The sequence below is a fragment of the Chroicocephalus ridibundus genome, chromosome 1, assembly GCF_963924245.1.
Source record: "Chroicocephalus ridibundus chromosome 1, bChrRid1.1, whole genome shotgun sequence".
In the NCBI taxonomy this organism is placed as follows: domain Eukaryota; kingdom Metazoa; phylum Chordata; class Aves; order Charadriiformes; family Laridae; genus Chroicocephalus; species Chroicocephalus ridibundus.
Window position 1 is genome coordinate 78,357,310 of NC_086284.1, and position 143,269 is coordinate 78,500,578.

General features: G+C 41.2%; 5 protein-coding genes across 17 annotated transcripts; 2 read left to right on the forward strand and 3 right to left on the reverse strand.

The window, feature by feature from the left end:
• The first annotated feature begins 3,959 nt into the window (after positions 1–3,959).
• Positions 3,960–26,289, forward strand: XG (Xg glycoprotein (Xg blood group)). The gene is made up of 9 exons (XM_063350774.1): positions 3,960–4,129; positions 15,236–15,277; positions 15,619–15,675; positions 19,463–19,498; positions 22,094–22,159; positions 23,752–23,808; positions 24,460–24,498; positions 24,796–24,915; positions 26,064–26,289. The coding sequence occupies exons 1-9, from the start codon at positions 4,069–4,071 to the stop codon at positions 26,078–26,080; spliced, it is 495 nt and encodes a 164-aa protein (XP_063206844.1). The 5' UTR covers positions 3,960–4,068; the 3' UTR covers positions 26,081–26,289.
• A 3,744-nt stretch (positions 26,290–30,033) lies between these two features.
• On the forward strand, positions 30,034–49,730 carry GYG2 (glycogenin 2). 8 transcript variants are annotated; one of them, XM_063340998.1, is made up of 10 exons: positions 30,034–30,120; positions 30,334–30,512; positions 36,342–36,483; positions 38,220–38,394; positions 39,481–39,643; positions 40,205–40,331; positions 41,249–41,471; positions 42,609–42,749; positions 44,463–44,587; positions 46,505–49,729. In XM_063340998.1, the coding sequence occupies exons 2-10, from the start codon at positions 30,506–30,508 to the stop codon at positions 46,836–46,838; spliced, it is 1,437 nt and encodes a 478-aa protein (XP_063197068.1). In that variant the 5' UTR covers positions 30,034–30,120; positions 30,334–30,505; the 3' UTR covers positions 46,839–49,729. The 8 variants fall into 8 exon arrangements, 7 of the variants coding, with proteins under 7 accessions (XP_063197068.1, XP_063197082.1, XP_063197075.1 ...); XM_063341012.1 differs by having other exon boundaries at positions 30,037–30,056; XM_063341005.1 differs by lacking the exon at positions 30,034–30,120 and adding an exon at positions 30,134–30,234.
• Positions 49,731–51,264: 1,534 nt separating this feature from the next.
• Positions 51,265–80,717, reverse strand: LOC134518305 (arylsulfatase D-like). Of its 5 annotated transcripts, none has more exons than XM_063340961.1 (11): positions 77,951–78,337; positions 74,841–74,910; positions 73,786–73,926; positions 72,843–72,964; positions 71,803–71,925; positions 69,876–70,065; positions 68,677–68,813; positions 66,805–66,939; positions 64,280–64,442; positions 63,225–63,346; positions 51,266–56,661 (listed from the first exon to the last, which is right to left on the reverse strand). In XM_063340961.1, exons 2-11 carry the CDS (start codon positions 74,891–74,893, stop codon positions 56,294–56,296), a joined length of 1,554 nt encoding a protein of 517 aa, XP_063197031.1. In that variant the 5' UTR covers positions 74,894–74,910; positions 77,951–78,337; the 3' UTR covers positions 51,266–56,293. The 5 variants fall into 5 exon arrangements, with proteins under 5 accessions (XP_063197039.1, XP_063197031.1, XP_063197011.1 ...); XM_063340941.1 differs by lacking the exon at positions 77,951–78,337 and adding an exon at positions 80,687–80,717 and having other exon boundaries at positions 51,268–56,661; positions 69,876–70,299; XM_063340951.1 differs by having other exon boundaries at positions 51,268–56,661; positions 69,876–70,299; positions 77,925–78,338.
• Positions 80,718–80,880: 163 nt separating this feature from the next.
• Positions 80,881–97,217, reverse strand: LOC134518319 (arylsulfatase D-like). Its single transcript, XM_063340986.1, has 10 exons — positions 96,924–97,217; positions 90,330–90,479; positions 88,978–89,099; positions 87,922–88,044; positions 85,994–86,417; positions 84,948–85,084; positions 84,600–84,734; positions 82,622–82,784; positions 81,815–81,936; positions 80,881–81,396 (listed from the first exon to the last, which is right to left on the reverse strand). The coding sequence occupies exons 1-10, from the start codon at positions 96,926–96,928 to the stop codon at positions 81,029–81,031; spliced, it is 1,749 nt and encodes a 582-aa protein (XP_063197056.1). The 5' UTR covers positions 96,929–97,217; the 3' UTR covers positions 80,881–81,028.
• Positions 97,218–103,329: 6,112 nt separating this feature from the next.
• On the reverse strand, positions 103,330–119,725 carry LOC134518368 (arylsulfatase D-like). 2 transcript variants are annotated; one of them, XM_063341091.1, is made up of 11 exons: positions 119,134–119,379; positions 116,685–116,786; positions 115,987–116,136; positions 114,868–114,989; positions 113,304–113,426; positions 109,751–110,174; positions 108,883–109,019; positions 107,495–107,629; positions 106,723–106,885; positions 106,300–106,421; positions 103,330–105,693 (listed from the first exon to the last, which is right to left on the reverse strand). In XM_063341091.1, the coding sequence occupies exons 1-11, from the start codon at positions 119,205–119,207 to the stop codon at positions 105,323–105,325; spliced, it is 1,923 nt and encodes a 640-aa protein (XP_063197161.1). In that variant the 5' UTR covers positions 119,208–119,379; the 3' UTR covers positions 103,330–105,322. The 2 variants fall into 2 exon arrangements, with proteins under 2 accessions (XP_063197161.1, XP_063197169.1); XM_063341099.1 differs by lacking the exon at positions 119,134–119,379 and adding an exon at positions 119,604–119,725 and having other exon boundaries at positions 103,332–105,693.
• Positions 119,726–143,269: the final 23,544 nt, after the last annotated feature.

Below are 143,269 nucleotides of genomic sequence, written 5' to 3' on the forward strand. Positions count from 1 at the left end.
AGAAAGACTGGCTGCTGCCACCTAGGAAGAAAACGTTAAGAGAAGGCTTGGAATTTCAGGCTGTTCTTGTATAGTGAGCGAGAAACTGCCAATTTATGGGTTTCTGTTACTTAGCCATCGATAAGACACAGCAATTCACTTATTTTTCAGTTATCAGGGTATTAATTGCTATGTTGCTATTTGCCTCACTGCCCATTGAGACTTGATCTTGTGCCTTCCTAGCTCAACTGCTCTTGTGTTGCTTAATTAAATACCCAAATTCATTATTGCTCACGTTCATTGGGTCAAGAAACATTATCAGTTAACAGTTATTCATTGCCCTACTGAAGTATTTTTATGGTTATCTCCCATGGACCAGCTGCTCATCGTGGCCTTAGGGGCTGTCAGTGACTTTGAGATCCCAACTTGGGAATTAACGTTCTAGTTTCCATACAGGTTTTGATCAGACTGTGCAGCGGGAGGAAAAATTACTGTCTTTTCCAGGCGGAAACTGCACGTTCAGACCTGGTGAGGTACCTTCGCCATTAAGCTGAGATTAAACGGATGGCGACAAAGAACTCTGTCCCCGTCCTGTGGCACACCCTCTTCAGTCCTGGTTTTTCTCCAGTCTGCCTCCTTTGAGGAGGAAGAGGAGGAGTTCCCTTCAGTAATAGGAGGAAAAAGAGCAAAGCAGGATCTTCTTGTAGAGAGTATCACGTCACTTTAGCTTCTACAAGAGAGCCAAGGTGGCAGTTTAATTCGTGCTAGCTATCAGCGAAAGGGTCTGCTTGAAAAATGTTTTGAAGGTTTTCAAATGTGATGTCCATTTCAAATACTTACCTAAACTTATCCAAACAAACGAAGCGGGCTGTGGAAATGAAAGCAGGCGATTCTTAAGCGTAAAATTTGGCAGCTTTTTGCTGTAGCTCCTATTCATGCTCATTTCAATATCTGTGCCAGATTTTGAATGCTAAGGAAAACTCTTTAGTGCACTCAGCTTTCAGTGTACTTTGGGCTGAATTACCCTCCCAATTGCGCATTTCACTATTTTTCTTGCTAATTATTTTAGGCCGCTATCTAAACTGTACTATTCTGTGTGTTTTTCACTTGACAAGATTATGAAACAAACCGTAACCTTTTCATAAAGTGAAAAGATTATTTTCTTTTCCCTCTTTTCTATTATATAGATATAAAAGACACATTTGAAAGAAAGTGAAGAGATGATTAGGAATAGGAAAAGTACTTGAATGGCGCAAAAATACACTTTTTTCCAAACCCTTACATTTGGAGTACTTTAAGAACCACAAGGATAAAATACTGAAATGCTTCTTCCTCCATCTGCTTGTGAGAAACCATTGAAATTATAACTAACTTGTAGTGATTGTATTCTTCCATTGCTGAGAAATTGTATCACTGATTCACTTGCATATTTGGCTTATATTTAAATTAATGGCTAATATTACCAGATATTTTAGTATTTTAATTCAAATTCTTCAATTTTTATGACAAAAGATGCATACTGTAGGATATGAGTGGCGTTCCCCAGTAGTTCTGGTGTATAATTTGGTTCTTTCATCCCCGATAGACTCATACAGCAGGTCACCCGTGCCAAAGAGAGCAACGTCTAAATTCTGCCTGCGGGAAGGATGGCACTGCAACTGTGGTGAGTTGTGACTGTCCTCTTCTCTTTTAGCATGTCTCATCTGAAAGAGGCCTGATGGGCTAAAAGTATGTGGTGTGGAGAACAGACAGACACACTGGCTCTGATTCTCCACCCGTTTGCTATTTCTTAAATATATGGGGGTTTTCTTGAAAGAACAAGTGAAAAAATTAGGCAAGTCATCTGCCTTGTCAGGTGAATATTAGACAGAACTTTATTTTCCCTTTAAGTGGAAAAAGATGAGTCAGTTATTTCTCAAAGCGATAAAACTGCAGTTTATGGTCAGGTGTAAGGCCTTACATTTGTTTTTTAATATATAATATTGTTTACTTGATATCTTGGGCAATCACTTGCATGTCTTCAATGGAGGGAGCCGAGATTAAGAAGTTCCTGCAGTGCCCCAAGAACAGAAGCGGGGTAAGTATTTGAGACATCCCGACTCCAATTCTAGGTCCGCTCCTTCAGTTTGCCCATCCAGTGCTGCCTTCATATTGTTTTTATTTAGCTAGATGGAGCAGTAGCTGGCTTTAGAGGAACTAGGCAAGGGGTGCATCATCTTCAAACTTAAGAAGATTCAGTATCCCAAAGGAGTACCAGCAGACAGGCGCGGTAACGCATTTTGGGAAGTCTTCACGTACAAGATGAACTGTTTTGAAGTGAAGCTACTGAACGTTCGTGAGCTGCTTGGACTTGCCTGGGACTAGTATGTAACCGTGCTAACTTTCTTGTTCCCCTCAGGCAAGTTCATCACTGATATGAAGATTAGCACATGTGTGCCTGCTTTTGTTATTCTGGAAAAAAAATAAACAGTGGACTTATGAGATTACTCATGACATGGTATAATTCTTGTTTTCCCTGGCTGACAAAGTCACCTCTTAAACCTAAATGTCCTTAACTCTTCTGAGATTGCGCAACTGGCCCTGACAAGGAGAATGATGATACATGAATTGAGCTTTAGAACTTCTATTACTATCTTAAAAATAGTTAAGCCGTGTGATACAATAAGCCAGGCCCTTATAAACCATTCTGCTGGTTCAGGTTTGGGCGGGGGGGCAGGGAAGCTGCCCTACCTGAACATCAATCTTCTCGAAGGTCCAATACCACCGGGTTTTTATCAGTCCAGTTTATGTTGTTGCGTCAGTTTTCTTGTAGTTGGCATAAAAGCATGAATTCAGCGTATACGCTGTGTCACGTGTTCTAGGTAGCTCAGCAGAGATGCGCTTGGGGCCAGCCCATGCCCCGCATCGGACTGGATCACCCCCGCATCGGACTGGATCACCCAGCAGCACCAAAAGGGCACAGGTCATCCATTTGTGGCAGCAAGAGCGTTTGCTGCACTAGTCAACACGGTGTTGACAAAAACGCCTGCAGCTTAACCCCCGGCAAAAGGCAGGACGCACACCAGTCTCTTTGCTGGCGCCGGGCGCCAGTGTGACGGTGGCAGTCCAGGTCAACAGGCAAGTGTGCTGGCAATACGTGTCTGCTGGAGAGAGGGAGAGGCTATGAAAAAGCTGGATTTAAATCACATCAGTGATTTTTAATAATGTTCCTGGATGGGTGCATGCACAATTTTTGTTTGTTTTCCGAAGCTTTGTGTTCTCACGCTTGGCACTGTCTGAGGTCTCTCACCATGTAGGATATGTACGGATATTTATATTTAAAAATATATCTAGATCAATGGAAAAAGTCAGACAAGGTTTACCTTGTGAAAATAAACATCCGCCAGGGAGCTTCAGCTCAGTAGTCTGACATCGTATTTTAAGTTTATGAAATTAGAGGGGGGCGTCATCCTGCTGTAGATTTTTCCCAAAGCAGATTCTTGGTCTCCCCTTTAGTGAGGGGTTAGGACTGTGACAGGATTGCCTTTACCAGCAACTGTTGCCCAGCCAAAAACCGAGCGGGGAAGCAGGGCTTTGAGGACAGACTATACCTGAGAGATTGTTTTCAAGTACGCTGCAGAGAAGGCCGGTCTCCTCTCAGAAGCTGCCTGAGCTCCCCCGCCACCACGCCCCGCTTTGAAGGCGAAGGATGTCAAACAGGTTGGCTTTCCCTCCGGGAAGGAGGTGGATCCAGGGCGCTTTGGCTCCCTCCTCATTGGATGCTGCAGCTGGTTCCCCGGCTCTCTGCGCTCCTGCCTGGGTGATAAATAGATTTCTTCAAGGGTGGGTGGTGGGTGGCACCTACGGCGCTGCTCACGGCTTGGCCAGAGCAGAGTCGTCTGCTTTCGTTACTTGTCTTGTACTAGAAGAGGTTTTTAGGGACTTCGCTCTCTTCCTCAGTGCTTAAACGTGATGGTGAGGGAATTCTTTGGACAGAGCTGTTGATTCCAAGCGTCTCCCTCAAACTTTGGCACTGAAGTTGCAACATCTACCGTCATCGCTTGGAAAAAAACAACCAACCTGTGCAATCAAGGCACTGCATAGAAGACTATGGGGAAATTCAGAATTATCCTTCTTTTGTGCCTTGGCTTTCTTCTAGTCCATGTAAGAGGTAAGTGACCTTTGCCTTGGCTTATTTCTAGGGTGGGACTATTAAAAATGAAAAAAACCAACAACACCCCAACCTAAAAACCTGACCCCCAACCCCTAAAAAAGTATGCTTGATTATTTAGAAATGCTTGCCGGCATTGTTTTTGTTGATGCCGTTTCATGAAAAGCATTTGAGAGTGTTTAGATAAGTGCTTCTGCAATTTCTAGAGAGACATATATGTTCTGGATGATCACTTGTAATAGCCATGCTAGTTGGAGGTTGCAATTTCTTTTTTCTCTGTAATGTTGCTCCCCTAAAATTACTCACAAGCTTGGAGTTGAGTATAAACTTTTTAAATGGAAGCTATAAAATGAGAGCTTCCAGGGGAATTTAATGTTTCCGAAGAGACCCTTAGTGAAACAATGATTTCATGTTTTTAGAGCTTTTCTTGGTTATTGTTGTTTTGAAACATATTAGTTCTATTGTAAAAACAAATTCTGATTCAGTTTAAAGATGCTCATGCTTTCATACTGGTGCTCATGCTTTAATAATTATAAATTAATAATTTATTAACCTTAGATAACATATTCCTGAATATATAAAACCCCCACACAAGCATACATTTATTTTTTTTTCATACTGGATTAATGAAGAATTGACTACATTTTGTAAATATTTTTTGACAAATGAATAGCAGTTGGGAAAATGTAGTCCTTTCATATTGAGTTATTTTTCTACATTCTAATAGAAATTTCTTTTAGCAAAACATTGTGTAAAACTTTTCTTGATATAAAACCAAATAGAATCATCCTCCTGTGCATCTGCCGTGTAGTGTACTTGTAACCTTTTCTTTTATTAGCTTCAAGCTTCAAACACTTGCAGCGCTGTGTTTGACTGCAGGAAGAAATCAGTCATTAACCACTAGTTCCAAAATTGCCGCTGCTGCTGCTCATCCTCCTTTATCCTCCTTAAATCCCCCTGATTTAAATGGAGCCCTTCGGAGATCTTGCAGTGATGGGCAGGGAAAGAACCTTGGTTAAATTAGTGCCATAGTCCCATTTTAACAAATGAGGGATTATTTGGAGGTCTTCAGCAAGCAACGTGGCATAGAAAGAGCAGAGCGGTAGGACTGCCCTGTAGTATGTTGTGAACAGCAGTGATTCACACAGTCTCTCATCACTGGCATGCAGACTTTCTGGTTCTGGAGGACTCTCTTATGTCGAATATTTCTGTTCAAACAGCCTGAGCATGGGCAAGCCAATTTCCATATGCTCTATCACTTTAATTACAAGGATAGCCAGCCTAACCGTTCTTGCTTTACACGTGCTAATTTAGAGCCAGTTCAGGCCCTGCTTTGGGAAAGAAGTCATTGCTGAAAGCTGCCGTGGGATTTGGGCACAGCCTTATGACTGTGGAAACTATTCAATCCACTTTGAAAAGCAAAATGAATTATTTTAAGTCTATGGCAACAGCCACTGAATTTTATCATCAAAGTATTTGCCATGTTTCAGGGGACATTTACAGGAACGACTTCTCAGTCCTAATCAAGATATGGTATGAGAAAGGCTTGGCTATGCTGGTGAAAAGTTGGTCTAAGTCTTTATGACAGGAATGTCTACAGCATGATTCACCTTTTTATATTCAACCTTACTTCTTGTCTAAGCTGTAACCACCTGTGATTGCTCCTAGAAACTACTGTGCCACCATGGCCAGGCCAGATCACATCACTCCCCTTACCATCTGGCATTTCCTTTATGTCCGGCTATCTTCAGTTAGTTGGCTAGACTACCTTGATGGACACATCTCAACAGAAGTGTGGCATAACCAAGGACCACATTGCACATGGAAAGTGAGACCTGATATAGTTCAGAATCTTACACGCTCACTGCAGTCTTCCATACTTTTGTCTACGCTCTTTGGCTTTTGTTATTTCCAAGCTTACACAGGTTCCACGAGGTCTCCCATATAAGTTGAATTGCAACAACTAATTGTCTGAGTAACTTTTAGCCCAAACAAAATGAAAGAAACTTCCTAGAAACTTCTTCCACTGAAGTTTATGTTAATGTCCCACATCAGTGACTGCAGCTCAGCTGACCCGTGGTAATTCAGCTTTGGCTGTGTCTTCACTGCCCGCTTAGGGTGTGGTAGGACACAGCTTAGGTCCTAGTCCCCAAGTAACTGAGGTCATGCACCAGTTTGAAACATACTGGAGGCCCCATTTAGGCCATACACCTCAGTTTTGAAACATACTGGAGGTCCCAGGTGGGCCATACACCTGTGTGCGTATCTATGATTCTATAGATTACAATGGGAAAGCAGTGCTACCTGAGGGCTCCCTCCTGTATGGAGCTGGAAAGCAGCTGGGAGGCTCACTCAGACCTGACTGCTCAGAAATGCTCCTCGGGATCCCTATGGTTACAGTCTCCGTGGTCTTTAAGAGCAACTGACAGATCGCACGTTTAGACAGCACAAAGGCTGATGATGTTTAGGACACATTAACTTTACTGCATCAAGTATTGCACGCTATGCAGGTAAAAGGAACAGCATTTATTGCTAGTTAGTGAACTATGTACCACTGTTCAGCTAAGGCTTACAAAGATGTTGACTCAAAACTAATTGTATTCTCGGTTAATTAGCTAGGCACTTTATGGGGAGAAAATTACAGACCTGTTTGGATTTGAGACACTACGTGACTTAGTTTTGTGAATAATGTAGTTTTCACTGGAGTTAAAAGGCAGAATGGGAGAGCTGGAAAACACCGTCCTGATTTTCTTATACTGCTCCATGAAGCTCCAGTCCTCGCTGTTGCTCCGTGTGAGGTCCCTGTGTACGTGCTGAAGCACTCCCTGTATCGGCAGGGATATCTCAGACAATGAATTCTCTTGTTGCTGGGAGCCAAAAGTATTTCCCTCCCAATACCAGAGCTGCTATCATCTGTAGGCATGTCCGCGCTACCATCCAAGGGTGCGATGGTGCTGGATAAATAGACGTACCTAAACGGGTTGAAGGGCTGACAGCAGCAGAGCTGTTGCGACACGGGGGCTTGGGAAAAGCTAACAACCAGTGGCAATTCCTCAGCTTCTTGCGTTCACTTTTGAGACGTGGCTGACACGTTGCAAGCCTGGTAGCAGTGCCCAAACTGCCGGTTTTCAGTATGTATCTTTCCCTTGTTTGCACCAGTGATTGTCAATCCTTCTCCATCCCGTTGAGGGTAATAAATAAGCAAATAAAAGTCATAATTCTTTCAAGTTTAAAAAACAATAAAAATAGGCCTTTCTGGGGCATTTTGCCTCATGGTTAGGAGGAGAGAGATTCAGATTGGTTTGATCAGAGCCTTCCTTCTTTTCCACGGGGGGGCTGACATCTATGAATGTTATGGGAAAATACTATCTAAAATCTGGTCTGTCGTGCAATATCTCATGAAGGCAAACAGGCCATCCCAATTGAAAGGAAAGGCTTGAATGGGTTATGAAGATATATCAGTCCCACTTCCACTGTATAAGCTTTCCCTGTCCTCAGTGCATTTTTTCTTAATTCCTAAGGAATTCATTTAAAAAGCTAGATCACAGCAATGTATTTTCAAAGGGCAACAACGCTCCAGATTAAATGGAAACAAAGGCCAGAGTAGGCGCTAAGATTAGCAGATAAATTAAAGCAAAGTCCTTCCTTATGTCCCAGGTCTCCTAACATCAGTGGTGGAGGAACCAGGGGCATACACTCCACACAGGGAACAGTCCTGAGTTAACAGCAACAAAGCCTCCCCCAACACAACCTATATCTCATCAAAACTGCAACTCTACCTTGCAGATTACCATCTGCACTGAGCAGAAACTGAGATATGAGCCAGATATTTCTATTCACAAAGACTGTACGGACCATTTTGTTTCCTGAGCAGAGCAGTAACAGAAGGCTGTCTCTCTGCTCAGAAATCCAACCCGGGTTTGCAGAGCGTTCTGCATGCCAAGACCCTTGATTTCTGCCGCCAGATCCTCTTCTGAGTCTCCTGCTTTGGAAGTTCAGATATCAACTGATGCTCCGTCACCCTTTGTCCAGGGTCATCCAGAGAGGACCCTCTGTGCGCTCTGGCAGCCTGTGCAGAGGCTGCTTCAGCTCTGCAAAGGGAGCCTGGTTGCTTTTCTCATTCAGTCCAAATGAGATGAGAGGTGGCTCTTGAGACTCTGCAGAGACTTTGTTGCTGAACAGACCTGCTTGCTGACGTCCAGCGACTCTTTACAGTATTATTCTTCTCTAGAAAACACAATGGCATGAACCAGAAAAAACACAGGCCCTGCTTCTTTGCTCTCTTCTGTCTTAAACACACAAGCAAAGAACGTGTACGAAACATCATCCACTTTAACTTGGTAGTATTACTACCCCCCCTTGGAAGCAATATAAATAATTATGCTGATGGGCTACTGTGACTTCAGGGGGCACAGGATTAGTTATACACCAATTTCCAAAACAAATTCAACTCGATGTTAAGTTGCAAAATAGCACTATTGGGATCAGCGCTACACATATTGAAGAGCTAAAGGTTATTTTGCGTGTATTTTACCAGCATACTTGGAATGAAGATGGGATGAGGAACATTAAAAGACGCCCTGTGAGCAACAGAAATAGCAAAGCCTGGCATCTCCCTGACCTCCAGCATTATCTTCAGCTCCCTGTGTTGTCTCTAAAATACCAGCAGGGGAAAGTGTGGATTAGCCAGCTGGTACTGAGGCACTGAGGGGTCACTCAGAGCACCCAATTCAGCTTTTGCTTGTGCCACGCTACAGGGTTTCAGTAGGAACACTCACACAGGTTTGTTGTTTGACCCTATCTGTGTGTACAGTTCTCATGTAATGTGACCGTCATTAGGAGTGACACTCTCAGACCAAGTGGCTGAAGAGGCCTGACAGCTTCACGAACCACACAGGGGCGGCGAGAAGCTCTGGCTGAGCAGCCCATGCTGTGGCCTAAGCTCTGCTTCCTCGTGACGCAAAGCTGAAAATCTGAGTTTCAGTAAGATGCGCAGACGTAGGGTGCTGCTTCAGCAGAGATCCCAACTCCTTTTCTCTGCCTGTAATTTTACAGCACACACCAGCTCCTTCCGCACTCACTCTGAAGCAAAATATAGAAAATTGTATGTATGTTATTTTATGTATGCAGGACATATCACATCATAAAGAAGAGCAGCTACCTTTGAAGAGCTGTTGTTTGTCCACAGCAAAGCAAACACCATCGAACTAGAATGTTTTCTTTCATGTTTGATGAGACCATGCTGCACAGACCTAAAGCAGTACTGCCACTCTTGCTTTATTAGTGCATCTTATTTGCTGGTAATTATTTAAATGTGTTCTTGTATGAATAAGTGAGAGAGACCTTTTCATTTCCCTTGAATTCAAACTATAAACAGAAGTGGCCTAGGAAAAAAAATATGAAGCCAGTAATCAGGTCCACATGCTGTGGTCTGGGGACTGGAACTTAGATCTTAATTACAGATTTCGAAGCATACTCATTTTCCACCCCAGCATCAAGGGGTTGTAATGGCAATCATTGTTTATGGAACGAAAGGGCCGTGGTGGAAAAAAAAAAAAAAAGCTACAGTAACCTCACCAGGAAATATGGATCATGAGAGTATTACATCAAAGAAATAGTACTGGCTCATTGAGATTTTGTCCAAAGTGTCCACTTTGGGGTGTAAACGTTTATGTTCTGCCACAGCTTTTCTTACATGAGTAATTTCCTTTAAACAAACATAATTGCTTCCTGAATATAGTTGGACCAGTAAACGGGTATGTTCTGAATCAGACACCTGGGAGAAAACATCCTATTTTCTCATTACAGGGGAAATATGTCTCATGATTGTTTTAAGAATCAGAAATGATCTATACAAAGAATAACACCATTTCAGCTAAAAAGAAGATAAAATGTATCCCATGAGCAATTTCAGTAACATATTGTTCCTTTTTAGAAAATTTTTGTTCTCGTTTTTGAGTCACACACTTCTTCCTCACTCCCTGCCAGCTTCATGATGTTTTAAGCTCATTGTATTCACAAAACAATTCTTATTTAATTACACTGAAGAAATAATTTTTGTTATTGTTTTTAAATAATGTGAAATCAACTTATTTTCCCCTTCTATCTAGCTCTTATTTATGAGTTAGTTGCTTCTAATTTATTTGTAACACGGGTAATCTCATCCCAATCATATGACTGCTAGCAATGCACTCAAAGCCCATTAATTTAATCATATTAATGACAGAAGGATTTATCTAACACACATGTGCATGTATGCATGTAAGATGTATGTCCACACACATGTATATACACATAAAGACACATTTTCTCATGGATCTTATCTTCATTTTTAATACTAGACTACGCATATTAAATAAATGCCTGAGAAGTTCATTTCGTTTGCCGCATGACCTGACTCTCATTTAGCAATATTCATACTGTCTTATTTAAATGTGCGTCATTTTGATGGCCAGAAGCTGTGTTCATATGGATCCAGCGCAGGACTGAGCCTACCTTACGGAGATTAAAAATTGCAGAGTGATGCCATAGTAGCTTTTTGTCAGGAAAACTTCTGGCTGCAGTCGTAATGACGAAGAGGTAACATCCACCTGCAGAACCCAGCCCTGTTCCTCGTAAATCCTCCTGAAAAACTGTGGGACCTCAGACCCCTGTGATCCACCAGCTCATAGTTAAAGGGTGACGGGTCCATTTAACATTTAGGTCACAAATTCCATCATAGGCGAAAGACGCTGCTGTCTGCCTTTTAGTGACTGATTTTCAGAAAACTGGTATGGGCAGAAGTTTGTGAACAGTAAATGTGCAGGTGCCTGCGGACAGGACTTTGCCGGGGACACCCTTTGCCGGGTGGGGTAAGATGACTTCACCTCCGTGATGCTTCTGAAGGATGTGTCTTATATTCAAGGGAACTTACTAAAAGCTGGCTCAGTACGTCTGTGGCAAACAGCAACCATAACAGTCTCCATAGTAGAGCAAGGTGGCTGACAAGGATTTTATATCACCAGCCTTCCACACATTATATTTAAAAGGCTCATGGAAAGTATGGGCATTAGTGAAAGCAAGTGTCCTATCCGAAAGAATCATGCCTGTAAAAATAAATGTAGTAACTTTGAAATTTAAGCTACTATATTTTGATGCCTGGCTTTGTGGAGTCTATTCTCCATAAAGCACCCCTGTCTGGCTGCTACAGAGAAGTCTACTGTTCGCTATTTAGGCCAGGTCTACACTTCAGATTTTTATAGGCACAGCTACATATGTTGGGTAGAGATGAGGGAATTACATCCCAAACAAGGCTGGCAGTGCCAGCAAAAGTCCTGCTGTTAGTATAGTTCATTGTGTTTGAGCAGCTAGTATAAACATAATTAAAACAGGTCCTTTTGCAATACAAACTGTATATCCATCTGGAAGACTTGCTTTCTTAAGCTTAAGACTTTCTCGTTTGCAAATCGGGCCGGTTCTGTAGTGTCAGGCAGGAGCTTACATGCATGTTCTCAAGTTCTCTGCTGTGAATCATTGTGGACCACCCAACAAAACCCACTATTATAATAATTTCATTTCTATGTAAAAACAGGGATACTCCCAGAAGAAAGGCTAGAAGTGATGCCAAGAAATAGCATACAAGCCCAAAGCAGTAATAACAGAGGTAACTCTGAGATAATAACTTCTGCATAGCTAAATCTCTTCGTAACTTTATACAGGTTTTAAAAAAAGAAGTCAACAAAAACCACACACAAAACCCCCCTGCCAAATAAAAACCCCCAAAGGAACAAAGCTGTTTTCTCCCCACTAAAATGTCTTCCATTCTCATTTTCATCAGTATATTTCCAGCTGTTTCTATTATCAAAGCTGGTCCAAAAAAAAGAGACATTTTTGTATGTGGAAAATGAATTTCTTTCAGTCTGTTTGTTCTGTGAAGAAGCTTGACTAATTTATTTCCGATGTCATTTATTTTCTGAGTTCCCTGAAGTGACTGCAGTTCCGATTGAGCTAAATATTCTCTGAGTCTCTGATGTGTTTTTGGTTTTAGACCCACCATTTTGTGGATGAAATCTGCTCTGTTCAGCTATTTAACCATCTGTTATCCTCCCAAATTAGATTCTTAAAATGTCTAGGTGCAGTCTCAGAAATGGTAATGAGCGTTTAAAATTCTGCTCCACAAAATCTTACTCCTTGCGGTCATTTGATGTTATTATCGGAGGAAGTCGGGATGGAAGTCCAAGCAATCTTTTGGTTTATTGGAATATCATTTACCGTGCTGCACAGATGTCCACATACAATCTGCCCATCTGTCAAGGTTTATCTTTACGCAGCCAAAGAGATTTCAGTGTAGATTCCTGTCTTACTCCCAATCAGTCATTCTGTGTTGGTGTCTGTTTCTTTCATTACTTGGTTTATCATGAGAAATATTAAAAAAAAAAAAATCATCAATCTGAATAATTTCTACAGGGGATTTTCAGGCTTCTTTTTTCTCTTCTGTAGTTGTCTTCCATTTCTCCCTTGCTCTCTCAAAGGAACACCTCTTATCTTTTCCCACTTTTTTGATAACAGAGCAGACATACAACAGGAGAGGGAAACGTCGGTGTTGTCCAGAAGGGCAGATGTTAGTAACGGTTTCAGTATGCTGTTTTGCCTTGGTTCTCATGCAATTGGAAGCATCTGCATCATCTTGTTTGAATTCCATAAACTCTTTTGATTAGATTCCTCCTTCTATTTTTTTCTTTTCCCTAACTTCAAAGAAATAATGTACCTGGAAGTTTTCCAGAGTCTTCCTTCACAAGACGATTTTGTCGCATTCTCTTTACAGCATTAGGACCTTGGTAGCCGCTTTGCATATCGTTAGTTCCTGTTTGTCAGGACCTGTAACGAAGGAGCTGGTTTGTCCAGCAGCTCTTCGGTGTTATGAAATTATTTCTGATGACTCACTCCGATGAGAAATGTTTCGAATCCCGCCGGCAGTATCCTGCAGCAGCAGGGGTCAGGTCAGCCAGCCTCCTTCAGCACTCAGGATGCCAATCGAGAATGAAGATTTACCCGGAGGACAAAATAAAAGGACAGTCAAACTTAAGATGCTCGTATTGTTGGCACTGAAGAAATGCCTCATAAAAACAGAATTTGACCATATAAGTTTGAGGCAATGCCAGGATGTCGGCCTGCGGGTAGGGGTCTGCATGGGGATCAAATGGTCCCATGGCTGGGCAGCAGCACGGCTGTGACAGCCCATGGGCAGGGGCTCAGGGCCAGTAAGGGCTGGGGATGTCCTCAGGGCTCCGGCAGGGAATATCTTCTGAGGAAGCCACTTGTCAATTTTATGTATTTATGTATTTTAATGGATTCATATAAAAACACCCCCAACCTGTCAGGGTCTTGGAATTTTATCCATCTAACGATAGATTCCAAAGCTTACTGGTTGGCTGAGCAGCCAGGGCAGGGGAAGGAGAAGTGGTTGGATGAGGTGACACTCCAAGATCAGTTCAAATAAGAGACAAAATGCTACTCTAATAACATTAACAGGAAAGCTTAATGCTGTAATCTGCTTTTCCTTTCCAAACACAGGTTTTTCATAATATTTTATAGGGATGGTTTTGCTTTAGAAGCCGTTCACTATTTTGCATTCCAGCCTTGTTTTATCTTTTCCGTCAGACACCAGCTATAATTAAGTTCACAGACTTACGTGAAAATCCTCATGGGAATCCAAACATTTCTACTTTATGCTCCTGTGCTGATTTTTATCTGAGGATCACACAGTGTTTTAGCACTGATCATTAATCTTTCCAGGAGCAATTTGACACAGGTGACAGCTATTATTCAGGAACAGTAATTACTGTGAAGAACGCCATGAAGGTGGACGGCACCTGTTGATAAGAGAGGGCTGAGCTGAACCCAGAGTGCTGTCATGCTGGAGAACCTCTGATGGCCTCTCTCTGTTCCTCAGTTTCCCCCCTTGAACAATGATGCCTTTCTTGCTGTGAAGTGTAGCTGTCAGTGAAGACTTACAAAGAAAAACACTTAATTGAAGAGTTAGGTATTAAGCCTTTTACACAGGATAAATAGATGCAGATCAAGAGGCTTACTCGACACGGTAAAACATTTACTGTAAAAAAAATCTACATTAAAAACTTTTACATTTACTCAGCACAGTAAAACATTTCTGCTTAGGGAAGCCGTGGCACGTCATGACTTTTTGCAGGTTTGCGCAGGCTGGTCTTGTATTTGGTGTGCAAACGCAAGGATGGTGAAGTTTCTGTCTGGATGAAAACTAGTGGATACATACTCTGCAAAGAGGTGTTTCATGAAGGCTGTGTATTAAAAGGAAAGCGACAGACTGTAGAGTGTGGAAGTAAAACTCAGATGAATAACTGTGTTTGTTCAGTTCAAAGTCATATGCATCAAGTTTATACATTTTAAATGTTTTCCAGTTTTATTTACCTGCGAACTTCAAAGGTCAGGACGCTAATTGCCCTGCTGTGACTTTTAATGACATCATTGCACCTAACACAGAACAGGAAGGGTTCCTTTCTCCCCTTTCAGATTTTTTAAGGTACAGCGGAAACTAAAATAGGCAAACTCATCTTTATATCTTTTACTGCTGGCACGTGTTACAGGAAGAATTAAAAAATAAAAAACTTGATTCATGTTACAAGCGATCACAGGCAGGCTTGCCAGTAAAGCTGCTCTCTGAAGCCGGGCTAGTAAAACAATAATGAACATATTAAAAGTTCTCACCTAATGATTCTGGTTTGGAAGTACCGTGCTGAAGGCTACTTTCAGCCGTCTCCTGGCAATAGCCCTTGTGCCCTGTAACAGGCAACCTGTGCTCTTCAAAGGCATGTTTGTGCAGCGGCTGAATATGGCTAACACGAGAGAGCAGCTTCTCTTCACTTCTTCGAACAGCTTCTTTGAATGAAAAGGGCCCGTCTTGCATGGTCATTCAGGACTGCAGGGCGCGGGGACAACAGCCAACAGCTTGCTCTGCGCCTGCTCCTCTTTGGAGGGATTCTCCTTTTGCCTCTTACAGGTGTTCTGGCTTTGTCCAGAGCCCTCAGACCCGGAGGTCATGGGAACCTGCCCACTGACTTAGTCTCTTTCCTTCTGTCACCTTCCTTCTAGGTCAACGTGATTTTGATTTAGCTGACGCCCTGGATCACCCAGGTAGGTAAACCTCCTATCCTTATTTTACCATGGCATTTAGACCCAATAATAAATCTTAAGTCCTTTTCCTTGAGGACTGGAATATGAAGTGCCTAGTACTTAAGTTAAAGATATACAGAATTGAGAATTGCTAGATTTCAATGTTTTTATTATAAAATTTAAATTTTCCTTAAAACAACAAAAAATAATGGCTTTGAAAGCATACCCCTTCATTTTTAGCTTCTGTCATGATACAGAAAAATTTATTGAACCCGGCTCTCTAAATATGCAGATACCTTCTTTTGATAAGTTGAAAAAGTTTAAGCTGTTATTGTTTATTGTCATGTCTTTGTGTCCCACAGAGGACATAATTACCAGGAAGCCTACAGTGATCAGAAGACCGACAAGGCCTGTGCTGAGTGAGTAATGAGAACAACGGGTCATAGCTGATTTTAGATAAGTAGAAACTGTCTCCCATGAGATTCTTGATCACATTTGCTAATGTACTGTAGCTGAGACCATTTGTGTGAATATTAGCTGCCTTCCCTGTGTAAAGTAAGTGGTTTTTTGACAATTACCAATTACATGTCTTTAATGCTTCCAGTAAGGCTTTAGAGCATGACTGGCCACTGATGGCATTTTATTTCCTGAAGATCTTCTTCATGCTTTTCCAGACTATATTGAACTCCCTGGGGAGTATAATAATGAGTAATTGTTGCTAAAAATGAGTAACTGTTCTACATTTTTTTTCCATTATCTTTTCTTTTAGCATAAATATTCATGATACTTGATAACAGACTTGGAAAAGAATCAGAAGGAATTTGGGTATTCTTTCTTCTCCCCATGCATTTACTTAATATTATCTAGTATTCGTTGCTACAAAGTCCTGTGTCAGAAAGCAAAAAAAGGCTCTGAACAACGGAGAGGACGAAAAAGTTTCAGCTGTAGTCCTGAGGATGACAAATGACAATTTCCAATGAACACTCATTATTGTTGAAAAACCCCAAACCCCAAACAGCAACAAAACCGCATATGCTTTTATGATGAAACACTTCATGATGACATAGAGATTTTTCAACTAAACTACACTGAAAGAAATTTCTGGCTATCAAACAAAATGCTTGAATCAGGAAATGCTGGGTAACATGAGCCCACACAACTTTCAGTCTTTTTCTGGGTAAACATTGCAATAAGTCTTTAGGTACATGAAAGCAGTTACATTTTCCACACGATTCTCTGGCTTGCTCTTTGAACAAACAAGGCAGCATGTTGCAAACGTGGTAGCTACTAAATCCTGTAATGGTTGCATCCTCCCTTCCCACTTCATTTTGCAAAGAAAATCCGTGTTTCGTCTAGATCAGCAGTGTCTGTTGTAAAGTACTGCTAAGCCACTGCCCCCTGCTTAGCTCACTGTCCTGACTTCCTTGGAAGTCTGTGAAGAGAAATCAGGGTGTCTAGGGATGGTTCATATCACTCTAAATGTGGATTTGTTCTCATCCTAATATAGACATTTAAAGTAGGTTACTTGAATCGTGCCCTACAAGACTCTGTCCTCAGTCATGTTTAACAGTGACCTAGGGATGCCAATACTGAGAGTGAAGCTGCCTCACTCGGGTGAAAGGAATTTGATTTTTAGGGACTCCTAAATTTGTTAGAGACAAGACCATCAGATGGTTATCTGCCCTACCTGAATCAACTTCACTAATTCGTAGGAATGAAGAACTCCCGTGTTTTCCAGATTATTTTGCAATCTCTTTCAGCACTGAAGAGGATTGCAGGGATTTTAAAAGCAATTACAAGCAATTTTAAAAAACAGCGTTAAAGTATGTCCTAGCATCTGCCTGATGCTTCATCTTAACCTCAGGTTTTCCGCTATGTCTCATTCAGCCACTAGCATTGAGAAATGACCCTGGCTGAGATGATGACTTTCATTGAGATGGTGCCAATTACTGTACAGGCCATGTCCTGTGGGCATCACTTACCCCATGGAAACCTCTGCCTGAGTTGAAGCTCTCCTGTAGGTACCTCCCATCTAGTGTAACAAAGTTCAACACAAAACTTAATGGAAGGAGATGGTGATGTTTATTTACAAAATCTCTAAATAGCTTGATATCACACACACACATTCATCCTGCCATTGATTTCATTCAGCCACACACTCAAACCCACAGACTCATGAACACCAAGACGTGTGTGCTCAGGTGGTCTGGTGAGCATCATGTGCAACGCGGTACAAGGTACGCCAGCTTATCCTGTCTCTGTGGTTCTTCTCGATCAGAAATGACAAGGTAGTTTATGTATAGATCTTTTATACCCTTTAGGAGTCATCAGCTATTATGGAGAAGTCCTTTGCCTCATAATCTTGCTTAGTTCAGTGTCTCCAAACCCCAGGCCAAGTTGCTGGCCACTGTCGGGTTTTGCTTGTTTGGGGTACACGGACTATATCTACAGTCTATTTTCTGGGTGGGCGAACAGGAAAAGTAGTGGAATAGGTGATATGCTGCAACCTTTGGCTTTTGAGTGCCCTTCTGCTTTTCTTCTGGTGACAAGTCAGCTGTGCTGTTGTCTTGTCAGAGTGCAGAGCTGCTGGTTTTGACAGAAACAACACATTCCTCAATTTTACTGCTGGGAAAGGTGACCTTTATCATCTGTTCTTTTAACCCTTTGCTCTGCTCTACTATTTCTTCTGACCCCTACTGACACGCACATTTCCATTTGTATTTCATTCATACCAACCTTAACATTTCTATAACAAATCTCTGCATGATCCCTCCAGTGTGGAATTCTGCATTTTACCTGAACTCTTAATCTCCATAATAAATTGAATCCAGTTTGCAATTTATTGCTTCTTACAGTGTTAGCATTTGACGTGTAAAGGTATATTTGAAATGCAGTTGTCTGCTGGCCAGACACAGACAGGATCAACATCTGGCTTGACAAGAACAGACCAAGTCATGTAGTATGAATTTGATTATTTTCCTGCCAGATTTCCTGGTGACATCAAAGCATTTCTGAGTTGTTACACAAATGAGACCAGATACTGTGCAAAAGCAGCTTCCCACTCCCTTCAGATATAAAGAACACACGAAGGCAGATTTCTGCTTGGTGATGCATTTGGATGGATTTTCCTGGGTTTCTGGAATTATAATGAAACACAATTATGATGAAAAAAAATCAGTATCTATCTAATTTTCTATGGCAATAAGCATCAGTATCAAAAGTTAGGTAGATTTTGCTGTCCCTTCTGATTCATTCCAGCACTCTGCATTTATAAGGAGCAAGAAGGGGATCCTTGAAGTTATGACATCCATCTAATGTATTTCTGCCTGTTACTCGGTGATCTTTCAGAGCTCACCGTCATTCCATGCAGACCCTAAAATATCACCCACATACTCATATTCACACCTGCACTTTGGAAATGGAGTTCCTCTTGTTTATCCATCTGCAGCTCATTGAAAAATTGTTTATTGGAAGGAAAATTCCATCCCAGGTACAGCAAGACACATGTACAGTGTTGGGGGAATGGCAATAGCCTGTTGATTCGCTCCATAACATGCAGATGCAGATATTTAAGTATATTTTAAAATCTTTATAGCTCAGCCAAAGAAAACCAGACTGTCGCCCAACCTCAGACAGGCATGTGTGATCATTCGAAGCAAAATTTTTTATGTCACCATGACCCTTACATAAATTAGTTCATTCAAATCTCTCTCCCTAAGTAGGTTTATTACTTTCCAGTATTTGTTCTTGAAATGGGTATTCAGTTTTTGCAGTTCAGCAAATTACACTTGAGCCAAACATGCATATACCAGTTTTAACCACAAACATAAATGTTAATAAATAAGTATATTTAAAAATTAGACACGTTTATATCTTAACATAGCTAATTTTATTTATATAGCTGCAAATATATTACAGAGGTACTGATCTTGATTCCACTATGAGATTTATTCTGAGTTTATTTAAAGCAGGAATAAATCTTTTGTATTTTGAGTAGAAAATACTGTATCATTTGCCAATTATTGTGTGGGCAAATATTAAATGCTGTAAGAGTTTTCAAGAAAAGTGTAATACCTTATTTGAATTTGTGGGACTGACATGAAAAAGTTGCTTGTCAAACATTAAGTTGTATATTTTCTATTAAAAGTAACATTTCACTTCCCTTAAGAATTGTGTATAACTCACTTCTGTACTTTTCATTTTTAGACAATGATCTGCATTTAGGAGATGCTCTTGGTGGGGGTGAGTACTCTCTTCTCTTTTCAAATATAATGGTTGGTGTTTCTTTCGTAGTGTTTTTCTGAAGTCTGCCTAATTTGTGAGAAGAGATTTCAAGGCTGTAGGAGGAACTGTAGTGATGGGAGTCATTACAAGTCGTGTACCTGCAGCCCTTCTGCCAGAGGCCATCACGCAGAGCGGGGACAGCAGGATGGGCTGTGTCTGGTTGCCAGCTGTGGGAGCTTGCAGGATGGCTTATCTGCGGGGACTCTGCTCAGTGACGGTTTACATTACCGTGCCGGGCTGCCATGGTCAAGGCTGGGGAGAGGATGTATGGCCCGTTCAGCCGCGATGATTCAGGGTGGTGGCCTATGGCAGAAGGTTGAAGACGACAGGTGAGGGCAGTAGTTTCTTCGGCTACCAAAAATGAGTCTGCCTAAGATTAGGAATCAGAGGTAACAGTGGATAGAAAGAGGTGTGAGCTTGTTGCAGCTCTGCTGATCCCAAATCAGAAATGCAGGAAGGAATGTTTTTCAGAGATGAGCACTGATGGGCATGATATAGCTTAAGCTTGAAGCAGTCAAGCTCTTGTAACCTGCTGTAACTTCCAGGTATTTCTCTAACATCCAGAACTGACCCAGGAAGTATTCACAGTGCTGTGCTGAGCTGTGTAGGCATACGAAATCCTCGACTTTGGGAATTTTTGCACCACATTTTGTTTAGCATGTTCAGAGGTATACCAAGGATGTCAAGTACTCTAGAAAGGTTCTTGTACACTGAAATAACCTAAAATTCAAGTAGAATTGAATCAAAGCCTAAAATTCCACTTGAATCAAGGCTAGACAAAAGAAAAATTACTTCTCAGCCCATTGCACAGAACCACTGATTTATGACTACAGTCACAGTGATCTGGTTTACTCATGTTTCAGTCTTGGAGAATCATAACTTTTATATTATTCTTTCCCATTTCCAGGGCTTTCTGCATTTCCAGGTTGCCCTCTGGCATTTCATGCTTGTGTTTGAATGACATGTTAGCCCAGCTTCATAAAGCTGAATCTGATTTTGTTTATAATTTCCATGTCGATACTGCCACTTCTTCCTGACCATAATAACTGTTCTACTCCTGCAAGTTTTTAATGGGTAGTTTTATGAGAGGATGGGTTTAGTATGTTGATGAAATTCTTAATTAATAGCTTGAGTATCCTCACTAAAACCCACCTTTTCATTCAGAGGATGGGAAATGATGTTTCCCTCAGTTTTTATTTCTTTGCTCCATTTTAAGTTCAGGTTCTTAATTGACATTCATACATGGTATAATGGGATTAATGATATGTACCTCATTATCAATAATTCTGAAGGCATTATTTTTTCACTTGCTGTGCCATAGAATATATCTCCTTATGCTTAGAGAAGACTGAATAAGTGCAGCATCATAATAGAAGTGAATAATGGGATCAGTAGTTTTCCGCTTTTGTGCCATGATGAGTTTTAGTTCGTCACACGGAGATCTGGAACAGAACAAGTCTCTTCTTCTATTGAATAGAATTAATTGGTCAAAGTCTGATTCAGCAAAGCTTTAAGACTCTACCTAAAATCCATTGACTGCAGTAGGCTAAATTTGCCTGAAGTTAAGCATATATCTAAATTATTTGCTGAATCAGAACCTAAACGTTACTCACAAACAGAAGCATTATATTTAGCAGCTAGGCAAGAAGAAAACATGATGAAAGGGCATCTGGCATGTACTGAAGGTGAAATAAAGATTATAAGGAGAGGGAGGGAAATTGGTATTTATTTCTGTGACTTAACTTTGATTTATTCAGAGCTAAATTCACTGTTTGGCTATGAGAACAGTTAAATATGTGACTGAACTGGTTGAAGAAAAGATGGCCTACATTATATATGCAGAGCAACAGCCTTGGGCGTTAACTTTGGCAGGTTCTGAACTGAGTCAGCTCTTGCTACTCCAGCACTGTATGTGCAGTTTGGAAACTGCTGTTAGTCATCGGATCTCCCGCTCTACCCAGTCTGTCTTTTCCTAATAATTTGGCAAAAAATAAGGCCAAAAACTAGCACAAAGTCCTAAACAACAAAGCTGAAGTCTGAGTTCATTTTGCACTGTTCAAGAGTCGAAAATTCATCACGCGTTAGATAAATTCAGCATCTGTTAGATTAAACTAATCTGCAGATCTTATTAATACCTGCTGATGGCACAGAGGTAACCTGTTGCCTCCTGCCCAGCCCGGAGCACCAGCTTCTCTGTCAGCTCTGCGTAACTGCACCACTGACACCTACAGTAACACACTGTGCTTCCCAGCTGTCAGCATTAAACAATGTTAGCACTTTCCAGAAATACATGAAATATTTTCCTTCAACATTTTTGTGAATTCTTCTCTCATTTTAATTTTGAAAACATTCCCTTTTCACTTTCTAATTAGTTTTAGTTGCTAGCTATTTGTTGATGTAGTGTTTGAGACTTTTTAACTAGTCACAAGGTTCTTTTCTTAATTCACCAGAGGATGGATTAGAAATAGGTATAAAATTTCAGGTTATCATACTCTTTATTTACAGCTCTCAGTTTTGCCTATCCAATCATCTAACAATATTAATTATCAATAGGTGACATCCCAAGACAACCTTTATACCCACCTCTTCCACCACGACCGGGAAGCCATAGTAATTTTGGTAAGAATATTTTCTCCTAAGAAAATCTAACATTATGAGCTGTTCAGAGCAGATATTTTGAATAGTTTACTCTTTTATTTTTTATTAATAGTTTTTATCCCTTCCTTCCATCTCCCTTTTGTAATCGCTGTTCCTGACCCAGTGTTTGGAAGGTTTTTCTGAGTTTTGGTGTTGGTACCATAAAGCTTTTCTGTCTGCCCAAAATGTGGGACGTTGACTCCTAAGTGGCATGAGACTAACACTCACCTTGTTTGCCTTTCCATTTTGGGTACATATACACTAAACCATGCTAAGGTTCAAATTTGACATCCAGCCACAAGGCGTATTCATAGCCACAAGGCGTATTCATAGAATATCGGGTTGGAAGGGACCTCAAGGATCATCTGGTCCAACCTTTCTTGGCAAAAGCATGGTCTAGACAAGATGGCCCAGCATCCTGTCCAGCTGAATCTTAAAAGTGTCTAGTGATGGGGAATCCACCACTTCCCTTGGGAGATAATTCCAATAGCTGATTGTTCTCATTGTGAAAAATTCCCTCTTGTGTCCAATCGGAATCTCCTCAGGAGTAACTTGTATCCATTACCGCCCATCTCCTTGTAAAAAGGAAGTCTCCATCTTCTTTGCAGCCACCCTTTAAGTACTGGAACATGGTGATAAGGTCTCCCCATACCTTCTTTTCTCAAGGCTGAACAAACCCAATTCTCTCAGCCTTTCCTCATATGGCAGGTTTCCCAGTCCTTTAATCATCTTTGTGACCCTTCTCTGGACCCTCTCCAGCCTGTCCACATCTTTTTTCTATAGCGGGGACCAAAACTGAACACAGCATTCTAGGTGTGGCCTGACAAGCACTGAGTAGAGTGGGGTAATGACTATCTCTGATAGTGACGGCCTTGTTGATGCAACCCAACATCCTGTTGGCTTGCTTTGCTGCAGCAGCACACTGTTCACTCATATTGAGTTTGTTATCCACCAGGGCCCCCAGGCCACTTTCCACGTAGCTACTCCCCAGCAGGGTAGATCCCAGTCTGTGTTGCACTCCTGGATTATGTTTTCCCAGGTGCCTACTTTCAAATCCATACTGAGATGCGCATTTGAGATGGCCCTGGGACATACCACAGGTGGGACTAGAGAGATGGATGTAAGCCTGTATTGCCTTTGAGTGTTGTCCCAGACTTCCACTGAAATAAAGTGGAAGTGGCACATCTATCCTAGCTACCACCATGCATCACATATTTATTTCTGGTATGATTGTAATGGTGAGTCATGGACAGGTCCTTCCAGAATCCTTCTAGCGTCTTTCCTGGAAAGGACTTCCTGCTCCAGGAACCACTGGGATTTGAGATGTCTGTATTATATAAGGATTTGTGCTACTGACAGCCCAAGCCCACACAGCCCACAGGTCAGCTTCCAGGTGAATTTGAATAGGTGACCATTCAGTGCAAGACACCTGACCCATCTGACATGTCAAAGCTGGGAATTCAAAGGCCCCCCACCCCTCTATAGTACAATACAAAAAGACTGGACAAGAGAGCTGAGGGCATTGCCATTGATCAGATAATTTTGCAACTGAAATCATAATCTTTATCTTGCAGGAGGTTTTGATGACTCAGATCTCATTGATGGGAAGCCTTTACCACCACACATAACAGGTAGTATTTGCCAATTCTCCTTGCAGTTTCTTCCTAATACTTGTAACTCAGAGCTGGCTGGTTTTGCTTTAGTGGTAATCTGTTTGTCAATGAAGGTATAGGACAAGACTCTGCTATTTTTATTTAGATTAGTTATTCTTCTCCACAAACCATGGCTTTGAGCCTGAAGCTCAAACTTGAAACATATTCCTAAACATTTTGTAGTGGATTTTGCACGATTAATCCCTTTGAATTCAGCTAGGACAGTCACAAAGCAAGGGGCTTCTGCTGAGAACTGAAAGTAGATGCACTGGGCCCATGATCTTGACTTAAATTATTGATAAATCATCTGATTGTGTGGCAGTAGAGAATAGCCAGAGTATACTGGCCTCCCACCCTCTGTGAAATCAGCTTGATGTAGACTGCTAAGCATTATCACTTTTTTTAAGAAGATAATATTCTTCTATAAAAAAGAAGTGTCAGGAGGATGGACAGTTATTGCTCTGGCCAGTGCAGCTGTCAGTCAGGACTGGAAGGGGAACTCCTCTCTCATAGCCCTGCCGAGCCACCCCCTTTCACCTCCTGTGCGAAATCACACTGTGCTAAGTAAATAATTTGTTCTCGAAACAAGATGAAAAACATTTCTTGATGAAACTTCACCCTCTATTCCAGGAGAAGAGGAGCATCATTTCAATCATGGAGGAAACACGGGTATAGTAAATACTTTATTCTATAATTTGTTTCCAATCATCATAAAATAGTAAGAAAATGTTAGCCTTATAAAAGTAGTACATATACTAAACTAGGCTTTAAGACACTGTTTTCACACCAGCTGTAATGTAACATAATTTCTAGTCCTCTGCTTAATGAGTCCTCTGCTTCTATTTAATGAATTTCCAATGTTTCACCAAACAATTCTCACAGTTTGGCTAAAGCACACTTTAGTAGAGAATATGCCTGTCAAACCATTCCAGTGCCTCTGAAAATAATCTCTCTCTTTTTCCACAGATTCGGGATTAATAGCTGGAGTTACATCTCCTATAATTTCTGCTTTTGTAATATTAGTTGTTGGATCGATAGCAGCCTACTCTGCTTATAAGAACAAGAAACTTTGCTTCAAACCACATGGTAAGACAAATTGGTTTCCAGCTTTCCAAGTTGCTTTAGCACTGCAGTGGACGGGAATTTTACGAACAATTTCAGTGGAGGCAGAAATAGTTCAGGGATGAGGGAATTTGAAAATCTTGCCCTAAACAACCTCACTGGTCTGAATGTTCTTCATGAAGGACAAGTAGAGGAAGCCATAATGTGCCCAGAAAATGGATGCACGTCACTTTATGAAGGAAATTACATGACGTGAGGTCTCCGCCACCACAGAGGTGACTGACTGTCGTGGCCCTGTGTGTGGAAACCAGTCTGCGTGGCCCAAATCATCCTCGCTGTGGCATCCCTGTGTATCCTCTGGCCAGGGTCCCCATTTCAGCTCTGGCCTGGGTGGGCCTCCTACCACATCCCAGCACGCCTGCCCTGGCCATGAGCCCAGCTGGCTGGCTGGCTTTTCTTGCTTGGCCTGGGGTGGGCTGGTTGCCTTGTCTTGATCTGATGGTGGCTGGCCCATCCATGGGGCCCGTTTGCCATCACCGCCCCTCCGTGTGTGCCCACTGCCAGGGAGGTGTCGGCCCGGGCTCCCCTTCAGCTGCCCTCTGCTCCCAGCTCTTCGGGAACAGCCCGGCCCTGCACCTTTGATATCACAGAGGTCAATTTAAACCTCTAATTGGTGTTATTTGTTCCATAATGGGACTACTGACTAAGACATGAGGGAAATGCAGGAGGTGTGTGGAGAAGCTTCACAGGCATTTCTGAGAGATCTGGGGTCCCCTCGGCCTGGGGCTGCCATAGTGGGCTCTGGGGTGGCTGCTGCCGGTGAGGCGCTGGGGGAAGGCTTGGGCAGGGTTACACAGGGGAGATCCGGCTGGAGCATGGCCTGGGATGCCCCAGGGGAGGCCAGTCTGGGCTGTGAGGGTTGTTTGTGCCCTCAGGGTCTGACAGACACTTGTTTTCCTCTGTTTTTATGGCTGGGGTGTAACTAAAGCATCAGGCCAGTGATTCTGTGGCCCTCTGGAAGTAGGGAGTGAGACAAAGGGGGAAGGCCGTGATACGTCCCTGGGGATACGAGGTTCCCACCTGCTGCCTCAAAAGGAGCAAAAAAAAGCCCAGAAGAGCTGGCAAAGGGCATCTGTGGTGGAAATGCTGAATGCTCAATCTTCATTTTTCAGGTGGGGCTACAGTGTAAGCCGCTGAAAGAAGAGCTGCCCTCTGATCACAGGCTCCTTTGGTTGGTGACATTCAGCCCATGAATCTGACATTTTTTTTTCTACTTTATGATTCTGACAAAAGAAAATCTTCCTCTAATGAATGTTTTGTTGAGACATTGCAATCCTACTCTCTTTTATCCGATGTCGCTCCCGCACTTTGAGCTTTATGTCATCAAAGACATGCTTAAAACATCTGGGGATGGTATTGAACTATCCGACCTGGATTCATAAAGGCTGGATACATGTTTTGATTCAGAAGTTATTTTAAACAATGAAGAAATGAAATTTAATATAAGCTAAAAATGGGAAGATTTTGGTTTGTCAGCATTTGAGTCACTGAAATTATTTTTTTTCCTGTTTTCAAAATTAGCCAAAATACTTAATCCTTCTGACAGAATAGGAAAAAGGAAATTGCCATTTCCATCCATATATATTCAGTTTCTTTAGTGTATTTCTGTATTGTCTATGATGTCTAAAGAAAACTTATAGTTGTAAAAAGGATTAAAAATTTTAATGGATTTACTTTGTATTTATGTCTGAATTCTAGCAAAGTGAAATGAGCTATAGATGGAAAATTCATTCTTAATGTTAAAATATAACATGAGAATATGTATATTGATAAATCACTGTTAAAAAAATAAAAATGAGAGGAACACAGGCTGATTTTATTTATTTATTTATTTATTTATGTGTTACTGGAATGGTGTTTAGCTCTTCTCAGGAAACTGGAATTTGGCATAGATTTTGTTTCTCTTGAAAACTTGGGTCCTGCTGTAGGAGCCTTTAAAGGCACTAGTCTGGCAGGCTGTTGTGTTTTTTTGAAGAACCATATTATTCATAATTTTGGTAAAGGGAAAATAGGCACAAAGTTTTCAGGATAGTTTAGAACGAGTCTTTGACACTTTGTTCTGTAAAATCTATGTCAACTTTTCAACTTCATACATATGCGGAGGTATGGTTGATACAGTTTTGCTAGCAAGGCTGTTTCATCTTTTTCCCTTGATCCTGATGAACCTTGCTGTGCTAACAAATGTCCTTATTTAGACAAATCTATCAGCAAAACCTAACATTTTTCCAGTCTCTCTGCCTTCTTTTAGCTACCTGATTCGAAATACTCACAAATGAATGAAATGCGGATGAAAGCTGGCAAAACTAGTAGTTTACTGACATAAATCGCAACACAGCTGTTTTAGCTAACTCTTTAAAGCATAGGGAAATCTGTGTGTTTTTATCTTCATCGTATATGTGAAGCATGCTTTTTCTTACTGAAATTCCATGTAGATGGAGGTAAACATGATTTTGTGTTTATTAAATTGTTGAGAGAAAGACATAATCTGGAAACATACTCTTTTCATAAAATAAAATGCTATCCTATCTAAATTATATTTGAAGTGGATATATAACAGTTGCTGAGGAGATTACCATAATCTTTATTTTGATCCTGAAAGTAAGAAATTATAATCTACATCAGTTTAAATATGCAAACATCTTGACAACACACAAACAAACGAGCACATTTGTGGCTATCACTTTCAACTTATGAATGATAACATATTTTTAAACTGGTTTTCAAGGACACTTGATATTTCCTTAAAAATCATAATTTTGCATGTTGATAGTTAGAAGAGATTGATATATATTTTGCCAGGTAGACATAAAATTTTGATTAATGACATGTTAAAGTGTTTTGTGGTTACCACTTCAGTTGTCTGTTTAACAATGAAAATACATATTTTGCTTCTTTCTCTTGAAAATTTTCAATAAACACATACTGTGTTTTATCTAAGATGATCTGAGTTTTGTTTGGTTTGTTTGCTACTTTCTGGGACATATGCCAGCTGATACCTTTTATATGCAAATTAATCTATGTCCCGCTAGGGAACAGAAAGAAATGCTTCAAATTAAAGACTTCAAGGAAAAAAAGAAAACAGCTTTTTTCAGCAGCAGTGTCCAGAGAAGGATCTATGTACATTATTAACATTTTTGCTTTTGAAATATTATTACAATTTACTTAAATTTGTCCACAGTATTTTTAAAAGATTTTCTTACTTGTGTTAATATTATTAGCCAAAAGGCAGATTTTATTATGGAGAATTTGAGCAAAAACCGTCAACCCGTATTTGTAAACACCACTCACCAAAGTGGTTAACCCCCTGAAACTCTTTGGTCTAATTACATCAACATACGACCATCATACCAGTGTGCAGGCACACTTTTCAGTGTTAATTTCGCTTTTAACTAGGATGATGATGATAATAATTTTATACTTATTGTAATAAATAATAATAGTTAATAATAATAATTATTATTATTATTGTTATTTCAGATAATTGGGAGGTTATGTAGGGAAGCTCTAACATATTTAAATCTGAAGTGGAAGGAAGGAATATAAACTGGCTGTTAGACCACCAGAACTCTAGCATGCATTATTGGCTCTGACATTTACAATCTATTCTATACTGTAAAAAAAGTTGCCAGCACACAAGTAAAACAGAAAATAATCTAAATGTAGACATCACTTTTATAACAAGAAAATGCTTTTGTTGATTACAGATCTGCCAGTAAAATTATCTACAATAGTGATCTTGCTACTCATAAGTATATTTTTTAGTTGACCCATCTGTATAAGCAGATGATGAACACATTTCCTGAGAATTTTGTTTCTGTGGGATAAGTAAAGCTTGATTTCCTAGGTATTTATGCCCTTCCTTCCTTAAAGGCATTTACGTCCCCCTTCCTTAAACACCTTGTCACTACCAGAGCAGTGACATCCTCTTCTCCAGTGGACCTTTAGGACGCTTCCAGTAGGTGAGAGCACAAACACTGCAGCTTGGAGCAGCAACACTCATCACGTGCAAATTGTTGGAAATGGTTTAAAAAAACGAGCAGTATGTGCATTTTCTTCAGTGGCACACTGTCTTAATTTGTTGCCCTCTGATGAGTAGTAAGTGACGTTCATAGAACGGTTTGATGCAAAAATGCCTTGGCTGAACTGCATCAGCCTAAAAATACTTTTCAGGGACATCGTGGGGTTGAATTACACGTAACGGCGACCTCACTTCCACGTTACTGGCAAAAACATGGTGTGCAAATGTATGTGCATTTATATATTTGTGAAAAAATATATTCTGAATAGCACAGGCTCTCTGAAAACATTTATTTATGTGTCTGGGTGACGAGTTATCAGACTGTGTACCGCAGGGGTTACGATGGCTCCAGAGAAGTTAATGGGCAGACCCCCTTAACTCGGGGTGAACCCCACGCCCCCGGGTGACCGTTAAGCCTTGCTGGAGTCACCCTACTCCTGCTCTAAGACCTTTTCTTCCACCCTCTGCAATCTTCACCACCGAAGACCTTGGTGCTTCCCTCAAAGGGGCTGCACCCTAGAGCCTCCCCCAGCCTGTCTTACCCCCCGCTTCTGCCCAGGCCTGCGGCTGCTGGGGCGGCTGCGCTGCGATGGAAGGAGCGCGGCTGGCGGGACGCGGAGCCCCTCGCCCCCCGGTTTGCTCCGCCGCCCGCCCGCCCCCACCCTTTGCGGTGCGGGACACCCCCCATCCCTCCGCCCTTCTCTTTGAGGCCGCCGCCGAGGGGCCGGCGCCCCTCGCCCGGGAGCCTGGATGCAACGGCGGGGGTCGGGGTGAGGGGGTCCTGCTCCTTCCATGGCGCTCACCGGGCAGCGCGCAGGGAGGCTCTGAGGGAGCCTGACGGCGGCTCTCTGGGGGTCCCACAACCCCGAGAGAAGGCAAAGGGAAAGGAAGGGAAAGGGGAAGGGAAAAGGAAGAGAAAGGGAGGCGAAGGGAAAAGGAAGGGAAAGGGAAAGAGAAGGGAAGGGAAAAGGAAGGGAAGGGAAAAGGGAAGCCTCTCCGGGCCGCCGCCACCCGCTCCGGGCGGGCCGGGTGGGCGCTGCCGCGGGGCGGCCAATGGGGCGGGAGGGCCGCGCCGCCCCGCCAGGAGGTGCCGCGGTGCTGCCGCCACGCGTGGGGGGGCGCGGGGCGGGCTGTCCCGGGGCAGCGGGCAGGTGCGGGGCCGTGTCAGGCGGCGCCTGCCGGCGCCGAGCTCCGGGCTTCTGCCCTGCCCCCGGGGGCAGGGCGCTGCGGGGTTGGGGGGGCCAGAGGAGGGTGGCCCCCTTGCAGTAAGGGCAGCGCCGGGAACGGGGCGTGGGGTGGGTCGGGTCGTGCCAGCCCTTCCCGATGGTCTCTGCCGCTAATGCCGCTTCTTTGCCGCTGCGCAGGAGCCCCGGCGGGTATAATTCACCTACCACTGGCTTCAGCAGGAAAGAGGCTAATCCCATTGCGCCATTTACCGGGCCTGCCGCGGGCAGGTGAGGCGGCGGCGGAGGTGGGCGCCGTGGGCCTGGGCCTGGGCCGTGGGCCGTACCCGGCTGGCCCCCCGCCGGCCGCAGGATGTCTGGTGAGTACCGCGGCGCCGGCCGCCGGCATCGGGCTGCCCTGAGGGGCTGCCCTCGGTGGTGGCGGCGGCGGCACCCCGCTTCCGCTGCCTGTCGCCGCCTCTCCGGGCGGCCCGGCCGGCCACCCCCCCCCCGCACCCCCGGGGACCTTCTCCCTCCTCGCACCCCGGAGCGGGCGAGGGGTCTCCGCCTCTTCGTTATCGGCCGAGCGGACTGTAATTAGCAGTCTCAGATTAGGATTTGAACCGTCTGGCTGGTGGGATGAAAGAGCTAAACTCGTTTGTGCCTTCTGCTCGCACGTAGGGTTGGCCTGCCCGGGCCTCTGCGCGCCTCCCTGCTGCGGGACAGGCTGGGGGGGCTCCCGAGTCTGAAGCAGATTCAGAGAAACCTGTTTCGGGTCCCTTCTTGCCTAGCGGCGGTAGTTCAAAGTTATCCTTGACCCACAAGAGACTGGTTTAGGGATGGGTGCAGGAGCTGTTTCGTTTCTTAAAACGTGCTCTCAAAACCGAGGAAAAAATTGGGTGGCATTCCCCCCCCACCCCCTCCCCCGCCTTACCCCCCTTTGGGTTTGTGGAAGCATTTGAAGGGTGTCGCAGACATACCTCCCTCGGGCACTCGGCCTGGTGGATCCCTGGTTTGAATGCATGTGTGTGGCACCTCAGTGCTGGGGGGGAGAGACAGAAAGAGAGTCTGCAGATTAGAGGATTAGAGGATCATAGGGGTTTTTTTGTGGTTGCGGTGTGGTGGGTTTTTTTTTTTTTTTGTGAAGGAGGGTGTATCCAGTCCTCTGTGCTGCCTTTGGATTGCTTAAGCAATTGTTACTCTTCTTTTTTTTTTTTTCTTTTTTTTTTTTTCCCCCCCAAACTGGTATGTTACTATCTTGGGACCAGCTTTGGGTGCTATGCTTTATGCTTATTTGCATATTGTAATATTGTTGCATTTGCTTTTTCATAAAGATCACTTACTGTCTGTAGGGTCTTGAAGCAGAATGTAACTATTCTTAACTGAAAGGTATGTATACATAGTAAAAGCTAAACAAAATGAGAAACAAGTCTTTTTGTAGTCTCCAAGATGACAGTTATAATGCCATCTACTGAAATTCAGTATTGTCTTAATAAAGGATAAAAGAATCTGGTTTTGCATCAGGCAGAACTTTTTTCAAGAGAAATATTGCATGCCATCAAATGTCAGTTTATATTCTGTTATAAAAAGGTCTGTGTAAACACGTTCGTTGTGCCACCTTCATCGATAATCTAAATGTTTCTACCATTGGACCCAGACCAAAGAAGCACGGGAATTAAAATTGCCAGCCATCATCTTTTCGCTAGGGCAAGAACTGCCTCTTTGCTGAAAACTTGCATAATAATTTCTGATGGTGGTCTGACGTTGGCTATTGTCTGACATCATTATTCATTTTACTTGCTTATAATAAAATACTTCTTGATTGCTTTTAAGGTTGTGGGTGTCAGCTGGAGCAGAGCTTTCTGTTCCAAGTGCTGATATGGTTGTGCTAGGTCAGAGACACGAGAAGGCTGGTATCTTTCTTTATCTTCGCAGTAGTCTGACGCACCTTCGCTGAGACGTGCTTCTGGGGGAGGATGCATAGAGACCTATGTGTGGGAGGGGGTGTCACAAAACTGGTGTTAGAAAACGTGATGTGAGTTGGGGCTGTGTTATGTCATTGTGGCTCAGGATTTCAGAACGGTGCTTTTGGCTCAGCGGGCACAAGTTGAAACTGCAGCCTGCCCGTCCTGCTGATTGTGTCTGGAGTAGAAGGGGGATGTGTGTGTGACAAAAGAGCAACAGATGGTACCAGGGGGGCATTTAAGAAAGCAATTGAAGAAGGTTGGTTAGTATGAATGGCATTACATACTGGGGACCTAACCAGCCTGTTGGAGGCTTTTAGCTGTTGATTTATCAACTCTTATTTTTATGCATAAGACGTCAATGTGTTATTTAGAATATGCTTGTAGGAAGGTTGTAGCGTATGGGTCTCTGGTCTCCTATTGCAATTTGGGAGCGGGCAACTTGGCAAACTTGCGTTGCTACTCTAGGAGACACAACTAGAGCATGTGTATCCTTCCTCTGTCTATCAGAAGAAAGACTGAAATATGTTTAAACAGCTATGTCTAGTGGATTATGGAGGAAAAAAGACTCTGCTTAAACTTCTCTTGAAGGTAGCAGGTGCATGTGGTTCATTCAGTGCTTGTTACTATGAGTCACTCCTGACTCTCAGTGGGTACCTCTGTGTTTGTTCTCTTTTTTTTTTTGTTTTTTTTTTTTTTTGTTTGAACATCAAAGTGAGCACCACCCTGTATGCTCGCTGGTACAGATTCTGAGTAAGGCTTTTAGCTGCCCTAGAATTGTTTTTCAGGCCTGTTGAAGAATTCTGCCTCTGGCAGTGTCAGAAGTACTACTGCTATGAGTAAGCCGTATAAGAAGTTGGTGATCTCGTCAAAAAACAAACAAAAAAAAAAACCCAACAAAACCCCCCAAAAAAACCAACCAAAAAAACCCAAACCAAAACCTGTAACAAGTTTAACATAAAATCACACTGACTGTGGTGGCTCACATTATTTTTGCTGTGTTGCTATTTGTAGCTGCAGAGTGGGCTCTAAAATAACTCACCGAAGTCAGTTGCTTGAAAATCCTTGATTTGTTCTGACAAACTATTGTTAGGTATTAAAACCGGGGCGCCACTGCTGATTCTAATTTGCATCTTTATGTGCTGTGTGGTAATCCAGACAAGAGAAATGAGCAGATTTATAAATTCATACAATGTGGTTTTAATGTGATTCTAATCATACACTTAATTTTCTCATAATTCACTGAGAGTCAACAGTATTAGCCATCGGGTTCCACAGCTTGAAAACAATTTGCTTGAAAACTTAATAGTGTTCACACTATTGTCATTCAGCACAAAGAATTGAAAGTGCTGCATAATGGTGCGATTGACACTTAAAAAAAGAAATACACTTGCGATGAATTTTAAATACATCCACCTTTGGCTTTCAAATGTAAAAGATCAAACCTTTTGCAGCTTAAAGTTGGTGAGTGAAACCCTGTGTACATTAGGTTTAATACAGCATTGTCCTTGACTTCATTTAAATGGGAATTCTCAGGTAAACTATTTTCTCTTACAAGTTTATATGAAAATCTGATCCTTAGTTTTCAGTTATAAAAATTAAAACATTTATTTATAGGGACAGAGTTCCAAAGAACATTATAAACGAGGCAAGTCAAATAGCACTTCTTCCTTGAAAACAGGGATAAGATGAAAGAACAAGTAATGATAAAATCTTTTGATTTTAAATCCCGTATGGATCCTTAAAGGATGAGTGGTGCCCCTATATGATTTAAAAATAGCTAGGACATGCCTCTCTCTTTGCACGAGAAATATTTTGATGCTGCATGGTTTCAGTCAATATTTTATTATCTATTTCATTATCTCTGTAATGATTCACTCTATTAAGAAGGCCATAGTATGTATCCCACATCTGGTTCTCAAAAGAGACAATTGCTGTTTGTTTTTTTTTTCTGGGGGAGGTATTAGCAAGAGTTTCTTAGAAGCTATATTTGTTTGGCAAACTGCTTGCTTGTGGTTCTGACCACAGCTTTATCCCAAGAAGTACAAGGCACGAAAGCATATATAGGATGTGGCAATTTGCCATAGCAACTTGCTGAACTATTTGATGAGTAGCTTCTGTATTTATGGATGTATTACTTATGTAAAAATTCAGCTTCTGTAGCTAAAAGAATTTGCAGAAGCAATAAGAAGATTAAGTATTCAGTTTTGTGGCTGTTATTTAAGATTTAGACTCCCACTCATTTCACAGTTTGCTTTTTTTATTAACCTACCCCCCACATTCCTCTCAGTAGTTGTTTTATTACCTTTATTTGGCTGAAGATGCCTGTTGCCTAACGCAGCAGTGCTTTTCTTTGCTGACTCATTCTGTCTTTTGAGAATAATTTTACTGCTAAAGTAGCCTTCAGTGTTTTTTTGCTTTGGTTTTTTATGTATGCTTATATTTATTCGTTTAACCTTTTGGAAAATTGCAGTAGGAGCAGTTCACTTGCACAACTGTCCTTTTAAAGCACTCCATGTAAGCAACTCCATATTCATTGTTTTCTGGGACACCTGTAACTTGCTCAAGCTGTTATGATAACAGGAGAATTGAAGGCTCCTTTTTTCATTTGCTGCTGCTGGAAATTGTGATTAAAAATGTTATTGGAGCTTGCTTAGCTGAGGCATCTGCAAACTATTTTAAATTTGGATGGAAGATACAGGTTTTTTGGCCGACTGTATCGCTACTGGATAACAGGATTCTCCTGAGGCGTAGGGGTCTGTTGCAATGTCAGTAAACGTAGGGTATATGTGCTTGATTGTGGGAGGTAGGCCAAAAAGGGGGGAAGAATTGTAGAATGGCTTAGGTTGCAAGGGACCTTAAAGATTGTCTAGTTCCAACCCTCCTGCCATGGGCAGGGACACCTCCTACTAGACCAGGTAGAAGACAGCACACCAGCGGGTCTGTGCTTTGCTCTGGATTTGGAGGATGTGAAAAATGAAAATACTTAGTACCTGAGAGCTTGTCACTGGCACCAACCATACTTCATTGCATACCTTGGTGTTAGGTTAGAGGTTTGAAGTCATGCATTTTAGCAGGGTCTGGCTGGGGCAGCCATGAGGTCATTTGTTGAGTTCTCAGCAACTAGTTCTGTGAGATTCTTTTCTAGAGTCTCTCATGGAGCCTGGAAACTGTATGACAGGGTGGTTTATTTGTTGTTATTGTTCGGTTGTTTTAATTTATTTAACGTAATTGCTTGTCCCTTAAGATGATGGTGGTTTTAAATAAGTAGCTCAACACAAGTATTTATATTGAAGCTCTGTAGAGCTCAGTGGAATTCCCCTCAGCTGTGTGACCCGCTTATGGTGTTCTGGTTAATTTTGCAGCCTAGAAAGTGGAGGTCTTCATTCTGCTCTGAGGATGCTGTTCACCTTGCTGAAGCGTAGGTTCTGGCTCTCCCCAGGAGAATCCCACTAGCGGTGGTTCTGTCACAGGGCAGAGATGAAGAAGCAGCCCCTGGTGTTACTGCCACAGGCCTGGTATCTCTACAAAATATATTGTGTCTGCTGTTGTGCAGGAGCGTAGCTTGCTTGCTTTTTTTATTGCAGTTTTTTCCCCATGTGTTTCTTGACAATGAGGAACACTCCTAATTTTCTTGGAGTTACTTGAGGTAGGGATCCCTAGCTTCTGGGAGGTGTACCATTCTCAGTAGCAATTCCTCTGCGTTTATTTAGGCAGCACCAGTTACTCCCATGCAAAGAGGACAGAGCAAAGTGTTGCCTGCTGGGCTGACTCAGTGAGGTTACGGAAAGGACATTTCTGCCTAGTACTTAGACTTTCTGTTTTTTCCCTTAGTTTTTGGCACTGTATAAACAGGAACATTTTCCTTATCACTTGTATATATGTGAGTTAAATGTAAAATCTAAATATTTACGGATGGTCTTTTTTGATTATGTTTAGGCAATAATTATTTGGTAAGGTAATTATTTGTTTGCAGGTCTGAAAACTTCATACCTGTTATTATGTAAATCGGGCAAACAAAAGCCAACAGAACTCAGAAATATACTTTCTGCAGTCTCGGTTACTGGATTTTCTATTCAGTTGTGTCTTGTGGGGGAGTTTGGGAAAGAAAAGAGCTTATCACAGGAACTGCAGGTTGTTATAAGCCTCAGCCTGTTGGTTAGCTGGAGGAGGGAGATTGTAGGAACCTGCCAAAAGAGCTTATGTTAAAGCTGTAAAGTGACTCTTCTGAATATTTGCTCACAGTAACGGATCAAGCCTTTGTGACCCTTGCTACCAATGATGTGTACTGTCAAGGCGCTCTGGTTCTCGGACAGTCATTGAGGAACCATACGACATCTAGAAAATTGGCAGTACTAATTACACCAGTGGTTTCCAGTGGGATGAGGTAAGGATTCATATATTTTTGGAGGGTGATAATGTGGAAGAATAAACAACAGCATGAAAGATTTTAATAGGCTTCCTGTGGATTTCACGGCATTATGTCTAGAAGTTCCCCCTTGGCTAGCGATTTCTGAGAGGAATCCCAGATAACATCCATGATAAGATCATAAACCTAATAAGAATTCACTTGCAGAAATAGACCTTGTGGCTGGAATTTGTCTTAAGCTCATAATTGGGAACATAAACTGAAAGTTTGGGGACCAAGGTCTTAGTGTCTTGCTGTTGAGCTGAAATAAAGGCACTACTGGTTTTGTTTGGTTCCCCCCCCCAGTGTTTCTCTTTTAGAAAGAGCAAGATATGTAACCGCTGTTGACATCAGAACTCCCCAAAAACCTTAGGGGCTCAGTTTCAGATGACTAATCTTCTTAAAATATTGGTGCATGGCTACTTTCCAATTTGGGTTGTGATTCTACAGGCACTACAGAATTGCATGTACAGAAATCTCATGAGATCTGTTGAACTCAACCCTGTTATTTGGAGGACTGTATTGCTTGTTAAAAGAAACATGACATGCTATAGCTACTTAAACTCTTAGTTCTGCTATGGCTTAGGCAGTGTGCAAGCTCCTGATTTCTGTATGCCATGTGAAAGTATTTGTGGTGCATCTGGCTCAAAAAACATATTTCCCCATTTTTGCTGTAATTAGATGTACAGAAATCTGTTTTTACAGGTTTTTTAAAGTATGGATTTTGTCAGAACACTGTAGCCTTCTTGAGGGAATACTGTATACATTTGACACGTGAGTGGATACCAAGTCCATCAGTTTTTTCGTCCCCGTTCAGTGGAGGGAAAAATTTTTATAATACATTTTTTAAATCAAGGATAACACTTTTTTTTAAAAAAACTACATCACTGACCTATGCTTCTAAAGATCTGTACCTACTCTTAATTCTTTCCCAGTTAACTCTTATTTTTTCCCATTTCTTCCTGTCCCTTAAAGATAGTCAAGCAAAAGCTAATGACTCTGAAATCTAAATAATCAACACAGACTCATCTTTTTCTGTGTTTGTATGACATCCAGGACTTTGTAGTCAATAGCGTAATGTCAATGAATAATCTGTGTTTAAAAGACTTTTTTCTTGTATCTTGAAGGAAGATTAGCTACCTTGGTATCACCTATGAAATTCCTGTGAAAGATATGCATAGAGAAAAGATGTCTTACTAAAAGTATCATTTGAGACGACTTGTAGTAGTGAGCAAGTACGTATTGCCTGTTTTAAAAGGTGCAGTTTTGAGGCTGTGTTTACTTGGGCGTAATAGATGCAAATGACTGCACTGACAGTGCATGCCACATCCTGTGCACTGCAGAGGGAACGCAGTACGGTGCTGTTCTTCAGAGTCAATTATGCAGGATGAAGGCTGCTGTAATTTCTGTTCGTGTTTCTATAGACATTAAGTAACTAAAATAGGGATTGGTTTCTCTTCCATACAGCGCCTCTCACTTTTGAGATGTGCTGGCCCTGTAGTGGGAGAGGCGGTAGTTTATGGCCCGATAGCTGCCTTTTCAGCAGACTGTTTACGAGGACTTTTCACTTTTGACTTCTCATTCTAACCAATCAATCTAGCCTTTGTTATTGTCATAAAAAATGTTGTGCTTTGTGTCACTGTTTTCATGCCAGAAATGAACTCTGATGAACCTCTCTAAATTCCCTTCTTTCTCTCCACTGCTTGCTCTGGTAGGTCTGTCCTCCGCAGCGTGTTTGACGAAGTAATCGAAGTGGATACGCTTGACAGTGCTGACTCAGTCCGCTTGGCTCTGATGCAGAGGCCAGAACTGGGTGTAACCTTCACTAAGCTTCACTGCTGGACTCTTACTCATTATAGCAAATGTGTCTTCATGGATGCAGACACTTTGGTGAGTAGACTGGGAGCTGTGGAAATGTTTGTGTATGTCTTAGAGCTACTCTGAGTGTGGGATACTTCCTCGTCAGGCAGCCTACTGGCCTATAAAGTGACCAGATTTGCTGCTAGTCACAAGGTCGCAGGAGCTCCAGCTGGCATGTTTTGGCAATGCGCACAGTTTTGCTGGCTGCATAGAAATAAATGCTGTTTTGAGAGTAGCTTCAGGACTGTCCTCAAAAGTTATCATAAACACACTCTACGCAAATGAGTTTTTGACAGATGTTTAAAATAGATCTCTGTCATATACTTTCATTTGTACTTATTCTGGTCAGGAAGGAGGCCAGTTTTAAAATGGAGGTATAGTATGTTATAATATTTTAAAGGACCTTCTAGAGGGTCTATGAGGCTCATGAAGTAATTTGACAGGGTTTGTGCTTTTAACAGAGAAATCATGGAGAACCACAATTAACAGACCTGTCTCCGTGAGCCCAGAGGAGGGCCACGAAGATGATCCAAGGGCTGGAGCACATCTCCTATTAAGACAGGCTGAGAGATTTGGGGTAGCTCAACCTGGAGAAGAGAAAGCTCCAGGGAGATGTTATAGGGGGCCTACAGAAAACATGGGGAGGGATTCTTTTTCAGGGAGATAGCAATAGGATGAGGGGTAACAGTTTTAAACTGAAGGAAGGTACATTTAGACTAGGTATTACAAAGAAGTTCTTTACTGTCATGGTGGTGAGATACTGAAACAGGTTGCCCAGAGAAGTTGTGGCTGCCCCATCCCTGGAAGCGTCCAAGGCCAGGTTGGGTGAAGCTTTGAGCAACCTGGTCTAGTGGGAGGTGTCCCTGCCCATGGCAGGAGGGTTGGAACTGGACTATCTTTCAGGTCCCTTCCAACACAAATCATTCTATGTTACTTTATTATATTAAAAATAGAGATTCTGACCCCTAGCATAATTTGCATTACCCCTGCTTTTGTGCTCTGCAAGCTGTATATTTGGCCAAAGTAGCAATTTACTCCCTTGGTACTGATTTAGCTACTCATGTTTTAGAAAAACACTTGCTCTAAAATTTTTTTTTTTTTCCTACTGTCTCTAAGGTGCTTTGCAATGTTGATGAATTGTTTGATCGAGAAGAGTTTTCAGCAGCTCCTGATTCCGGCTGGCCTGACTGCTTTAATAGTGGTGTATTTGTGTTCCGACCTTCTTTGAAAACTTACAACCTACTGCTCCGTTTTGCTGCTGAACATGGCAGCTTTGATGGTAAGGGGCAAGGCATAAGGGACAAAGTGTGTGACAGTAGACTCCTTCTCAGTAAGCTGTTTTTCCATAGCTTCCATGCTATCTGGCAGAATGGAGGAAGGCAAGAGTTCTCTGGCCTTTATGTAGTTGTGCCCCCACAAATATTTAAGGTGCAGACCTTTGCCTCTTACACTGTACTTAAGACCTGCTGACTTATTGTGGACTGTACTGCCCAGAAAAGTGCAAAGAAGGGACATTGTGTCTGAGTCTTGCTCAGCAAGTTTTGATTTTGCTGTCTGGTTTAGGAGAGAGAAATACAGCTGATCTTCAGTCTTCTGCTCTGAGGGAGACCAAAACCCTTTCCTACTCCTTCCTTCCTATATTACAAATAGGACTCCATTTACACTGAACTTGCATCGGAGTGCATCAGGTATTACTCGCTTGTACCTGCTCACATGGCCATGTTGTCAAGTCCAAGTTGCAGTCCCATGAACACGCTCACTCCCATCCTTGGATGTGAAATATTGACGTAAATTTGAGTGTATGCCTAATTATGGTAATACTGGTTTATATATTCTTTAGGAGGTGACCAAGGCTTGTTGAATAGCTTCTTCAGCAACTGGGCAACAGCAGATATTGGCAAACACTTACCTTTCCTCTATAACTTAAGCAGCAGTGCTGTATACACCTACGTTCCTGCTTTCAATCAGTAAGTAGTAACACTTCTCACTGACTGTAACCCTCTGTACTTTGTTAACAAACTTTCTATTATAAGAGCGAATAATAATGGCATATTCTGTTGATTATAAATTACAGTAGTCACAAATGATGTTATGTAAAAATCATGCAGTAGAAGCTTAAATGTAATATGAAAGTCTTGCATCTGGACACAGACAGAGTCCTAGAGCTGGCTACACTGTTTCATGTTGTTTCAGAGGAGCTTTTCTCATGTTTGAAAAGATATAGGTTACTTAGCATTAGGTTCTGACAGCTTTACTTTGAAAGTTGTTCCCTTCTTTTCCAGTCAGTTCTATGGGAAACAGTTGGGGTATTATTATTTATTTATTTTCAAACCATTTCTTAGGTTCTTCCATGAAACAAAATTTGTGCTAGTAATTACAGGACTTCAGACAATGCAGTTAGAGAAACTTTTCTGCCAGAAGGCAAGTTGGTTTTGGGGTGTCATGAATTACTGCTCCAGTTGCACAGAACACTCTCACTGCAAGGTGAATTTAGGACAATGTATTTATTAGTAATTTTTAATATGGGATCAGTAATAATCAATTTTGTTGAGTCAATGTTTGAAGTGGTATTTGTTTGTTTGTGAACAGAACATGCAGAAGGACTGGAAATGCTGCTGTATGAGCCTGTCATTTTCCTTCGTGAACTTTTGTCCTGGAATCAGCAGCTGAAAGCAAATGGCAATGCAGCCTTTTGTCTTCTATATACCAAATGGGATACCTTAAACTAATAAGTTAGAAAAAATATTAATATATACTCATATTGAATGTGTTGCTGTTGCAAAATGTCAAAATTACCTCACCAGTGTGAGTAAGCCTGTTTCTTTAGCAGTTTATATAGGGAAAAAAAAATTAATGTATAGACCTGTATGTTTAATCACTACAGTTTTGGTAGAGATGCCAAAGTTGTTCACTTCTTGGGAGCGACAAAGCCCTGGAACTACAAATATAACCTTCAAACAAAGAGAGTTATGCAGGATGGCAGCACCTCTGGATCTTTTCATCAACTGTCATTTCTTGCCCTCTGGTGGAATATATACAGCGCCAGTATATTGCCTTTGTTAGAAAAACTTCAAAAGATGGAAGAATCAGAATCTGAGGAATGCAAGGTAACTGATAAGGAGGTAGTGGGAATATGCTGAAATCACAAAAATTCTGAAAATTATATGTTTGCTAGAGAAAGGAATTACATGAAAAAACATAATAACTGCTGGTTGGTAGTAGCAATGATTGCTTCTAGAAGAATCTAAACTAGCAGTTTAGGAGGGATTTTTAGTATTAGTGGCTTTCCAAAGATTTCCACCAGCCCCCTCTTTAATTGATGAAGAGTTTGTATGGGAATGTACGTGTATAGATTCTGCAAATTAAACACAAGGTATGATACAAATTTGCCACAGAAGGTGATAAACTGGCTATGAAACAAACAGACTTTTGACACTAAGTTGATGTAGACCATCAAACTAGCCCTTGAACTATAGTAAAATTTACCTTTTCAGAGCATTATAACTGGTTTTATGAGGGTCATAACTAAATCAGATTTGCAAAGACAGTGTTAATTACATTTAGGATGTTATATCCAGTACTCGTATGTCATCAAGCATTTATCTACACTTTTCTTTTTTTTCCCCTTCAAAGGAAGTGCAGCAATACATGGTTTCCATGAATAGAATAAAAATCTGTTGATAAATGGATGACTTCTTGGAGACCAATGGCATAAAGTAATGAGTGGGAGAAATACGATTTTTAATTTTGTATTCAGACATGACAATTTCCATCACTTTTATGCATATGTAAATATTTTCTTAGTGTTTTTTTAATATTAGACTATTCTCATCGTTGAACTAATTGCATAGTCCCATAAGATCAGTCGGACAACTACCATCAAAGCCCCAGAGAGGAATTTGGTTTGTTAATCTCATAACAAATTGGAAAGCAGAAGAAGGAATGGGTAGTTTTTGATCTCATACTTTAATTTTTAAGAAATTGTGCAATAAAGAAATATTTCAGCCACGGTAAAACAAAGGTGGAAATACCTGTTAGATTTACCTCCTGGTGATGCTGGCATACTCGTGAGTGCAAAAATCTAAATTGCAACATGCTCTGAATCTGGGACCACAAACTTTTTGAATTTATTAACTTACTCCTTTAATGGTGAGATCCCTGTAAGGAAGTGAAACTGTTGTAAATAACATATTAATCTCCTGCAAAATTCCATTTCAGTGGCGAGATGTTCTTGTTTTTATTAGCACACTTTCAATGGAGTTGAAATTACACTGAAAAAGGTCAGTCCTCCTGTGTCCAATTCGCTGCAAATGCCTGGGCTTCCAGAGCAGAAATATGAAATATATCCCACAGCATGTTCACCTGAGGAACTCACTTTCGAAGCTGTAAGTATGTTGTATGTTACTATATGCAGAAACAAAGTAAAATGATATACTAAAATGAGAGATTTTTTTAATTATGCTTCTGATCTGGGAGATTATATATATCTTCTTCAATTTCACTGTAGCTATTGAATTTTCTTGCTAGCATCAGAAATAGTCTAAAGAGCATTTATTTTCTTTAATCTTTAGTCATGTATGCATGATGTGCCTGGAGGTTGAAATGGTTTGCATTGAATTTTATGTAGAGATTGCTTATTGAAAGTTGTCAGGTACTTAATAAAGTGAAATATAAAAAAAATCAGTTACCAAAGTAATCTTTTGAATATTAATACTCTTTTGAATTAATATATTTAGAAATAGAATCCTTTCTGTCAGTTCTGTGTAGAAATTATTGGTGTTTTTTCTAGAAGTGCTGACTTGAAAAACTGTTCCCTGAATTTCTGTCATTTGGGCAACAAGGAGCATCTTAAAAGAATCCACTTATGATCATTGTAGGGGTCCTGGTTCTTTTGTCACTCATTTTGTATTTGGGTGTTTCTGTTTCTGACTCTCCTTATATTATGCAGGAATTAAGTTGGACGTAATAGCACAATGCTTCTGCAGGTGTAAGTCATTATGTGTTCTATGACAAACCATGCTACAGCAAGGTACAATGGGAGAAAATAAAATTAGTGTTCTAATGTCATCTGCTACTGTAACTTGTGGACTACTCTAGTAAGATGAAGACAGTTTTTATTATGTTCAGTGCTTCATCCCTTTAGGCTGTGGTTACTCCATGAAGTTAAACTGTAGTCTTCCTTCGTTTCTTTTCCACCCTGAGTGTGGAGGGGCTGAAAGAAAATTGCAAACCTCCCAGCTCTATAGTTTACAAATAATTTATTTGCAAAGGATGTGTTATCTTGTGTGCCTCATGCATCTGACTCCATGGGAAATGCTTAAACCAAATGGAGGCACATTTTCAAGATGTTTGTTTGGGGTAAAAAAAGTCATAATGTTCATTTAAATTAGTGTCATTCAAATTTAAATTTCTTTTATTTTTTTAATTACTTGGCTTGTTGGAAGATCCTATTAATTAGAAATTAATAGCCTGATTCCCTTCTAACTTAGGAACACCATCATTCCACTTTTTGTTTGTTGCTTAGTTTCAGTAGTCTTGTGAGATTGTTCTGGTTTTGATGGAAGAGACTTCAGAATGGGGTCTGTCTACTCATTTATGTTTTGATATCTGTCAAAGGCAAATACTTGGGGCAGTATTTTTGGGCAACCTCTTTTACCTCTTTTGGAGGTTTTGGAATTCGTTGTTCTGTTTTCATTCTATAAAAAGCTCATGAGTTATAGAGCAAGCCATTATCCTAAAATGAGATTTTTCTCGTGAAAGTTTGGTCTCTTGAATGGTAGGCCTCTACTGCAAGCTAGATTTCCAGACTGTTTCTGTAGTCACTGAAGGATGACAGTCACTCTTGAACCTATTTTAGGATGAGATGAGCTGCCCTCTGGAGGTACTTATCCTAGATTGATTATAGTAGGAGCTTAGATTCAATACCATTTTGATAGCTAAAGCTGGGTGAGATAAATTTTGTCCTTGGTGATAACGTGTTTTGTACCTTTTCCTCCCATTCTCTGCTTTCCCCTACCCCAAGACTGAAATGGATTTTTATTGTATGAATTCTCATGATAAGGAAACTATGACAAAATATTCTCCTAATAAAACCTCAGTGGCTGTATTTTAGCAACCTGTATGTGAAGTTGAACAAAGCGGTTCTAACGTCCATCTCTCTGAGCCTGACAGACCTTCAGAACAACTTGTATTTCATCCTGCGTTTCAGGAAACCTCAGAACTGGTACATGTGGCTTTCTGCATGGTACACCTCTTGATAATTGCATGCATGTCTTTGCTGCCAATATAATTTTGGTAAATACCAACTAATTGCGATGCAGTGTGCAAATAAATTCTTGAATCTTCTAGCTGTTTAATTCCTTAACTGCTTCCAATAATGGGGTACGATTCCTTTCTATCGGTTATACTTCTAGTTTTTAAATTTGTGTTTTCCTGTGCTAGCACCCTAGTAATAAATCCATGGTGTTAATTTTAGGTCTCCAATACTAATACAAGCAAAGCTGTTTGGGTTTCTTTGTTCTGTGGGATGTGTTGTGTGTGTTTTGTGGTTTGGTTTGGTCTTTTTAGTTTGGGTTTTTTTTTTTACCTGCTTAAGTGATGTTTCCAAGCAAATGGAAAAGGAATGTACAGTGAGTCAGACACGAAGCCTAAGCTACTGGGCTTTCCTTTGTGATCTTGCACTGCATTTATCTGTGTGCAATGTGAGACCAGCACCAGACTTGGCATTGATGGGGGTAGCAGGGTGTCAAGGACTTGTATCTTGTAAGGTACACAACAGCCTTTTCCCTAATGAGGCCTTTTGTTTGATTGTGAAGCACTACAGTGAAATACTTTAAGACTGAGAAACAAAACTGTAGGTGTAACTGTAGCTTCCCTGCAGCCAAGGGTGTTTGAGCCCTAGCTAAAATTCTTAATTTCTAAAAACATGATGCTTACTGTCATCTTGTTAATGGCATCCAAAACGATAGATAAGGCTTGCCAATTATAAAGAAAGGAATCTTCATGGGTTACTGCAGTTATGTGTGTACAAGCCTGAAAATTAAATACAAAGGATTGTTGCATATTTGCATATATAGGGAGCAAGCATTCACGTTTAAAGTCACGTAGCATGGGACTCAGGTGGGGATACATATGGAAGGTTGCAGTTGCCTAAGCATCTAGTGTCATGTTTGCTGTTTGAGATAGATACCTTATCTTGTCGGCAGGTGCAGGTCTTGTGTAAGACCTGTGCCTTATCTGCCCCAAATTGTCAGATGTAATGGATATTCCAGGACACTTAGGCAGTTTAAGCCCTTGATTGCTGTCCATTAAGTTCTATTCTGAAATGGTTTTGTATTGAATTTGTGAGGGCTTCACTGGAAGGCTATTCTGGTTGATCAATTTATAACATGAGTTATTTGTGTTGGAGCCTCTTGGAGTAGTACTGAAAGCAGGTTTTCAGTAGCTGCCTTGATTAGTCATTGTTATATTTCTTTATTACTGGTTATAATTATTGGGATGTTCTGGTTTTACTGGAATTGGTCATGGACACAATTTTTCTTTTATGTGGTTGAAATTATCACTACTAATGTGTGTTGCATTCGTGCACCTGTGATAACTTGATCTTTAACCAGGATTCACAATTTTGGACCGTCATTCAAAATGAACTAGTTATTGGTATAATGAATAGTGCCAATCTTTTGAATTAATTTATATGGGTAATCTGTTTCACATCTGCTAAATAATAATGATCTCACTGGAGATCAGATAAATGACCAAAAATGCTAGGAAACTTTCACGTGAAAGTGTTGAAGACAAAATTTGCACAGATACATAGTTACACTTCATTGTGGGAGATATTCTACTTAAACAGGCCACGTTTGTAATATTCTCATTGGGTTGTTGCCGAGAATGCCAAGGTCTGAGTTAAGACAAATAAAATAAATGTTTGGTATGTTCAAAGATGCTATGACAAGTAGTAAAAACATAAGAAAATGAGATCATGTTATCAAAACGAGAATGAATGTTTGAATACTATTTGTTTTATTGTTTTAACCGGGACTGTACACAACAGAAGTTTGACATTTAAAGTTTAATTTCACAGCACTGAAATGAGAACAACCAAATGACTGTTTTCCCACTGTTCTGCTTCTTCCCACAGGACGAGGTTGCACATTCTATTTCAGAGCTGTCTATTCACTTCAAACCGGAAGAACCAAGTCCAGAAGATGAACGGAGAAAATGGGAGGAAGGGCGTATGGACTATATGGGGAAAGATGCTTTTGAACATATCAAAAAGAAATTGGATGCATTTTTATATTAAGATGGAGTGTACTGTAATGGCCGTCATGATCTATGTTTCTTCTATAAATACAGTCCTTGAATACTTGGCTATTTTCATAGTTTGTTTGACACCAAAGTTAGAGGTAGATATGGGCCCTCATATATCTTGGGGAAAGATTAACAGGTACAGACTCTTGTTTTTTCACTGTTAAGCGTGCCTCAGCTTTATTGTTATGTGTGTCTCATCTTCATTGCTCTCCCATAGTGCCTTCTGAAGTATAATGAATGGTACCCTCTGAGTCTGAACTCTCACACTTACCACTTTTCCCTGCTCCTCCCCATAAGCATTTTGCAGAAACAGTCAGGAGTGTGAAACATGTTGGAAATTGAGATTATTTCACAAATTGAGATTATTTCAAAAGTACTTACAGAAGATGCTATAAAACTATTTAAATGAAAACCTTGTTCTTGAAACCAAGTTAATATTTTCAAAGGTAACCGTAGTGTAGACTTCAATATGAGAAAAAAGTGGGGAGATGAAATCCTGGCCTCATAGGAGTCTGCAACACAACTTTTTAATTTAAGTGTATTTAGGATCACAGGAAATTCAGACTTTGTCTGAGATCACTAATGGATGTTCTCCCTGTTTATAGGAAGCTGCTCAGCTTCATCACCAGCATAATGAAGAGTGGTGTAAAACTCCTAAAATAGACTAATATATGTTAACTTTTTATATTGTTGCTATAGGATACTGTTGTTATTTTAAATATTATTAGCTCTATTTGCATATTCAGAGTTGCATAGTCAGAGGAGAAATCCTGACACTATGGTGTAAACCTTCTGGTGCTTTATATCGATTTGTTTACAGTACTTCAAACTGCAGTTGACAAAGGCGTTCTTCATGTTTAGCTGGTTGCCCCATATTGCAGGCAGTTTGAATGCAACTGAAAACACAACTGGCACTTGTTTTAGTAAACAGGCCCTTTGAAGATCTTTTAAACAATAGCTGTGTGTGGGAACTAATAAATCTGTGAGTGTAATTCCAAAAAAATCTACTGGTGAGATTCCATTATATTAAGTATACTTATGGGGGATTGCTTTGTGAATTTGGGTATTTAAATTTGACTAGTCTCAGCAAGTTTGTCTTAACAATGAGGGGAAAAAAAAACCAAAACAAAAAAAAACAAACAACATTTTGAAAGAAAGAAGCTTGACAGGCATGCTAATATGATAACAGATTTGACAGAGTTATTCATAACGCCCCTCAATATTAGAATAAGAATTCTGCAGCGCTGATGCATGATTTGAAACATGTTTCAGTCTTAATATGTCACATATTTTGGTACAGATATACCTTAAACCAGGACATATACCTAATGAAATAACTTGGGAATTCTGTTTAAAATGCAATGATGTAATGTTATGCATCAGAGGGTTTGCTATAGATGCTAGTGGAGAAAAAGGCAGGGTAAGAGGGAAGGAATTTTTTGTTTCTTTTTCCTCCATCGAAAAAGATGGAGGGGTGCGGGCAATCACTCTCACAAATTGTGAAAGAAACGAAAGAATCCAAAGGACTTTTCTTACCATAAAGGAAGAAAAATTATCTTTGAGTATTTTAGAATTAATTTCTAATATTCATAGTAGTGGATTTGCTTTTACTTTTGTGGGGTATTTCTGGTTTTTATCTAGTTCTTTATTTCGCGTTTATTCTAAGCACTCTTAGAGCAGGAATCTCTTTGGGTCTGCTGAATTCAGGCTTCTAGTTCAAGTTAGATGTTTGGAGTCTCTGAAGTCCAAGAGAGAGATGTCCAGAAGATGATTCTTCTCAATTTCTCCGTTGATTATAAAGGGATCCTCAGTAACCTGCCTCTCCTGGGTAGGTAACCTTTGCGTGTTAACACAGGTAGGTGCATTCTACCTCTTGTTGTGCGTGGCCCAGTGCAGCACTATGCAGAGATTACAGCAGCTGCGGGTGTACTCTTACTTAGTGGCATTTGATCTGCTGATTATCCCTGTTTCTTAGTGAATTTGTGGATTTCGGAGAAAGTTCTCTGTTTTATAAGCGTTATTGCTAATATAATTCAGTTTTTGAAGACTGTATAAAACTGTAGTCAACACTGTGAACTCGTGCTTCATGCAGCTGTCGTTTTTACAATAACTACTAGATCTTACTGAGCATGTGAATTAGATTATGGGAGAAGAATTATTGTACCAGAAGGTTTTAAAATAGGCATATGAACATAGTAAAAGGAGCTGTCATGGAACACATTTGAAAGTGCCAACATGTAAAATGGTACTGAGTGTGGATTATACAATGTTTTGCAAAGAAATGTAGTACATTAATGTCATGGAAATAAAACAGAAACGGAAAGGACATATGAAGTCTGTGCTTATCAGATGGTGCAGAGTTACTGGTTGTTTATGTTGTGCAGGGAGTATTATTTGTGATTGACTGGTTACTTTAATATGTTTTTTAATTGTAGCAAATTGCTTTTGAGACATTAGCACTACCTGCTGAGCAGAATTAAAAAGTGTGACCTATTATTATAAGCTTTAGGATCTCTTGAACTAGCACAACAGGAGTTGTTTTATTGTATTTCACGGAAAAGTATAGCTGTGGTTAAAAGTCCTGCTTCAGTGTATTGTCTGCACACAAAAAATGTTGATCTAGTTACAAGTAATGTAGTGTTGTAGTGGATTCTAGCAGAGTACTGTTGCCCCCGGCGTGTGAGAAGGGGGAACCTTGTGAGTGAATTCAGAATTTGCAAGTGCTGTTGTTCCAGCAGCATTCTTTGCTCTTAAGCGCGTCGTTCTGGAATCTTGGGCTACAAGCAGGTCTGGGGGGTGTTAGGGACTGCGTGTTGCCATGAACTACAAGGTTGAGGTTTGCTAAGTTGAAATGTAACTTGGAAATAAAATTTAGCAAGCTTCATCTACAACTTCTTCCTCGTTAAAGTGTGGTATAGACCCACATATTTTTAGGGTAAAGAAAGTTAAGAAATGTGGGCTTTTTGGCAGCACCATTCCTCCCTAAACAAGACATTTTTTCACTTTGGCAATTTGGAAGGCGCTGTTAATGAAATGTAAAGGCGGGGGGGGGAAACGGCATGGTAAAATGAGAACCACTGAAGACCTTTTACCAGCTGGACTCTGTGTGTGTGTGACTGAGAATTTTGTCAGTAGCGACCTGAGAAGCAGCTGTAAGGATTTTGAAAGGCCAGACTCTGACCTATTGCTGTGTGGCAGACTCTGTATTTAAAAAGGACAGCTTGTGTTTAAAATATAACATGCTGATTCGTCTTCTGTCACGTGCTTAAGAGTTATTCACAGCTAGACTTAGGGGGTAATTTTATTTGCCATCCAGCAATTCTATTGGGTGCTCCTCATGTATAAACAGGAGATAGTGTGGGTGTGCCACAAGGAAAATTCTTGACAATTTTAGACGTGTGGGTTAATGCACTTTCCTAGCCTACAGGAAAAGGGGATTGTTGTTCTTGAAATATCACTTTACTTACTGCCTGGTGTCTTGTTGAGGACCTTTCCAACTGGCTTGCTCCTAGGAAAGAAAAAATTTCCTTGTCTCTCTAGTTCAGTCAGCTCACATCAGTTGTTTTGGCTAGTATTTGAAAAAAATACTTAGTTACTTTTTTTTATCTTGATTTCCCGCCCCCCCCACCTCCCCCACGGATGGGAGGCTGGGTTAGTAGCAGGCGGCTTTATATGTTTGCATGCTCTTGAGAAGGTCTATTTGTTCAAAAGAAACAAGTCTGCAGCCTGCCCGTTTATTCCTTAATGGGTCTGATTCTGTTGTTTTGCTAATCTAAGCTGTTCTGGTTCCTACGACTTTGAAAATAATATGAGGTGTGCGTGTTTTCTTGTTTCACATCTCTAATATTTTTACCTGTGTGTAACAGTATTTAGGTCAGTCTATGGAGAAAAAAAAGTTTTATATATTTGATTCCCCACCCCCTCAGTTTTCTCTTCATCATTTTGGGTTTTTATTTCTGTGGCTTTATTTTTTTAAAAAAAATCAGTCCTATAAACGAGATTAAATGCATAGCAGCCAGTTCTTAAATAGCCTGCAAAAATACATGTCAGTTAGTACTAGTCATTGAAGTAGTCTGTATTTTCAATATATTGTCTGCAAAATGCTTCAGCTGAAGTTCAGTTCATCCTAAATTGGCTGGCTCATAAATAATAGTTTCTTTGGGGCTGACAGTTTAAAGGGGTGACACTCAAGTAATACGTTGCATCCTGGTATAAACTCTCAACTTGTTGTAATAACAGCATACCATAATTGTAGCAAAGGTTGTTTAAAAATTTACGATGATATAGAATTTACTCTAAAAAAACTATAAAAACTAATCATTAGAAGACTGACAATGATATGCTATGAATACAGGAAAAAAGAAGACAGTTGCAAGTATTTTTATTTAATTTTACTTTGATTGATGTTAGAACACTTGCAACTTCAAGAAACTGGAAGGAAAAAAAAAAAAAGTTGAAATTCCAAGAGAGCCAGGCTTTGACTTGTGATTACTTAAATACTTTTCCCACTTCAGGATGGCACGATGTTAACTACCCTGGAATAGCGTTTGTTCCCATTTATGGTACTGTACAGGGTTCTGAACCATGATAAATATAGGTGATTTTGCTTTAAATGTGTAATATCAGAAACAGGTGATTTGTTTCATTTTAGAGAACTATGATTTTCAAAGCCTTCTTATAGTATAAAATACTTGGAACAAAACGGATTGCATGTGATGGGTGGGTACCTGTTTTATGTTTTGTTTAGTTTAAAGACTTAGGGTTTTAAACTTCCTAAATTCTTTGTGTTTCCAAGCCTTTTACTTACAGCTTTGAGAGAAATGGCAGAACAGAAATGAGGGTTGTTTGGAACTTGTAATATCCCCATTTGTCTCAGAAATGGGGAGTTGTTGTGTTTGGATTTTTTTATATTTTTTTTCTTGTTTTCAAAAAATTGTAGTAGTGCAGTTGTATGGTAATTCAAAGAGAAACTAAGGTTTTAGTAAATTTGATTTTTAGTGTTGTTTAGATGTAACATTACAATCAAAACATTCTACAGAAATCCTCCAATATTTTATGCACACCATGTATATGTGTGTGTGTGCGTGTGTATTTTAACCTACAGTCTGGTGGTAAGCAAAAGTTTTGGGTTTTTTTTTCATATTTACTCCTTCTTTTTTGGTCATTTATGCAAATGCTTCTCAAATAGAGTCCCCAGGAGTTTCAAGCTGGATGAACTTTGAGCTCAAATTGCTTTTCTCAGTTTATCTGTTATACAATTATTTTGCATCCTCAAACGATGGGATTTTGTGATCCACGTGCTGGCTTTCGCTTGGGTCCCAGCAGGGAGCTAAGAGCCGTGTCTGATATTTAAACACAGTGAAGTCTCTTAGAAGCTTATTGTCTCGCTACCGTGAGACTCGATGCTTACTTTGTTGAGTCAGTCTAACGCAGCAATTCCAAATGACATTTAATAATGATCAAACTATTTAGATGGAAGTCAGCTTCATACAACATGAATGTCAAACATTTATACAGTTCAGCCACAGCCCTTTCAGTAAAAACAAACTTCATTTGTTACAGATTAATGAATCCCTCTCTATGGTGTCTATATTTTAACCATTCCTAGGCAAATTCTCCCATGGTTAACACTGGCTTGGAGATTTGCCATTCGTCTCAGGTTTTCCTATTAGTCCATTTTATGTGTTGCTTGCTCTCTCCTACAAAGGGAGAGACCATGAGAAAAAAAGGGAGAAAGCATATTATTTGGCTTTTATTCTTATATTCATATATTTTGCAAAAGATCGTTATAGATGATTTTTCAAGCAAACCTACATAACTGACTTAAGAATTTGTTTCTTTCAGTATTATTCAAATACAAACAGCTTTTTGTAACAGCTTTTTACGTTTTAATGCATTTTATGTGGAAGTGTGCACCAGGAAAGCTCTTAAGCATGACGTTGGGTTCACCTACTTTATGGGGAATATACATTTCCCAGGAGAGCAGAATAACAGCTTGTGCAGAGTGTGCATGTTCTGGTTAGAGTGTACACAAACGAAGAAATCAGCGACCACTCCATGGCTAGGCTCTGCAGGAAGCAGGTAAAATGTTTTACCTCCTTTCCCTGCTTACCACTCGTTCCTCAAAATTTGCAACTTTTGAGATACATTTGGCTTTAGACAGTGGAAGAAATTTAGAACTGAAAATAGTCTTCCTTCCTGTCCACCATGTTTTTTGAGATGACATGGTGCATCGAATTCAGTCATTTCCCATTACTTTGTTCTCCTTCTCCCCTGCAGATACCTCTGTGCACACTGTCTGCCCTCTTCCTCTCTCTCTGTGGGGAGAGCCCATTTATTTCATAGAATCATAGAATGGTTTGAGTTGGAAGGGACCTGAAAGATCATCTACTTCCAACCCCCCTGCCATGGGCAGGGACACCTCCCACTAGACCGGGTTGCTCAAAGCCCCATCCAGCCTGGCCTTGAACACTTCCAGGGATGGGGCATCCACAACTTCTCTGGGCAACCTGTTCCAGTGTCCGACCACCCTCACAGTAAAGAATTTCATCCTAATATCTAATCTAAATCTCCCATCTTTCAGTTTAAAACCATTACCCTTCAATTTATCACTACACTCCCTAATCAAGAGTCCCTCCCCATCTTTCCTGTAGGCCCCCTTTAGGTACTGGAAGGCTGCAGCAAGGTCTTTCTGGAGCCTTCTCTTCTCCAGGCTGAACAATCCCAACTCTCTCAGCCTGTCCTCATAGGAGAGGTGCTCCAGCCCTTTGATCATCTTCGTGGCCCTCCTCTGGACCCGCTCCAACAGGTCCATGTCCTTCTTGTGCTGAGGACTCCAAAGCTGGACACAGTACTCTGTGCCAGCCACAGTTTCCCAGTGCCTGGCTGAGGTCCCTAACAGTTACTTGACAAAAGAGAGTTGTTGGATGTTGCCAGGCCTGTTTCTCCCCCCTCCTACACCAAAGCCCCTCTGGCTTTCCACAGATGCCAGCCAAGATGAAATCATCTGCATTTGGATGTCAGGAAGGCAGTGCATATACTCATGAGAGTCCTTAGCGTCTGACTCTCTTTGGCAGTTTAGCAAAGTTACCTTTCAGAGGAGTGAGGTGTTGCACTAAAGTCTAATGTTTACTGTTAAGTGGGGTGACGTTTTTCCTGTGAGGCGATGGGCAGGCTTGCATGGTGGATGTGGCATAAGCCAATCCAAATGCCTTCTGCTCACGTTGCTAACTCTTAGCCTGGCTTTTAAACTTGAGCTAGAAGCGTTCACGCTGTGCTTGGAGATGGAGTTCAGGGGTTTTGCTGATGTACTGGGCTTCCCGGTCTGTCAAGAGGAGCCTGCACCTATGCTTACATGCTGCGTGGGTGCTTGAACACCTTCCCATCCCCTGGTAAATTCTCTGACTGTGGCTGCGTCTGACTGGGCATGTTCTTGTGTATAAATGGGGTGGGGAGGGCAGTGAGGTGAACTGAGAAAAAGCTTATCCTCATGCTTAACTGACAATGTAGATGTTGCTGAACTGACCAGCTTCACTCTAGGGAACAGCTTTTGGCTTTGTTCCCCACTGAGCAGTAAGATTTCTCCTCCATCTCTGAATTGGACAAAATGTCTTTAAAATGCGCGGTCTTTTATGCTCTTTTCTATCTGCATGAATCCAGCGAAATGCAGCTGCTCTGGTTTCAATCCCTGTCAGCCACAGAAAAACGTCAAATCTTCCAACAAGTTCTTAGCAATGCTGATGTGGATTTAAATGCTATCAAGCAGTAAGAACAAATATATTTTTAGATACTTCTGTCAAGTCTGACATTGATGTGTCCTATCAGTTCATTGTCAGATTAGCCCCTTGATTTATGTGGAATAATTTCCACATAACTTGCTTGTTTCACCTTTCCTCTGAAAGGTCACCAGGAAATAAGCTGAAGAAATGCCCAGTCAGCGTTTTGGAGACTTGCATTTGATGCTGCGTCATGGTCACAACCTGTGCTGTCTAGAGCAAAAGAACAGTGACTTACCACACCGGTGACCTGCCGCATGGGGGGAGAAGTCAGGAGCTTTTCCTGAAAACACTGCAAAAGGTGCATAGTCCAGGCACACGCGCTCTTTTGCCCAGAGGCTGGTGAAAGGGCTGGGACCTGCCATTGCAGCTCAAGAGCTGCGAGCGCAGTGCACTGCTCTGGGATTATCAGCTGCCGGGGGCTGCCTTATCGCCTCACATTTCTAAAAGGCAAAAAATGACACACGGACAACCTTGGCGCTGAACGGAGCTGCACTGGTGTGGTTCTGCAAGGTGTCTCACTTTAAGGGAACAAGTCACCTGAAGCACCTGCTGTGCTGCTTTTACCGTCCCTCATTACTTCTAAAATCTTAGTGGCATTTAGCTGTGTGGTGGGAGAGAGTATACAGTGTTCAGGAAGGCTTAGAAGTTTGAACCTGAGTCTCTGGCATGCAATCTACTTTTTCTTTTTTTGCTGTAGAAAATGCAGGAACCTCCACTTTAAAATAGGATTTGACACAAAAACCCTGCAAAAGCATGGTTAGGATTATATATTGAGAGATGAATTTATTTAACCTGAGGGCAGCAAGAGAGGATTAGATATTTTAATTCCCCCCCCCTTCCCTAATGACTGTTACAGACTGCTGACACTTGTTTGGCTCGGAGAAGATGACCTGTACACTGAAGTGATTAGCGTGCACAGTGAATTTTTTAACACCTCCTACTGAAAACAAAATGCTGTCTCGCAAAACAAAGCATGTTTTTCATGGGGCATAATAGCACTCCTATGAAATCAGGAGCATTATCACTCAAGTAGGACGTGCAGCTTATGACTCGGTCTCACATATCGTGAAATTTGTGACCTATCTTGTCCAGGCAGCTGGGTGATGATTTTCAGTGCTCTCGCAAGTGACATGACTTAACAACGTGGAAAATATATTTTAGTAGGAATTGCTGTGGTTCAGCATTTCAGACTAGCTAGATACTTCGCTGCTGAACCTGAGAGGATAACTTTAGCTACCTAATTTCTAAAACATACTTGTCAGTTCAGTTTTTTTCTGGGAATTCTTACATGATAGATAAATGAATGTACTGATGAGGCAAAAAATTACTGTAAATTAGTAGGTGTTTATTTCTTAGAGGCCAATTTGTTTTGGTATGTCTCCTAATTAAATGTGCAATTGTGCTTTTAAACACAGGATAGTTTTCTCATTAAAAGATAAGGCCTGAATATAGATCCCTTCCTGGGCTCTGTCCCGTTGCCTTAACAAGAATATTACCTGTACAAACAGCTGCAATTAAAGCTTGCTCTCTTATCGTTCATAATTTACCTGAATTGAAAATCACTTGTTTCATTTGTTTGGGTATTTGATCCAGAATTATGCACTTGAGGGACAGATTATACAGTTGACCCATAAGTGGAATACATTTGGAGCATTTTTAATTTTTCTTAAGCTACAGACTTATTGAGTTTCTGTGAGTAAGAGAAAACATTGAATAAAAAGCATCAGTCATGTCCCTTTCAGTTATTCCAGTGTAATTTGACCCATATCTGTATGACTGTAGTCATGTGAATGTGAAAATGATCAGCTTTTTTTAAAGCTAACTGTACTTCGATTTTGGTATTAAAGTATGCCATCTACTTTCTTTTCTTCATCGCACCAGCAGAACGGGAATGTGCCACAGCATGGCTGCAGCCACGGCTTCCATATACTATTGTAAGGAGACAGCTGTTGTGGGACTGGAGTCAGCGTCTTGCGATGCTCTTCTACAGCTTCTCCCATTCTCCTCGTTACAGTGTTGAACAAGGGCTCAGTGTCAGCTGATAGGGGATTTGCCTCAGAAGGATCTTTTGAGAGATCAAACAGCAGCGGAGGGTCATGATGGGTTACCCCATCTCCGAAACATGGGCAAATTCCTCTTCCAAAACAGCCCCCAGAAGCTTCTGGTTGGAACACTGGAGTGGCATAATGAGCTTTCCATGTGGTGCCACCTGTGGCAGAAGAAGCACATTTGAACAGCTTAATGGCATTAGGAGTCAGGGGAGGTCCCTGAAAGGCTGGTTCATGTTTTAAGTGATCTGCTTTGTCGTTCCTAGGGCTTATGTTGGGGTTGTCACATAGGGAAAAGGCTCTTTTGGGAGCTGGCAGGGATTCAGAATGGTTTTTGTGGCTCTTGGGCACACCTTGGCTCTGGTACATGCAGGGCCATATGCACTATGTAGATGGTTAGATCTAATTATTTTTGTCTGCAGAGGGAGTCTCTGATGCTTTCTTGTGCCTCGTTAAAACTCTACATGCCTCTTGGAGGTGGGGGGGCGGAGGGAGGGGGGAATGGAGAACATAGCCCCCGATTTCTGGGTGCAGGTACTCTCTGTGTCTGAGCCAAGAGCACCTGGATAGAAACTGATCACAGATCACTTCCATGCTCACATTCCAGCACACTTTCAAGTAAGGTGGTAATTGCAGGCCACGAACACAGTAAAACCTAGAGTCTAGTTTTTACGTTAACATGATGAAGGCAATTGAATTGCAGCTTTAGAGCTTGTACTTCATCCAGCTCTAGTACTGACCACTGGATAAGTGCGGATCTGCAACTTGTAATGAAATGACAAATGACTAGGACTAAATCTGAATGCAGCTCAACAGGAGATTTGCCTTCCTTTTCCCTCCTCCTTTTTCCCCTATTCCTCACCCCGCATTTGGAAAGCACTACGCCGAACTCAGAGGCAAGGATGTGCCCAGCAAGAAGACAGCAATTAGATACTATGTCTGAAAAAGGGAGAGGAAAAGAAAGGGGACATTCAGTGCTTGGAGCCACTTCTGTAATGCCTTGAGTACAAATAGGTGACAACTGCATTGTCCCTGCGTGGCATTTTCTTTTTGGTTCAATGGAATCTGCTTAACTGTCCTTCCTTCTATTGTCCCTGGAGCTGTTCTTCATGGCTGGGAGTCTACAGCTTTATTCTTCTGTCTCTGTTGTGTCACTACTGCTAGAACATATTTTATTAATAAATAGAATTTTAAAACTTCTTAAACGCTGAGGGGGCACAACATATTAAGGTTCAGACAATCTTTTAGCTTAAAATCTCCAGTTGCTGGCTGGTTGGCTGGCTAGCTATGTATCTATTTCCACCCCACGGTTTCCACGTTCTGCTAAGCTGTGCTTCTGCACTTCTGTGGAGTGATGATATCTCAGTGGTTCTGAAATGTTTTGGCATAGTACAGTTAGAAATGTTACAAATTTTAGATATCCCTGTTTCTGAAATTGTGAGAGAAAGGATGCAGAAGGTCAGTTTCTTTAAGGAAATGGGCTCGCTTCCTGATGGCTTACTAGGGACAGGTATTCCTTAGGTGTGTGCTTTGCTCCCCATAACTTATACACTGTAGGGCAGCTCAGAGAAGTGAGCGTAGAGTTTCTAAGGAGAATTGTTCTGATTCTGCAAAATCTTAAGGCTTACTTTTCACAGCTGCAAATAACTACTGGAGTTGCAGAGTGGGAGAGAGCCAGCTCCTTCTTAGTTAATTCTGAAGGATACAGTGAGGCTGATTGTAATTAACCTGTGTTGGTGAGCTGAGCAGACAGCTGGGTTACAGCAGGATGAAAGGAAAAAAAAAAAAAAAAAAAAGGTGGTAGAAATCAGTGCTGATGGAAGCAGCAGGGGTTTCACTCAGCTCCAAGAGGCAAAGAGGGATATGCAATTTGCTGCTGAAGTAGCTCTGACAGAATTTGAAGGATGCGTGTGAATTCTAGGGCAACATGTTAATATAATATGTCCAAGGAAAAGGAAACCTGCTTCTTAATCCAAACATCTCTCAAACCCATCTGGTAACAATCAATCAATTTAACGAGCAGAAAGAAACAAACTGCCACTAATAACCCTTATTGTGCTGTGGTAGAGGAAAGGACTCTTTAACATACAGACAAAGGATTCTTCTGGCTTCAGTGAAGGGATTAATTGATGCGTCCTGCCTGGGTGACATCAAGACACAATGGCTTCATATCTAGGCTGTCCAAGAGATAGAAGTAAACAGACAATAAATACGTAATAGGAACGTGATATACTTGTAAATGAGCTAAAACAGACTCTAAATAAAGTGTCAGCCCAGTCAGAAGTAATGGCAGTTGGAACTAAGAATCAAAATTTCTGGCTTGGCTGAAAGTCAAGCCCCCCCAGTAATATTTGATTAGCCAGTCTTTCATAGGCAGGGCATCCCATTGTTTTCAACTCCCTTGCCATGAGCAGTTGTGGTTCAATGGGGAAAAATTGTAGAAAGGCATGTGTAGGAGATCTAGGGCTGCGTCTGGCTTCACAGGAACACAAAACACACCTTGTGTCTGCATATCCTATCTGTGTTACAGGTAGCGTGGCCTATTAGAAACTGATCTGTAGACCAGAATAGTTATAGATAGCTTAACATCCATGCTGTGGTTCCCTGGGGGTATTTTACTGGGAGGTAACTCTTTTCTGGTCCTATCTACACAACATCTTTTAGGGATTAGAACATACTAGGTATTAGCCAGCAGAGGACTACAAAGATGATCAAGGGACTAGACCAGCTCTCAGGAGGAAAGGCTGAGACCTGGGTCTGTTTAGCCTGGAGAAGACTGAGAGGGGATCTCATCAATGCTTATAAATAGCTAAAGGGCGGGTGTCAAGAGGATGGGGTCAGACTCTTCTCAGTGGTGCCCAGCAACAGGACAAGGGGCAATGGACACAAACTGGAACACAGGAAATTCCATTACTTCAAGGATGGAACAGGCTGCCCAGAGAGGCTGTGGAGTCTCCTTCTCTGGAGTTATTCAAAACCCACATGGATGTGTTCCTGTCCAGCCTGCTCCAGGTGAACCTGCTTTGGCAGGGGGGTTGGGCTAGATGATCTCTGAAGGTCCCTTCCAGCCCCTACCATTCTGTGATTCTGAAGCTTATTTCACAGTTTCACATAAACTAAAGCCATGATCTCCAAGCCCATACCACAACGCAACCCAAAGCACAGTGAGGGCGTATGCTCAAGTGGGGTTTACTTCAAAAGCACACTTCTGATCTGAACTAAAATTGTAAGGTAGACATACCTTACATAGCCTAGGGGAGCAAGGGGTAAAAGCTGAGTGAGGAGACCAGCAGTCCTTTAACCTAAAAAGCAATTCTTCAAATGCTTGATGGAGTATGTATTTAGCCTCTCACTAGTGAAGTGTGAACAGATAGATCTCTTACACCTGAAGATGATCAGAGGGCTGGAGCACCTCTCCTGTGAGGACAGGCTGAGAGAGTTGGGGTTGTTCAGTCTGGAAAGGCTCTGGGGAGACCTTATAGCAGCCTTCCAGTACCTGAAGGGAGCCTACAGGAAGGATGGGGAGGGACTCTTCATCAGGGAATGTAGTGATAAGACGAGGGGTTAACAGTTTTAAACTGAAAGAAGGGAGATTTAGATTAGATATTAGGAAGAAACCCTTTACTGTGAGGGTGGTGAGGCACTGGAACAGGTTGCCCAGAGAAGCTGTGGCTGCCCCACCCCTGGAAGTGTTCAAGGCCAGGCTGGATGGGGCTTTGAGCAGCCTGGTCTAGTGGGAGGTGTCCCTGCCCATGGCAGGGGGGTGGGAACTGGATGGTCTTTCAGATCCCTTCCAACTCAAACCATTCTGTGGTCTCTAATAGCAGCTCTAAGAGCTGGGCTGTCATCGTCAGCGTCGAACTCCCGGGTCTACTGAGTACTGGGTACGCGGGGAGAGAGAGAATCAAACCGGCACCACGAGCCGGTGGCGGCGGTTGGCCGGTGCCGCGCTGCCCCCTGGCGGCGCCTTCGCTTCCCGGCTGAGGGGAGAACGGCCGCCGCGGCCCCGTAGCGCTCACTCACCGGACCCGCATGCCTGCCCCCCCCGGCCCGGCGCCCGGCCACGGCTAGGCCGCGGGGGGAGCGGGACGCTTCGGGAGGCGGGCCTGCACAGCACCACGCCCGCTGCGTTCCCTGCCAAGGCCTTTCTCGCCCTGGCTGGCCTACTCGCTACAGCACTCGGACGGAAGGGGTGCGCCAGCCCCTCCTCCAGTGTTTTGTTTTGGGTTTTTTTTTTCCTAGATTTTAAATATTTTAATGACTTCAGTGTGCTAAAAAAAAATGCCACTGTGCCAGCAGCGGAGGGAGATAATCCCTAACCAAAACTGGGTGCCCAAAGCGTTAGGTTATGGGGTTGGTTCAGCTAATCTTGATTGATAATTACTGCAGAAGCCCAGTTTCCACAGGATGAGCAAAGATGCAGAGAGGCAATTTACACACGTCACTCAGAGATGACCGATTTTGAGCGTGCCCAAGCAGAGGAAAGAACTGAGTCCTGGTCACCTTAGATAGTGAGTTGAGGCAGCCAAAATGTTGGCCTTGAGTAATGTTTCTCAATTGTTGTGTGGTTCCCTCCCTGAGATCACCGTCTGTCGTAGCCTTGGTGGTCTCAGGTTGTCCAAACCCCCACCCAGACCAGCCCCACCTGCTTGTGGCTGGGCCAAGCACCCCAGCTCTGACGCAGTTCTGCCCCCCTGCAGTGGCCCTGGTAGGGCTGTGAAGGCCCTGCCGCCCAGCTACAAGGCAGAAGATGGGCAGTTGTAGCACTCTTGCCCTTTTTTGTTTTGTTTTGTTTAAAGAAACAATCTCTTTCTTAGTTCTTAGACAAAAATGTTATCAGCACCTTCTCTCCAGAGAAAATCAAGAATGAGGAGGCCCAACAGAAAACAAACAAACAAACAAACAACCCCACAAAACCCCCCAACCTTCCCTGGAGGGCCTGAAGGTGCTGCACTGCATGGAAGAACCATGCTTGTGAAACACCCTTGGACTTAGCATCTTCTACCATACAACTCCTTCAGCGGCGCGGGGGTTACTCTGGATCTCACATTGAAGGGATTAGCCCCTCGCGTACTGTACACTGTCTGGTATAGCTTACACATTTTTCCTTGAACGAAGTACCCAGATTTATCTTTGGGGATGAAGAAGCTAAAAATAAAATTCCACCGCAGCACCCGGCATCACAGCCTCACATTTAGTCCTTACTCCCTTTCTTCCATGTTTACTGTCACCGAGCACAGGGAGTTCCTGCCTGGAAGCCATGCTTCTGTCAAACACGGTATGACGATAAGAGCACTGACCTCAAGGTTAAACTGCAGCATGACTAGAAGTTTGGTGTTGCAACTCTGGTATGTATTTTCTCATACCATTTGCTGACAGACAGCAAAGTTCTTGGCCATTACCCTGACGTCTCGTGCATGTGTGTGTAGGGGAGCAGAGAAGACCATTTTGAAATAATTGCAAGTACAAGTAAGTTTTATAGTCTTCAAGTGTTCACTGAGCAAGTAGATTCTTGGCTTGATGTTATCTATGCTTCATACTGTCAGAAAGTATCATAAAGGAAATATAAATGGGCATGAGAAAGATCACTGTGACCTAAGAAGGATTTCCTGCTGGGCTGCCTAAGGTTATCTCACCCCACGGTCAGCCCTCAAAAGTGCTTTTCAAACATACCTTGTCAACATACGAGATGAATGTGAAGAGCTGCTGGTGGTGGCATGCCCTAGCATTTGTAGCTGTTACCTGATCTCAATCTCTAAAGAACTTTGTAATTCTTCTCTTACCTCACAGATAAAACAAAAATTAAGAGGTCTCATTTAAGTTTCTAAAGGATGGGATGATGAGTAGGCACAACCTACTCCATTGGCTTCTGCATTTCTCCAGCTGTGCGGAATGAAAAAACCCAAGTACAGCATCCCCGTGAATTTGTCATCTTACTGTCACGTCATCACTTACTGTCACATCATCCAGTCACAGAAGGTGCAATTCATCTCAACTAACTTTAAGTTATATAAAGGTGATTTTTATATTGGATATAGTCAGTCTCAGCTCCCTTTTTAGTTAGTGGAGAGAAACATGCGTGACTGATCTAGCCCAGATGTGCTAATCAGAAGGAGGCGAATCACACCTGCATCTCTTCAATGACTATAAAACAAGCAGCTCAGATCCAGGCACCTGTGTTTGGTTGCAGAAATGCCACCCTCCGTTCTGAGCAGGAATAAGGACACAGCTACAGTCACTGGCCTGTTCTCTTTAACACTGTAATGGAGGGTGACAACAGCAAAGATTGGGTGCTTGTTGAAAGCTCAGGAAAGCATTTCAGGTGCAGTCAGCCTGTCTAATGCCACAGCTGAAACAAAAGGGAACAAATAAGAGAGGGCTATTGAAAACAAACAAACTAGCACTTAAGATAAAGAGTGTGGTTCCTTTTTCTTCAATCTTACACTAAAGCTGATCCAGAATGCTTTTGCAGGAAAAGTGAAAGAAACACTGCAATGACAGGGAGATTCTTGAAGCTATGCTACCCAGAAAGCAACCCCCTTCATCTTGTGCAAGGCAGGACAGCTAACAACAAAGCCTTTCTGCACCTTGCAGAAGAACCGAGAGTTTGAGGCAATAAATTTACTCCAGAAACACATAGGTATGTTTTAACACGATACTCTGTTGGAAGCTCGAGGTCATTACCTCATCTCTGATTTGCAGGAGGGGGGATGTTTATACTCACTGTCCTTTTGGTGCCACCGCACTGCATGCAGAAATGCACCACAGTAGTGAAACATGAACTCGTGCCCGGAGCGCTGAACTGTCCCCTGCAGCAAAGGCAGCAAGGGGCGCCCGTCGATGACCCTGGTGGAGAGGACAGGAGTCACCAGACTGCTTAAGAATTTTAGTCTGCAGCTGGAGCATGAACTGTACTCACTCTCCGTGTATGCAGCATTAGGATTTCAAGTGCCATTTCTAAACCAAGCTGCTGTTTACCTAATGAGCCCTGAGATTTTTAATTGTGTGGATGGGTGGATACCAGTGATTAGCAGTTACTAGCAGTTTTCGCAATTACAGCTAGTTCACACATCCTGCCTGGGGAGGTAAGTTACCATTACTGTAATTTTCCTGGGAGTAAGTGATAACCATAGTGAAGGCGTGGTTCACAGCTTGCTCCCTGAAACGGAAGTCACTGATAGCTCTGTGAGCCTGAGGCTTCATAAAAAAACCCCACCAAACCCCCAAAACCCAAAATGCAACAAACCCCCCAAACCAAAAAAACCTCCCAAACCCCCATTGACTTAATTGACTAACAGTTGGTTTAGTTACATACCACCAGTACTTTATGCTTTTAGGTCAAATGGCGTGGCCACCCACGCTTTCTTGTGCTCTTTTAGAAGTGTCTAACATAGACGCTACAAATCGATTACTATTGAGGAAGCTATTTTTCCAGTGCTGGCAGCCAAATGCAGGCCATGTGCCGTTCGCTCCACCTTCCCTAACTCATGAAAAACTAGGCTTCTTAGTCTTGGAAAGTGTCCTAAATCAACCAGGTTGCCTTTTAGCGATTAGAAAACTGAGTTAGCCAAATGACTCTTTACAAAACATACTGTTTCCCTTTGCTTTTTCCATATAAGCAGCAAAAATGAGGAAAGCTACGCAGAAAGCTAGAGAATTACCTGGTTAAGAAACAAACAGAATTTAACCTGTAGCTGTTAGGATGCATGACATACATAGTCAGCTTCTATCTAAATCGAGAAAGGGGAGCAAGTATGGTTTATGAAGCCATCTTTGTACCTGTCCTGAGGCACTGCCCCTCCAGCCAGGTGAACCACGGTTGGGAAAATGTCCATAAGGCTTGTCAGTTCATGGATTACTGTCCCTGCAGGCAACACTCCCGGCCATCTAACTATTCCTGGGACACGGATCCCTCCTTCCCAGCCTCCCATTCCTTTTCCACCTGTTAGAGAGGAGGGGACAGGGAAATACCAAAAAGATAAAAGAATGAAAGATATTAGATGTTTATTATGCATGTATAATAAAAGGTTTTAAAACTTTAAGAATATTCAAATAACTCCAATGAAAACACACTAAGTCCTGGAGAACAGTAGAATGACTACAGTGCAAATTCCACTCTTCAAAAATAACCTCTTTATTTTACACTGCATTCTTGGGTGGCACATATAGCAGCCCACTACTAAGCAGTGTTTTTGGCAGAAGGGAAACAATTCCACTCTCTGACATTCTGACCCATAATTTTCAGTGAATCTCATGTCTGAGGATAATCTTCACACCCCCTAATAACATGTCCAAGAAAAAAGTCTGTTATTAATAACAAGCAAAATCTGACTTGGCGTCAATGGGATAGAGGGTGCAGCCCCACTTGGTGCCTGAGGAAGGGGGATTAACACTGGGCAAGCTCGGTTGCTTTACTAAGTGATGCTGGACTTTGCTGTGGACAAGGTGTGCTCATAGTTATAGCTGAGAGGCAAGGTTCCCAAATCTTGGTTTTAAAGGCTGACAGGGTGGCATGATGGATTATAAACAGGGCAAGTCCGCTTTCTCATGAAATAATCTTTGTGCTATGTAAGATAATGGTATCTCATGCTTTGTTATTCACTAGCGGCTGTTCTCATTATTCAAATGTGTGGCTTATCTATCTTCTTGTTTTTAATGTCCTGTTAGCAATAGCAGCAGTGAGTTCTACAGATATTTATGAATGAAACTAATTTTTTAAGTCCTTTTTGAGTTGTTGCTAATTAGTTTCATTGGGATGTCCCCTGTTCTGCTGTATGTGGACATAAATGGGAATGCCTTTCTGTTATTAATATCTAAACTGATATTATATCTCGTCTCCTCTTACAATTTCATCATTGTCCTCTCATACTGAAATCTCTAATTCACCTTTCCTCTCCGGATTCTCCTGTTACTAATATACTTACGTTAGGCTAGAATAAATGAATTCCCTAAGTTCTGAGCTATTCAAGTGAACCTGCTGGCCTTTTTGCATCTGTTACTGGTAGGGAAACCTCATATCCAAAACTGAAGGCTAATTTAGCACTTAGGACTCATCCTGGATGAGATCCCAGCTGTATCAAACATTGCTTGTGTGGCTCATCAAGTAACTTACTACTAGACGATGTGCATTTTGATGCTGAGAAAGATCAAGGCACTTGAATCTTCTCCTTTAGGGAAATAAGTGATGGAAGCAGTTTTTAGGCTTCATTACACAATAACTGCCAAGCTGCCCAAGCTGTCACAGTGGCTTTTTGAGGCTCGGCAGTCTAGCGGGAGCACGTGCAAGAGATACCATTGATCTTCATTTCCACAGAGCTTTTGACACTGTGTTGCAAGCCAGTCATAGAAAGAGAGTTTAGATGAAACATGATAGATGAGAAACTGGAAAACTGTATCAAGAAAATAGTCATCATGATATATGCCAGTGTTGACATAGATAGTTGTCTACTGTGAAAAACAGAAGGATGTTTCAAGTGAGAGTCCAAACAGTGTGGTTCAGGATCTGCAACAGTGGAAGTTCAGATGGAACGTTAGGAAAAGGTTTTTCACAGAGAGGGTGGTTGGTCACTGGAACAGGCTCTCCAGGGAAGTCGTCACAGCACCAAACCTGTCGGAGTTCAAGGAGTGTCTGAATGACCCTCTTAGTCCTATGGCTTAGTTTTAGGTAGTTCTGCAAGGACCAGGGAGTTGGACTTGGTGATCCTTATGTGTCCCTTCCCACTTGAGATATTCTATGATTCTGCGATACTGCAACATTTTCAAGTAATGCTTTGGGTTATGGATTAGATATTATGCTTACAATATTAAAAGACAACACTGAACCAAAAGGGGGTACAAGTATACTGGAGTCTACAGAACGGATGAACGAAGGGGAACATAGCAGCATTGAAATACACAATGACCTTGCAACAACAGGCTGTTGCAAGGAGGAAAGGAAGAATCTCTTCTTTGTAGATTGGCGAATAGGGCAAGATCTGTTGCTTAAACTGCAGCAAGGAAATACAAGGTAGGTACCAGGAAAAAACCTCCAGTAGCACAACGAAAACTGGATTATCTAGGAAATCACTGAAGGTTTTTAGAAATATGTTAGACAATATAGCTGTCAGAAGTAACTTTGATGACAGTGATCCTGCCTGGGAGCTGAAAGAGGAAAAGCTGATGCCCTGAATTTGCTTCAGTGCTACAATGCAAGATTATCATCCCAGCATATAGTTTAGTAAACACAGTCTATCTGGATGTATTTTCTTCTATAATTTTCTTTTTAAGAGGAAGTCTTATGCATGTACACACTGCCAAAATTTTACCTTTATAGATCCCATTCCATCCACCAAACTGAGCATTTCCTCTGTGAGCCTCTAAGGATCCTCCGTGATCAGATGCAAAATAAATGAACGTGGCATTCTTCAAGCCTTCTTTGTCAATGGCATCCAGAAGCCTGCCTATAAGCAAAGCAAAACATCATAATTATGTCTGGAGATGCAGTCAGATTTTTTAGGTCTTGACTCAAAATTCAGTGAAGATGGAGTCTTTCCATTTACCTGAATAAGTTCTGTTATGAGCTACCACAAGCAACACAAAGTGCAATCCAGCATTACGGAAATAAGAGCTCAATGGAAAATTGCTGAATGTGTTCAAAATTTGTGTGTGGCGTCTATAAAACCAGGAAAATAAAAAATAAAAACAATTGGAAAATAATTTAAATGAATGATCCTTTTATTCAAGCTACTCAGAATACTCTGTCAGCTTTATGCTTTAAATTATCTCAGTCAAGGATTGCCTCCACTGTGTAGCCTCAAGCATCTTGAAGAGCTTAAATAATAGTGCTGCCTAGATTCCTAATCATAGAAAACTGCTGTGTCTCACCAGGAACTGAACAGGGACTCTGAGAACAGCTTGCATACTATCAACCAAAACCTTCTGATGTCAGCGGTAAAAACTTCATAGACTGTAATTCAAACCTAACTTCATAAGGAATGTTTTCGGTACCAATAGCATCAAATGTTTACACAGAATATGATTTATCTTTGATTGCTTGTCCTCATCACCTTCTGCATCAAATATATTCTCCAAGAACAGCTTCCATAGCTACAGAGGCAGCAGCAAAAGCTGAAGTATATAAGGAAAAAGCATAAGCCAGTGATCGGTTTTTTTGCTCAATCTCTTCTCTTTAACAGACTTCTTATGTCTCCTTGGTCAAACTACTTATTGACCTTTCCCCAAAAAGAGTTTAGATTGAGTCTAGGCATATTGGTTCTGAATTAGACCTCAAATCTCTTACTTAGCTGTCCAACCCTGGAGACTTCTGTCCTCACTAACTGCCATCCTGTTTGGCTTATACAAGGCATATTCCTTACACCATCGGACTTCTGCTATGCAGCTCTGCTTGCGTAGCCTGTGTCTGAAGGTAACTGGTGCCAAAAATACAAAATACAATTTTGTAAACATGGTTATTGGAGGAAGAAAAGGTTCAGGGACTGAACCTTGGCCTGGACAGGAGGCGAACACTTTGTCAAATATTCACTTTTGACTAAATACAAACAGTAGCTATTTCCCTCCTTCTCACTGAAGCAGAAAGGAATGACTAAGTAAGGCTTAAAAACCTAATTAAAATAGTAATTTAAGGTTTAAAAACCTAATTGGCACTCAGAGCCTAGATGTAGACCTAAGTGAGTATTCACGATGTACGGACTTCACACAATTTATTAAGTGAAACTCCATAGCTTTTTAATTTGGCCTTTTGTCTAGGTGGGAGTTCTGGTTTCTGCTCCAAGGATTATTCTTTGGTAAAAATAAACAAGTACACAAACCAACCACCGTATAATGTAGTATTCAGCAGCAGCATTACTTATATCTTCTGGGAGATGGAGACATGTCATACATTTTGATTAACAATGTGATCAAGCATATATTTGATTATTTTACTGCATTTAACACTGCAGCACAGAAGTTTGTCAATTAAAAAAAAGAGAAAACAAATCCTCACAAAGAGAATTTTTCATCTTCAGATATAAAAACAAAAGGTGTGGTAATGGAATGGAAATCTCTGGAGACAACTGTGTATTCAAGGCAAGTTCACTGATTTTTGATATATGCAAAAAGGGAATTCTCTGACCACCCCTTTAGTTTCTTTTCCACGTTCAAATAAATGAAGGACTTTCTTCAAGAAGATCGCTTACCCACCATCCAGTCCATCTCCTCTACGTTATCTCCATATAGGCCATGCCTGCTTCTTCCCTGAAACTTCTCTGTGGTAATGAGGGGGGTGTGAACATGTAGAAGGGAAACAAATAGAAGAAATGGTCTATGCTTGTTTCTGAAATAAAAGAAAACAATAGTAATTTCTCTGCAAACTGTCGCTGAGCCCAAAATATAACAGAGGTATTGTAGTGACTATCTCAATAAAAATTGTGGTCTAAACCAAAAATTTTTTATTTTGACATCTTTGCATTTTTGAGGTTTTGGGAGACAGAGGGGGTTAAAATACCCCTCAAAGATGCTGGTTCTGTATTAAGACCAAAATAGTAACAGGGCCTTTCTTTTTCTGGTTCCAAATATAGACACGTGTAGAACATTAAATAAGTTCATAGCCAAAAGACTGTCACACTCTCAGAGGCAAGGATAATTGGACTCACTTGCTTAAACTTAAACACGGATGTCACTGAGCATCTGAGACATCCTCATGGAAGAGGCAGATATGACACTGCACCCACAGGGGAACCGTATCCCTTTAACATCAGGCCAGGCAGCATACAGTAGGAACTTGAGACTATCTGTGCTCAAAGTTTTACAGAAGGAATTTATTTTACCTCCAATTTCCCTCAAAAAACAAAGAAACAACCTGTAAATCCTGACAGAAATAGTATAATCTTATTCAAGGATGTGTCCAGACTTGACACGTGAATACTTTTAAAGACTTAGTGGTTTGCTCAGTTCCAGCTGAGGTTACTAATAGTACTGTAAATGAAGGACACCTTTGGAAAACAAAACAAAGCAAAACTCACTATCACCCTCCTGTTTGGAAGACACTAACTTCATATGACACTTTCTGTGACAATCCATTCATCAGGCTAAGATCATTTGTCTGTTCCTACAGGTAGAAGGCCCAGTCCTTGGCCAGAACCCCTTTGTATTAGGTGAATAAAACATAAACACACAAAAAGTCATCTTCCTTTTCTTGAGGAGCTGACAAGCTATGTATAAGACGAAGGGCAGCAGTTGGATGCTGACAAGTAGGGGGATGCCCGAAAACAACAAATTACCGGCCAGCATCAGGACGGGTAGTTCAGCATGCCAGCTGCCTAACCTAGTGGTGTAGGACACAGTAATTGCATTATTTTTAAAAGTCCTTAAAACACAATACAATTTTTTTTGTTACCTTTCAATGAATGAAACTGCCTCCTTCAGCATATTAGAAGTAGTTTTTTCTAGATTCATCGGTTGTTCAGTGATATCATGGTTTCTCATCAGGATACAGTTCCAGTACTTGGTTAAACCGTAGCTGGAGAACCAGGAGATGAAATACAGGAGTCCACAGATGGCCAGACATATGATTATTTTCCATTTTACTGAGAATAAATTGGCAAGTTTTCCAATCAAAAGAGTAAACACTGCAAGGATGATCATCTGTGTGTAAAACCAATACGTATCTTGCAAAGACTTGGCCAGTTCGGGGTCATCTGTGCCTTGACACTCATTCAAAAGGGTAAAAGGCATGCCATAAAAATAATCAAAGCCATGATTTAAAGGATGGTGGCAGTGATCACGGCGGGATTTGCAGTTCACACCCATATGCCACTTCCCTGAAAATATAAAACAAAGATCTTAAATCCAACGTCGTTACTCTCGGGTGTGTCTGCCCTATTTCTATTAGGTTGGCTGAACTTCGCAGTTAAGGTGCAGCCAAGGGAGGACCTGATGTGGAATGGGGACAGACTCGGGGACTTTATCTGCCTAGAACAGCTGGGTTTCCTCACCTATCTGTCAAAATTCCATCCAGGGCAATGGTCCAGCTCAGACGCCTCCCTGAATAAGAACAAATAGGGTTGCAATAGTTGGTGCTTATTATTTTTCACATGATGAAGTAGCCATTTGGTAATGGGTAAACCGATGGGGAGAAACTGGAGAAACCCTTGTGCCAAAAGAAACAGATAAGTGCAAAAATATGAACTAATTTACACACAAATTTTATCAGACCTTCACAGTCCAGGAACAAATTTCAGGAAGAAGGTGTACATGTTAGCTCTGTCTGTCTATAGTCATCCTAAAATAAGTAGCAAAAATAGGCCATTCCAATTATCCAGTACAATTGGGCATATTAGAATACGTCACACACCGATAATGAACCTTAATGAAGTCATATTACAGGGCAGTGTAATTATCCTGACACTGCAGGACTATAACTTAGGATGTAGGGGCTATTACCTAGGCAAGTAACTTCTGAGAACTGCTAACCAGCTCTGCGCATGTGTGTATGAATGGACTGTACATAGTATAGTATAAGCTATACTAGACTGCAGTGAACCAGGGAAAGCTCACCCCTTCGCGCAGGCTTGTGTGAAGTCAGTACACTGCTAAGACTCACTTCAGTTCAGGAACTAAATGACACCTCAGTGTGCCAGAACCGAGCAGAGGTGTGAAAATCACAGTAATTACTATTAAGCACATGACACCTTTGACTACATCAAAAAGCGTTTAAAAACACGAGGTGCTTGAAAGACACAGCCTTTAATAGCTGTTCAGGCAAAATTAGTGAAAAAGTTAATAGGATTTTCTTTTTTTTGGATATGTATTCTGATCCAAAAGCCACTAAAGTCAATGGGACTCTCTCAGCTTTTTTGGTAGAGTTTCTTTTTGCAGAAAATAAGGCACTTTTAGAGTCTTAACTGTGATAATAAGCAGGATGGATAAATAACAGAAAAATCTAGCCACCAGATATAATTAAGACCACTGTAGTGTCTGGGTACCAGCTGGCAGACAAGATTTTTCTGCTCTAATAGATCAGTGAATATCTCTGTTGGTTGTTCCTAAAGCAATCTGTACTGCGCAAACAAGATTCTCGCCTTTGCATTTACTTCTCTTTGCAGTGTACATCTACGTATTCCATACACCCTCAGTTCGGATTTATCGGATATGCTGTGCTGACACTGCGAGCATTCTAAAAACCCTGCTGATTTGGAAAGTTATGTATACAAGAAACTCTAGTTTAAATGATCCTAGGCATTTTGGCAACGAAAAATATTTACAGAAGCAGCCTCATTTGAATAACAAGCAATGTAAATGCGGCAAGTTGCCGTGTCTCATACCTACAAGTGCTGTAGAATAACCTCGCTGGTGCAGTATTCTGGCGAAAGTAGTTTCATTTGGTGGGAGCCCGCCAGAACACCCGTTCCAAAAGAGAACCTGCCGTTGAGTGCTTGATGCCATGCCTAGGGAGGAGTAACAGACTTTAAAAACTCAAAATCTGGCTTATTTCATTTTGTTCTCAGATTGTTCTTTCTAATGAATGGGACTCAGTTGCCTAAGCCTAGTGCCCTTTATAAGCCATTCAGTATGCCTTGGGATATTCTGACTGACCCCCAGAATGATGTCTCCTCCAAGTCCCATGTCATTATCTGCTAGTCCAATGCAGATGCCTCAGCTATTCTGGGGTGTCCACAAATGGCACTAAGATGCCTGTGTTCAGACATTAGGCAGCCTCTTACAACCAAAGTTCTATCAAAATATAATTAAAAAAAAAAAAAAAAAAAAAGAGAAAAAAAGTTTTATTTACAACAAAAGGCTTACAAAGTCAGGGGTACACACTTCTGAAATGTAAAGCTCATGATCACATTTCTCCTTTAGCAAGTCAGAATCACATCAGAGGAGCTGCACTGATTACTACTGCTCTATGCAGTGGCTGAAGTTTTCTGTCATGAATTTACATGGCTGAAGTTAAGTTGTTTCAAAACATAATTGTTGAGAACTTTCCACAGTCTGACACATTTCACTATGAAAAAGTTTGCCGAGGTATTCAAAATATTACACATTACTTAACATAATCTTAATACCACTGAACACAGAGTGTTTACAAAATTTTATTCTTCATGTTTCTACCTCTGGGTGCTTTGTGTTGTTTGGATTTTCACCCATTTCTGTGTTGTCATTTAGCCGCATTAACTGCACATTATGTGGGGATTTTTCCACAGAAATCAATCACTACATCTAGTCATCTTCATTTTCACCCATCTCACTGAGATGCCAAATCCTTAGATTAACTAGTCTTTAAAATGGTTTATTTAAGGGGATTTTTTAATGGCAACAATGGCTAGACAAACTGCAGTGAACCATTAGAGAGAGGCCCAACCTGATCTGATGGGGTATCTGCCAGTCAGGAAGGCTGCTCTGCTCGGAGTACAGACAGCAGCTGCAGCAATGTGCTGAGTAAGTCTCACTCCTTCCTCTGCCAGGCCATCAATGTTAGGGGTCCTAAAGAGAAAAATCCCATCTCTGATAAAAAAATGTATGACACAGAAGTTTGTGATATCTCTCTCCTCCTAGTTTTGTTGAGGACATCACCATCATATTTACAAAACTCTCTTTATCTACAACTCAACTAGGAAAGCTCTGTGTTATATATTTTTTGAGATACCTTGACTCCTTTGAAATTAATTTCCCATGGATAAATATGTTTTTATTAATAACTAAAAAGAAAAAAAAAAGAAAAAAAAAAAAGACATTTCGGGTTGCCTGCCCATATCAAAAGCTCATGAAGCATAGTGAAAAAGATTCCATTAATAGATACAGGACAACACAATTTCCAAGACTATAATGGGTTAGAGTAAACACAGGATATACATACAATCATTCTATCAATCAATCAATCTATATATAGACTGATAACTGCACTAGGGATAAATATATCACATAGACTGAGCTGTCATTTCATAACAAGCCTTCTAGAGTTGTTAGCTGATATTAAATTCTAATCTTAGCCCTTGATTTTTCAACCCTGGAGTTGTGGAAACTTGTAAATTATACACATGCCTGGCAGATACAGCGCACAGACACATTTGCAAAGTTCTGACTGTATATGCTGAAGATTAGAAGTCCAAGAAATTTGCTTCAGCATGCTTGTGTAATTATTAGTCCCACAGGAACTACTGTAGATCATTTATTTTGTACATGGTTTGAAAAGAAGTGTATCTAGATAAATTAATCCATAATAATGAATACTAAGTGTCATTAGTGTTTTTTACCACTGAAACTCACCAGGAAGGGATCATTTATGTCATAGAATACGTTCTTACCTTATTGTATCATTGCCATAGCAACCCACATCTCCAATGCCAAGATCATCAGCCAGTATCAGTAAAAAATTGGGTTTTGAAGGATTTGATACGCAGGTTCTTGGAAACAAGCATAATGTTAACCAAATGTTCAGGCAGCTCCTGAAATTAAAAGTAAAGAGGTAATATTACAAAAACATTTGTAAGCTTTACAATAGACTTCAAACTACTATTCTTAAAGTTTTAGAAGGACTCAGTATAAATGCAAACAGCTACTAAATGCTGCCAGCAGATGGAGCTCCTGAATATTTACAAAAGTTCCCGAGTTTTCTAAAACCAGAATTTTTTTTTTTTTTTTTTTTTACTCGCACAGGAATCTTTTATATGCACTTCTTTATAGAGATTTGCACTGGTCTCAGCAGATGCTGCCAGAAGAATGAGTGCTTGGATGCTTGCAAGTCTCCTGAAGCACCCTTTGTACAGGGGTGTAGGACACTCCTGTCAAGGCTGGTGGAACGAGTGGGACAGGAGCATGGAGGTGGTTGGTGTGGGGCCACACTCGTTATAACGGCAATGCCTTGACTATTGCACCCAGTGCAGCCAGTGCTACGCACAGCATCTGGAAAGTGCTCTTTCAGCCATGGGATCATCTGCAAAATCAAGGTTGCAGCAATAGTCTTAACCTCGGTTATCTTCCTACAAGACCCTAAGAATAACTCGGCATATTTTAGTGTTAGTTTGTAAGAGGCGGCTTACAGAGGTTCACCTGAAGTAAAATACATATGCTAGCAAATATCAGCTGGCTGCTAGTTTATTAATAGTTAACACAATGTGACAAATGCATATTAAATGTACTGTAACATGTATTACATACACTCCTAAATTTCCATGTCCTATAGAAGCAGGGTAAAAAGCCTTGAAAGAACAATAGTTCTAAATCTGTATTAACTGCTCTCAGATTCTCAATGAGTTTCTAAAAAAATAAAATAAATAAATCTGTTTAAATATTCTTAAGCAATTTTCTTAAGCACAGTATGTAAAAAACAGGAAGACCCTCAGTGTATGTCACCTCTTACCATTGCTTTCTCTGGTAAACTTCATGGCTTCCCCTTGTATGAAACAGGTACATAGTTGGTTACACAAATCCTGTTTGGGGGGGGGGGAAATAATAATAATTAAAAAAAATCAGAGCCCAGTAGCTCTGGTGATCTTGTCTGTGAGGTTAGTCATTAACTGCCCTGCATTACTGCAATCATATTGCCCACTGTCTGCAGCCAGCTACAGCAGAGGTGGCCTGAACTCCTAGGGCTTGATTACGCAGGCCCTGCATTCCTGAGCGTGCCCTAGCAGAGCCCCAATGAACTGACACGGCAAGGCAGAAAGAGCACTTCTGAGGACCGGTAAGGTCAGAATAGATAGCACAGCACGCAGCTTTGCAAGATCTGGCCTCTTTTCAGCTGCCAGCAACTTCACAGGACTTGTGAGTGTTTGACATGAATGCTAAGTGCCCATCGCTTTGAACAAATGATAAAGGTGCCAATGACTCAATACACACACAGAACTGTTGGCGTTCACGGAAAAGAAGGTTTTCACCATTTTACAAACAGGAGGTAATGATAAATAAAACTAATATCTCATTTTAATTAACCTCAAATGATCTTTAAGGTACAGGAAAATAATCTAATCCTTACTGTTAGTTTAGGAACTACAAAAAAATGCCTCCAAGAAAAGCCATCCTGGAAAGTAATATTTGGTGTGTAATTCTTAGGGAAGGAACTGTAACATTCTTAGGTTTGGATGCCATCTAGTACATTCAAGGAAGTGTTTCTATCTTAACGTTACTAAAAACTGTCCAGAAACATAAATAGCATTATGATTATTTCCTTAAAGGACTTCAAGGTTTAATATTGTTTATAAATTTAACAAGACAATTCTTCTAGTTGGCAACTCTGTGAACTCAACCTGGACTTTAAAAACTTAGAAATAACCTTGCAGTTTCTAAATATTTGGTTTTATCTGGCAAAGCAAATTTTATGAGTGGAAGCAGTTTTCTATGCTTGCTGAAACAGAGAGCACAGCTAGTCACTTCAGACAAAGAACGGCTTGGGAAATGTCTTTTCCTTGTGGATAGTCACAGACTAAAGGATACGCAGAAAATATTGCGGTGGAATCATGCAAACAGTCATGCAGAAGTATATGATAAACCAGCTCTGGCATATGTTCATCTTCATGCTGTACACTGAAGTAAATTAGAGATGACATTAATTCCTTCACTGTGAAAAGAGATAAAAATCTGAAATATCCCATCTATGTGAAATCCCTACTTTTCCACACTTCTTTCCATTTCAAACCAGCACAAGAACAAAATGTTGTCAGCTCTATTAAGGAACAGAGTGAAGCTAATATGAAAATTTACTTTCTATAACAACTAAAAGCACGTTTGTAAACATAAAATCACTTCTACACAGAGAACTGAAAAGTTCCATCTTGACTAATGAAAGACTTGTGGGTTTTGGTGGGGTTTTTTTGTTTCCCTCCCCCTCCCGCCCCAAATCAGCATGTTATCCAGTGGGAAAAAAGAACATTTTCTAAGAGAACTTTTTTCTGTCTTTTTGGTTCATAGGAGTGCTACAGTTACCTTGAATATCTGAGGAATACTAAACTGGCCAGACCAGAGTATAATCCTGCCCTATGCATTTCAAAGAATGAGCCATAGGATCAAAAAATAGTAGATGCTGTTATTCTGACTAGGAAAATAGTATAAAGAGTCAGAACGTGGGGTCCATTGACAATTTTTCCCAAGTAACACCTGGATGCTTGTTTGGCTATGGCTGAGACAATATGGGAAATAAAAATAAAACAAGAATTTAGAAAAAAAAATCTCAATCTCTATTAGTTACAGAATTTTCCATAGGGTTGATGATGCTTCTCCTTCCTATTGGCAAGATCCTGAAAGACAGTACTGAGAGCTCATCCTCCCCGCCCACTCGGAATAACTAACGGGGATGCACCAAGATCTCTCTGACTCAAGGTATTGGCTGTTTGAAGCAAGACCTTGCTGTGAATGCAGATGCCAGAAGCCTAATATCATTCTTCGAAAAGCAGGCTGTATTAATGTGAAACAAAGGATTCGCTACTAAGAGCTCAACTCTTTTATTTGTAGTGGTAGTGGTGTCTCAGAATCACAGCCTGGCTGCACTCCCCCCGAAGCCCCGAGGAACTATGGCCCCATAGGACGGTGCTGAGGTGACAATCAGGCAAGTGCATGAAGGCATTAACCTGCAAGAAGGAAGAACTAGCAACAGCTCTGGTCCATGTCTATAATGGAAACATCTTCACGGTGCTTTAACAATGGAGACAGAGCTCTACCTCTCCAGCAACTGGTAGGCAACGTTGCGTTCAAAGGGTTCAGAGTACATCATTAAGCCAAAACTGTTTAAGTGAAAATGTTCTCAGCCTACGCCGAGTAGCTGAGGATCATCACAGCCCTTGTGAGCTGTAGTGGTGCAAAGGAACCAGATGGATCTGGACATCTAAGAAATCCCTTGATTTTCTATGGGCGTTGATAAGCTTTCTAAGCTGGTATAGCAGCCCCACTGCCTTCCACTTTCTCTGCACAGGTCCACGCAGCACAGCCAGCTGGTCACAGCAGGCATGTTGGTATTTAGACAGAGACTTTGCACAGCCCCTCTCAGCCAAGCAGTGAATTTAAAACCAGGGAGGTGCAGTGGTGGTTTTAAACGATATTTGGGTCTTAATACCATTGTCTATGACAATTAAAATTAGCGCTTCCTGCTTTACTGCAAGCCATTTCAGGAGCACTATCTTTACTGAAGGACTAGAAGTACCAGGCTTGTTTAAAAAAAATATCCATTTAAATATGCATATTCACATTTCTCTGTTAGGGACCAATTCCTTCTGAAAACAGAGCTCTCACTGACATCGCTAGAATGTGATAAACCTAGCACTGGGCCCTAGGACTTGTCAAGTGTCCTTAGCTGTTAAATGAAACAAACGATTCATAAATCTAACATCGGCCTCTAGAAATCAGCAGAGCTACGTACAGAATTCCGAGAAAACATCAGATAGCAATTCCCTCTGTAAGCCAGTACGCCACAATAAATGATCATCAAGACTGATAAAAAAAAAAAAAGGCTAACCCCTTTTAACAATGTGGAAAACAAACCCTTATCTCAATTATTCTTCTGGCTCTGAAATCCCTCTTGCTCCTTGGAGTGCTGAGGAGTCCTGATCCTCTAAGACGCGTGTGGGAGGAAACAGGCTGGGACTTGCTCCTTTTCCTCTTATTCTCCCTTCCCCCAGTCTCCAGCACAGAAACCGCCTGGGATCCCTGCCAGCAACAGCCAGCAAACTGGAACCGCCATGCAGTTTTTACATGAATTCCAGGCGGAGTACAAAGTCCTTATTCTTGAAATACTGGCACAACATGGCTACTGCCTTTACTAAACTCCCTATCCAGTTAATTCTCTGCAGATTTGTATAGAGCCTGTCACTGCTCTCTTTCAGTGCCTCAAAAGAGATGCTGTAAATAATAACACCACAGCACTCAGGGCCCCGGGATTCTGTTTCTCCCACCTTACTTTTCCAGCCTTCCAGGCAGGATAAGAGGACTAGCTTGTCCTCCCCCTTTTCGTCTGTCACGTTGTCTTTTCTTCTTCATTGCACTTTCAGGAAAGTTAGACCTACCTGTGCTGAAGATATTAATTGCACTTTCTTCCCCTCAAGAACCGAAAGTGTAGTATTCCCCCCCCACCACTTCTTTCATAACTTAACTCTGTTATAATACACTTTACCCTTCAAAAGGCCTTAAGCGATTACTTAGACGAGCTCTCATCTATTCGTTTGTTGACATTTCAGTTCTCCGAGTTATGTGAATACAGCGAATGCTGAATTTAACACTCTGTCCTAGAGAAGTCAGTAGGAGTCAGTGAGGTGGAAACATGAAGCAGCTTAAACTGTCAGATTCATATAATACACAGGATGATCATGGTTGGAAGCAGTTTTTTATTTGTTGACCTCCTCGCACTTATGACTGTACTCAATTATTTTTATTAGTTTTCAAATTGGACTACTTTTACTCATACCTATTTGACTATACTGCTTATTTTGTATGATTACTTAACAGCTTGTGATGCTTCTGGTGCAAAGATTTTTCTTGAAAAAAAAATGTATTTCTCAAAAATTATGTCATACTTTGGGAAAGATGGATCTTTAAAAGTTGCCAGTAACATAAGTATTAACTTCCATCTGTCTTTGGTCCAAATGATGACTAAACTTTTCTGTCAGCCTTTCTAGACTGTTTACATCTTTCTCACCATGTGATCACTACTGAAGATGTGCCCACGCTGCTGCTGGCACATCTTAAAAAACAACCTATCAAATAAAACCCCAAAACCTGAACCAAAACCCAAAACAACCCCAAACCCCCACCTGGACGCAGAAGAGACATTCTGCTAGCACAGACCTTGCATCCTGTTCCTCACCACTACATTAGTCACCCAACACAGCTGTAAGATTACTTACTGTCTTCAACAGAACTAAGCTGTAAACCAAGACCTTACTGGTTTTTTATTTATTTATTTATTTTTTGAAAAAGAACTTTGTAACAATGAAGCAGAAAGGAGATGATTTTTATCTCTGCATTTTGAGCCCTGCAGTATTTCCTCCTCTTCAGCTAACTGGTTTTTCGCTGCACCTGAGCCCTGGAAGCCGCTGCATTCTCACTGCTGCAGACAGGCAACTTCTCTGCCAGCAAAAACTTAATTTTGGCGTCACTGTGTGCTTTATACCGCCGCTTTCTATCTGGCATTTTGCACATGTCTGAGTACTAAAAGCAAACACTGGTATTCATATAGTCTCAAGTACCTTTGACAAGTTTAGGAAACTTGTCAAAGTTTCCTGTAAGTGAACTTACAGTAGTGAAGAACATAAATATTGAAATCACACAAACAGAAATTTGTAAAATTGTTTCTATGTCACACTTAGGAAAAAACGCTAAGGGATAAGAAGAAAACTGTTAATCAGCTAAACTGGCTGAACAAGTAAAATGCTTGCAGAGGTATTCAAGGGGGCAAACAACAACAAAACAAAACCTAAAATAATCTTTTTCCGTTTACTAAATTCAAACTCCAATTTTTCTGGAGTTCTAGCAGCATGCTTATAAGAAACTCTGACTTCATCTATTCCTGCACAAATAGCAAAAAGAATACAGTTCAAAGACCTAAAATTTTACTGCAAAATTCAATGCAAAGTCACGTCTCCTTAGAAAGTCTGGCTAGGGTCACAACACCACAGGTTTTTTTGTTTCGATTGTTTGGTGTTGGTTTTTTTTTTTTAGGTTTTTAACTAGTATTGGCAAGATCCCTTTTTACAAGTTGTAGTTCGTAAACCTGTACATAGTGCTACCAAATATTTTTAAACATTAATTCCAATGTAACTCTCAAATGAACCTTATTTTTCTTGAATTGACATTGAAACAGTGCAAACTATTAATCCAAAACATTTCTCTTGGCATCTTATAGGCATTAAAATTGCCATTTGCCAAATAAGCATGCAGCAGGACCTTTTTCTGAAAAGCAAAATGCTTCTCTCTGTTTTGTAACTGCTGCAGAGGTGTACTGCACATCAACATTTTGCACTTCATACTGTCTGTCATATAGGCTATTGTTAGTCTGTTCAAAAAGCTATTTGCAATTTGAGGATGATCCCTCACTAAATCGGATTCGCTCGGTCTCAGGTATTGCTCAGCATCTCAACAATATTTCTGCAGAGATAACAGAGCAGTACAGGAAGCAATGATGACTCAAATTATTACGTTTGAATAGAGTACGACCATGATTTGTGGACTATAGAGACACAACTGCAAACATCTAGAGTTCTGCGTAAGTCTGGTATTTCTTACCGCTGCCTGCTCAGCACCATACACTAGGCTCTCTGCAGAGTTCTCCAATTGTCTTCCTTCATCAGGTAGAAATTAGACAGAGATTAGGCATATAACTCTACAGTCATCTCTTACATACCAATCTGCAAAACTAGTCTCCATTCAAGCCCTTTACCACACCAGACAGGATTTCCTTAGAACTTTGGCTAGCGGTGAAGAATGAAGGGGAAAATCTCTGATCAACATTCCTTTTCTTTATTTTCATCTGCTTCGCTTCTCAGATAGAGAAAGGACACAATTATTTTCAGCAAACTTTGTCAGCAGGAGACTCAGTGCCACAGGACACGTTAGCAGACATCCATCTCACAAACTTTGTGTGCTGTCACTTTCCTTATCACACCAACAGAATGGGAAGGTCCCACAGCACGGCTGCAGCCACGGCTTCCACATGATGTTGTACAAGGAGAGCTGCTCTGGGACTGGAGTCAGTGTCCTGCGATGCTCTTCTATGGCTCTTCCAATCTTCCTTACTACAGTGTCAAAGAGGGGCTCGGTGTCAGCCGTCAGAGGTTTGGCTTCAGAAGGGTCTCGTGAGAGATCAAACAGCAACGGAGGGTCATGATGGGTCACACCTTCCCCAAAACATGGGCAAAATCCTCTATCATAACAACCCCCAGCTCCGAGAGGACGGAAGATGGGGGTCACATAATGAGCCTTCCAGATGGCTCCACCTGGCAGGAAAGAAATCTTATGGCACAACTACAAGACAATAGAGGAAAACAAAGTGCTTTCAAGCAACAGGAGTACATCTATTTACTAAGGAAACCTCTTCACACACACTCTGGCGACCCCATCACCACACATCAGGTTCACTGTGTGGATTACTGACTTTGAAGGAAAACACTAGAAATATGAAGAAAACCAGATTAAATTTCCAGTGTAGTAGTAGACAGCCTATATTCCCACCCCACTTCCTATAGGGTTTGTGACTTAAGTATTTCTTTTCTTTAAGACACGTCCAGCTGGCCAGAGTCACTGGTATGTCACGCACAACAATTTCATGCAATAAATTTGTCAGTTAGCAAGATCGTTATCAAAAGGAGAAAACTCATGTTTTGCGGTTACAACGGAAGAAACATTTATACTTACTGTCCTTTTGGTGCCACCGCACTGCATGCAAGTAGGACCCACAATAGTGAAACAGGAACTCGTGCTCTGACTTTTGAGCTCTTCCTTGTAGTAAAGGCATCAAATTTCGTCCATCAATCACCCTAATATAATGGGGAGAAGCGTATTCAGGCAGGGACAAACCTGACAGTGAACCACGTACTTATCACCGCCTTTGTATTGTCTGCACCAGTGCTTGGAACAGCGTATAGCATAATTTGGTCATAGATTTAGAGCAGCCAGCAGACTACCAGGCCAATATTTAAATCCCTAGGTAATAATATTTTTATTTTTTTTAAATGGCTGGGTCAACTTTAGCAATCATTCATTTAGCAACGCATAAACAATATTTAGAGCTTGGTCTAGCAGAAAAAAGTAATTTTTTAGGGAAATCAATACCAAACTCATAATTGTTTACATGTAGCTATTTTCAAAGGAGCTTAAAGAAATATGTTGAGGTTGAGCAAGGTCAGGTTTAATGGCTTTAGGAGGTATTTGTAAGTGTCCATAATTCAAGTCAGTCAGTGCCAGAACAACCTCATCCACCAGTTCTTTCCTGAACTCGTTCAGGAACCTGCGTTTGAAACTAGCACCTGGTCTTTGGCAGGAGCAGCACCTCTGGCCAGGAGCACACCTGTGGGCTTATCTGGGAGAGTTTGCTCACTAATTTAAAATCTTAGACCAGGCTTGAGGCTGAGCAGTATTTCCAGGATCTCCAAGGATGATACACAGCCAATTTTTAGCAGTTAGTTCACCTACCAGTTTCTCCTGTTGAAAACATCTCCGTACCTGTCCTGTGGCAATACTCCTCCAGCCAGATGAACAAGCGTGGGATAAATATCCATAAGACTCGTAGGTTCATCAATAACTGTGCCTGCAGGTAACACTCCTGGCCACCTAACTACTCCTGGCACACGGATCCCTCCTTCCCAGCCTCCCATGCCTTTTCCACCTGCAGTGAAATGAATCAACATATGGCAGTTCAGAGGCAAACACAAACTTCTTCATTGGCTTGTTGCACTTGAATGTACAGAAAAAGATGCACTAATACACTGCTTGTCCAACAGATTTGATTCTCAATCTGCATTGGACTTCACATACTTTAGAAGGCCTCAAAATGTGACATACAACTCATCCAAACCTAGAAAGACAGGGGGAAGCAATCTTTACTTTGAACACAGGTGAGGGTGGAAATAATAAAATCTACCTTTGAAAACCTATGCTCAGCAACAATAAAACAGCTTCAGTCTTCTGTTATCCTCCATTTCATGGGTTGCCTGCATTCACCTGTGTTATTGAAGAGCTTCCCAGTAAAAGAAAAGAGGGGGAACTGGATACCAGAAGAACTCACAAGACTTAAGAAATACTTGATATTCTCTTTAAACCTACACAAGACTTACTAATTAGTATCCAATTTTAATAAACAGCTAAAAAAAAATATATTTCTCTCTTTATACCCATGGATTCCCTTCCAATATGTGTCCTTAGCACTTACATTTCCATACGCCTTATGCATCTCCTCCTTTTTTGAAATTGAGTTTTGGACCTGGCTCTCCCAATGCTTAACACAACATCTCTTAACTCAGAAGCAAAAAAATCTCCGAACCTATGAAATGGTACTACATACGCTTTACTTCAAATGGCAGGAAAACATCTTTTTTCAACTTGCTACTAACAGAAACTAACCTAATGAAGCATCCTGATGCTGGCTGTATGAAGACAGTATTTACCTATTTAAGATGGAATAAACGTTGTTTTTGTTACATCCTATCAGGCTTATGAATCAGTCTTACCCACAAAGAGAAGCACTTTCTCAAGCAAAAGCACGAGTGAGATGGAGGATGGAACAGATTAATTGAAAGTCCTTCCCTTTCACAAGGGCCAGAGACCTCCATTGCTCAGCAGCAGAGCATCCACCTCATGGGGGACAAAATTCCATGTCTTTGACCTCTGCTGTGCCCTGTGGAGCAGCTCAAGAAGGTTTTGAAATGGAAGAAACCTGTTTTCAGAAAATAAAAACATCAAAAGTTTGGGCAAGAGGTGGATGGTTCACCAGTGATAACAGAGCCTAAGCCCTGGCACATATTGTCACGTGTCCCTGAGAGGTCACAGGATGACACAGGGCTGTTGGGGCAGGTGGGGGAAAATGCAATGAATACCTATCCTTTGGCCTTCAAAAAAGCCACCGCACTGCTCAGCAGGTTGCAAAATGATTCACAGCAGAAAGGGATGAGCAGGAGATAGAGTGAGATCCTCTTAGGCCACTAAGGCAACTTGGATTTTATGCCAATCACTGATTTTGGTTGGAATATGAAAGCATACAGGGAATAAATTATTGTGGCAAGTCACGACACAATGTGCCCTTACTCTATTCTGTATTGATTACCTGGAGAGCAATGATCTCTGGAACATAATGAGAAAAATAAATGAGCAAATCAGGAAACAGTCCTATTGCGGAGAGAGGTAAAAATCCTCAGAGAGAAAGAATTCAATATACAGAACTATCACATTTTTTTCTAGTGCCTTTTACTTGAGAACACCAAATAATTTACAGGTATCACGCTGGACAATACCTTTGTCAAGAAGATGTGTAATAATGTTTGCACTTTACTGAAAGAAAAGGTGACTTTAATCTTGAAGCACCTCTGTACGTCACCTGTATTTCAAGGTAAAAATATAACTCATTCCAGCCTTGACAGCTTCAGCCAGGAAAATTCATTATGTTTCCGATTCTAACATTCATGTAAAGTCACAGTGTTTTTCCTACCTTTATAAATACCATTCCAGCCACCTAGCTGAGCAGATCCATCCTGACCCTCCAAGTGCCCTCCATGATCAGAAGCAAAATATGTGAATGTATGATTTTTCAAGCCTTCTTTGTCAAGTGAATCCAGAATTTTTCCTTAAATTTAAAAAGAGAGACAGCAAGGTTCGTATTAATCAATTAGAGAGATCAAGCCCCATTTATAATGTTTCAATAATAATCTTTTGCAATGCCCTATAAGATGTTTTTAATAGGTTAGATTTCTGTAGGTATTTTGGCCTTATTAGTTTTTCTGCTTTAAAATACACAGGTATATATGACTGAAACAAATCCTTCGTGAAGAACACTTACCCACCATCCAGTCCATTTCTTCTACATTGTCTCCATATAAACCATGACGGCTCTTCCCAAGAAATTTTTTTGTGGTAAAGAGCGGGGTATGAACATGTAAAAAGGAAACAAAGAGGAGGAATGGTCCTTGCCTGTTTCTTAAAAACAAACCAAAAATAAAAATATTTTTATGTTGTGCATTTGGAATATTTTGAAAGGTTTCATATTCATCCAGGCGCAGACGCACACATTGGGTGGGGGCTGTACCCACATCTAGTGCATCCCCACTGATCACAGTTGCTAGTTGCCTTTTTGCACGAAAAAAGGGCACGAAAGAACCTTTTCAGCCAGATTATTTTCAATTCCGTGTGTAAACAGGCATAGCATTTAGTGCTTAAATGAATCTGATGCCTTTTTAATTAAATGCAACTGGATACAGTCTCACATTTACTTTGATATTCATGTGGCTTTTCTAAAATGGCCCCTTAAAATTTTCAATATATTTGTTTTCACAAACTTTGAGAAAAGAGTAGTTACTTCCTCTGTTTTACAGAAAGACACTTGATGCACAGAAATATTATAGAAGGCTGTGCAGACAGAACTTGAATCTAGAAAATGAATGATCTTACTTGGCTTCCTTCTCAATCCACAAAAATAGATTTAAAGTGTTTTTGAGATTTTCACATAAAATAATTTTGTGCATCATGCACATTTTATCTAGGTGTTTTGTAGGGTTTATGAAAAAGAGCACAAGTGAGGCTTGTAGAGTGAAGTGTAAAATTAGGTGGTTAATCTCGGAGCAATACAGTAATTACAGATTACAGGGCATAGTGAGATGGTCATGTATCATTTGCTTAAAGTCCATTTTAAAATCTCATTTACTGTAGCTTCCAACATGAGACAGTTGCAATTAGAATTTAAGTGCACTGGGTTTCTAAATAGAGAATTTGGATATGAGTTCCAAAGCAGTTATCATGATACAGCTATAGTTACTGGAGAAAAATACTCTATTCCAACTGCCCAGAACATCCTGTCCCCTTTAAAGGAAACTACAGACAATTGTTTACCTTTTGATAAATGACACTGCCTCCTTCAGCATGAGGGAAGCAGTCCTCTCTAATCTCATCGGTTGCTCAGTGATATCGTGGTTCCTCATCAGGATACAGTTCCAATACTGCACAAAACCGTAACTGGAGTACCAAGAAATGAAGAAAAGGCCGCCCGCCAAAGTAAACCAGGCAATTATCTTCCAGCGGACGGAAATCAAACCAGTCAGTTTCCCAACAGCGAGAGTGAGCACAGCAAGAGCAATTATCTGACTGTAAAGCCAAAGCTTAGCTTGAAGGGATACATCCATCTCGGGAGGTTTGTTTTCTTGACAGTTGTTTAGAAGCGTGAAAGGCATACCATAAAAGTAGTCAAACCCATGATTTAGAGGATGATGACAATGATCATTGAAGGATTCACAGTTTACACCTTGATGCCACTTTCCTGAAGGTTTTAAAGCATGAAAGAAATGAGAACATTAAGGTTGACAACTCAAAAGGAGCACAAGGTAGCACCATCAGCATCCGTTTGGCAATTAGGCAAGTCAGTCTTGTTTTTCAACAGGGTAACAACGCATTCGCCTTGTGCACAAGGATGCTGGGTGAAACTAGCGCCTGATCAGGTCAATGTCATACCGTAATGGGTCATCACCAAATGGACATGGGATAAACAGAGAAATTTGCAAGATGCTCAGCTACGGGTCCCAAGGATGGGATTTCATTACCTTTCAATGAGGATCAGAGAATTAAGGTACTCCTAACTCGCTGGCTGCTTTAATACATTCTCTTCCTAACTTTCAACTGCTTACTTACAACTTCATCTTAACATAACGTTACAAATTTACTGGAAGATCCAGTAAACTTTTGGACAATATTAGCAGGTATCTTGATCACCAGACTCAGGAAGATGATTTCTCAGGCATGTCCCGAGTCCATATGAAAAGGAGAAAAGGCTGTAAACCAACCTTTCACTCTATCCCTGCCCAAAATAGAGCAGGTAGATCGAAGCCGTTGTCTGCTTAGAAAACGTGCTGTATCAAAGGACCCTGAAGTTTGCTGGGTTATGTGATTGCCAAGTAATTAGAGACTCAGCCAGGAAGACTACAGTTCATTAGCTTGTGATTCAATGCAGACACATCTATTTCCAGCACTTGGAGATGACAATTAATTTGCCACAGCTGGCCCCAACGTCCCCGCCAGCTTTAAGGGACACACTGCTTACCCTACCACACATTTATGTGAAGGAATCCATTGCAGGAGCGTCTGTCACTTGACAGTAATAAAAGCAAATGGAAGGGGGGAAAAAAAAAGAGACTTTGCCAGTTGATTTTTAGAGATATTTGGCAAAAGAAAAATGAATCTTGAAACTGTTGATGTCTGAACAAAGTCACAGACAGGAAGGTGCTCTGGGGCAGTGTTTCTCTGACACCTTTGCATTTTGGCTTCATCTGAGAAAACAGCCACTGTATCATGCCTCTTTGGGACCTCACAACCTCATCTGAGAGAAGCTTTTGCTTCTTCTCCTCCTCTGTGGGTACAAACTTTGTTCCTTTCTTTCTCTGTCCTCTTTTGTTTCTCTGCCTCCTATAGGCAGATGAAATACTTAGAAAGGGTTTTGTTTGGAACAATTTTTACATTAACAAAACTCTCACAGTGGATCAGCCTTTGAAAAAACCTTAGGCCAAGTAAAATAAATGCTCACCCATTCTAATAATGAGACAGTTTTTAATTCTTCCTGTTTTGGGTGCCCTGTATAGGCATTAGCATAATCTTAAAACTCTTTAGACTGCAGTATCTTTAGTCTTCTTGCAAATAAGAGTTTTTCCCCCTCAGCCATTTGGAGAGGATTCGTATCTGATTAACTGACCATTTTTGGCAAGCACCATCCCTAAATTCCCTTCATATAACTAGTTCATTCTCCAAGGTCACAGTAAAACATTTCCCCTTACCTATCAGTCCAGTGGTATAGCCTTGTTGCTGTAGCAGCTTGGCAAAAGTAGTTTCATTAGGTGGGAGCCCTCCTGACCCGGCATTCCAGTGCAGCGCGCGGTACCCGTTGCTGGATGCCATCCCTGATAGAAACAGCTCCCGTCATTCCTGCCAGCCTTTTGCACTCTGCCAGTGGAGGCTGGGCTGCTCCTGCCAACCTCCGTGTCATGACCTCAACCCGAAGGCAGCAGACCTCCTCACAAAACATAATAACAAGCGTATCTTGTAGACAGTCACATCAGTGTGTCTAAGTAGTTCAGGTAGTCAAGAATTATATTTCAAACCAAATACTGCTTGGCGCCAGATTTACCATCAAACTGAAATAAATCACTGGTGACAGTATAGAGCAGGCTTTATTTTCTGCCTTTCTGAGTAACTAAGATAATTTAGTTTCTCTGCTCTTCATCTAAGATGAGAGATAACAGTTGCATTCCCCTACCTCAGAGGGGTGTTGTATCATGTTAGGTGAGACACAGTTCACCCAACACACACTGATTTTGCACTTAGCTCCGAAAGTGGGCATCTATTTTCCTATATAACACCTAGTGAGAACTGGTTATCTATGAAGTTCTCCGTAAGGCACGTTAGGTAGGTAGAGAATGGATACAACACTCCATTTTTCACTGGGATTTTGTGACTTTCTGCACTTTGTCGGCAATGAACTCACCCATTTCTCTTGGGAGCTCTGTTTCAAGCCCTTACCTCTAACCATCACCACCAAGAGGAATTCCATCAGCTTGCCCTAGGCTGTGTTGCAGTAAGGAAGTGACAGATATTACTGCTGTTGCCATTTCTCCATACCTGTCTAATTTCATCATAGAGAGCTTCCCCATCCTATAAAGTCAGGCTAAAGATCTGTCAGCTGGTGAGGCAGTGGTTCCCATTCAGAAGTTGCTTATAGAAAGTCTGAGCCTCTAGCAGTGTATCTTCTATCTCAGCTTGAGGAAATAGCTGAATTGGCTACTGTAGTACCTCAGCACCGTACACAGAAATTTGTAATTCAAAACGGGCCCAACCTGATCTAACGGGGTATCTGCCAGTGAGAAAAGCTGCCCTGCTCGGAGTGCAAAGTGGAGCTGCGGCAATGTGCTGAGTAAGTTTCACTCCTTCTCTTGCCAGGCGGTCAATGTTGGGGGTCCTAAAAAACAGTTTCAAGTTTAACAGAAGCAAGGTAATCTGAAATTATTTTAATAAAATGCCAAGAAGAACTAGAGCTTTTGAATAGTTCCTTAAAAAACAAAACAAAAAAACCACCTCATCTTTACATACTCCAGGACTGACATAGTAATAACTTTCATATAGCGGGTGAAGTGGGTTGTAGCCACTGGAAAAATCCATCCTTGGGACACAGCCATAGAGTGCATTTGGCAATACTGAAAAGAAACCTAGGCATTGTTGGTACTGTTTAGTTTGAAAATAAAACTAAGGCAGGCTGATATTTTTCTACTCCAATACTTCCAACAGATCACTTTCGCCAGTACATTTAGACCCTAAATTTCAGAGTTCATTGAACCAGAGAATCTCCCAGGGTGTCTGGAGCTCTTGTTTCTGTTCCATGTTTTTAACATGTGCTATTTATTTCATAATAAGGTGATATCTTTACACAGTTACAGTTGTATGGAAGCCTAACTCTCCCAGAAGAATGGACTTCAACACCACAAAGAGTGAAAGAGACCTCCCCGCCCCGTCTTCACCACCAGCAGAGGAGAACAATGGAGCTCCACGAGCACATTCCCATTTCTCTGTACAACCCCACCGACACCATGGGAGGGAGATGCACCCAGAGCATGCCAACAAAACGTCTGTGCTCTGCTTGGAAGACATGAGTCGAGGCTTGTAAGATGTGCTCCCAATGCCCAGTCTTTTCTGATTTTCCTTTTTAGGTTTGAAGGAATTTAATCACTAATTTTGAAGGCACATAATCATGTAATAAACTATGTGAGTAAGTCCACATGAACTGGAGTATTTTGGAGGAGAGAGCAAGCAAGTGGATGAGGTATTCTGGAAAAGATCTGGGTGGACAGAGTAACTACACATGAAAAGGAATGAAGAAATTCATGCATGAGGAGAGAAGACAGTAACTGTAACACTAAAACAAGTGGCTGGAGAGTTAGCACATGGAGGAAGGGATGGGAGGAATTCCCAGAAAGAACTTCAAAAAGAAATAAAAATATAGTATTTTTTTTTTTTTCACTGCACACTGTTTACTTAGGCCGCAATCCTATGTGCGTATATATAAAAGTACTTCAATACAGAATTACTAGAGCCTTGGGTTAAGGGGTTAAGAACATTTCTCTTATAATTAGGCTTAAATTCACAGGATAGGTGTTCTACAGTGTTAAATATATTGTACTGAGAGATCTTTTACCTTATGGTATTGTTCCCATAACAACCTATATCTCCGATGCCAAGATCATCAGCCAGAAACAGAAGTATATTAGGTTTAGAGTCCATAGCTGCACCCAAGCCAAATGTGTTCCAGAACAAACATGAAGTCAGAGCCGTTAGGAGGTACCTCCTGAAACACAACAAAATAACTTTTTACACAGGTGACTTGTACAGGTTGGAGAGTGATGGGAGCTGTGTGGCAGCAGATCTGAAGCCGTAAGCACAAAACAATGGAAACTTCATTTCCCAGCCCCACTTTCAGTCAGGAGGAGGAGGACAGAATGAACTCGTTCCATTTCTTCCATCTCTACCACCCAGATCACTCCAATGAGAGGGGCTGCAGTAGCCTTTCTACAGCCCAAGAAGCAGGGACATCAGTGAAGACTGTCATTTTTGGTCCACGAACTTCCATCTCAAATCAGCTGCATAGATTTCAAAATGTATCTAAAACTTCAAAGGGCTGAGAAAAATTAGTGTTTTTAAGTTTCATAAATTGTATGAAAATTCAGTTTATGTTCCAAAGTCACTCTGGCATTTTTTTTAATATCTTGTCTCCAGTGACTAAAGCAGTTTTAATTATATTTGGAAGAGAAGTGGAAAAGCCTAAACAAACTCTCCTTTCCAACTCAAGAACACTTGAACTTGAAGCCATCTCCTCTGCCACCATTCTACGATGCCAACCAGGGCCCATACCAGCGTCAACTATGTTTACTATCTGCAGAAACCAGAATTTAACCTTTTACACATACATACCATACTTTTTATATAAATATGCCCAGAACTTTTGAAGCTACGTGTTCCCCCAAGTAAGTACTGCTCATTGATAGGCTTAAGACATAATCCTGGAATGGTTTTTCACTTGGGCGGAGTTATCAGTGCAATATGTACTAATTTTGCAGGACATGGGGCAGCAGCAACCCTCTAGCACAGGCTGAGGCAGCTCCTGCAACTCATTCCAGGATTTGCAGTTTTGGTATGAAGATCTTGTGTACAAAACCATGTTTTTGAATGAATAAGTAACCATGACCTCTAACTGGCAAACACGACACGCAGCACCTTCTTTAAAAATGACTGTGAACTCCCAGGGGTAAATAAGTAACCAGTGGCTACAGTGATTTGATCACCCAAGACCAAAGTTCCAGCTGCGTATTTTTTGGCACATTCTACTACTAAGTTACAACAGCGATTTACAGAGATGTGGAGAAACCTTACTTTAGAAGGGCAGCGTGGGCAACTCCCATCGCCATACTTGTATTACTCATTTTAAGGAAAGGAGAATTTTCAATTTGCCAATGTTGTATCTCCTAAGAGTTACAGGGCATTATACTGGTATAATGAGTCCTTTCAAACCACTAATACGCTGTTAGAGCTGCAGGGGGAAAGTCTCTAAAGGACCCTGGTAACTAGCAGCCCGCAACAGCACATTTCAGTCACTTAGGCATTCTTCTTTCCAAGCTGGGGACAAAAGTACTGCTCCCCAGCTCTCTCTGTTACATTAAAGAAAGGGAAAGGAATAAAATATAACACCAGCAAACGATGAAATCTGCTTCTACTGATGTCTGCAGCCCCATCCTAGCGCTTTGTTTTCTCATGGTGTTAAATGCTGGATATTTGCTGATCCCTGTGATAATCCCGCTTGTGGATTAAGATAGGGTCAAGGGCAAATTCCATCTCAGGTAACCTACTGCTTATAGTTCCAAGTCTGTATACTAAACTGTTATGTAGCATTACTGTACATATAAAATAACCATGCTTAGAGCTCAAAGTGATCATCTTTCAGCAATACACGGAGGAAAAATGCAAGAATGTTTAGTTACTAAACACCAATAAATCCTGAAAGCAACAAGGTTGAAAGTCGAACACAAACCATGCATATAGATACATATGTATGTGTGCATATATAAAAACCTTTTCAGAATTACCTAGAAAGCTATTTCTGGAAATAATAACATAAAAGGCATAGCCAGAGACTTCCACTCAGGAGACAGATCTCATTGTTTAAAAACATGAAGACACTAAGTAGCATGTAGTTAAGATGGTCCTAAAAATCATTTGGAAGCTAACATTACTAAATGATTTCACAACATCTGCTTAATGAATCAGGTAAGTGCAAAACATTAGGAAAATACAGGCCACCATTTATGCAGCTTTTATTTACAAGACGCAATATGGATTTACACCATAGTCGAGCTCCCACTGCTTTACTGACAACGATCTTCTGAGAACAGGTTAGAAACCATTGGTACAGGCAATCAGATAGTGAAAAAACCCCTACTAAACTATACAATTTGGTGCCTGTACTTGCCTTAGAATTATTTTCTAAGGTGATGCTGCTGTGCTAAGTGCATACCTAGAGAATTACAGCATTATGCGATTATAGCATCCTTCTGTTCAAGAAATCTGCCCCTCCTACAAGATTTCGCAGGGAAGTTATATCTGTGTAAGAGCCTGGCACCTTAGACTGCTTCTCTAAGGGCTTCTGCAAAGGGAGAGACAACTTTAGAACAGAGTGGGGGTCACAGTCAGGGAGGAATTAAAAAAAAAAAAGCGTGGGGGAGAGAACAACGATGACATGATTCTTAATGGAGCTGAATTTCTTACGTGGGGGTAAGGAAGGGAACAACCAAGACTTAAAGCAAACGAAGCATCAGGAAGAGCGATTCATTTGAGCCCAGGGTTGCTTGGGGGAAAAAACAGGTGGGTCAATTCAAACGATGCAATTTTAATTCTGCAAAGCAGCAAAAACTACATGCAGGGAGAAGCCAGAAATCTGTTCACCTGAACAGAATAGCAGCAACGGCTGTGCAAGGTAGGGGTGCAATCATCTCCTGGCAGGCAGCGATCCTGAAAATAAGTTAAGCTTATAGTAAGCAACAAATTGAGCACAGTTGCCAGTGTGATGTTGGAGGGAAAAAACCTCAAGCAATCCTTATATCTCTTTAGAAAAGAGGGACTAGTGAGATTATTCTACCTCAAAGACAAGAGCACTGATAGGATCAAACCGCGTACTGAAAATAGTCCTCTTTTGGTCAAAGTGAAGTTTGAGAACTGGAGGGGGGGCAGAAAACCACATATAAACGATTCAAGAGTGGGAAAAGATGTTCTATTTTGAGAGAGCAAGACAGTAAAAGATTAATTAGTACATAAATTCATGGGGCGAAAACACAGGTCTTGGAAAGCTCATCAATTTGGCTGAGCCAGAGACAGTATTTGAAAGGTGAAGTCAGAAAAATAAAGCATGCATTTTCTGCAAGCAAGGTGATTTATTATTCAATCACGCTTCCAAGAAGAGTACAATATAATCATGATTGCATACCTTAAGTGGAAGAAAGAAAAGTATTATAAAGAAATGCAAGTTATGGGACACCCCATAATGGGCAGTCAGCTAAAATTTAACAGTTCACAGTAAATACGATCAGAGCAACAATCTGATATGAACTCCAGAGTATCTTCCACAGCAGCCACTTCATGAGACATCTTTTTCTAAGCTACCTAAATCAGCTCAATTAAAACTAATTTTCAGACTCTTACCTAAAGAGTTCAAATAACCTGAATAAAATGGCCCCTGACTTGAAGCAGCTGCTTCTCATCAAACCATTCCTTTTTTATTTCAAGACTGCTTTTAGTTCTCACACTAATAAGCCTCCCCACTACAGAAATTCTGGTTCATATAATCCCAAAGTAGCCTTAAAATACTAATTCTATAGATTAGTCTTTACATAGACAAAGGGGACTGTGAGTACATGCGATGATACTAAGTTATTCTCAACAGAAGACTCCCCAGACAAAGAATCGCTGGAGGCAACCACGGATTTCCCAAAGTCGAATAGAGCTGGTTATTTTCAAGCCGGTAGCAAGTACAGTCTTGGAATTTATCACTGCTCTTACCTCTTAATTTCAACTGAAGCGTTCTCAAACGTCATTATTAACTAAAAACATTATTACTTCATTTACAGCCAGAAGTACAGTTATTCAGCCTGGTACCTCCACATATAAAGTCACAGGACTCTATAATCATTCAGCCTCAACGTTTCTGCCAAACGAAGCCAAATCCTGCAGAGCCGCGAACAGCAGGAAATGGCCAGCACAACTTTGTGTGGGCACATGCCCCTTGGTTAAACAATTCTGATTGTAAACCCGCTCCAAAACTTACTCTCTTCTGCGGCTGATACAACACGTGCCTGCCCTACCACTTCTTTCTCCAAATTTATCAGCCATTAAGGAAGGCTTAATCAACTCACAATACAATTCATTCAACCTGCCAGGAATGCCACAAAGCCTGCCGCTGCCTCAACAGCCACTTGATGAGATTTAGCAAAAGAAGCTTTTGCTTGGTTTAAGTGGCTGAATTAGGTGGACCTAACTCCAAAGGATTTGTAATAACTCCAAGTAGTGTTACATAGCCCTTTTTAACCAGCTGCCTTATACAGACACCCCCTCCCTTTTTTTTTTTTTTTTTTCCCAGCTTTGCTTTACAGAGAGCAAACTGCAAACCTGAAACTGCTAAAAATTTAGCCTCTGCTTCCCCCACGGCAGCTTGGCTCCAGGCAGTTCTCCCATCCTCCGAATTTCACACACTGGATATTTTCCCAGATTAGAGTCTATCCTTCTTGATGTATTACAGAGAATAAAAAAAGACAAACCTCCACTTCAAAAAGATCCAGCCATGGCCAAAATATTTGTTGAAGCCAGGCATGTCTCATGTTTCACCCTCATCCCCAGAAGACTGGCAATACCACCACTCACTCTGGGAATCCAGCAGAATTGAAAGGAACTTCTCATTCTTAAAAATGTCGAGAGATACAGCTCTAACAGAAAAATCTGGAATAAGCTCTTGTCAGTTAAAGTCAGTAATCAGACACAGCAGAAGAATTTGCTTTCTTGTTTTTTTTTTATTTTTCTAACTTCAGATACTGAAAAAAAAATATTTGCGCACTGATGCAAAAGCAGAACAAAAACCTAAATACCACTCATTTAAATATAAAAAAAATGAATTATAAGTATTAGGACAAACATTTTCGAGTGATGTATGGAGGGATGTCGCTGCTTAGCTGTTAGCCAAAAATAAACACTCACTTTCCACCTTCTATAAAAATATATTACACATTCAACACTATATTACAATGTAATTAAAAATGCTAACTTCATCTTGTATCGTGCCTCTGGAAGAGACACATGCAACATACCATATGCAATGTGCTGTTCCACCTTGTTGTCCCTGTCCTCCCTCCCTCCATAGCTTCTAGGCATCCAGATGTTCAGGGAAGGAGAGGCAACAAGTGAGGAAATGAGTGAAACAAGGAAGAAAAAGCTCACAGCTGGTGCGAGCACAGTCGCTTGCTCAGGGCTTGCAGCTGGTGAGCCACAAACAGGTGCCATTCATCAGCCATAAAACAAGGGATATCCTTGCAAGAAAGGCAGAAACCAAAAATCGGGAGATGCTCAGTGGCCTGGTTTTTTTCCTGTCCATTCTACACTCTCAAGGGATCAACTGCAACAGCGCTCGCTGGGGGGACGTAGTTCTTACTAACCCAGATAATATCAATAGTTATCTGTTACCGTGATTACAGCATTGTATTACCACTTAGCGTTGTGCGTCGTCAGTAATCAAAACTCTCGTGGCAAACAACCCTAATTTTTTTAGTTTATTAAGGCTACCCTGCACTGGCCTTGCTGCTGCACAGCAGCACCCTGCCTTCAGAGCAACAGCAGAAAGGGATGGGCTGGTCCTGGGCTTTAAATGAGCTCGTGCATTTTCACATCACGCTGGGCACCCCCCGCTCTAATTGTGCCTGAGGGCTTCGGGCTGCTCAGCTCGGAACGCGCAGCTTTCCTTACCGCCGGGACGGGAGCAACGCGCGAGGGTGGGTGGAAAACTGGAGACAGAAACGGGGCAGATAAAGGAGATGAAACAAGCGGCAACTGGGAGCGCGGCTGCTTCGGGAAACGGCGAAGATCACACAGAGGCAATCTGGAGGCAAACGATGCTTTGTGCGTGCCACTATAAAGCCAAACTAGCAATAACAAATAATGATAAAAGCAGAACACCTGCCATTCACCACCTAACCCTCCAAAAACCGGTGTTTGGTTCGAAACGCTAAAGAGGGAAGTACAACAGAGACTGTTAATCAGCGCAGCCCCCGCCGTACGCGGCCGCGAACCCCGCTCCCGCCTTGGGCGTCCTGTTTGCGATGGATGGGCTGGAAGGCAGGGCCCGGGCTGCCCCCGCAGCCGCGGGTTGGCGGGGCCAGAGCAGAGGCAGGACGTCGTCCAAGGAAAGCAGAGCTCTGCGGGACAGAGTTCACGGTTTGAGCCCGGCTTCCTAAGAAACGCCTGGCGGGAAACGGGCTGGATTCCGCCCGGGAAAGCGCCGGCGTCGTCCCCCGAGCGCCGCCGGGTAGCGGGGCTCCGCGGGAGCCAAGGCAGGCTCACCCCGCGCTCGAACGAAGCGTCCGCTTTGTGTAAGGGAGGCGGGAAAAAGTCCTTCCCGAGAGAAAAACGGAAGCGACTTCTTTTAAAGTTATTAATTTATTTAAAAAAAAAAAAAAAGTAACAAAGCTGATCGTGTACTTACTCCATGCTCGCTCGCTCAGTGGAGGAGCGCCGCCCTCGCTTTCCTCTTGGTCCCAGGCCGCCTGATCTTTGCTCCTGACGAGGGGTGTTCGGAAGCACGGCTTGTCTGTTCCTATCGGAGCAATCGGTGGGTGTCGGTCTCCTTCAAAAAACTGCGGTCAAAGGCGTTTCAGCCCGCCTGCCGCAAGGGAGAGGTGCCCTGCCTGCCGCTGGCAAGCACCGAGCGAGGAACCACCGCTTTGAAGCGGGAGCCAGAGCTACAGCTCCTGTCACAGCCGGGGCTAACGGAAAGAACTTCAGCAGTAGCTGCGTGAAAGATCATAAATCACGGGCAGGGAGACCACAGGCTGCATCGCGCTGTGGGGAGAACCACCCCACGGATGGAAGCAGAATAGCCGTGGCTAACGCAGAGGGTGAGCCAGCTGGCCCCCCTGAGATGAAAGAAAATCAATTACTGTAGTGTCACGCTGCATGCAAACCGGCAGGCTGGCTGATTCCTCATTACGTTATTGTATATTATTATATAATATTTAATGATATGAATTCTCTCCTGTGCCAGCACTGATAGTTACGTGGTTGCACAGTCTGGCGTGTCATCCAACTTCAAAAGCCCATGGGGGCACTGGACACCCCTTTTTACTGGCGACGTGTGCTTATGGTGGTTTAAAAAGAGGGTACAAATGTGTCCTGCTGTAATCCACTGCAGAAGGGCTTTATTCAAAGAAAGACGGACAAAAGAATAGAGGTTCTTGGTGTAGACATATTATTGCTCAGGTGCCAAAATAAATATTAATACAAAATACCATGTCAAGGTGGAGAAACAACCAGACCTTATTAACTAGACGTTGAAAAGACAATGTATGGATACAATGAGATTCATAGCATCATCGGTGGGCGCAGTGCAGGAGTCTCAAGGAGAATGTTAGGGACTTAAATGTTTATCTGGATATAGCAGTAGCAGTTGCACTGTTTTCCTCAAGAACTGCGCAAAGAAGAAATTGGTAGAAGTAATTGAAGCTGGAAGAAGCTCATGGAGTAGGGCAAAGAAATAAGAGTGCGAGGAGGGAGCCTTCAGATCAAATTAGGGGCATGCCTGAGGAGAAGAGGCTGCTTGCATGCATCAGGAAGCAGATATTAACATAAAGCTTCAGAAATACTAAAGACAAAGAGATTTTTTTGAGGGACTTGGAAATAACTACGTGGAAGCGGTCCAACACAGGAAGCAGCAGAAATTTTCTGGGTTACAAACCAAGACTGAAGGAAAGAGTCCACTCTGCGAAGACATGGGGAAGAAAGTAGGGATTTGGTTTTGGCCCTTTTACTCCAGTGCAGATCTGCTCGCACCATTCGTGACTCTCACACCTATGGAAATCTCATTCTACCCATCCAGAAAGACTCTTCCATCTTGTCTCCCTGACCACCTGCCATCATCAGAAGCAGAGTAAGGTAACATGATGTTTTTAAAACCCTCCTTTTGAACAGCATCTTCAGTTTGGCCTCCGGAGAAAGACTGAAATATAACAAAATAAAGCAATTTCATTATCTCCCGATTATTAATCTCTCTTTTTGCGATTTCTCAAATTCTTTCATACAGATTGAATATGAATTATTAAAAATACTTGCTATTTTGATGTTAGTTTTGTGTGAATATTTTAGTATGCAATTTTGTTGATTTAACCGGTTTAGTTGGCTTCCATTATATATATCTGTTCTTTTTTCTACCCACAGAACTGAAAAGTGCATTGTTTAACTTTAGATACATTTTTTTAATTTGTCTTTTTGTCTACAGTGTTATTTGTCATGTCTTTGTAAGTTATTATGGCATTTTTATGACTCTTAATACCTTTAGCTTGGGGTTTACGATAAGGCTGTTTTATTGTTAGTCCTTCGAGCCCATCTGTTTGGCAAACGGAGTGACATAATCATATAAACAACATGTGGATCCCCAACTTACAGGAATAACCAAAGAGACCAGCTTTAAATTCAGCCCCCCAGTCACCTGAACTTAATGGATGGGCCAATTGCACAGAGCCTAAACATCAGCATTTGCAGGAGCTGTATTTTCAATCACAGAAAAAGCCTGTTAAGTGCCAGGAAAGACCATTTTGTGAAGGGAGCTCTTTGTTAGCAGTGTCTTTGCTGTCGTATATAGAGACCCAGGTCCTGACCAAGACCCTGTCCCACAGTGCAGAGACAGAGAATGGGCTGGGACCCTAAGTGCTAAATATTAAAATTCATAAACATTTGAGCAATCTGGTCTAGTGGGAGGTGTCCCTGCCCATGGCGGGGGGGTTGGAACTGGATGATCTTTAAGGTCACTTACAACACTAACAGTTCTATGTTTTTTTTACATTTGAGAGTGTTCATCAACACTCAGGGCTCTTCCAAATATTGAAGCCTCGGAGGTAGTAATAAGGTTAAAATGACATTTGTCTATCAGTTGTATCAATATTTGACGAGTCTCATCTAGCACTATTTAAGATAAGAGCCTGTTGACTATACTTGTATTGGTACACTTGCATATTGTGACAAACTAAACAGTCATTGCACTTAAAGACACTTATTTAAGATATTAGGTACTTTAAACAAAATTTATTAGTCAAAATATGGTAATTACATTATTAATTGTACAGTTGTTAGAATAACAAATCAGTCTCGTCTTCAGCAGATCTGCGTTGGTTTTTCAGCTTTGATTACAGATGCTGTGATAGCACTTATTGACACGTGACTGGAAGAAAAAGGAGAAAAGTTTAAAACTTCAGAGACACGTGTGATTTGCACAGCAGGTAAGATTCCCTGGCTTTGATCCCTCGCAGAAATTAGCGTGGTTTGATATTGTGGCACTTGCCCTAAACGGCACTGCCACAAGTGGGAAGACTGGAAATTATGACGAATCCTTCCTGCTGGGAAGTGCTGGGCAGAGAATAGACAAAGCCTCCCTGTAGTTCTTACGTGGGTCAGTAACTCAAGTAAAGTACAATCAGATGTGACTAATTTAGTGGGCCCATGACTGAAGTGAGCATGAAATACTTGCCATAGCTGTGCTGCTCTGGGATGCCAGTCCACTCCTGTCTTTGGCTGCAATCCTTTAAAAAGTTTTGGTCTCCTGAGCAAAAATAAATAGTTACTTAAGTGTAGTCTGGGTAATTTTGTTTCAAAATGTGAAGGCTTTAAAAAATTTTCAGTGTTTGAAAAGAGCAAATAATGATGGAAAATTCAGAGCTTCCTTAGCTTTTGGAATGAAGACATAATTTTATCGTTAATACAGAGTCAGTCTTACTTTTGAAGTCTTGGCATAAGACAACTCACTGATCATTCATTTCTTGGACATTCAGACAGAGAAGCAAGATGCCCTAGAAACAAAAGTATATTTGCAGGGGAATCTACTTTAACTTTCAGTAAGTGATGCTGCCTCCCTCAAGATAAGAAACGAAGCCCTTTCCATCACCGCTGGTTGTGCTGTAATTTCATGGGGTCTCATGATGACCCTGTTCCTGTGTGTTACAAATCAATAACAAGAAGTAGGTGGCAAAGAACAAGAGATCAAACCCAGCAAGGCAGATGACAGTTTTCCAGCTGACTGAAATCAAGGCAGTAAGTCATCTGAAGGCAAAAGTGAGTGTAATGAGGCCAATTATCTGAGCCAGAGCTTCACACTGAAGGCTCTCATCAGTCCTGGAGGTTAAGTTATCAGACAGCTGTTTACTAAGCTAAAAGACGGTCCGTAAAAATAGAAAAACCCATCAGTTAACGGGTGATGACAGCGGTCACTGTGGATTCACAGTGAGCACATTGATGGTGGAAAATACGAGGAACCAAGGCTAGCAGAAATCATATGTTTATTTTACGTGTATGAAGATTCTTTTAAGCTTTATTTACTGAGAAGTGAATAGGACATTTCTCTTTTTAACTTTTTTTTTTTTTAACTGGCATTTCTCTTTTTATCTCTCTCCCTCTTTTTTTTTTTTTTAACTACCTGGATTATTTATTTATTTATTTATTTCCCAGATTACTTTCTACTACCTGGTTAGCTCACAGCCAAGAGCTCAAAAGCCCCACCTGTGATTAGGCATTGTTGGTCTTTCTAAGGCAACAAGAAATTCCTCTTCTTTTTCTAATAAGGTAGTAATAAAGCAGTTCATACTACTTGGCCAAGAAAATAAGTTGATAACTGGAGAGACCCTGAACAGGTTGCCCAGAGAAGCTGTGGATGCCCCATCCCTGGAGGTGTTCAAGGCCAGGCTGGATGGGGCTTTGAGCAACCTGGTCTAGTGGGAGGTGTCCCTGCCCATGGCAGGGGGGCTGGAAATAGGTAGTCTTTAAGGTCCCTTCCTGAAATGTCACCGAGCCAAGGAAACCTGGGAGAGGCTGCTAGTTTGTCCTTCCTGGCTTCTCTGCTGAAGGCAGGGTATCTGTCTGCATGGAGAAGTGAAATCTTAGTGTTCCTCTGCACTAAATTTTACCTGGGTTGGGGTTGAGAACCTGACATGGCACTCTGGTAAAGCTCAGCTGTTCCCCTGGTGTTCTCCTTTTACAGAGAGAGCACACAAAACTTGTATTATTAACTCCAAACTGCTGTCACAAAGAGAAAAGTACAATGCCTCCTCTTCCAGCTTTTTTCTAATTCCCTTCAAGGTTCTCAGAAGTACTTTTACTCAAGCTTGATGCACTTGACATGTAACACCTAATGTGAAAGTACTTTAGTTTTATGCTTTGGCTTTGACCCTTTTTTATTTTTTTTTAATTAGGCTGAAGAGTTAAAACTGATACTTGGGAAGTCCTCTTTCAGGTCGCCTCACACCAGTTTATGCTGCTGGTGATACAGACAGACTAAGAAAGGGAAGCAGAAAACCACACCCATAAGCCACATTGCTTTCCTGTTTTATAGATCTTATATTCACCTGATGTTTTAAAGTATTTACAAACTATGTATGTGACATATTTGTATTAGTTACTTAAGATAACAATTTATGAGATATAAAAAATGACCACTTTTTTCATACCAGTATGTAACTAATAGTGGTCTACTTCCAAATATGATATGATGTTCCAAATATGATAGAATATTATTTGTTCCTAGGGGACTTTTTTCTTATCCACAGCATTTTACTTGCTATGTACTTTCTGAGTTTTATATCTCAGGATTCTATAAAGCAAAGAGGAATAGCCTTATTCCTTTTTTGCAACTTCCTGTCAGCTCTGGCAACAATAAATAAGTCAACAATGTGTAAATATCCTAGTCTCAAATCTCCTGTAATTGGCAGTTTTCACGGATTTTAATGAGCTTCCAAAAAGCTAGAAAATGATAAGCAATGTCAAAAGAAAAACAAACCCACAAAAACCCCCAACAAAACAAGAAGCTCAAAGCACGGGTTGCGGTATGTTAGTAAATATTAACTGTTAAATCTTTCAGTTTGCAAAATAAATCTGGATGCTCCCTTGACCTGGGGAAAAGCAGGTAGCCCAGCTGTGAGAAACCGCAACTCTCTCTGCCACAATAGCTATACAATATGTGGAACAAGGGGAAACAAGGGGAATAGCCTGAAGGTGAAAAATTACTCGGAAAAAAAATACTGTCAAACAAATTGATGACGAGAGGTTAAGAACAGCAAAAAGAGAAACCAGTTCCCATGGTATTTATAAAATGCACAGGAGATGGTGCGCTCTCTATAAGTGAATAAGACTACCCTAAAGAAATACCATCGTACACTTCTTGTTGAACTGGAAAACAGCCTGGACGACTCCTAATAGTGGCAAATATTTGTGTGAAAATAGATGTTCATTATACTTTCTGTCAAGGAGACTATTTTGATGCACTGCTTTGTTTTTACCTAAAAAATGCCATTTCGAGTCTTATCAAAACTGCTTATAAGCCTATGCCACGTTTCTCAGACTACTCAATACGTGTGAACACAATACACAGAGACAGTGACTGGCCGTGCCAGTGTCCTCCGTGTGTGTGTGTGTCTGTGTCTCTGGGACATGTGCTCAGCTTCACCACGGGTTGAACCTGCAAAGAGGAAAGCAGCAGCAGCGTCCCCCAGCCTGGGCAGAGACCCCGGGTCCCCAGGCACCGGGCTGGGCTTCCAGCAGCCCAGCAGAAGGGTCCTAAGCTGGGGCGGCTGGAGGAGGCAGCCGTGCTCCTGACGTCACTTAACACAGACGAATGTAAGGTTAGAATTCCTGAAGAAAATCAAACAAATTTTAAAAGGTTGTTTTACTGCTGCAGCTGCGCAAGAAAGCAGGATACCATCATCTGCTGACTACCCAAAAGAAGGAGGAGGACAGTGTCGTTTGTCAAGGCAGCCTTTTTTATTGTCCGTGATTGTTCCACGTGTAATGTCCGTGTTACGAAGTCCTGAATATTTGCTGATCCCATGGCACTTTGCATATCAGCAGGGCCTGATATTTGTGCTTTCATGGACAAACCCCAGTGTCCAGGACAAATTCTAGCTCAGATGTCTCCTTGTACCCTCTAGCTCCAAATGAATACCCTGCAGTGCTATGGAGTATTTCTGTGCAAGAAAAACTGGTTCAATCATATGAACAGGTATTATACCCACATATTTTTAACGGTGTTGAAAAATTGAGAGGATGTAAAATCCCAGATGCTAAACTGGCTTGAGAACGGAAGTGAGATCTTGGAAAAAGACAGAGAAATTTGAAAAATGCCAGTCCTGTTACAGTAATTTCATGTAAAGAAAACACTGCATATTGAATATGAAAAGACCTTTAAGTTTAGTCAAGAAAGAACCAGTGAAACAGAATACATTCAAATGAGAAATACAGCAAACACTCTTAACAATGGAGGAAATGAAGCAACAGTCCAGTACATGTGAAGTGATGGATTCACTTCATCACTTGAAGTTTTCACAGTAAGACTGAGTGCCTTTCTCATCAATAGCACTGATGGAGCACATGGGTGAGTTATAATAGTCTCTGAAATGCACGAGGTCACAGCATTTAATAACAGTTTGCTTTTAAGCTGTAGGGCTTTATTTACCTGCCGATTTCCTGGTGGCTGAATTGTGGGAAACAAGGAGGAAAATAAAACCAAAATAAACCAAACATTTATCAAAAGGAGGTGAAAAATTGAAATGGGTCTTAGCACGACAGTTAGAAAAATAGTAAAAAAAATATGAAATAATTTGAAAGGGCAAATTATGTTCTCAGATGCCTACATATTCAGACATACCAGTGTAAAGTAGTCTACATGAACAGATACACATTGTAGCCTACAATGCAAAGCATTACCTGCAAGGGCACTTTAATGGGAATGACTGCTTCAACAAAAAGAAAGAAAGAACTGAATTTACAGCAGCAAAGGAGATAGATCTAAGTAAATCTGTCTGTTCAGTGGGATGAAAATTTAACTTGTGATGCAAAAAATACCTTAAATCTGCATTTCTTTTTTTTAAATAGCAAATTAGAGTTTCTCTTTTTTTCATAATTCATATTGGGCATCTTTCAAAGAGTCTTTTCCGAACATACTACTTGTTATCAGGAACTAGTTATGACTGAGATACGGGCAGCAAGGTAACCTGTGCAATCCTGTGCCCAAATGACTGAACTGTTTGTCACTGTGGCACTTCTGTGACCATCAATGCCACTCTGCCCTTGCCAGTGCTGCTTAGGGAGCTGGGCGCGATGGGAGCTTTGGGAAGGGAAAATCCTTTCCCTTTTCTGTTCTCCTTCAAAAGAGGCTGACACCAATCGGAAGAATCCCATCCTGCTCAGAAAGCGCAGACAGCTGTTACCCAGCTTATCACGTTTCCAAGCTTTATGCCTCACCTGGGCAATTTCTTCTGATGCAGAAGCCCCAGGCTAACCAGCTGCCATCATCCCTGCTGCTGGAGGGATCAGCTACAAGGGAGGAAGGAAGCAACTTTTAAAGGAGATTCTGTGAGGACCTGTGGGCAAAATTGTTTTGGAATTATTTTGGAGGCAGTAGTCTGCAAAAATTTTTTATAGCAGCACCTTATGCATCACCAGAAAGGATAACAAAATTAAGGGAGACGACAGTCCACAAATTGCGTAGAAATTCAGAACACAAGGCAAAGCTTCTATGTATACATTCATAAACAACAAAATATAAGTTATATCATTATTAGCACAGCTCTAACCTTGGCCTGCCTCAGTGCATTTGAACTATTCATGCAGTTGTCAACAGATGCGACTTTAAACATGCTCTTCAGGTCATTCTGTCTTGGTCGCTCCCTGAGAGTGTCCAGCCTAAAGTCACCTTTACAGAATACTGTGCCATTCATTGGAACAATTCTCATATAAAGGCTCCATTAAAACAAACAAGCAAGCAGCAAGCAAACAATCCATCAATCAACACCCCCATTGAAAACACTCAATCTAAAAACACTTTTGAGGAAGTAACTTTGGTTCCTTCCTTTATCGGTCGGCAAGTTTATTATCACCTTCCTTATCACACCAACAGAATGGGAAGGTCCCACAGCACGGCTGCAGCCACGGCTTCCACATGATGTTGTACAAGGAGAGCTGCTCTGGGACTGGAGTCAGTGTCCTGCGATGCTCTTCTATGGCTCTTCCAATCTTCCTTACTACAGTGTCAAAGAGGGGCTCGGTGTCAGCCGTCAGAGGTTTGGCTTCAGAAGGGTCTCGTGAGAGATCAAACAGCAACGGAGGGTCATGATGGGTCACACCTTCCCCAAAACATGGGCAAAATCCTCTATCATAACAACCCCCAGCTCCAAGAGGACGGAAGATGGGGGTCACATAATGAGCCTTCCAGATGGCTCCACCTGGCAGGAAGGAAAGAAGGCTTGCAATGATACTGGTAGTTATCACAAGGCATTAGAAGAGTGAGTGTTTCTCTAGAGCTCATTTCTGGTTGCACCTCACCTCTATACTTATTAGTTAATATAGTATTTTAATTTCATTTTTAATTAAGTGCCATAGAATTAAACCAATGTAAAGTGTTTTCTGGCGTTTTGAAAATTCTCCAGATTTTTCAGCAAGTATCAGGTATCGCTCAGTTTCTTTTTTATGAAGACATGAAAAAGAAATTCGGAGTTTCCATGGCTTACTTCCTTGTTAAGGTAGCAGAAGGACAGACAAAGGGCTGGGGCAAAGACTTCTCCATGAGACAAGGAGGGCATGGACTCCCCAGTGCTTGCATTCAGATGCGTGAGACCCATCATGAGCTCCAGTAGCCTGCCTGGCATGTCACCTGCTTTGAAGCCACAAACAGACTTTTTGTGCCATACAATACAGGCAATACTAGTAAGTTCTTTACCACCTTACACCTGCAACTACTTGGAAAGCTGCAATCCCAGAAAAAGTGCATTAGACAAATGTGCCGTCCTGTAGATTGAACCTAATTCTTGGGAAAGAAGTTCTGTACTCACTGTCCTTCTGGTGCCACCGCACAGCATGTAAGTGAATGCCACAGTAGTGAAACAGGAACTCGTGCTCTGAGTGCTCAGCTGTGCCTCGCAGTAAAGGCATCAGATCCCGGCCATCAATTACCCTAGCAGAAAAAACAGAGACCACCAGGCTGAGGTAAACTGTACAGGACTGCGTCCCTTCAGCACACCTGTTGCTGCAGCTGGCAACTCTGAACGAGGAAGATGCTTGTACAATGTAGAAGATTGGAGGCAGATGCTCAGTCTCAAATGTAGAGAAGAGGTGAGTGAGCTGTGATAACATTTATGCGTCTAGAAAAGGAGCAGGCGTGAAAAAGAAAATGTCAGACTCTTAGAATGTGTTCCAAACTAGATTTTCCATAGTTTTTGGGAGAGAAGGATGAAGACAGACGCTTGTGTTTGTACCTGTCCTGGGGTAGTACCCCTCCAGCCAGATGAACTACTGTAGGATAAATGTCCATAAGGCTTGTAGGTTCATTGATAACTGTGCCTGCCGGTAACACTCCTGGCCACCTAAATATCCCAGGGACACGGATTCCTCCTTCCCAGCCTGCCATAGCTTTTCCACCTTTCATGAAAAATATAATACATTTTCATTAAAAAAAATCATTTAAAATAAAGAGAAATTTTAAACAAATATTATTGTATTATCATAAGCTAATGTTACATTTATGAGCCTTCCTTACCCTTTTGTTTTTGCCACTAAGCTCCCTCTCCTCAGCATCACCGAAAGTGTGTTCACTACATCAGAGCCCTCGAGTGACCGTACACCTTCTGTTGTTTTACAAACGCATTGGCCCATCAGAACTCAGCATCAATAAAATTTTCAGGTATAAAGTGATTCTCCAGCCTAGTTCTCCTCTTTCTTTTACAATCCTATAACATACCTGTTGTAGTTAATGCAAGGGTTCAGGTGCAAGATGCAAATAATATTTAGTGAGAAGTTACACAATCTTAGTAAAAAATAGCTTCTTATCAGTTGCCTCATGAGGAAATGACAGTTTGAGAATTCATGCTTATAAAGAACACCTGCATAGGCTAAAATTGTCTACATTTTAAAATGCCTAATTAGAACGAGACAAATTTGCTTCTCAATGATAAAACACTGGTACTCCTTGTACAGTCTTATCTGAGCTTTAGGGGTGTCCTGATTGTCACCATCCCTGACAGCTCTTACCTCTGTATATTCCATTCCAGCCACCCAGCTGCCTTTTGCCTTCATGTCTTTCCAGCCATCCACCATGATCAGAGGCAAAGTAAACTAGTGTAGTATTTTTCAAGCCTTCCTTGTCAATAGCATGTAGGACCTGGCCTGTAAACACAGGAATATGTGTGTATTAAAAAGCAAAAATATCGCTCACACTACATAAATTTTAGCCTCTGACCTGTAAACATTTGTCAATGTAATTTCTTAGCTATGTAGGGTTGCTCATTGTTTAAAAGAAGAGTTTTTTAGGATTGAGATTTGTAGTTGTGATTTCACTGTCTGTAAAAGCACAGGAAATTTGCGATGTGCTGTAACTTCTTTATTATTAGCATTATCACAAAGGAGTGCAAGAACCACAATCACAGACCAGAAGCCTGTATTGTAAAGGGCAGAATCGCCGTGTGCTATAAAAATATGAAAAGAAAGCATGATCCAAGGCCCCGAAAAGTTAGATTCTGCATCAGTGGTGGCCATCGTGAGAAACGAGGAAAAAATGTTGTGTACCCTTATCTTGTATTGTCTAGACCACAGTTAGTTACTGGCTGGATACAATATGCATTAATAATATAGTTCTTTTTTATTTAAAAGTCATTCTTGAGCTGTTTCTAATGCTCCTAATTATATTTGTGGTGTGTAAGTGTTTGAGAGGGAGGTTTGAAAACCAGTTCTTTCTGTATGTGTACCTGATTCTTAATCCGTTTTGCAAATGTGGCTACTTTTCCTCCACCATGACAGAGTGATAAATAACTCTCCTTCCCCTCCAAAAAACAGGCTGAAAAGTAACATAAATCTAATTTCTGGGGGCGTACCAATTAACATTTATGAACATTTCTGGATTTATGAATGGGACTGAAAAATATTCAGCACTCCGCTGAATGCAGCAGCCACAGATAAATAGCCTGCTGGTTTACACGGGGAATTAAACTTTTTTTCAGTTTTATCACCTTCTGATGTGTCCTACTTAGAAATAGATAAGACATGACCATAAGAAGCTGAAATTATCCAATGTTTAATATTCACAGAAAACTAAATAATTCTCTACTTATTTAGTAAGAAAGCAGGAGTGTTCCTTGACAGGAGCCCAGGGGACATGGTTACAACTGTTAAACACTAGACAAAAAACCCTAAGGGAGCAGAAAGACTCACTTGGTCCAAGACTGGAGGAAATAAAACGCCAACGCTACAAGCCAACAGTGCTCATACAAGATGGGCAGATGTTGATGAAAAGCTTAGGACTTTTTTCCTTCTTGTTTTTAATTCTCTTCCTTGTTCTTTTAATAACAACTGCATTTTTTGTTACGTATTCAGACCTAGGTATTAGGTAGTTTGAGACATTGTTATTTGCTATGGTGACTTACCCACCATCCAGTCCATCTCTTCTACGTTGTCTCCATATAAACCATGGCTGCTCTTCCCAAGAAACTTCTCTGTGGTGAGGAGAGGGGTGTGGGAGTGTAAAAAGGAAAGAAAGAGGAGGAATGGCCTGTGCTTATTTCTAAAAAAATAGAAATCAACACTTGGTTATTAGGGAGGAAGATTCTCAATACATACAGAAGTCAGTCATAATGGAAAATGGCATATATACGTATTTCAACAATCACTTCAGAAGCATCTTACTTTGTAAGGTATTCAAACTCCGTGATTAGGATCTGTCTGATAAAATAATGTTTGGCTTGTATACAAATACCTTCTTTTTTCCCTGAATCATAGATAGATAGAAAAGTTCCATATTGAAGCTCCATTTTCTACTGTTGCAAACCACGCTGTGCTACTGAAACAAGGGCAGCAGGTTCATCTCCTGCCAGCTGTTGCCCACGTATCAGTCCGTACGATAAGGCTACCTCACAGCTGTACTCCTTCCCCGGCCCACACATGAGTTTCTGCCATCAGCTGCTATCCCTTAAGGCTGCAATGTTGGTCTCATTGATAGAAATCCATATTTCCTCAAAATAGCCTAGAAACGTTCAATCCAACCCATGGAAATTTGGAAATGTTACGAGCTTCAGTGAAGCTAGGAATAACAGACATCCCTAAGCAGCAGCTGATTTTTTTGTTTAATAATATGATATCACGATTAATATTATTAATAATTCATAGGCATAATAGTACTTACAATCCTATATAATGTTATAACAATTATAAAAACTTTGCATGGGAAAATGCAGTTTAGAAGTTGCAAGACACTCAAGGAGCAGAAAAAATGTGATCAAAGGAAACACACTTTACCTTTCAATAAATGAAATGGACTCTCTCAAGATAAGGGATGTAGTCCTGTCTGTCACCATTGGCTGCTCAGTAACTTCGTGGTTTCTCATCATAATGCAGTTCCAGTATCGTACAAACCCATAACTTGAGAACCAGGATACGAAAAACAGGAGACTAAACCCAGCAAGGCAGGTCAGCGTTTTCCAGCTGACTGAAATCAAGCCCGTCAGTCTTCCCAGGGCAGCGGTGAGTGTGACGAGGCCAATCATCTGAGTGGAAAGCCAGAGTTTCCTTCTAAAGGCTCTGTCCATCTCTGGTGTTTCCGTTGGTTGGCAGTCACTTATTAGCGTAAAAGGCATCCCATAAAAATAGTCAAACCCGTGGTTTAAAGGATGATGACAATGGTCGTTGCGGGATTCACAGTTAACACCTTGATGCCACTTCCCTGAAAATACAGATTATTAAAATGTAAAGAGATAATATTTAAAAACGGGGTTTTCCTCATTTTCTCAAAAAATGGTTGTTTTTTTTGCTTCTTGTGATAACTCTTCATCCTACAAATATATACCAAGTATGTACTGATATAATGGGATATATCTTACGACTGATGAAAGTAAACCTCTACAAATGATAAATTTCCAACAGAGTTATCGGTGCTCTGTGTACATATTCATGCCCTGTAGCTTTGAACAAATGTAGAAAACTGGACTATAAAAGGAACTAGAAATGGAGAAAAATTCAAATTTCCAGAACCGAGCAAAAATGTATGGCCTTCATGCAGACCTGTCAAGTATGAAATAGGAGGAAGAAGCCCTTTTGTAAGCACAGGACAAAAAACCATTGTGTTGTTCTGTTGTCGCTTTACCTTCAAGATGCTAGGCAGACTTGTTTCTGGAAAGTTTTGAACGGCTTGATGTCAGGACTATGGCAACACTCAGCAACCTGGTGGTGCCAGTCTGATAAGGGAAGCTATGGATAATGTAGACAAGCCACGTGCAACTCAGCAGTGGGTTTGGCAGACAAACCACCAGATCCAGAAGACCTTGAGCTCAGGAGATCAGGATTTCTCATGAAGCTGTACATATCAGCCACTTTGCTGATACTAATATCTCCATATACTGGATGAGAATAAAAGGCCTTGTTTTATAAGTGGTTTTGCCATTTATTTGTGTTTCATCAAATTTAAAAAGTGAAAGCCTTCTACTTTTAAATTCTGAAGTCTTCGTGCATCAAAAGGAACATCTCCTGACCTTTTGCAGTACAATTTGTTCTTTATTATGAACATATGTCCATTATTATGATGAATGGCACATCAAAACCATGTTTTTGCTTCCCTTCCAGTCTGTTCAAACACACTGGTTAGGCACTTACGTGGAATCATAAAAAGTTGGCTTATTCGTCTTAAACACTGAGACTTGTGAATATCTGAATCATGCGACCAAGATCTACCTCTCACCAGAGAGATGCAGTTTAATTGCATTTTATAATCTCCAATGTAACGCAGGCCTAGAGATGAAAATGAACTTTTATAATTTTACTTGAAAACTTATTTGCAACTAATTCTTCTTGTGGAGTAAGGATGTGCGTACTTACAGAAGGATATTATCCTAAACAAATGGTTCACTGTGTTATGTATACAAGGAGCCAACCCTGAGTAGGTTTCAACAGAATTGCTGTACATTAGAATAGGAGCAGGAAAAACTGTTTCAGAGGAAAAAAAATGCTGCTTTTTGGATATAAAGAAAGACTAAAAGTTCTGTGGTAGGTGGATTAATTGCTTTCAGCTAAAATCACTACTCAGTTTACCTCTTGACATATTTAGAGCCAGCTATAGAATGAAACAGGTTCGTAATCATACATAAATGCATTGGTCATAAATAACAGGTGCAGCTAAAGTATGCTTGGACTTCAGATGCATTCCACCGTCTAAATCTCCAGCTGAGGTCGATACAGGCTGCTGACATGCTACAAAAGACTCAAATCTCCAGAAGATAAACTAACTGTATAATTAAGATAAATTAATCTTTGAGGGCACATGTTATACAACATTGGCTTTCTGACTACAAAGAAACTGCAAAGCATTTCCCAACAAAAAGTCTCATTATCACATCAAGCTGCAGGTTATTAACAGGATTTAACTTTGCAATTAAACTGGTTGTGCTCAGAGCAAAACAATCACAAACATTCAGGTGAGACTATTTAGCGCTCCTTCAGCTGTGGTGATGTGGGTAGATGTTCTGTCAGATTTCTTGCCTCATGACTTGAATGTAAAGTTGTTGGGGTTTTTTTGTGTCACTTATCATCAGTGCTTTCCCTATGGTGCAATTAATCAGAATCTGTCAATCCGGTTAAACGAAGTGATGCTCTTGGTGTCTATAGTGTGATTTTAGCTGAGGTGCCCACAGGGAAAATGCCAGCCCGTTTAGCTAGCTGTTTGCTAGGAGGTATGCAGCCTGCCTCCTACAGCCGCCCTGCAGGGCAGTTCCTTTGGCAAAGCAGAGACAAATCTCATTGTTTTGTTAGTGCTTACGTGCTGAAACCAAGCTGAAGCACGTGGTTAATAGACACGGGCTTTTTTATGAACTTATTAAAACAACTAAAATAATATCGCTACAAAACTAACAGGTGAAGAAGATTCAGTAATGCAGAACTTAAAATGCCTGTAGGCCTTCGTTTAGTGTTGCCTGGTATGGTTTAGATTTATTCTGCTGAGTGAATACAAATGCATTCCTGCAGACGCTTTTTTAGTGAATTCAGTTTGTTTGTGCAGGCAACATTTTTACGTGTCAGACATAGATTTTGGATCTTGACATTTAGATGCTTAGATGAGGTAGGGCAAATAGCTGAAAATTCAGCTCAGGAACATTTGTGTTTTAACTGTCTGTGGAATTATGTGACATCGCTAAGATAAATGATTATTTGAAACTTGATCATGACCAAAAGTTACAACTGTATTAAAAGAAAAGAAGTCCCATAAAATATAAAGCAAAATGGAATTCATATTAATGCTGAAGGAGGCAAAGTTTTGTGGGCCGCAGTGCAGTCTTGGTGAACTATAGTGGCACGCTGTAATTAAAGAAAAGAATAATTGCTTGCTTTCTGTTTTTGAAAGGCCAAATCCTGTGATATTATGAACTGGGTCTATTGTTTTAAGTAGCAGGTGTTCCCTTTTGCTGTGAGGCTGCTCTGAGCTGTGTAAAGCTTCGTCATGCATATTTAAATGGCAGTCATGTTTTTGTTTTTTATGAAATAGCATTGGAATAAGTATCTATACCTGGTAGAATAGTATTCAAGAAATATTAACATACTTTCCATTATATATTTTAACAACCACAGCTGTGCTTGAAAGCAGGTAAACAGTAAATATTCTTCGCTTTATCGGACGCCTGCTCTTTTAAGAGAGATTCTTTTTGGTCAGGATTTCTTCTTACAAGATGTTCTTAAATCAGGATATAAAAATATTACAACTGAGGTATGAGCAGTTGCTAACTAAAACAAATGGTTTGAGCGAGACGTGCAGGTGAAACACATTCTAGGCCTTCAGGCCTAGACGTCTTCAGGAGTGTCCCCATACCTATCAGTCCTGTGGAGTAGCCTTGCCTCTGCAGTATTTTGGCAAAAGTGGTTTCGTTTGGAGGAAGCCCTCCTGAGCCGCCATTCCAAAAAATAACACGGTAATTGTTTATAGCATCCATCCCTAAAAAATATAGTAATAAAAAAATCTTAGTAAGTATAAGCGGTAGAGTACTTTCATCAAACATACTTTCTTGTTTCCTGGTTTCATTGATATTATAGTGCTAACCATTTATCCAAATGCTGTTTATTTGGGAAAGTGAATCTAGGACTCCAGGCAAGATTAAGAAAAAGTTGAATCTCTCCATCAGATAATACCTATTCTTCTTTGTATCTCATACTGAGAAATTTTATTTTATTTTATTCGGAATGGCACAGTTGTATGGGAGCTTTTATATGTCACTGTGGTGGAAGTGCACCTACTGAGTGGGACCGTGAGGGCAGGGAGGAGGGTGGGGAGACTTCAGCCCTCTGTCAGCCTCCAACTCTGGCTTGCATAAGGCTGCCTGGGAACGCAAGGTTTCCCTGCACAGTGGCATGGCTGGTATCCAGTTTCTGAAACCCACAGAGCAGCTATCTAGCACCGCAATCTTCTCCTCACCTGCAGGTTTACACCCTGTTATTTAGCATTATATACTGGCATAACCCCATCATACAACGTTACGCGAGGTACAATCTGTCAGGGAAGTGTTGAATGTCTCTGGCCCTGTTTTTATAGTGGGAGAGAGTCTGTACAAGCTCATCTGTGTTTTCAGGCTATCTGTCTGAGTGGGGGCTGTCATGATAAAAGGAGGACGATATGTCAGCTTCAAAATGCCTCGGGAAGGAAGGCGCTGAAGATCATTTGCAGTAGAACAAGCATTAGAGAGTTGCTGTTAGAAACATGTAGAGCTATTTGTTTTTCATACCTCTTCATCTGCAGAACGCAGTTTGACAGGATAGTATTTTTTCTTCAAAAACAGAACTGGGAAAAATAATATAGCTGTCAAACTGTTATTTCATAGGAGGGATGAATTCTGACACATAGGTAACAAAGCTTTCCTGTAAATGACGAGTTCTCACCTCGTCTGGAGGGAACGGATGCACATCTGCATAGATCTACTCTGCTCCCTGCAGGGCTGAGCTCTTTCTGGTATCTGATGAGGAGCCACCCATGACAGAAATTAATGTAACTAGTGCTTTAGAAATGTGTCTTTATTATTCATGTTCAGTGTAATGACTTTTTTGAGTGTAACAATTTGTACTAACTCTATTCTGGCTGCAATCTGTGCAATAGAGCACCAAAATGCAAAGCCGTGAGCTGGGGGGGAACAGGCATCTCTGCAAAGCTGGTCCTTCTCTGCGCTGCTTCCCCCCAGGTTGGTTCGTTGTACCCCGTAAATATAGATATCACCTCAAAGGTCCTAGACCTAGCTGGTGTGTCTTTGTGTGCCTCAGTGAGGGATGACATGTTTGTGGCAACCTTTCTATTTGCACACCCTCATTTCTTTTGTGCCCATTTTACGACATTGTTCCCTTCAGCAATAAAGCAGTGTTTAAAGGCTGCTTAGTTTTGCAAGACAAACCTGATCGGAGGGGATATCTGCCAGTGAGGAAAGCTGCTCTGCTGGGGGTGCAAAGTGGAGCCGCAGCGATGTGTTGGGTCAGTTTCACTCCTTCCTTTGCCAGGCGGTCAATGTTTGGAGTCCTAAAAATGCAACCAGCACTGTCAGATATCATTCAGAGAGTCAAGGGAATGGGGACAAGGAATAATATACTTATCTTTATGTTGGGAAGTTTATTCTATTTGAAGATGGTCAGGAAATACATATTTTTTAAAATTTTTATTATAATCCCTCAAGTGATGGGGAAAGATTTTCTTTTTTCTTTCTTCATTAACAATGATTATCTGGACAAATTTCAAGCCAATCATTCCTTCTTGTTTCCCAAGTCCTGTGAAGGGCCTTGCAGAAATGTACCCCACTACTCTTGAAGAGGAAAACTAATGCCTTAGGTATGATGCCATGCTGAAGTGGAGGCCCTGCCACACAGAGCCCCATCAGCTACCTACGATCATCAGCTGCCTATCAGAAACTTGCTGGCCAGTGCTGATCAGGGTGAGATTCTGAGAACTTCGCTGGATGGGGGGAGTAATTGTACCAAATTTGGTTTTGTTAAAAGAAATGACAAGCTGGTAGGAAACCAGCAGGCAATAACATGGCACGATTTTCAAAGAGAAGGGAAACTCTTATGTCCGTGGGTCTGAAAAGAGAAGTACGTCCTAGTAACACAGCTTATTGTAGTGATTTATACTGTATTTTGATGTGAGAGTGGGAAAGAATGGCACAACAGAGTTAAATGAGGTAATGAGGCCTGATAAAGAAGGGACAACATTTCTGTCTGCAGGTATGTGCAAGAGCTGAGCATTTCTCAATGTCGGGCAATTAAGGAATATACAAGAATGGTTGACATATTCCCACAGTAAAGCAGCTCAGGATAGCAGAGCTGGCCCTGGTAACGCCCTCTAGGCTGTGAGATAATCCTGGTAGTGCTTTACATTTGCCAGTGGCACTCGTGGGAAATCCTCCCATTTCTCCAGGAAATGAACGTGAAGACAGCTCAAATAGCTGATGATGGACCGAGGATTGCAGTCTTACATTAAATAACACACCAGCTCTGTTCACTGTTATGCTCAGTTTCCTTACCTGATAGTATCATTCCCATAGCATCCTACATCCCCTATGCCGAGGTCATCAGCCATCAACAGAACAATGTTGGGCTGTGTGACGATGGAAAGCTGTGTCAGTGGTGGCTGCAGAAGCAGACCAAAAATCACAAGTGGCACCAGGGATGTCCTGAAACAGAAGAAGGGAAGAAGCCAATGACCTGGCCATTCATCACTCCCACTGCGCTTGGCTGAAGACCCTCTGGCGTGAGCTTGGCTGGAGACCAGACCAATCTTTGCCAAGACATAGAGGGTGTGTTAAAATTTCATCATTGACACAAACAGATGCCAGGGAAGAGAAAGTGTCAGGAGCATAACTTTAAAATCTCCTTTTATGATGGTTTCCAAACTTCCTATGAGCAGTCTCACTTGGGAATGTACATGTGACAGATGATGTATAAGTTATTTTGCATTAGTGGCCTGGGATGTTTTTTAGAAGTTGTTTTGGGAAACAGAGAACATGATTAACATCCTCTGACGTCCTTCTCACCCTGACTGGGACCTTTGTGTTGTGAAAAAGTTAAGAACAAGAAAAACAAACAAAAAAAATCACATTGTGAGTATACTATATAGATAAACAACCCTACTCTTTCATAATACAGGATTGTGTCATTATTAAACTTCACTCACTTTAAATCTAAGTGTGGTATGACAATAATTCATGAACTTTTTTCTTACCAATAAGATGTTAGTTGCAAAATCATTTCTGAATTTGGAGTGTTCAGATCCTGCAAAACCAAGAGAGAGCACCTTGTCATGTTTGCATCTTCTGAGTAGTCACTGCAATAAAAAAAGGTAAAAAAACTTAATCAAAACCTATCAACACTGTCTCTGTTTTATTTACTTCAGTGCACCTCAGATCAGACCCTAAAGGAAGAAGAGTAAAGGAATTAACGATATTTTTATTGCTAGTACTTCTTCACTTCTTAGAGGAATTTTTCTTTTTGTGTAGAAAAGTTTATCTTAAAATAGTACAGTAATTCTCTTTTGTTACACGACTCAGCTGTATGAAAAGTACTTACTGTTCAGAAAGGAAGAAAAGAGCTTTTTAAAATCCAGTCCTCAATATCATGTATTTTTCTGTAATCACAGAGACAGTAGCAGCCTGCTGCTTCTTCACATAATATGCCAAGTTTCCTTTCAGGCTTTTAAGAGATATCTTTAGTTGTAGAAATTCTAATCATCCTCTTCCAATGATGACATTTCCTTAGAAGACACTGAATTTGTGGTCTCCTGTTGTTTGACTCTGAGCTGAGCTTTTTTCTTCTTTGTATGTGTGAGATTTCAGGGTGAGATGCTATTTCCACCCCCCTCCCCTGTGGGACTTTCACTGCCAGGACAAGACTTTGAAGTAAGGGCCAAATGACCTTGGTTCAAAGGCTTTAAAATAGACTCCTTTCAAATTTATTCCATGTCTGGTTGAACTATCCCAAGAATCTCAATTTTATAAATTATGTTGGTTTCACATTGTGTTTTCCAGAAATGGTAGTATTTAGCAGCTCAGTTAATATCCATAGAACCATAGAATGTGTTGGGTTGGAAGGGACCTTTAAAGGTCCTCTAGTCCAACCCCCCTGCAGTAAGCAGGGACATCTTCAACTAGATCAGATTGCTCAGAACTTCATTGAGCCTGGCCTTGAATGTCTCCAGGGATGGGGCCTCCACCACCTCTCTGGGCATAGTTCTTACATTTTATTTATCAACGCTACAAGCCTCAATGGTAAAATTTAAATATCTATGCTTAGAAAATTGTCATCCACACAGCTTTAAATGCTTATTTACAAGCACCAATGCTGATGCTGCATCACTATCTACAGACACTCAGACTTAGTTTCCTGCATTTGGATTTGTGCCTTTGCTGCATCCTAAGTAGGTCTAGAAAAGATACTGGAGGACACCTCAGCCATAAATATACATAATATACATAGTACGTGCCTCCAAAACAGTTGAAATAAAGAGAGCATCTGTAGTTTGTTTCAGTGGCCGGTCCAGCCCAAACCACAACAATGGGAGTCAGAAATAATCAAATTTAATTGTGTAATTGGTTGTCACTAACTGCCTGTACTTCATGGTGGAGAGACACTGATTCAAATCACAGGCTGGGGCTCAAGGCTGAGTTTCCTCAGAAGCTGCCTGTGAAAGAGCGGGTAGTATACAGAAAAGAGTTACGGCACTGACTGATATTCTCCCTGTCAAGCCATTTCCTTAGTGAAAGGCGATGGGGGTCCAGTCAGAGAAACTTCAGCAGCTCCGGTGGGAACATGCCCTGTCCCTCTCCTTTCTGAGAGGTCAGAGGGGACCCCAGGTTCCCCCATTTCCCCCACCCCCGGCAGCTCCTTGCCTGCCCCCGGCAGCTGGGGCAGCAGCAAGCGCCCGCCTCGTTCAGCCCCAAGCACTTTGGAGGATGCCTTTTTGGGGACCTCTTTGGGACAACTTTTGCCAAAGTGGCACTTATGCCATGCTGCAAGTAAACAGTCCACTTTGCTATCTGAATTGAATTTGGTTTAAAGCAAAACTTTCCTCCCTCTGCCATTATTTAATCCCCCCCAAAAGTAATGTAGATTTTATCCCTTTCTTCATCTATTTTAATAATCCAGGGGGGTATAGCTTGCATACCTTTCATATTTTACTGCTTTACTTTACTGGTTAAACTGTTTTAATCCATCTTTACTTTTCTATCAAAACACTCACAAGATACTGAAATCCCAATTCAAGCCACTTTGCATAAGAGAAAATACTCATATTTTTAGATGCACTCAGATACACTTTTCACAAAAACAGTACCCCTTTGTGGCATCAGTTTGGCAACACTTGGTGAAAGGTCTTACAGATAATTCCATTTAGTTTGGTAACGTTCAGTCTGTGAAAATGTCTTCTAAAAATTCCTATTTTGTAGACTTGATATAGATACAATAAAAGCCACACTTAACGGTAACAAGTTGCCTGCAGCTGTCTGCTCTCACTTTGTACACAGACATGTATGAGAATAACGTTGTTGTAAAGGGAAATGCCTTTTGAAAACTTCCTTGAGATATTTTTATCTACAGAAGCAAAAAGAAAATGCTTCCAAATGCCCATTAAAATTTTCCTGTGCGTTTCCCAAGAGAGTAAGGGAGGAATACAGTACCTGGTCAAGTTACGCTGAAAGCAGGCAGCTGACAGACTGGAGTGGGAGCTTATTTTCAGTCGACTCAAAACCATTCCAAATTTTTCAGCACAACGACTGCTGCTACAGCACAGCGGCTAACATCTGAGGGCAGTCCTTAAATCTGCCCTAGCTGCTCATGCGCATTTCGCCGCAGAAAAGCCGTGTTATACCGGAGCTTGCAAGCGGCTGGATGGTCTAACTTATCCTGGAGTCTCTTAAGCTGAATGTCTCAATGCTGTTTGCACAAGGATGACATTCATGCACGCGCGAAGGGCTGGGGAACACCGCGGATGCAGCTAAAATGCATTCTGCCCAAGCAGCAGTTTCTCAAGGGAAAGGCAGGAGCTCCTTCTAGTCCGAGACACTCCAAGGAAAGGCACTGTAAATAACTGTTTCCCGTAAACCTCTCCTCGTTTCCACCAAGGGAAAAAGAAAATGACTGTACTTACAAAGCAGCAATTCTTTGTCTGTAGAAATAGAAATGAGGTGAATATCTTCACTCTATGGCAGCCCCGAGTGCCTGCAGCGATGACAAGGTCATCTCTGCGCAGGCAGTGAGGAACAGTTCTAGGGTGTGGGGAGGAAATGCCAGCCAGAGACCTGAATTCGCTTTTTGCAGAAAATGAGTCATTTGGCTTCACTTCAGAGTGCTGTGTGTTTCCTGGTCAACGCTCTAATGACAAATTAAGGTTACATGCTGGCTAATGTTTTATTTCTTGATTTTTCTTGCGTCCTGTTGTACCAAGTGTTTTGGGAGAGCATGAGATACTATCAAACAGCCATCTTGCTTTACTAGCAGAGAATTTGATGTGTTTTCATATCTTAAAAGAGAAGGGAGACATTGTTATGAGTCGGTGGTATATCACCAATTGCAGTGCTCGTGTTGGCTTGCTAGTGGAGCACCTCTCAGGTAAGTTTACAGCACCATGGGTGTTCCCTCCCCTGCTCTTTCCCACCCCAGCATTTCCATGGTGGAGCGGTTATAGCCGGCACGCACAGGAGAGGTGATGTGTCTGGTTTTCCTTCTCTCGGTGCCTGCTTCCTTATTCCCACCCGTGTTACAGCATCTCAGTCTGTACCTTTCCATTTCCTATTCCCCTTCACCATGCCTGTAGCGCTTCAGGATTCATTACCATATGAAGGATTTCTTGTTGCCTGATGCCCTCTGCTGCTGTACGTTTTCTAAGAAGAGGGGACCTTCTGAGGTGCTGGTTTTTTCTGTCCAGGACGCAATCAATCCTAGCCAGGCCCCGCTGACTGGGAGAGGACTTCTTGCAGCTGGGGTCTCCTCCACAGCTTTTGTATTCTCCCCGTGTTTTTTCTGGGACTTCTTGCAAATTCTATAGTACTTGTAATGGAGAACCACAAACTATAACTGCTATGTTATTTACTAAATTTAGAATGGAGCAGAAAATTGAATGCACGTCTACAGTTACACTGCCGATGTGTTTTGTATGTAGCTGCCTTCTAACACAGGGAGAACTAGACCAGATCACTCATTAAAACCTGGCTGCTGGGAATTTACCGCCTGGGCACAGCTATGGTGTAACGAAGATAAAGGAGGGAGGGTAGAGTTTGTGATCTACAGACGTTCCTCTCACAGTGACAACTGGTGTCCCGTTTGGTGTTTCATCTTTGAAGAAGAGAAAGGTGAATGCCCTCTCACTGATGCCATTTAAAGATGCCGTTTTCAAAAGGTTTATGCAAAGCTAACTCTGTTCCCAGCCACTGCACTAACTAGCTCTACCTGCTTTCTCTGGGGAAATCCTTAGATTTCTTTTTAGAAAGTCTGTATTTGTTCAGAATGTGGAATGAATGTGAAATATTGCAGAAGCCTTGCATACGCTTGTCTTTTACCCTCCTTTTCTTTAAACAAAGTACTAGAGGAAGTAGCACTTCCTGACCTTACTGAAGGACTTCAACATCCAAGAGTCGAAGGCCCAAGTTAGAAGCCGTTTGATACTAGGATATGATGATAAAGAGGCTCCCTCTAGTGACTAATTTATTTTTGAAATCTTATGCTTCAGAGAACATTTGATTCGCACTCTACCCTTCTAAAAGTCATTGCACAATGATGTAAAATGGTGTTATTTCTTTCAACTCTGATTTACACTAGGTCTTCAAGGCCTGAATACCCACGAGCAGTTGCAGATTCTCAACTGCTGTCCTGGAGAATGTAATCCGGGTTCATGACACTGGGAAGGAACCTGCTTCATGCGCTCCAGGACCGCTCCGCAATGTTAGCTGAAGTGCAGTAATTGGGGGCACATGGGAGAATCACTTCAAAAGTGCACTTCTGGTCTGGGGTAAAGCAGTAATTCTGATGCCCCAATTCCTCCCTAAGGCTTGACTTAGAAGGCTGCTGCTCACAAGTCTCAGAGAATGATTCAGATTATTTACACACCATCTAACCTCTCAAGGGAATCTAAAAATCTCTGCATACTTCCATTTGGGCAAACAATTTGCTGTGCCGCCTAAGCACAACAGCTACTTTGGCCAGTAAAAATGGTAGGGACCTTGCACGTAGGCATGATCTACCTCTTCAGCAGAGTGGGATGGGAGCTTGGCTAAAAAACTGAAACCTTTTTTTTCTCGATCTTTCTCCCATGATTTTTGGTGGATTTTTTAATTAAAAGCCATGAGGGAGGTATATAAAGACCACTTACAACAGGAACCATGGCTCTGGGTTTCCCTTTTGGGAATCCAACCTTTTACAAGAGAGATGGATGTTAGCTCTCTTCAGAGTAGTTTATAGCTTAAAAGTAAAAGGGCAATGACTGCTCTGTCAAGCTCAGGAAAAACTGCTGTAGATGATCTTCAGTGGAAAAGAGATAGTCGTCTCCTTCTTGTGCTTGCCTGCACAAGAGGGTGCTTAATTCAGACTCCTGAGGCCCTTCTGCTGCCCTTGGTCGTGCACTTCTTTTGTCACAGGTTTACAGCTTCTTTTTTTTTGTTGGCTTCTTCCAACAAAGGACAGCTTCTTCCAAGGACCGTAGAGCCCTCATGTTGTCCCACAGAGGTGGCCACTTCTCTGTATGCCGCTCTAGAGGGGCACCCGCCTCCTCTAAGCACCATGTCATCACTCCTGCTGTTGACCTCTCCAGAGAATGCAGGGTGTGTATGCATCCATGGCAGTCTGTACGGATACTACTTTTTAGGAACAGCCAGATGTAAGTTAAATGCTTAATAATAGGCAAGTGGTCTCTTGTCCTCTCTTCCTTCTACTGCAGTGAATGTAGTGATCTCCTAATATGTGTGAATATTTTTGTACATACCAGAATTTACAGAACTTATTTTAAATATTTCTGTGTTGTTTTTTTTTTTCCAACAGAAGAGCAAAACAGATTTAGAACAGTTTTTAGGCAACTGAGGCTGCTAGACTAAAATTTACACTGAAAATACTAAAAACCAAACCAAAACAAGAATGTTTTGCAAGCAATAAGATCAATACGGACTGAGGAGATCTGAAAAGAAAATCATGGATTTTCTCTAGCAACCTGTAAAATACACAAAACAGATTTTGGTAGTTTGTGGAAACAAGGCATGTATCTAACATGTTCTTAAAACCTCTGCCCTTTAAAACTGCTTAAATCTTAAGAGTCTGAGATAAAACACAGTAGTGCATGAGGATCTGAAGGTATTACCTGATCCCATGTTCTGCTGCTTTATGAATTTTCCAGCACTGCAGCTGTTCTTGCAGATACCAAGAGCAGTAGTCTCAGTGGGCTGCTATTCCAACTACCGGGGGCTGATTGAAAATCTACAGTATTTAGTTTCAGACTGTTTTCTGACGCTGAGACAAAATACATTCACACAGGTAGAGACTGTCTTGAAAAATTACTATGAGAATTTTGCAAAATGTTTTTACTAGCATGATAATTTATAAGATAACATAGTGAAAAACCACAAGCCACTGGTGTCACTAAATAAAGACGAGATGAGGCACTCCCAGGGTGTCACAGATTTTCAATGTTTTTATAAACTTAAGTAGTGTGAAATCAGGAATGTCTTTGTACTAATATACATTATCAAAGATTTTCAAGATGAAGTATAGGAGGCTTTGGTTTCTATTGCTTATTAATTAGCAATTATTAATAACATTATATGAAATTCTAGTCAAATAGACAAACAACACTGAGTATTCCATATTCAGGTCAATTTTTCTGTCTATTGGAAAGCAATCATTTAAACCCACGACAGAGGAAATCTATAATTCAGCATCCACAGAGGTATGCAATCTTAAAAGGTAAAAGGTTTTGAGGCTCCTTAAAAAGCTGTGAGCCATACAACAGAGGAAGTATTGCATACAGATTGCATATGACTTGCAGGGGACAGAACCACACTCATGTTTGTCTGCAAAAAGCCCCAAAAGCAAAGTCAAAAAGAGCCCCTGGAGTACATTTTGGTAATGATTACTATTCTACGTTCAGAGTCATTTTTCTCCTTGTTACTACAGTTCACAAGTCAACTTAAATCTATCTTCAGTATTTTTCTGGCAACTGCCACAAGCTGCAGTTTCTGAGTTTAGTATTTCAGAAGCCATGATACATAATAATTTCAAGCCTACTAATTGTAATCGTCACCACTGAAGAAAAAATGGAGAGAAAAAAAGATAACACTGACCTGTAAATGCAGAGTATTAAAAATAGTTCTTGCTAAATCAAAGCCCTTTTAAAATGTATTTTTGTATTACAAGTTTGAGGAAGAGTTATTGTCATTCAGAACTGAGGATCGACTTCAGAGACTAGGTCCTTTTGCCTATTTAAAATCACTAGTCACATACCTTGCCTACTGCAATTACAACAGTTGAGCACCCGAATGGCCCCAGCACTGCAGAAAGGAGAATTCATCACAGGAGTTCATCACAGGAATATTGTTTGCACTCTCAGAGAATGCAGCCTTGCTCCAGAAATCCATGGTGGGAACATTCCTAATGAAGCCAAAAAGAAACAGCTTTGCTGTGATGGTCTACATAGAACAAACACATGGATTAGGAGGTCTGAAATGTTTTTATATCAATGGCATTCTTAAGCCAAGGTTGTACTACAGACTTCTGCTGGCATAGCGATGTTGGTCAAGGGTGTGAAATGCAGTTTTGCTAGTGTATTGTGGGAAAGAAGTGGCTAAAACAAACAAAATGCTGGAAGTGATTTTTTTTTTTTGGTACAAAATGCATCTTCAGCAGGACTGGTTGGCTAATACTGTATTCCCTCTTGCCGTTTAAGTACTCTGAAAATGGATGTGGTCATATGCATTTCACTCATGAATATACTGTATCTTCTAACATCTCACTTTAACATTGTAGTGATGCGGTTGACTTGTAGAGAGAAGCAGTGGTACATTTATTGATATAAAACAGGGATTTTACAAAGTTTGATAGTAAATGCAACAGTGTTTGAACAAGATTTGATGGCAAAGCACACTTGGTTATTTACTGCATAGAGGACAGAATTGTCAGGGAAACCTTCCTGTTGAGTCACAGTTTCAGAAAGGACCCCCTTGCTTTCTAAACTCCTTCTCAGAGAGAAGACAATCCTTTATATCACTTAGCTAAGATTTCAAAGTTTAGCATGCTATTAGTCACTTACCAAGGATCTGTTGTGGCAAGGAATCTCTGAGTCTTGAGAAGTAACCTTGAGTGGCGTCTACTCAAGGGGAGATCCTGGTGTGCAGCCCGCTGCTGTGCAGGAGAGCTCAGAGGGCTCTTGGGCTACTCACTATTTATGGGTGTAAGATGATTGACTTATAGTCGTATTTACATATTTACCACAGTACCAGTGTTGTGGTGAAGTGGGCGCATTGCTCAAGTAAGGCCTTGGCTATTGTGTTGTTTGTTATCTGTCTCCCTGAAACCACTTTAGAGCAGGATGCAGCCATCACAACTAGATGCACACATAAGGACCACCATGGGTGGTTATTGCATGGGCCCAGTTACAGGAGATAAAGGTCAGGTTGGGGGCAAGAGGAAGCACACCGTCACAAACATCTGTAGGCATGGGGGGAGGCGAGTAGACAACTATATCAAAATCTCCTTGGAATTTTTGCTTGTACCTTACATGCTGTGATCTGGAATCCAAACACTGTAGCATACGTAGCCTTATAAAAATGCTGAGAACTATATTTCGTTCTCTCTATGCCAATTACCTATCATTTTATAAAGTTATAGATTTAATTCCTTTTCTCCCATGTGTACACTTTATTTTAATATGTCTGAATTTCCTAGCCATTGCCTCCCTCTTGGATTTTTGTGGTTTGTAATTAAGTACTGTAGGCCTCCCTTTTTAAGGGCCAGTGAATTAAAATCTATTGCTCGTGTAGCTTTGGGAAGGTTGTCACCACAGGATACACCCACAAATGTAATTAGAAAGTCTTATCCTTTGCTCCTTCTGTATATATCCATTGAGTCATTAAGAAATGTCTTTGAAATTGTGAATTCTCTTTGATTTTTCTGTTACAGAAGTTTAAGTAGTGACTTTACAGCTGGCATTGTACTAAGCAGATTTTCAGAAGCAGAACTAGAATTTCCTTCTTTCATTTGTAAAATGAACAAGTCTCTAATACTTGGCAAAATACTTCTACAGAAAGCAAGTAAAATTGCCTTGTATTTTACATGCCACATATTTACTAACTCTAGCACTCATTTAGTCTAGATAAATACAAAGTCTCTGTATTTTTAGTTTTATCCTGTAATTTACCAGCTTGGGTTTACCAATGAAGCAGATCAGATTTCCCCCAAACGGCTGACTTCCTTCCTTCCCCTATTGTGTTACAGACACTGGCTGGTTTCAAAATACTAAACAAGCCAAGAGTTTCCCCTGCAGCTTTATAACTTAACTGGTCTCTGACCCTAAGTGTTCAGCAATACCAGGTACTTGATTTCTGCTATGCTGCCAAAGCCAACGTTTGTCTCTAGGGGCTCTCCTAGCTTTTGATCATCAACAACATGGGCTACATCTACCTCTGGTTTTACCAAGGACCTAAAGAGGCTCCAGGCTCTTCATTCATTCCCAGATCTTTCCCTGCAAACCCTTCCCCCTCCTGCCCCACCGCAGCCCCACAGCATACCCTGACCCAGCCCCCCTTGTTTCAGTGTCTTTACTAATCCTAAATGCTCACTTTGCTGCAGAAGGCCTGGAGATTCTCATGCTCCCTGAGCAGAGCCTTTTCTCCAGCTCTCTCTTCCTACACATACCCCTGTGTGGGGAGGCCTTCTGGTGTTTCAGAGAGCCTGGGCTGCCTGCTCAGCTGCTGTCCCAGTGTTCGCTAAGATGTCTGGGACCTGACCCCGCTATGTCTCCTGACAGGGAACGGGCTTCTGTATCTGCCAGCTCTGGGGCCGCGTTAATCTCTCTCTGCCTTCATCTGTCCTCTTCTAGTACGGTTAAGAAAGAAGACAATAGTCCTGGGGTTTGAATCTCAACTTCTTTTAGACAGACATAAAAATACTGGGAATGTCACTCTGACTTCAGAAGACTCAGCTTTGACGTCTGCAGTTCCCCACGTCGTTTCTGGAGACCACCCAGAAGGCTGCAGAGATGACGCAGCCTTGAATGACGCAACTATTTAGTTCTGTCCTTTACAGACTCTGCATAAGGGAAATTACATCTTAGCAACTCTAAATGGGTTTTCATTTCTTATGCATTTATGAGAGTGAATTATTTTTGCTATCTATTTCATTATGGTATATATGTGCATGTGTGTGTATCTATCTATCTATGTGCGCAAGAAAATTAAAAGCAGACTATCAGCAGTGAAAACAGGTCCAGATGCAGTAATTAGGAGAATATTTGTTATGCTACAGAGCTAACTAGTTTGTTAATGAGTGTGGAAAATGTATCTGAAGAAATGCTAATTACCATAGCCAAACAATTTCCTGTATTGAAGAGAAGATTATGTGAACAGTGTTTGGTATTACTTTTACATGCAAGTTTCAGACATTCATTAATGTAGCAATTGTGATCCACAGTGTATTGACAGCTTCCACATGCTCAGACTAATAAGGAAGTCTTATTATTCATTATTTAGTCTCTGATATTAACAATCAGCTAAAATCTATTGCATTTAATGGAACATACTATAAACTCTAAGACAGAAATTATCTAAAAGGGCAACATCTAAAGAAGGTGCAATAAAGGAGAAGTTTTTAAAATTATTTGTATGCTTCTATACATTTTAAGTATTTTAACACATTTTTGGATATACAGCATGTGCGTGGCAGTTATTTCAGTTATGTCAGCTTGTTCGCTTAATTTAGCCAGAAAGTAAGGTAGGGATTTAAATTATGCAAAATATATAATAAATCCAAGTAGAATATACCCATCACATCAGAACTGATATGCTAATACTCTTCAGTCTAATGAATGCACAAAAGCCTTGTACATAATTTTCAGGAAAACAAGTTTTTCAATATAGAAATCAAGTTTGCATTTTTCCGTTTATTGGGTTGAACTATAACATATGCTTGAACAATCTGGCTAGAAACCACATTCTTTGCATAAACCTTAACTTTTTCTGCCTCTGCTAACAGCATGTTGCATATGCATTACACTTTCAACCGGAGATTCTTAGTTAAAATAGTCTACAAAGTAAGTAACGAGCAGTTGTTGGAGCCATGCCCCATTTTCTGTTAGTAATGCACGCTCTCACCGCAGCCCTCATTCTAGGGTTTGCTAACGGGGACATTTCGTTACGTGTGGAATCCTGTTACATTTTGGTGCCAGAAGTGCTTTGGTAGCTCATTTCAACATAAGAAGTCATTTTACCTTTTACTAAGTACTTCCAAATGCTTAACTATCTTTTGGCTAAAATCTTGCCGATGTTTTTAAAACTTACTGACGTTGTTTTCTCGGAGTGTGTTTTCACCACTAGAGGGGAGAGGAGTACAGCGTTGGCCAGCAAGTAGGAATGCCCTGCTCTACAAAGGAAACAACTCCCCTTTGTTGCTTTTAGGATCCGGAGGCTCTTCCATCTTTCTTTTCCACATGATGGCTCAGACAGAGTAAAGTTAACAGAATGCAGTTCCCAGGCAAGAGGGGAATCAAACCTATGTAATTAACTTGATTGCTTGCAAACAGTCTTCTGCCAATGCGTTTGAATATCAGGGTTCACTTCAACCTGAGTGTTAAGTTTGCAACGCTGATCCCAAGTATTCTCTAGAGCTGGAAAGCTGAAGCCTAGCTATGCATTAGGTAGCCTGAACTACTTATTAAAATACACAAGTACTTCAATAAGCCTGGTTTCACAAGGCTGGTGGGATTTTTGATGAGTCCTTGTCCTCCGTATCTCTGCCTTGCAATTTTTGTGATGTATTTTAAAGTTCTTTGAGGGAATTTATCTGTAGGCAAGAATGCAGCATTTGGGCATAGGCAGGTGTTTAAAATACAGTTAGGCTGGTTTCTGACCATCTGGTGATATAATTAAAATATGGTATGTGGAGTAGCGTATCACTGCAGTGTCTCAAGGTTAAAGTCAGTTTCTTGGTTAAACTTATCTGAAGCTTTATGCACTGTAATTAAAGCCTCTGTAAGTTACAAACTAGACAATTAAATTTTAAGACAACTTCTTTTGAAGGTAAACAGCAGAAACAAAATGCACGAAATAGAGGATGGTTACGTATATCCCTTGTATATCCTCTGTCCACTCAGAAGGTCTTTCTAACATAACCCAATACAATTTGTCCTCTACACAAAACCACAAGTAAAAAAATTCTGTTGCCGACAGCTCAGATACTTTCTAATGGATTCCTTAATTCTTTAGAGACATAAATGGTGTACAGGGCTTTAGGTGGCATCCCTGGACTCAGGGTTCTTTCTGTATGAATGTCTTCTAATTTCCACATACACATGTTTCTGTTCATTCATCAGTCTGAAGAGTACTAGTTCTGATGTACCGGGTATATTATAATTTGAGTTATTTTATATTTTGCAGAATTAAAATCCCCACTTGACTTTCTGGCGAAATTAATTGACTTTGTGAAGCAGTTTGCAATGCCGTACCATTTGCAAAAGAAAGACTTAAGGTGTTCCATGGTCTTTGTTCTACATTTCTCAGTGACACCACTTGCAGGCGCCTGGTGCTAGGACGCTTCTCATCATCACTGGGGTTTTGCAGCACCGTGCTCCTCTGGTGCAGGATTTGTAGTGGGATTCCCTGGTAGCGCTCTGCAAGGGATTTGGGCATTCCAGGGAGCTCAACCTATCTCAGATATGAGACCCTATTCTAAAAATGAAGAGTAGATACCAATGATTAGTCTGCCAAGAGAAATTTGTTAGCTCTCAATAAGATACAATAACTGGAGAGGTTTTTTTTTCTGTTTTCTCTAATTAATTTGTTTTCTTCTGTGAAGTAAAAAAATCTGCTCAGAAAATAACATTTTCCTTTTCCAACAAATCATTAATTGCTATCTGAGTCGTTAGGTAAGAAACGTTAGAAGCCAGTGAATCCTGTTTTAGAAGCACCCCTGTAGTTAAAAGACAGAAAAAAACCAAACCCCAAACTATATTTAAAGGAGAATTAGAAGATAAATACATCTTTTCACGAAGCTGAATTTTTATATATTCAGAACAGATTTTGACTTCCTTAGAGTTTGCTAAAAGCATTAGATGAAAAAAACCCACTTTATTTAAAAAACATCTGCTATAAAGAATTCCTCCTTGAAACAGTCACCTTTCATTGCCTCCTGCCATACTCATCAACAGCTTCGCTTCAGCTTAGGCTGAAGCAAAGAATAACAAAATGGGAACAGACGCAGGCCCAGTATGAACGAATGGCCTGAACCCTGTTTACCCCTCACTTCTTGGCACGGGCTGGCTGATAAGAATGGGAGGGGGAAGCCTAACAGCCCAGACCTCTGCGTGTGGAGCACTGTCTGTAGCTGGAGCACCACCAATAGACCTGGCACCACCTATAGCCGGAGTACCACTTACATCCCTGGCTCTAGGTGCCCTGGAGAAAAAAGGGTGACTTTAACCTACCGCAGCTGTGGGGAGAGGTTTATTCCCACCTACTGGGTCCAGTCAGCTGCAATGACACCAGCGCCGTTCCTGATGCAGAGCCAAAGGAAAGCAGTTGCTCTGGGCCGGGTGTGTTAACGCTGCTGGAAATGAAGCAAAGGAGGGGGGCAAGAGTCTTTGTGGCTTCCTTGCAGTCTGAGCCTGTGGATAAGGAGATGGACCCAGAGAAAGCTGAGGATTTGCTCGATGCTTGCTTGTTAAGTGTGTGTGTTCACTGCGGGCACCCTTTGAGTGATTAGCATCCGGCTCAGAGAGTGCATGTTAGTCTTTAGTTCAGTTACTGTTTCCTCATTAGTGGTATGTGCTTGGTTTCATGCTTCTTGTGGGCTTAGGCCTCTAGAAGACACAACCGCTAATTCTCTGTACTGCAGCTGATGAACTGATCCACGTGAGTGGTGGGGTGGTGGTAGCAGGGGAAGTGCCCTGTTCAGAGCACACGCTGAAACTGTGGGAGATGCTGGAGGACCAACAGGTCTCAAGCATTGCTCATCTATGACCTCGTTACAAAGGGTCAGCTTAGTTGTTACCCAAACTGGGTGAGATAATTATGCAGGGACATCGTACCTTCTGTCTGTCCTGGACTGAATGCTGCATTGACTGAGTGCTTGAATAGGTGGCAAAAGAAATCCTTGGCCTAATGCCATGCTTTTAAAATAAATACTGATAACATCAGGGAAGTTTCAAAAAAAGCAGGAGAGTGGTGATGTGTAAAATGCACAGGAAGACTGACCTGAGCAAGCCTAGGCTAGCTACACTAACGTTAGCCGTCAAACAAACCTGATGTTTTCCTTTGCAATTGCTAGTTTGGGAGGCGATGGTAATTGTGGGATTGCAATCTGCCTACCGCTTTGAAAGGCTCTGTACGATATAATGTGGAATGAATTCTGATTTTAAAAGTAAATACTCCACAATACCAGCAAAGCATGCATTAAATGGATAAAGAATAGACTAACTGGCATATTATAAAGAAAACAGTCATTGGTGAGGAAATGTTTTTCTAAGTGTTTATAAATATCTGCCTTAGATCTAAAAAATTACTGCTGAACACGTTTGCTCCGAGGAGTGAAGAAGACTAAGTAATCGTCAAGACAGGACAGTCCCACGATGGAATTTGGATTGCTTGGTAAACTGGGTACTTTTGACAAAGGCAGGGCATTCACATGCTGGACCGTGAAAGGCAAACCGTGTCAGACAGGGAGCATATCCTGGAGAGTGGCTGTGAAAAGGGGCTAGTGATAGTGTCCTTTTAACCTGGCACAGATTGCCAGAATGATAGTATAGCGGGAGGATTATGTGATCACTGAATTTAAACACACAAAGGAGGAGTAACAGAGTGCTAGAACGCTGTTCTGGTATCTACTTTCTCAAAAGGACTTTGGAAACAATGGAAGAGGTACAGAACAGGATCACAGAACACCATTTACAAAGGCAGGCTTAAAAGGACTTGATTAAAGAATGTACCAAGAGGTGATTCCTCACGAATATGCAGATTTCTCTGGGGGTGGGGGGACAATGAATACTAAAGTCACTAATATATTAATGGTGAAAAACTTAACAAATACCAGTGGCTGGCAGCAGAATCTGGATAGACGCCTGCAAACAGGAAATAGCCACCATTTTTTTATCTTAGATTGCAACAAACTATTGAAGAAGACGTAGACTTCTCTCTTAACATGTTCAGCTCAAGCTTGGATGCCTTTCCGGAGGAAAAGCTTTAGCCAAATAGATTATTTGGCTTAATGCGGAAATAAGTGTATGAAATGTAAGGTTTTTTGATACCTTGCAGGTCAGAGTAGATGATGTAATGGTCCCTATTGACATACAAGTCTATTAGTCTCTGAAAAGGCCGTTACCCAACATGTTCTAGCAGTTCTGTGTAGACAAGGCAGTCTAGACTGAAGCACACACCAGGAACCAGTGCTTTTAAGCAGTTTTGCAGGATTCTTTTTCATTATAAAATAAAACCCACTGGTTCAATGCAGGAGAAAAGCCAAACCGGCCTTAAAGAAAGAATGACCTTGGACCGTTTGTTCTTGGCAGGCTTATAATAATGCCTAAATAACAAGTAAGGTGTTGTCTAGTCAGGGAGCAATTGAAAGCTACTGCTGCTCTTCTGAAATAGTTTTCATTTTGTTCTTCCAGCTTACTGTACTTTTTTCAGTCAAGTCAATTGTGGCTTGTTCCTGAGCATATGAGGAAACAATTATGCCATATTTCTCATGCCAATACAAAATGTTCACTATTAAAACAGAGTATATTTTGTTCTTCATTCATAAAATCTGCCCCTTCCCCATGATTGATTCTGCAGATTAGTACAAATATCTGCAGTTTTGGCTTCAAATTTCTCATTTCTTTCTTGCTCTCTCTTTTATATTAATATATGACTTTTAATAATCGAGTGTAGAAAAATCATTGTGAATCTTTTCTTTCAAGTGGCTCCTATAACTGTGCATGTGTGACTTTATGTGAACTATAAATCTGTTACATTAGTTATCTTTTTTAAATTATTTTGGCCATAGCTTTAAGGGGCTGCTCAGGAACAGGATACACTGACTTTACAGAGAGCACTTCTGCCTTAGGTTTTACAAGATGCAGCCAGCACAGCTGAATACTTAAATTCTGAGGGCCTAGGACTTTCTTAATAAGATCTTTTTGTGGAATGCAATTTTTTTCAGGGGTTAGAAGTCTAAATCCTCCATTTATTTTCAATGTAAGTACTGGACTTGTATGTGTAAATAGAGAAATTGACTTAACCTTTCTGCCTTTCAGCCATCTGCAGATATAAAATGCAAGCACAGTCACAGCTTTATGTATTGTGCTGGTGTAAAGACGTCATACAAAGGGGCTCCATAGTTCTTTTGCTAATCCAGTTCTTATAGTAATCCGTATTTGCCCAGATTTTGCGACTTTACTTAGGAATCTAACTTTCTGTGGATAAAAATGTTCCTTGGCTTTCCTCCAGACTCTGAGTCCTCTAACCAGAGTTTCTGCAAGTTTCATATAGTATATTCTTTAGGCAAATCTGAGTGCACAAACAGAAATGCAGACTGATGCCAGTGAGCCATTATGGTCCGTCTGACATGGCTGAGCCATTTCACATGACTGCAAGTATCTGGTGGGTTATTATTAGAGACTCCAAACAATCCTCAAATTTAAATGCTTGCAGATTTTAATGTCTGGTTCTTTTTAAGCACCTGACCGAATAAACAGTTCAGTAGTCGGAGGTCAGGAGCTTTTGCACCTCCAGTTGGTGTTAATGTGGCAAAACAATCTTTATGTAGTTTCCAAACAAGCCTTCCGTTCTTCTGCCCCACTGTTTATAGCAGCAATGCTTGCATATGCTGGTTCTTCCCCTTTTAGTAGCAGCAATTTCTATCACAGCAATGATGCTACAAAGCAAAACTTACACAGAAATCTCAGCCAATGATCTAGTTAGCAGGGAAATCATATAAACAGTTTGACTGATTTAAACATTGGTTTCAAATAAGGCTTGGTGAGAAAATAGCAATGATGCTCACACACACACACCAGATTCGGCTGTTCCAGCCAATGTTTTGCCAGGTGGTTTGCTATTTATTAACACTATTGAACTGTAGCTCTGGGATCTCTAGATTGTTTTGTTGGGGTTTCCCCCCCCCCCCCCCAAGGAAAATTTTGACCTCCAGAGGAGTTCTTAGTAGCAAATAAGGAGAATGTGTAAAATTGCAAGGTTGTTCTTGCCATTTAAGTGCTTACATGGCATTAGCAGTATTCTTGCGGGAACCAAGTGCACAGAGAGCTATCCTACAGTTTGGAAACAGCTACTCTCTGAATTTGATGTTCTCAAAATGTCTTTGCAGCCTGACAAGCAAAGAGGTGCATTCTGCAAGGATTCTTGAAGACTGGCAATGGACACAAGGTGGAGGGAGATGGTCACTGGTGTCGCAGTCAAGCTAATGGAGGCAGGTAACATGATGAGCCCTCTGTGACCTATGAGGATAACCTTACTTGGGTGTACTGTCTTTTCCCTGTTTTCAAGAAAGTTAGACCTGGAATGGCTCCCATTCCATGTTCTATGACACTGGTTCTCTTTTACTGAGCTCTTGTTTTTAAGTATCATGAAAATGATGTCCCTTATTTTGTTCCTCCTATATGCTGGTACAATATGCATTATTTAGAAAAGCTGTACTTCATTTGTCTGTCACATGTAATTGTATGAAAAAAAGAACAAAGATGAATGAGAGGCAGGGGAGAGAGGGCAGTAACTGAACAACATTACTTTTTCCTGCCTCAGTCCCATCTAGGGATGTGTTTTCCTCCCTATTACACATATTTCACTTCTCTCCATACGGTAGAATTATATTCACCCATTAAGAAAAATATATATAGGACCTAAGGGTGTATGTTGCAGCACGTTGGAAATAATTTAGTCATGAGATCATATCTGAAGAGAAGGACATTGCCACTGGAAAATGTTCTGGTGTGTTATGAAAACACTGATGCATTTGTATTAAAAGATGCATTATTTTGATAATATAGATTAGTTAATATGTTAGTGAGCATATGGATGACAATTAACCAAAATTAGGAAGTGACATGTTACCAACAGCTGATGATGAAGCTATACTTGGACTAAGACTAAAATTTACTTTGACAGCACATTTCATTTACATGAGTGCTGCATTAATCACTACCCTTAGCTAATGCATTTACCAGACCTTGTGACAGCATGGATGAAACCTAGATTCCTTTGTGTTTTTTCTTCCTTGCATTTACATGGAAAAATGTATTATGTCACCCTAAACTCTCAGCTCAGCCAGTGTGCGGTGCCAAAGGGCTTACAGAACATTCATCCCACCTTCTTCAGGAAGTTATCTACCAAATTTTACATGCTTCCTTACTGATGAAAGTAATATACTACTCGGTGGTTTCTTTTTTGTAATTTGAGAAATACTATGAGGAATACCAAAAGAGATAAAAGATAAATGCAGAAAGGAACCTAAAATGGGAAATAAGAAAACATGAATTGTGTCATATGAGATGGCAAGGCAGTGGAATATAGCATGGTGTAAGGCCATTTTACAAGAGGGAAATTACATACAGCCTGCATCATCCTGTGTGGAAATATGAATTCTAAATATATCATGCTACATAATTCTGCATCCTTAAAGTGAAGGGTGAAATTTGGTCAAAACCCCAACTATAAGGTTGCATAGCTTCCGTCTGCATTAGCAAGGATCAGGGATCAAGGCACACGCCGCTTGCTGGATCTGCAGCGTGAGGCAGTTGGTTCCACAACCTCTCAATACGCTTGAGAGATTTTTGTTTTTTTTAACTTCAGACTAACTTCAGACTGCTCCCAATGCTGGAGCTGCTGGAGTATGTTAGGTGTGGTCCTGCAGTTTATCTTTCAGTTTAATTTCACCTGAAAGAAATCCAGTTTGTGCATGCCAGCTCCACTAACTCCACCGTGCAAACCGACGCGCCGTGTACATGAAAGCACAGGGGGAATTGCTTCAAAAGAGTAGATGTATCCATTAACAGCAAATGCATGACTTGATCCATTTATGACTACAATACAGGGGAATGTAGTGCTTGCAAGTAGCAAAACCCTATATCCTCTAATGTGCAGGAGGCATTTCTAAATCAATGCCAAACATTATGACTTCAGAGCTACAACATACTTACAGCTTCTGGTGTGTTCGCTTAGTGGCCTGCGGCTATATGGAAAAAATACTTGTTAAGGATTGCAGTGTTATGCTGTCAGTTCTTCTGTCAGTTACAGAATTGCTTTTTGTAATGCTAATTAAAACAAGGAGCCTCAGTAAAATGCGCTTGTCTTAAATATATTAGTTCAGAAGTATCTAAAAACCAGCTGAATGCTGAGCTATCCAACTTCAGGCCGTAACTTATGGCAGGTGTGCTTAGGTGGGGCTTGACGAACTCCAGCTTGTGTCTCGCTTGTGCTCCAGGCTGCCGCGTGCCCACCTCGGAGGCAGACGGTTTCCCCAGCACGGCGCTGGGGCCATGCTCCTTCAAGACGAGCAGTTTGTCTGGTTACAAACCTCTGCCGAACTGCACAGCCTTCGGGTCAAAATTAGCTCAAGTGGAGCGGCCTCGGAGCATGGGGTGGGCAGGGTTCCGTAGGGCTTGTCTGCAGCTGGGTGGGAAGCTACGCTCCTAGGCATGGGCATGCCCAGCCAGCGGATCAGGATTCCCAAAACTACCAATGAAAACTTACTTTGCAAAGATGGTACTGTTAGTAGATTAGAGGTTTTTTTCCTCTGAATGGAGGCTGTGTTGTGGTTGTGATGTCCCTGAGCTCCCCTGCAGCCCTGACTGGGGCTCCTGGGGCTCCCCTCACCCTGCCCAGGGCCCAGGACCCCATGTCAGCCCCCCGGGGCTGTCAGCTCCTGCCCCAGTGATGCCCCAGCAGGGCCGGTCTCCAGCTCCCCACAGCCCTGCCCTGCCCGGCCATGGACCCCCTGAGCCGGGCCCACCCATGGGCTGTGCCTCAGCCTGTCCCTGTCTCCAGGGAGGTGCCCGATGGCCGGGGCTGGGGCTGCCCCGGTGCCGCTGGCTGTCCTGTGCCTGGATGGGGGTGGGATGGGCCCTGGCTGCCAGGCCCTGCCATGGGGAGCCCCCACTGCCCCCAGGGAGCTCCTGACAGTGGTGGTAAGGTGTGCTGTAGTTCTGGGTAGCTTTTTCAAATCACAGACATTAATTAAACACTGAATACTGTCCTTCAAGTAATTGAAAGGTAAAGAAATAATAGGAAAGGGCCATAGACTTGTGTGCGTCCCTATCTCTGCAACCATGCAGTGTGGAGCCAGAGGGTGACTGCGAATGGCACAAATAAACAGAAAATAGACTGCTTGAGACCTCAGGTGTATAAAGTCTTTTCTTTCAGCAATTCAGAAGCAGGTTGAGTTGTGGGCAGCTCAAGGTGATAAGGAACTCAGAGAACAAGGCTGGAGGCCAGGAACCAACCTACTTAATGCAAACATGCCCAGGATATGTGCTTTCCAAATTTTGGTTGCTGCGGCTGGTAATATAACAATGGACTAAGGTAATTGTCACCCCTTCACCCAAACAAGATCTTTGCTAAGTGGTGATGAAGTTTGGACCAGATTGACAGGCTGTTGTTTTCCTAAAGCTCAGGAGAGCCCAGGCAATGTGGCACTTTCTGGTGCAACCATGGATCCAACAACTCCAAACAAGGGTCAGGGGAGGATATATGTATGTGTGTGTGTGTGTGTGTGCAACACCTAAATATAACACTCTAAATATGTTGTTGGACTCTTGCAGACAAATATGCAACAGCAACAAAATACAGAAATATCTAATGGACAATAGTAGGCCAATAGGTTCTGGTAACAAGTATTCTTAAAGTGTCTTTCATGCTTTAATGCTTTATTCACAAGCTGCATGTTATTCCCTTTCTGAATCTTGAGTGATTACTGTAAATGATGGTGCACTGAGATATATATGTACAGTGGCTGTAGGAGTCAAATCAGTTTAAGTTTTCCTGCAGTCCCTAAACCTGAATTTGGGCTGGTGTCTCACAGCAATGAAACCAAAGTGCAGGAAAGCAAGGGCAGTATGCTTCAGCATTTCACTTGCACACAACAAGTGCATGCTACAATCCCATTTTGGAAGGGGGCTTGTGTTAGCCCAACTAATCTTGCCGGCACGCCTTTCATTCTCTCCCAGTTCCTCCTTTAACTTCAGCTGTCTTGTTTTGCTGCAATTCTTCACCTGTTGTATGACGCTGCTACCCACCCTTATTCCCAGAAGGATATGCATAGATGATGAAGTATTTCCTGCATAGACAATATTTTTACATATCTTTGGGATCCTTTGGAGAGAAAAAGGATATTTGAATGACAGCTGTTATAAATCAGCTGTAATTTGCTTCTTAAAAGGAAGTCCGTTGTCCTCATCCATGCAATGTTTTTGTACAAAAAAGATTTTATGATAATCAAGGTAGATTACTTAATCAAGATTGATTACCTAAGGAGAATTAAAACAGTCTGTGTTATTAAGTAACTAGATAAACAGTTCACATTTGTTATTTGAAATTATGGACAGTGTCTCTATGGTGTTGTTTTTTTTTTAATTTAAATTTCTGAAATCCATTATTTCTACACCAGAGTTTTCATTAAGCTCTTAAAACAATACATAAAATTATGAGTAACTCTAGAGTCAAAGCATCAAACGTCTCAAGTTTACAGTTAGTTATTTCATATAGCAGTTAGACTTAGGCAGAATCTCTGTGCAAATACAGAAAAACACAAACAAATTGCACAAGCCACTATTTTCTGTTTCTCTGCAAGATATCTGTACGTAATGAAAGTGGGAGATAGGTAATTTTAATATTTACTTAGAACTGAAAGTGCTTATATTTGAGTAACATTTGCCCTTAGGTAAAGTGTCGTCAGAGTTTTAAATGAAAACGTTTTTGTTCAGGACCAGGCTGACGAGGCTGACGAAATCTTATTTTGTCTGCTCAAGGAAGTCTTGGGCTGACAGAACTGGCCCTCATGGGTGACTTCAATTACCCAGATGCTCGTTGGGAAAACAACACAGAGGTGCACAAGTCGTCCATCAGGTTTCTGGAACGCGTTGAGGACTGCTTCCTGCTGCAGATGCTGGATGTGCTGACAAGGAACAACGCATTGCTCGATTTACTGCTCACAAACCGAGAAGACTTGACAGAATAACCACCAGTGTTAGCTTTAGGTACGGTGATCACAACATTGGGGAATTTAAGATCCTGCTGAGCACACTGAAGACCAGACAAAGACCCCGGATTTTAAAATAGCCATCTTCAGTTTGCTCAGAGCCCAGCTACAGAGGGTTCCACAAGAAGTATCCGTGGAGGGCAAGAAGCGTCCCCTCCAAACCCAGGCTGCTCTGTGGTTCTTTGTTAAACTTCATCAGTGTAATACACTGTATTCTGTAATGCTACATATGATAGACCAGCACTTAGTGTTTCCTCTGTCCAGAGGAGAGCATTTCTCTTCCCATCTACAAATCAGCAGAAAATTATATGTGATAGGAGGTGGATTCTTCACTAGGTCAGCTGAATTTCTAGAACTTACAGCGAAGGTAATAAAACAAAGAGTGACATTTTTCCTAAATCCTGTCTATGTATATTTTGAGTAGGTAAATAGTGAAAAAGAGTTTCTGATTTAATAACAAGGATGTCCCAGCCCAAACAGCTACAAGCTGACTTTAGGAGGGCAACTCCTAAACAACCTTCCCACATTAATAAGACCTATGAATACTTTGAAGATATATTTAGATAATTTTATTTATTTTTAAAAAGTATTGTATATCTGCTCATAAGGGCAGAGAATCAGACTTTAGCACCCAGCAAGTTCTTTCCATTCTCATGTGCAAAGTTACCTAGTATTTCATTAATATATGTTAATAGACCATATATTTAAAAGTCATATTCAAAGCTATTAAAAAATCAGAGCCAAAAAATTAAGTCAATTGTGAATACTGTCTAGCAGCAAAAACTTACAATATGTTCTCTAGTGTATGTCTGAGTACGTGCCACTGAAGGAAGAAGTTATGAAAAACTTAAGGGAGAAGATTTATCTATCTGCAGAGTGTTCTGTTTCTGCAGCGTGAAATAACGGAAGGAAGCTCTTTTGCCATGAGACCAACTGACAGCTGCTACTAGAGCAGCTATTTGTGGATCTTCCTTTGCTGAAAGGCACATGAAAAAAGGTATGTGCAATTTGTGATTTTAGTTTTTACCAATGTGTGTAACTAGCCAGAAAAAAAATGATTTTTGATACCTCTAAAAATTCCCAGTCAATTGCAGATTCACATGCATTCCTATGGATTTAAAATCATATTAACAATTCTTAACGTGTTTTTAGGCACAGAGCACTACCAACATTTTTCCTCTTTTCTTTGTCTCTCCAAAGCAAAGTGAAAAGAGTGATCTCTATTCCGGAAGCCTACAGAGAATGACTAAAGGATTTCCTGTGTAGAAAATGCTCTCTCTCCCTACTGTCGACTTTCCTCTGTTTGGAAGGTAGTGTTGCTCTTGGAGAGGAGTTGCTGCAGGGAAAGAGTGAGCTCTGAAAGCCTGTGCCTTGGCCTGGAGAGTGAGAGTTGGCCTCAACCCAAACAAGAGGAAGCTCCCCTGCGTGCAGAGGGACTATTGCTGAAGGACATTACGTGCTACCTAAAGAAGGCTACAATTGCTCATCGCAGTATTGGAGCAAATTAGTAACCTCTTCTGAATGAGGGAAAATCATACTCAAAAGAAAAATGCTGTAATTTTGAGAACTGATACATTTACAGTTTGTCTTTCCCTGCTGCTTTATGTGCTTTAGCGCTGTCTAATGCCAGTGACGAAGGAGGGGAATCATCGTTCTGCTTCATTTTAAGAGTGCCCAGTGAATACTGTACCTGTGATGATCAGTGAAGGATCTACAACTCAAATAAGACGCAATAAAATAAAGGAGCATGACCTTGACAGGCTTGAGGAGTGGGCCTGTGAGAATGTCATGAGGTTCAACAAGGCCAAGTGCAAGGTCCTGCACTTGGGTCAGGGCAATCCCCAAGATCAATAAAGGCTGGGGGATGAATGGATTGAGAGCAGCCCTGTGGAGAAGGACTTGGCAATGCTGGTGGATGAAAAATTGGACATGAGCCAGCAATGTGTGCTTGCAACCCAGAGATCCACTTGTAGCCATCAAAACAAGCGTGACCAGCAGGTTGAGAGAGGTGATTCTGCCTCTCCACTCTGCTCTGGTGAGACCCCGCCTGGAGTGCTGCATCCAGCTCTGGGGTGTCCAGAACAAGAAAGACATTGACCTGTTAGAGTGGGTCCAGAGAAGGGCCATGAAAATAATCAGAGGGCTGGAACATCTCTCCTCTGAAGAAAGGCTGAGAGAGTTATAATTGTTCAGCTTGGAGAAGAGAAGGCTCTGGGGAGACCTTATAACGACTTTCAATATATAAAGGGGGCTTATAAAAAAGATGGAGAGAGACTGTTTACCAAGGCCTGTAGTGTCAGGGCAAGGGGCAGTGGTTTTAAACTGAAAGAGGGTAGATTTACATTGGATATAAGGAGGACATTTCTTATGAGGAGGATGGTGAGGCGGTGGAACAGGTTGCCCAGAGACGCTGTGGATGCTCCATCCCTGGAAGTGTTGAAGGTGAGGTTGCACGGGGCTTTGAGCAACCAGATCTATTGAAAGATGTCCCTGCCCATGGTGGGGTGTGGGTGTTTGTGTCAGACTAGATGATCTTTAAAGGGCCCTTCCAAATCAAACCATTCTGTGATTCTATAATACATGACTTAACTCTTCATTTATTTCATTACTATTAAAAAATTTACTTTTCAGCATTAAGAACTTACTTTTCAGAAGTGAGAAGAAGAACCCATGAAAAATAAGAGACTCTTTTACATAATAGACAAACCAGTACAGTAAAAAGTTGACTTAAAACTACAAAGAAACATCAGAAATTTATTTCACTTTATTAAATACTATGGGTACAGGTGGTGAAGCTTGCTATATTTGCATTGTAATAATATTAATTGTTAATATTATAATGATGAATATTAATGTCTTAAATCAGAAAAACTATTGTGCAAGTTGCAGTGTGAAGGAGTGGCACTAAGTCGCTTCCTTCTGAAGTTAACTTTTGATCTAGAAATTGAAAAGGTTTAAGTCTGTTGAGCAGAAAGGGGATGTTGCCCTATGAGCTGTTTCTGCAGCTCTAACAGCTGAGGCTTTTCTTAAATACCCTAAGTGAAAGGTAAACGGACAAAAATGGGAGTTTTGTAAAGAATTCCAGTTATTTTTAAAAGAATTTATGTTCTTTTTCTAAGCCATTTCCACCTTTATAATAAGAATTTAGCCTTGTGTTTGCTTGAGTATGCTGTATCGTTCTTCATCCATGCACTTGTACAACAGAACTGCAGCCAGGCAAAGATGAGGAATTAGGTTATATTGCCTATTTGGAGGGAAAAGATCCAAAATACAAGAGTGCGTGCCGGCAGACCTTGTGGATCTCACCCATTGACACGTGTATAAATGCCTAGGGGCTACAGGACATTTCCTGACAAGCCCAGGGAGCCTGGGTGCTGGTTTTGCCAGGTCCTGGAAAGGCATCTCCTCTGTCAGGTCCAAATCAATCCTGCTCCTGTAAGACACAGGTGACAGTGAGACGGATAACTCTGGGCAGGCTCCTCGCCTATCATCACACCTGTGTAGCAGCTGTTATTGCTGGAATCTATACTGGCTATAGGTCCAGCAAATTAAAAATGAGACGTGTTACCCCTGCTCCAAGGCAGCTGAAGACTTTGACGACCAAAGCTGTATGCCAATAAATACTATACAGTGAAAGGGAGTGTGGTGCTGTTTTTTTTTCCCCCTAAGAATTAATAGGCTATTTTACCTTTGCTAATTTAAAGAAAAATTAATTCAAACTGCATTCCTTGGAGATAGACTTTAGACGCCACACATTTACAAAATGGCACTAAAGAGAAATACACATATTTATTTTTCTTATGAGGTCTGCTCAGGAAACTTTATAGATTTGTATAATACAGAATCGTTCATTTACAAGCTTGTATTTCATATGTGGCTGCACAACATCATGGCCTTTTCACACAGAGGTGATACTGACTGTTTTGTTGGTTGTAGACTTTGACTTTCAACTTTGAACAGAGCAGCTCTGGATAAGAAATAATAATTTTTCATTCCATTTGACTCCTCTGTGGTTCTGTGGGGGCAAAAATAAGAGAGCATCTTCAGCTACTTTTAAAGAAAAGATGCACAACTTCTGTGTCTGGAAAAGGCTATATGGTTCTTATTATCTCATGACTGAAGCAAGAGTAATAAGCTCTTTACTGTAATATATCGTGGACAGTCTGGTTGTCACCTAAATTCCTCAAGTTGCTTTAGACTCTATTTGACTTTGGTTAGGCTTTGGGTCTGTTGCATTAGCAATGAAACAGTTACTTTAGCATTTCCTTTTGCAGCTTTGCATTACAATCTATGTGAAATCCAGATGTATTTGTTTTCTTCCAAAGAGTTACCTTGGGATACAAAATCGCGGCTAATGAGTCTGAATGCGTTGGATCAGAT

What these genes read in the sequence shown, in the direction of transcription:
- GYG2 (XM_063340998.1), top strand. An exon ending in TACGTTCCTGCTTTCAATCA is followed by an intron (nt 40,332 to 41,248) that starts GTAAGTAGTAAC and finishes TAATCACTACAG; the next exon opens with TTTTGGTAGAGATGCCAAAG. An exon ending in AGGAACTCACTTTCGAAGCT is followed by an intron (nt 42,750 to 44,462) that starts GTAAGTATGTTG and finishes ATAAAACCTCAG; the next exon opens with TGGCTGTATTTTAGCAACCT.
- LOC134518305 (XM_063340941.1), bottom strand. Translation starts at nt 74,893, where the DNA reads ATGTACCTGTTTCATACAAGGGGAAGCCATGAAGTTTACCAGAGAAAG. An exon ending in GCAGTTTCATTCATTGAAAG is followed by an intron (nt 68,814 to 69,875) that starts GTAACAAAAAAA and finishes CTTTTATTTCAG; the next exon opens with AAACAAGCATAGACCATTTC. An exon ending in GGAGATGGACTGGATGGTGG is followed by an intron (nt 66,940 to 68,676) that starts GTAAGCGATCTT and finishes CTTTGCTTATAG; the next exon opens with GCAGGCTTCTGGATGCCATT.
- LOC134518368 (XM_063341091.1), bottom strand. Translation starts at nt 119,207, where the DNA reads ATGGTTTTGAGTCGACTGAAAATAAGCTCCCACTCCAGTCTGTCAGCT. An exon ending in TTTCAGCGTAACTTGACCAG is followed by an intron (nt 116,787 to 119,133) that starts GTACTGTATTCC and finishes TTTTTATTGCAG; the next exon opens with TGACTACTCAGAAGATGCAA. An exon ending in CTACTCCACAGGACTGATAG is followed by an intron (nt 110,175 to 113,303) that starts GTATGGGGACAC and finishes CTGTATTTTCAG; the next exon opens with GGAAGTGGCATCAAGGTGTT.
- XG (XM_063350774.1), top strand. Translation starts at nt 4,069, where the DNA reads ATGGGGAAATTCAGAATTATCCTTCTTTTGTGCCTTGGCTTTCTTCTA. An exon ending in TTTACCACCACACATAACAG is followed by an intron (nt 23,809 to 24,459) that starts GTAGTATTTGCC and finishes CCTCTATTCCAG; the next exon opens with GAGAAGAGGAGCATCATTTC. An exon ending in CAATCATGGAGGAAACACGG is followed by an intron (nt 24,499 to 24,795) that starts GTATAGTAAATA and finishes CTTTTTCCACAG; the next exon opens with ATTCGGGATTAATAGCTGGA.
- LOC134518319 (XM_063340986.1), bottom strand. An exon ending in TATGGGAACAATACCATAAG is followed by an intron (nt 89,100 to 90,329) that starts GTAAAAGATCTC and finishes ACTGTTTTTTAG; the next exon opens with GACCCCCAACATTGACCGCC. An exon ending in CTATACCACTGGACTGATAG is followed by an intron (nt 86,418 to 87,921) that starts GTAAGGGGAAAT and finishes TAAAACCTTCAG; the next exon opens with GAAAGTGGCATCAAGGTGTA.